Source organism: Crocuta crocuta, unplaced genomic scaffold (genome assembly GCF_008692635.1).
Source record: "Crocuta crocuta isolate KB4526 unplaced genomic scaffold, BGI_CrCroc_1.0 scaffold130, whole genome shotgun sequence".
NCBI classification, from domain to species: domain Eukaryota; kingdom Metazoa; phylum Chordata; class Mammalia; order Carnivora; family Hyaenidae; genus Crocuta; species Crocuta crocuta.
Window position 1 is genome coordinate 15778656 of NW_027527920.1, and position 144179 is coordinate 15922834.

At 45.1% G+C, this 144179-nt stretch overlaps 1 protein-coding gene and 1 pseudogene across 1 annotated transcript; one reads left to right on the plus strand and one right to left on the minus strand.

Moving 5' to 3' along the window:
* Nucleotides 1-4750: 4750 nt before the first annotated feature.
* On the minus strand, nucleotides 4751-104497 carry CGNL1 (cingulin like 1). Its single transcript, XM_077748003.1, has 18 exons — nucleotides 102904-104497; nucleotides 102032-102126; nucleotides 100277-100382; nucleotides 97144-97245; nucleotides 96474-96622; nucleotides 94942-95077; nucleotides 86284-86496; nucleotides 36643-36849; nucleotides 35433-35537; nucleotides 30136-30288; nucleotides 29062-29232; nucleotides 25194-25355; nucleotides 22286-22375; nucleotides 11391-11474; nucleotides 10634-10758; nucleotides 9593-9701; nucleotides 9125-9288; nucleotides 4751-7902 (listed from the first exon to the last, which is right to left on the minus strand). Exons 1-18 carry the CDS (start codon nucleotides 104485-104487, stop codon nucleotides 7770-7772), a joined length of 3888 nt encoding a protein of 1295 aa, XP_077604129.1. The 5' UTR covers nucleotides 104488-104497; the 3' UTR covers nucleotides 4751-7769.
* A 22484-nt stretch (nucleotides 104498-126981) lies between these two features.
* Nucleotides 126982-127767, plus strand: LOC144216097 (sperm-associated antigen 7 pseudogene; annotated as a pseudogene).
* Nucleotides 127768-144179: the final 16412 nt, after the last annotated feature.

The following is a 144179-nucleotide window of genomic DNA, read 5'->3' on the forward strand; positions in this document are numbered from 1 at the left end:
TGAGGTCTTAAGCCATAAAAGTCCTAGAAGAGAGCATAGGCAATAATTTCTCTGACATCAACCGCAGCAATGTTTTTCTAGATATGTTTCCTAAGGCAAAGGAAACAAAAAGCAAAAATAAACTATAAAATAAGAAGCTGCTGCACAGCTAAGGAAACAATCAACAAAACTAAAAGACAATCTACTGAATGGGAGAAGATATTCACAAATGACATATCCAATAAAGGGTTAGCATTCAAAATATATAAAGAACTTACACAATTCAATACCAAAATAAAAAACCCTCAAAACCCAAATAATCTAATTTAAAAATGGGCACAAGACATGAACAGACATTTCTTCAAAGAAGACATACAGATGGCCAAGAAACCCATGAAAAGATGCTCAACATCACTCATCATCAGGGAAATGTCAGTTGGAAGAGCAGGTGACTCTTGATCTCAGGGTCATGAGTTCGAGCCCCACTTTGGGTAGAGATTATTGAAATAAATCCATATACTTAAAAAGATAGTAATTCTCATGTAGAGAAATGATAGCATAGATTCCAGTATAGTTAACATACAGTGTTATGTTAGTATCAGTGTATAGATTCAACAATTCTTTTTTTTTTTTTTTTTAGATTCAACAATTCTATACATTACTCACTACTCATCATAAGTGTACTCTTAATCCCCATCACCATTTTCACCCATTCTCCCACCCATCTCCCCTCTGGTAACCATTAGTTTGTTCTCTATAGTTTAGCAGTCTGTTTTTTGGGTTGTCTAACAATAATGGAGCTTAAACAAAACAAAAACAAAGAATCACCCACAGGACAAAACTGATTAGATTTCGTAGAGTCCCTGTGTGGGGTCCTGAAGGTGCGCCCTCTGTCTGCTGTGTGGCTGCAGAGGCAGGTCTACTGGCTTCCTTGACCTGCACATACAACCCCCACCCCACAGCTCATATATCCTGTTAAGGTGACCAGGTGTCTAGCTGCCACAGCTGGAGCCCTACCAGTTCTGGGGACAGCTGGGGAGGAGGACTCCCTTTCCTTCGAGACGACCTTCTGCACACGACTCTAAGTCCTGAAGCTGGCTCTGCTCAGACTTCCCCCTTCCCTAGACACACATTGGTCTCTGCTCCTGCAGGGACCCAGAGCGGATTGGCCCTGGGAGACGCCCCTCCCACCCCAGCCCCAGCCTAGCAGAGACTATACCATCAGCTCCAGGAAGGCAGCCCAGTGTTATCCAGCCCAGGGTCTTTGGATTCCAGCGCAGCCACCTGGTGTTCTTTAATGAGCTACTCTGGGGCGAGCGGTTTTATTAGTGACCTCAGTAGATAATGTTCTGTTGAGGACAATCTGATTTCAGGTTGCAAGTGCAGTTTTGAATGTAAGACGAATAGGAAAGGATACTACACAATGGAGGTTGTTATATTCCGCTCTAGAAGGATCTCACCAGGGAGCACTCTGGGGGCTGGGAAGAGAAGTGTTCCCTGGGAACCACCCCAACTCCAGGACTTCCTGAAAGACCACCTTCCGGGCAGTGAGACTATGAGGAGGCCCAGTGACCACCTAGGGCAGCCATCCCACCCCAAACTGGGCCCGGACAGGTCAGGTTAGCACAGCACCAAGAGGCCATTGGCTTAGGTAAAATGAGAGACTGGCAGCACAGCGGCAAGTAGCACCAGAGACGGGGAGTCAGATGAGCAGCTGAAAATCTGTGACTTGACTCATCCATGAGGTCGATTTGACTTCCACCCCTGTGACTGCCGTGCCCAGAGTGGTGGCAGGCCACGGGTGTTTGAGCTGCCTAGAAACCAACAAGAGGGGGGATCTGAAAGAGGAATGATCCAGGGGCCTGAGGGGTCCCTAACACAGGATTACATCAAAGATCTCTGTCCTCTGGGGCAGTGAATGTGGGCGAGGGGCAGCAGAACTTCCTGGGGGCCGAGCGGGAGCCCCAGAATGAGACCCGGACTCCAATCTTGGCACCTCCACTTTCACCCACATGCCCTCAGAAAGGCTGGGAATTAGACACGGGAAAAATAGACTAATTTAGTACATCATAAGTATATGAAGGACTTAATGCTAATATCTAATTTCCACTTAGTTTAATAATTGCTCTTTTATGATAATTACACTGTAAGCTCCTGAAGGTGCCAGACTGTGGCTTAAACCTTGTATCTGCTGCAGCACCTGGCCCAGGGCGGTGGCTTCTGCTCACGGGCTGGCTACTCACTCCAGATGTGACCTACGGCAAAACACCCCGCTTCTCCAAGCCTCAGGTTCCTTAACTCCCAAGGGTTTTGCCTTGCTCTTAAAATTGTTTAATTTTGCTTACCCAGGAAACCTCTGGAATCATGCTTCCCATCCCCAAAGAGTTGTTGACAATCTGCTGTGAGGCCAAGCCAGATTCTGCATAGTGGGAAACGCAAATGGCCCCCACAGTGTAGGTATTATTGTTGAATGCCTCCGAGAACCGCACTGGCACATTTTTTCCAGCCCTGATAAGCCTAGCATGGGGCACACACTCAAATCTCACCCTGCAGAGGGAGACAGGTGTGAATGCCCGTGATGACTCCAGTGTGGGGTATTTGGCAGGTGTGAACATGGGGTCAAGGCATTGCTGATCCCTCTGCAAAGCCTGGACTTCTGCCTATGTATGGGGTTGTTTAGCCCCTGACAGGAGCTTGCTGGCAAGTCACTTCCCCCATCATGTGAAAATTTAGAATAGAAAACTTTCTGGCTTGGGGCCCTGGGTGGCTCAGTCGGTTAAGCGTCCAACTTCGGCTCAGGTCACGACCTTACAGTGTAAGTTCTAGCCCCGTGCTGGGTTCTGTACCAACAGCCTGCTTTAGATTCTGTGTCTCCCTGTCTTTTCTCTATTAGCAGTATTAAAAACATTAAAAAAAAAAAAAAAAAGGTTCTGGGGTGCCTGGGTGGCTCAGTAGGTTGAGCGTCCGACTTCAGTTCAGGTCATGATCTCACGGTTCGTGGGTTCGAGCCCCGCGTCGGGCTCTGTGCTGACAGCTAGCTCAGAGCCTGGAGGCTGCTTCGGATTCTGTATCTCTCTCTCTCTCTCTTTCTCAGAAATATATCAAACATTTAAAAAAAATGTTTCTGGCTAATGACATCTACCAACAAAGACGGAATCACTGCTGCTATCAAGTTCAAAAGAAGAAATGCCAAGAATGGCGAGGAGGGTGCTGCAGGCTGGAAGGACTTTTCCCTTTGGCTCTGGGCTCCCCTTGAGTCTCCTGTCCCCACCAAGAGACCCTGGTAGAAGGACCAAGAGCCTAAATCCAGTTTCAAAAGCAGGTAATACTAAAAAGAGCACCTTTTACTACAAATGATGAAAATATACCTGAATAAACTTAACCTTAAAGAAAAGAGGGGCACCTGGGTGGTTCGGTGGGTTAAGCATCTGACTCTTGATCTCAGCTCAGGTCTTGATCTCATGGGCCCTGTGTTGGGCTCCATGCTGGGCATGAAGCCTACTTTAAAAAAAAAAAAAAAGGGCAAACAATTTATGCAAAGCCTTTGAGGACTTTTTAAAATTAGAAAATCATAATCATTTATGTCTGAGGTGCTCCATTTACTTCGAGTAAGAGGAGTCAGGGGCTGCAGGATAGTTGGACGGGCAGGATATTTACATTGTTGGGAGCATCAACAGAGCAGTGGGCAGAGCTCTGAACAGGAAACAGCACCCACCTGCGGTGGCCCAAAGAATTTAGTAAAGAGCTGTACCAGAGAGCTGCACTGGGGGGTGGGTAGTGTTGCGGGAACCCACCAGGGCTCAGGGCTGCCGAGGGACCCAGAGGAATAGCAATAGGAAGCAGGGACCAGGGGTGTCTGGGTGGCTCAGTTGGTTGAGCGTCCAACTTCGGCTCAGGTCATGATCTCACGGTTCATGGGTTTGAGCCCCATGTAGGGCTCTGTGCTGACAGCTCAGAGCCTGGAGCCTGCTTCAGATTCTGTGTCTCCCTCTCTCTCTGACCCTCCCCTGCTCACGCTGTGTGTGTGTCTCTCTCTCTGTCTCAGAAATAAATAAAACATTTAAAAATTTTTTTATAAAAGGAAGTGAGCACCAGCTTTAGGACCAGAGGCCCCAGAGGCACAAAGGGGAGGTATGGCCACCCAAGTCCTGTAGCTGCTGGAGTCACGAGTCTCCACAGGACACAGCCCAAAATGTTGCATGAAGCAGGGAGTGACAACAGAGACATACCCAACCCCCACCTCTCCTACTGGCTGACCCCAAACAGGGCAGCCATAGGTCATGGAGGCAGCAGCCTCCAAGGAACAGGGCAGAGGATGTATCGGAGGACAAAGAATGAGCAGCATAGGTCCCTTCTGTGGAGAAATCGCTCTTTCCTGTAAAATGGGGACCCCAGTACCTGCTGTCAGCCTGTTGTTGATCAAGAGCGATCATGTGTAAACTCTGATTGATGGAAAACCCATTTTAGTTTAGGAACAAGGAAGAAACAGGGCACATCTGTGTATTCTCAGTTACTAACACACTTCCCATTTCGCCTTGTTCTGCAAGTAGGCAGTCTGGGTTTCTCCGAACACCATCAGCTGCAGCCGTATTAATTCTCTCTGTGTTTACCACCGACCCACGCCCGCCCTTCTATTTCAGAAACGGGTCCCAGGCATGAAAAGTTCCACCTCCTCGAGCTGTTGCCAGCCATGCACCTTGGCTGTTTCTTGGTGGACACAGAGCCAAGTTCTGGAAAAAACAAGGGAGTCAAAATAACGGGAGAGTCAAGATTTCTGCTGGGTGACACCATTTATTGAAAGGCAAACTTGCTTTATCCAGTTCCCGTACACAGAGGTAGCTGTGCCCGGACGTCTCTTCCCCAAGACGAACCAGAGCAGCCAGACATACCCTGAAAGCCTCTTGCCTTCGTCAAAGGACACTCCGAAGCAGGAAAATAAAATTATAAAGATATATGATGATTGTCTCCTCGGCATTGCATTTGGCCACGTATTTGTTTATTAAATATTTTTTTCTTTTTAAGCTAAAGAAAATATTCCTTAGTAGGGTTAGTTCTTAAAGCAATAAACAGAAAACACTGAGTATATAATAAAATCAAAGAATGATAGCAAGTCAGAGCTGGAAGGGACCTTGCGCCATGGTCCTCATTTATTCCAGGAACTCTTTGGAGCACACGCCCCATCAGGGTCACCCCTATCAAGGTCACTGGGGCAAGAAGAGTGAGGACTTGAAAACACCTCTCAAGACCCAGTCCAATGTTGCTTCCAAGGGCTACACCACACACTTCACTGCTAGAGCCATTCTTATGTAGAGTGATGTGTTTGTTAACATCCACAGCGGCCCGTCTTCTATGGTAAGGATGCAACCCTTTTGGATGCTGATCTTTGTTCTCTTTTCATGCGCACTTTTGCTTCTTACAGCCAGCCTCATGGCTACCGCATGGAACTGGCCAGAAAGAGAGACAGTGGCTTTCTCACAAACCAAGACGGACACTCAGCCCCAAAGTTCTTGCACCTCTGACCTTTCTCCCCTCCCACCTATAGTTATGAGTGGGCTGAGGCATTTTTAGGCTGACTTCTTGGCAAATATCTAAAGAAGGTAGAAGAAGCAGGGAAACCAAGAATATTCTGAGGGTTGAAGAGAATTCCAGTGAACCAGGCTTGTCGTGTCCCCAAGGGGACAGAGGGGCTCCAGGGCTGGGTACGGAGGGGCTCAGCCTCTGTGTTCATTTGTATAACTGCTGTCATCCCCCTCTCTCCCCTAACTGCACTCCAGAAGGGGATTTGGGTCTGCTATAATCACTGCTTTATTTCAGGTACCAAGCGCTGTGGCTGACACATGATGGATGCCCAGTAAATATCTGCTCAGTGAATGACTGGCTAAAGGGAGGAATCTCTCCACACCTCAAACAAGTAATCAGAGGCAAGAACCACTTCAAGCCAGCAGAGGTGGAGGAAGGCTTGACTCTTCTGGTTCCAAAGCCCTCAACTGTGGTGGATGGGGGTGGGCGTTGGGTGGGGGGAAGGATGGCACACCTGCCTTTAAGCCCAGCTGATCACCCTGAATCCCGGTCAGTGGGCTCTGTGACCTGGGGTAGGCAGGGCACTTAAACTCCCTGCTCTTCATGGTAAATGTCACAGAGTTCTCTGGCTCACAGGCTTCCCATCTATTAGGATGCCTGAGGACACTGTCAAAGCAACTGAACACTATTCTCTCTGCCCCAGACAGAGACAGAGAGACAGAGACAGAGACAGAGAGAGAGAATGTGTGTGTGTGTGTGTGTGTGTGTGTGTGTACACACACACACACATCTAACAGTGCTCTCTCCCTGGCGGTGGCCCTACTGACCTGCCTGCTCTCACTTTGGCCTTCACTTACGGGGGCCCAGCTGTGACTGGACTTGGCTTCTGGTCATACCTGGGAACAGTCACGGTGTAGGTGACAACAGAAAGGCCAGGAGGAAGTACTGGGATACTGCATGTTCCCAACTCCAGTTCCCTATTATGCTGTCCCAGCAACGTGGTCTCACCACAGAACTCACTCAATCCCAATTACTGCGTGCCTCGTGCAGGCCAACGTCCCTCTGTCCCAGGAAGCTGGGAGGATCCTTCCGGTTTGTACAGAAACACCTCCTGTCTGGCTTCATTTTTTCCCTCGCTTTCCTGACATAAACTCGAGAGTCTGCTCAACCTACCCCTTGTCTACACATCCCCCCAGCTTTCAAGAACTTCCTTCTCTTCCTGCGCACACCCACACACACCTGCTTACTCCTCTCCTCCCCTTCCCCATGACCTTACTGGACCCTGCCTTCTCTTCCCCACATCCTCCGACTCCCCACCCAGCAACTCTGGGCAGAGGAGGCTACTTGGGGGCCTGACGTGGGCAGAGGGAGGAAAGGATAAATGACAGGAAGACCCCAACCCTCCAGAAACTACATCATATGCCAGAAACCTTACTTACAAGTCTCCCCACTTCAACTGTGGAAACGACATTGCAGTTGTTGAGTGGGAAGTGGTCTCAGCAAGGTTTAGAAATCACAACAAAATTCTAGATAAAGTAAGCAGGGCCACAGATACAAGTGACCCTCAGACTTTCTCTCCTTCCATAAGTTATTTACCAAGACCACTTGAATTTCTCTTCTCAGGATTGTCCCTTATCACCATGACAATTCCTTTTTTCCAACTCTGATGTCCAAAGTAGTCTGTCTGCTACCCTCTCTCTCATCTGTGTCTTAATATGTAAAATCCAGTAGCTCCGTGTTTTAAAAAAATAATTAGAAGTGTGGAGTTTACAAACAAGCCACCCTACAAAGCCTCTGTAACATTCCACAGTGGAAAAGCAGCAGTCCATGAGAATCGGGATTAAAATATGTACAGTTTATACATCCCCCCCACCCCCGACAACGGCTATTCTAGCACTTTGGACCCTTTTCCTTGGCGAGGGAGGGGCAGGAGCAGCACTGCAATTGGTGCCAGCAGACCGCGGTGCTGCACCCGGGCTTTCTCCTGCCAAGTCATATTCTCCAAACCCCGCAGTGACATCAACATTTACGCTGCAGTAGCCACCTGCCTGAGCTGGGAGCGGCCGCTACCACGGGACCACGAGAGGATTGTGACGTGTAGGAACCAGGCTGTCCTTGGAAGAGGGGGCGCCCGGTCTCCGCTCTGCGTGGTCGCGGCCTCACCGGCTCCCTGCTGCACGTGCGCAGTTAGCTGCGGGTCCCCAATGCAGGCGGCTGGCTGGGGTCCCTGCGAGGCCTGACAGGCCACCTCCACAGCCCCGGAAGGGGGCTCAGATCTGGCTGATGGCAGTGCTGTCCTTGGGGAAGGTGTAGCTCAGCGGCGCCTCGTGGAGGCTCCCACCGTCCGTGCTGAGGTCATCATCGTCAGTGTCGTCCAGCACCTTGCTCGGCAGCTTCTTAAGTCTGCAGAAACAACAGGGAGCATGTGTCCAGGCCCTGGGCTGTGGTCCGTCTCTGCTCAGGGGATGAAGGAAGGGCCTTGGGTTCCTGTCTGTCCACCCCACCGGCTGGCACAGAAGCCCATGGGCTGGTGTGCACCTGACAGTTCCTTCAGCAGCAGGTGCAAAGTGCCCACGGAGGGCTGGGCAGGGTTGGGGCAAGTTGGGTAGTACTGGTTTTTCCTTTGGCCTCAAGCTACAATATGTTTTGTCAGGGTGCTGTTATTGATCCCACCGTTTGTTTGTTTTTTTAATTTTTAAACGTTTGTTTATTTTTGAGAGACAGAACAGAAAGAAACAGAGCACAAGATGGGGAGGGGCAGAGAGAGAGGGAGACACAGAATCCCAAGCAGGCTCCAGGCTCTGAGCTGTCAGCATAGAGCCCAACACCAGGCTTGAACCCATGGACCATGAGACCATGACCTGACCCGAAGTTGTTGATCCCATCTTAAATTTGGTATCTTGTTTACCATGGGCTTTTGCATTTATTTTCTATAATACTGCATTAATTATCTACCTTGATTACTGAGATTTTTGGCACCCCCTGCACCCTAATACCAGCCCTGATCAATAGGCCCTGGTTATAGGATTCTCAACAGGCTGGGGTCTTCTGTCCATTTAGAGGAGACCACCTATGCCACCAGCATAGTCAGCCTCTGAGAAAGGCTCAGCTCTATGGATGAGCATGAACCTAATCTCACTCTGCACCCCAATGACCCTGGGGCAGGGAAAGTGACCCCCCATGCCCATACCCCTTAGGATCACGGCAGGGGAGCTTTAGAAGCAGCTCTCTCCTGAGACAGTCTAGTCTTCATGAGGATAAGAACCCAAACCTTATCTAATTTCTCCTTACAAGCAGGTGTCCTAAGTGCTGATCTAAGAGCTGCCCCCTCCATGGCGGTAAGAGCTGGGATGCCGGTTTTGAGCCTCAGTTTCCCCTTATGGGTAAGAGGGATGAACTGCTCAGCTGACATCAAGAGACTGGTATGAGGATGACACATCTGAGACCTGACTGAACACACAGGGTGACCTAGTGGATGTGGCCACTCTCTAGGATGGGATGACCCCTCAAGGCAACAACAAGGAACTGGCCTCAGAGACCGGGAGTGAGAACACCCTGAAAGAGCCAATCTCGCCTCAAATGTCAGGGAGATCATGGTCCCCACGGGGCTGCCACGCTCACCCACCTTAGGTCCTTCTTCATGGAATTGAGCTGTCCCTGCAGCTGCTCGTTGACATCCATCTGCTCCTCCAGCTCCCTCTGCAGCTTCTTTTTGGAACTTTCTAGTCTGTCAATCTCCTCCTCGGCCTCCTCCACCTGTCGCTTCATTGCTTTTAAGCGCAAACTCAGCTGCATTGGGAGAGAGGGCAGGTTGAGTGCTAGCTGGTCGCCCAGCTAGACAGAGAAGAGTCCAGCACAGGCAGGCCAGCAATCCAGCCACCATCTCCCCAGGAGACGGAGAGATGGCAAAGGGAGTAACCAGTCTCAGCTCAGGGGCCAGGACTTGCTGCACCCCCTACTGAAGTAGGCTACAAAGGCCCCGCTGTTCTATGATGCATCTGGGGAGAGGGGAAGATGGGACTCAGCCTCCATAACTCCATCGCCTTCCTGCCATGAGGGTGTAAAACCCCATCTGAGAATCAGTGTCTCTCACCTGGTCCTTCTGATCAGTCAGGGACAAGTGCTCATCGTCCACCTGCAACACCAGCTCCTTCACCTTCCGCTCCAGCCGTCGGTTGCTGAGCTGGAGGCTGGCCCGCTCCCTGGAAAGGTTGGGGGAACAAAATGAGACCCTCTCATCCCAGCCCTTCAGGAGGCCCAGGCCAGGTCTCAGAGGAGGGGAAGCTCCAGCCAGGTGGCCTGGTCAGCGTGACGCTTGGGAGAACATGACAGTACGGGACAAAGGGGCTGCCCCCTGGACAGGTGAGGAAATGGGGCTCCACGAAGGGGAGTGCCCCGCCTGAAGCCACAGGGTCAGTGACAGGCAGAGCTGGGATTGGAGCTGCCCTGAGTTCCTGTAGTCCCAGACGCTACTTTGTATAGCAGAGGGTCTCTGACCACCAGGTGTGAGCATCGCAGGGGTCAGGCTGCCCCAGCCCGGTCCCCAAGTCCTCCTGAAAACAGATAGGGCAGAGTGCCAATCGCACACATACCTCGCCCCTTCCAGGAAGGTGGAGATCAAGAGTGAGAAAGGAGGCCAGTCAAGCTCAACCTGGTACTGGCCCCCAGGCTATGATCTTAGAGCTAGCTGCAGAGAATCTTCGGGAAATGAGTGTGGCCCTCTGATCCCAATGCCTCCCACCCACTGTGGGGGTCCCGCCCATTTCTGAGATGACACTTGGCCTCTGCTCTGATATCCCTGGCCCCCAGGGAAGAGTCAACCCCCTGCCTCTAATCCAGCTCAAACTCAGTAGCCTATGAGGCAGCCTGGCCTGCTGAGGGGTGGGGGGGAGGGGCAGCCAGCACGGTGGGTGGACTCAGGAGTAGGCGTCCTGCGCGTGGATATTCAGCCTGGCCACCTTCCTCAAGTACTCGCTGGGACAGTTCTCGGTGCTCTCATCGGTTGTACTTGCTCTGTCTTCCTCACGCGAAGGCTCATGAGGACAGGAAGAGACACACGCGGGAAAGCGCTCTGCAGTGTCACCACCACTACGTGCCAGGCCTCTGCACGGCAGCTGGTCCTGACCGGGCTCACCTCTCCTCGCTCTCCAGGCGGTCCTCCAGCTCAGCGATCCTGGCCTCCATCTGCACCACCAGCCCCTCTTTGCTGGACCTGTAGGAACCTTCCAGGTGGATAATCCGGCTCTTTAAGTCCTTGTTCTAGAATCAGACAGGGGTGCTGTGAGGGGTGTGTGTCTGGCGCGCCCTCTGTGCAGGGATATAGGGTGGGCAACTGTGATAAGCCTGCCTTCCACGGCAGGATGCGGGGCCCCAGGGGGCCTGGGGAAGAGCGAGGTCTCCAGGAAAGCAGGAGCACTCAGCTCCCTGCGGGGGAGAGAAGAGGTTCTACCACAGGCCCTTAGGAGCCCAAGTGAAATCTTTGGCACATCCTAGGACTTCCGGATGTCAGGCAAACAGGTGTGGCCCTGTTCTTCTTTCAAACCCATCCAGGGTGGGGGAGGCAGGAGAATAGGCTCTTTGGCCAATATCATCCATGGTATTCAGTGAAGCATTTACACCAACAGCATGTAAGAGAAATAATGATTCAAATAAGCTTTGCTGGCAGCTCATGGCTCTTTTTCATTCCTTTTACATTAGAATTTAGCCCTCTTAGGATCCAGAAGCCACCACCTGCAATTTCTCCTTCCACGGCTGCTCAACCTCCAAGCAGATTTAATATTATTGGGAAAACCTCTCTGGAAAAGACCTTTGGGACACCTCCACCTCTCAGGTGAGTTACGTCCCAGAGCTCTTGGGATGCCCTGCAAAGAAGACCCCCANGTCAGCCTTACCTGCCTCTCCAGGGAAATCTTGTCACACTCCAAGTCCTGCTTGACAGCTCTCTCCTGGAGTAGCTCACCCCTCATCTGCTCCATCTGCACCAAGCAGAACAAAGCCAGCAGTTAGGCTGTGTCTGTATCCTTCATGCTCAAATGGTTCCCAGGTACCAAATGCCAACCACCAAGCCAGCTCCTCTTCCCCACACCGTCTCCTCTTGGGGGCAGGAGGTGTTTCTTAGATACTCTTGGTTTCGTGAGGATTGCAAAGATAATGATACAAACAGCAGTAACCCTGCTGCTATGGACTGAATTGTGCCCCCCCACCCCCCAAAAGATACAGACTAGTAACTCCTAGTAACTAAGATGTGGCCTTATTTGGAAACAAGAGTTTCTACAGAGGTAACCAGGCTCAAATGAGGTCATTAGGGTGGGTCCTAATCCAATATGACTAGTGGCCTTATAAAAAGGGGAAGCCTGGATGCAGGGAAGACAGACATGCAGCCAGAAAAGACAGCCATGAGAAGAGAAAGGACTGAGGGGAGACCTCTCCTGTCAAGGAGTGCCAAAGGGCCAGAAAACTGCCAGAAGCTAGGAAGAAGTAACACGGCATTCCCTACAGGCCCAAGGGGCGTACGGTTCTGCTGACACTTTGATTTCAGACTTTTGGGCTCCAGGACTGTGAAATGACACATTTATGTTGTTCTAAGCCACCCCATTGGTGGCATTTTGTTACAAGAGCTCTAGAAAACTGAGACCTGCTTAGCACTCCACAATCACTATCAGCTTATGTCCCTGGAACTCCACTACAAAGTAGGCAAAACTATATCTGCTGAGGGCGCTAGGGCTTTAGAGAAGCTCATCAATTTGTCTGGTGACCAACCACTCCAGGTAGCTCACCCAGGACTCAGGACACAGGACTTCCAACGCTAAAACTGAGTCCAGGCAAACTAGGAGGAGTCAGTGATCCAACCTGCCCAAGATCTACACAACTAGTAACAGGGGGCGCTAGCATTCCTCTGAGTTCCTGACTGCTGCATTGCAAGTGCAAACCTCAGCAAAGGCATCTACAGTCAGCCTACCTCAGATGCTGCTAGAGCTCTCTCTTTGTGTGCCACAAACAGAAGTCAGCAAGAACACTGGGCAACTGGGCAACTGCAGTGACCTGGCGAAGGCTAAATGTTACCGAGGATTTCTTCTGTAGTAAAAGGAAATGAGGCTGGCTAAGCAGTCCCGGAAAGAAGTCCTATCACCTGCCTCTGTTCCCCATTCCAGGCGGGCTTTTCGGCAGCAGTGAAACCAGCACCAGAGGCAGAGGCTCCAGACCCTGCTCCCAGGACTGGCCAGCAGAGGGCAATCAGAAGAGGCCAGGAGAACTGACGGTGGGAGGCAGTAAAATAAACCCACTCCCTCCTCTGTAAGGTGAGGGTTCAGCTGGGATCAGAGATGTGCGCCCGGGAGTCCCAGGATGCCTGGGGAGTGTCTCTAACAATCTCCCCAGCCTGGCCTCCACTGGGATTTTCACCACCTGCACAAGCACCTGAGGAAAAGCAAAGCTCACCCTGCCCCGGCCATCTGCCTGGAAAGCAAGACCCAGGGGGTCCCGGGAATAACAGGAGACACGACCATGCCTGCCAGGCCACACTTGCATCTGCTCCCTTCTCCCACGGTCCCTGCACTGTGCACCGAGCAGCATGGTGTGGCTGGCCTGGAGTGGGCGACAGGGGGTGCTGAGGAATGAGAGAGGCCACCGGCAAGGCCTGGACACGGAGGAGGCCGGGACTGTGCCCACAGGTGAGGGGGTACCTGTGTGGTCAAAACAAAAAATGCTCACATTTTTGCATTTCTGACAGGCAGGTTTCTAAGTTGGGGGGTCGGGGAGGGTGGGACAGAGTTGTACAGCAGGGGAGACTGATGCCCAGGGTGGTTATACATGTGACCAGAGGCAGCAGGACTAGAATCCAGACTAAACCTACTCACAGACCACAACTCCACCTGCCCTGGCTCTCTGGACGAACTTGCTGAAAAGGCTTCAAATGAATCTAGGGTTTGAATACAGCTCTCTTGTAAAAACCGAGACCTGGGGAGAAGGCAGTCTCCTCAGGGCACGCTTGCATGCAGCAGGGAAGAATGCCAGCAATGCAAAAGGTCAGCTGGCGGAGCGCGGAGAATTCTGCCCGCGACCCGGCTCCCACCCTGCGTGGCCCCAGAGCCCTTGAGAATCACATGCTATAAAGGTGCCGGAATATTCCTGTACCTGCCACAGGAGCACAAAGTTCACAGCTAATGAATGCGGGCTCACAGCCCACTCAGAGCGGGGCCTCTGCACCGGCCGACACCACACCACGCACGGAGGACGTCAGTGGCCGGGCCACGGGACTGCGACGTGCCTCCCGGGGGGAGCGTTCCGTTCACGGCCCTGGGCAGAGGCCAGGACTCCACTGAGAACACAGTTAAATGTCACTGTGATGGGAAATAATGACACAGACGAGCAGCGGCCACCCAGCTCCTTTTCTGGCTCTGTGTTCACTTGTGTGTGACCTCAGTCACCTCACCTTTGGGAGGCAGACTCGTCTCTAAAACAAGGCACTTGAACAAGAAGCCTGTGAAGGCCCTTCGAGGTGGCTGAAAGCACAGTGTACAGTACAGGCACATTCTGACGGCTCTGCCGCCCTCTGGGGTGCTGTGTGGCTCTCCTGAGGAAGCCAGAGGCCGCTGCCCCCATCCTCAGGCCACAGAGGAGTCGCCCCTTTTCTCTAGACTCCGAGGAGCGCCCCCAGAAAAGACATGCCCTGTCAGGCGCGAGTGAGCACGTGTCTGTGAACAGACTGACTTGCCTGCTCGGGGACAGCGGGTCTTGGATGATGGGATGGGACAGGATACACTACACAGTCAGCCCGAGGACACTGAAGACTAACACAGGACCTGCCCGCAGTATAGCCTTGTGGGGGGCAAACGAACCAGTCCTGTACACGTGCCCCATGGCAGCAGTCACAGCCCAGGCTCAGAGGGCAGGAAAGGGACCCTCAGCTGCAACCTACCTGAAAGCCTGAGCGGGGCAGCAGAGGGAACAGAGCTTGTGAAACCAGGGCCACGGGTGAGTCAGGGCAGCAGGTGGGAACGGGATGGGCTGCTGGAGGAACTGGACACACAGGGGCAGGGGACAAGCAGGTTAAGATAGGGGACAGGGAGCAGTCACACGGGGCCTGTCAGAACAGGTGACAGGAGCGAGTACGGGGACTGCGCTCATATTCCATCCTCACCCCCCTAAAGGAGGTGGGTCCTGTTAACAGCCCCATCTCTCTCTGGAACCCAGGAGAGACTGAGGACACAGGCAAAGAGATTGGGTGACACCAGCTGAAGCTGCGGCTGATGAAGAGGACCCAGGTATGTGCCCTGGGGAGCACGCTCCCCCAACTCCCAGTAGGGGAAGCCGGGAGGAAACCAGGACACTGCTCTGTCCCCAAAGCCAAGAAGGGTGAGAAGTGAGGAAGGTCAGGCATAAGGAAGCCCAGGGAAAAGCACCTGAGCTGAACAAGATGCCCGCTGTGGAAGGCTCGGTGGAGACGAGAACCCAACTGCAGAAACTGGGAAGGTGCCGGGTGTGAAGAGGTGGGTCACTGCCTCTCCTTGAACCTCAGTGGTGACAAGAGTCACCTACAGCTAAAGGGCTGGGGACATAAGGTTTCCCAAAGAGGACTGCCACAGAGGGGCAAGCCTATCAGCAGGCAAGGGTGAGAACCACGGAGAAGGGAGAGTTGTAGAAGCTGGGAGAAGGGAGCTGGAGGGGAGACTGACCGTGTACGGGCAGTGACAGGATGCAGGCCCGGTGCTGGGGGAAGCATGGAATGGGAGAGACCACTCTCGGAGCCTCTGAGAGAGAGCAAAACACAGGGCTTAGGGGAGGCAGGCACCTATAGCTCAGATGCATGGAAGGGAAGAAGAGAGTGAGGAAGGGGAGGAAAGGAAAATTATTTCCCTAAAAGTGTGGGTTAAGGAAGAACTGTAGGTTACCAGTTGCTGTGAGATGTGAGACCAAAAAATACCAAAAGACAATAAAAGGCTGGCAGAGCAGAGGCGGGGGCAGGGGTCTCACTGCAGCTGTTTACAGCATTTGTTTTTAGGGGGTCAGGTGGTGACTGCTGCAGCTGTGCTCCAGGCCTGAGGACCGAGCAGGGACACACCAAGAAGCAAAAGCCCCTGGTGACAGGCAAGGCCGGGCAACTGTGAGCGTCCTGGGCACGTGTGGGCCCCTCAATCCTCCTGGCACCCTGTGATGCAGATGTTATGACCCCATTTTCCAGGTGGGGGGTTCAGGAATGCCGGAAACAGCTTTGGGATTCTAACCCAGGCTTTCTGGCTAAAAATCATTCCCTCCTTTTCTCTGTCTCAGCACACTTGGAAAAAACCCTGGTCTCTCCATGAAAGGCAAATCCCACAAGGAGAGCGCGTTCTGGTGGGTATTTCCACAGAGGAGTGAGGCGGACAGCGCCAGGGAGGGATTCGAGGACCACGGAGGGGCCACGCAGTGCTGAACCCAGACTGGGAGTTCAGGACCAACCTGCAACTGAAAGACGCAGCCAGGCCCCTGACTAGAAAATCTGGGTCCTAGCAGCATATGGGCCTCCCAGTGCAGAGGCAAACTCAGGGGGTCAGCATCCCAGAGGACTCTCAGGTTGAAGGCCTCCCTGGAGAGCCGCCCCAGGCAAATGGTGATGCTCCAAAGGGAAAAAAACAAAACCAAAACAAAACAGTAATTACTTATACTTCACCACATCCCCTCAAAAGATGGCTATTAAAGTGGAAGAACAAAATAAATCAGAGCCAGGAACAGGAAGGAACAAATGTGCAACCATAAAACTTAACAGTTACTGTGAACAGCCGTCAATTTTTCTGGAGTCTTTTGCAATCCAAGGCTTTTACCAGGCAGGATAGGTTTCCCTCGGTTCTTGAAAGGACGACCTGACAGAAAATTCCAAAATAAATCCACCACGTGGAGCCTTATACAAGGAAATACCACGTGAAGTGATGGGCATGGCTCCCGAGACTGGGTTTTAGCTCTGCACAATACAGTGATCTCTAGGCCTGGCCCAGTGACTTGAGAAGATTCCAGATCAGATCCTTCTTCCTCTGAGCCCATACTGGCCAGAAAAAAAGGAAAAGGAAAGCCTCTGGCTTGGCCAGCTTCCTCCTTTGGACTAGAGAAGTAAATCTGAGTCTGGGAAAATATTTCTTTATGTAAGTTTAGTGCTTCTTATGCTGTTTACCCTTCAACTATATTAAATAGACCAAATAAAAACTTTCCAATCAAATTAAAACCAGAACAGGAGCTGAAAGCAACAGTTTATCCCAGCTGGATTGAAGGAATGCTAAACCTAGAGCGTTCTGATCGGAAATAAAAGTATCAGATTCCAGTGGGGTTTATGTCAGAGGCACTCATGTCCTGAGCAGCTCTCAGGATTAAAAGCAGCTGCCTTCCGGGTTAAGGAGAAGCCAGAGATATTTATGATTGCTAATAACAGTACTTTACCCCATCACCTGTGCTTACCATTGGGCTGTAAAGGGTCCTGTGACCTACACTCCTGGCTGGTATTAAAAATACCAGGAAGATCCTCAATCATAGGAGAGGAAAATCGTTATTAACTAACTATACACATTGGGTTTTGAGAATCCCATACAAAAGGAGGCAATTCTGAGAGTAGGACTGTTTTCATTAAAAGAAAGGAAACCCCGTTAGGATCCTTCTGTCCCTGACTGCAAAGGAGCCATTTCCCAGTACCATATCCTAGAGGATGCATCCCCCTGGTGCAGACTGAGGAGCAGATGGGAGCCCACCACCTGGGAATGACTTCAGAGGCCTGCAACCTTATCCACTGGGACTCATCCCATAGCTGCCTCACTCAGCCCCTGGAAAGACCATAAAGCCACCAAAGCTCTCCAGTTGGTATTTTTCCTCTTGTCTGCCAGCTGCCTACGTTAGATGAATCACCTTGCCACTATGCTGAGTTACCTCGGCCTCTGTGGCCAAGAAAATGCCTCTCCACTGATGCCCAGCCTACTGTTAACTGTTTGTACTCAACCACCAGCAATGACACAGCAATGCCCAGTGAGCTAGAACATCAGCCTGACACATTTAAAACACACCAACCAATGCTGGGCCTCTTTTGCTATGTAAATTCAGGACTCACAGGACAGTCAAGAGAAGATCAGGTGAACATAAATCCTCAGCCATAATAAGAGACACCATGGCTTTATCTTGCACTTGGGAACAGAGGCCCTAAATGTATTTGGGGGAGGGGCGGGTCTTTACCAGTCTTAGCCTGATGCTGGGATGATGGGAACACGTGGGAAGCAATAGGATTTGGAGTCAAATCCTAGGTTCCCCTCTTACAAGCTTCGTGACCCTGGGTGGCCACTTACTCACAAGGCCTGGAAACAATGACAGAAAGCATGCACAGCACAGGGCACAGCGCCCAGCACTTAGGGAAGCCTCAGGAAAGCCAGCCATTGTAAATGGTTTTGGAGGAAGGGGAGTGAAAAAAATCTCTCTGGATTTAAACAGACCAAAGCCAGTAAAATATCCACTATTTAAATGAATTTTCCTTCAATTTACAAGTTAGAAACCTTCCTGCATAAGGTGAAACCGTATTTGGTTTCAAAAACAGAAACCTCTGTTTTATAGAGTAAGCCATCATTTCATCAGGTCTAAATGTATCCCTTCTCCTATTAGCCAGATCTGGAAACAAATCCAAGCATCCAAAAAGTTTGAAAAGAACTTTTCTATTAGGATCCCCTGAATCCATCAGTCTGAAAAATAACATCCTGAGCATGTATGGAAAAGGCGCCCTTATTAGAAAGGCTGGGAGCTCACAAATAATGTGTCCAGCATTTACTGAGTGTCAAATGTATGCTTAAGAAGAAGGGAAGAAAACCATGGAAAGGATAGAATGTTTGATCTCAAAACTGCCTTTCTTATTTTCTGTCCCTGAAACAGCTCAGTTGCACTTCCTCCTGGTCCCCCCTTCTCCTGTCCCAACCCACCACATTAACCTTCTAGAATAGTGTGTATGCTTCTCTGTCTGCTCCACAACCTTCTATGGCTCCTCACTTCAGGATCCATTCAATACCCTCAACCTATCTCTCCAAACTCAGCTCCTGCTATTCCCTTATGGGAACCAAAACCTGATCAAGCCACAGCAGTCCATTCACTGCTCCTTGAAACACTGTAAATATCCTACCTCCCAATCTTTGTTCACACCATCCATTCTATCTAGGATTCCCTTCCCATTCCTTGGTTTGTCTAAATCTTACCCTTTCTTCAAAACTAGCCCCACGGTCTTCCTCTCTGTGATAGCCTTCCTCTAAGAACTCCCATGGTCACCGCTGCTGTGATGGCCTTTCCCTCATTAGCTACATAAGTCTCACACTTGGCATTTAGTATCTGCTGCTTTTTCTTGTTAGTTGTCCACTTCCGGGGGCATCTTCCATCTCTTCAAAGACAGCACTCAAGGACAGGGACCACCTCTGATCGTTGTGCAGCCTTACCGCATGCTACTTATGCACACAGTAGGCATCCATCACATGATTTTATGGGCACTGGTAGGTAGAATGCTGGGGAGTCAGGAGATCGAAGGCAACTAACTGGCTGTGTGAGCTGGCAAGATCGTGGGGGCCCTGGGCCTCAGACCTCTTGTGCACTGCACAAGAAGTCTGGGGAGAGGAACTTGGAGGTCCTTACCAGATCTAAGATTCTCTGAAACGGGTTGGCCATTTGCTAGTATTTCTGGAAAACTTCTTTCCCTAGCTTTCCCACCTAAGCCCTACCACGAAGACAAAGGAAAAAATGAGAGATGTTTGGGGGGGGGGGGGAGTGAAATTTAAAAAGGGAGCTTGTAAGAATGCAAGGTTTAAGTAAGAGCTGTAACCTTTTCCTTTCCAATTTAAAGAGAGCGAGATCCAAAAAGTATAAATTCCCCATGACTTCCCTTTTCAGAGCCCAAGAGCAGTCTGCTGGGCGTCTCGGGCTGACGCTATAAATCAGCTTGGAGCTTTCAGACAGGCAGCCTTTCCTGTTCTTTAGCAGATGTCCCTGTTAAGAAGGGGTCATAGGTTGGAGGGAGAGGAGAAGGGGTCTTAAGTTTGGAAGTTTCCCCTTTCTCTGACTCTGGCAGGAAGGCAGCAGGCACATGGCCCTAGAAGTTACAGTAAGTGGAATGAAATTAGGACCCAATTGTCTATACCCTTCCTTGGAGCCTTTAAGGAGCAAAAAAATAAGTCTCAGATTAACCTCTACATTGAATGAGAATTAAATGCTTTTCCTGCGAGGCAGGTACTTGGTCAACTCATTTCTCTACACTACACTTACAAATCCAGAAGAAGCAAAGGCCAGAAGAGGGGCCCTGGGCACTTGATCAGGGTTACTGAGACCAAGTCTTGATCAGGAGACATCACTTCAAGTCAGGATTTTTGTTTTGTTTTGCTGTTGTTTTAGCAATTCCTACATCAATTTAAACATGATGCATTGCTCCTCTGCTTACAACAGACACCTAAGCTTTACCTTCCCTCCCTACCTCAGAGAGGGCAGGGGGCAGAAAGGAAACACAAGAGGAAAACAGAATGAACAGGACAGAGGCTGGAGACTGCAGAAGCCTCTCTTCAGACATGCAGCTCAGACACAGGAAAGGATGGGGAATTAAAGAGAGTCTCAGACACTTGGTTATATGCAGCTGGTGAGAGCACCTCGATGTTAGAATTTGGAGAAGCCTCGAGGAATCGCCTGGGCAAACAGACTTTAGAGGCTGCCCTTACAGAGGCTAGGACTTTCCTGGAGCTCCCTGGGGCTGGTGCAGGAGTCTGGCCCTGGATTCACAGCCTGATGCTCTTTCCAGTAAACCAAGTTCATTCCCTTAACCTCCTCCTGGGCTTACTTCAAGTTCTCAGCTCCGTGAAAGTATCTTTGACCTTGGCCATATCACAGAGAGCAGTTCTATGCCTCCCGTGCTCAGGTGAGAGGAAGAGGGGGGTCAAAAGAAACGGATTTACATGATCAGTGTTCTAACTATTAGGCCATCAGCTGAGCAGAGGGAGGCAACACTTTCTGTGTCACTGTGTCTGTGTTTTGGCTTTGGTATAAAGGTCTGGGAGTCCGTTTTCCCTGCCTGGTTATAGACAGATGACAGACTTTCCCCCCATTCCCTGCATACAGCACGAAAAGCATTAGCAAAACAAATTCATGGCCACTTCTGTTACCATGAATGCTCAGTAGATCCTGAAATGTCCTGTGGCGATGTGGCTGCTCAGCCAAGCTGGCAAGAACGTGTCACCAAGCAGCTTTTATACCAGTTAAAGAACTTAACAAAATGCAGACTTTCTCAAGAAGCTATGAGGGCTCAGGAGTCAAGGCTGGGCTTTCCATCTGGACTTCAGGTTTTCACGAGACTTCTTCTGTGAGCTTCTGCAGCTCCGGCTGGACGGGCGGCCACCCCTCTAGCGGGACGCTACCAGCACAGCACTGGAACATGCACATGGAACGGAATCTGAGCTCAGTGCGAAGGGGGCATGGAGCCTCGGATTGCAAGTTCTTCACTCGCAGGAGCAACACGGCGGGACTGCCTTACTTGTTTGCAAAGAGCTTGTCAACAGGGAAACAGTGGCAAATGGAAAAGAAGCCAGTGATACCCCTTTGACTCTGAAGAGGAGCTACCAGCTTGGAACTTTGTCTTTCTCAGATTTTTAATTTCAATCCTTTATACAGTTTTCTCACTTAAACTCAGCATCATCCAAGGCTTTTAGGTTTTATCTGCATTGTTCAATTAAGAAGGTGCCCAAAGCAAATCAAGTGGTGAAGAGCCTTCTAGGTGTCTATGTGCAGTTTCTCCGCTACCATTTTCAACCTGCGTACCACTGAGCTGTCACCGAGAGTACATCCCTTCAGAGGTTTCTACAGGCAGCCACGGCTATCATGTAAATGAAAGGCTGAGATTAGTGAATATAGGTTCTCTTCAAAACTGCCACAGCGAACTCGGGATCCTGTCCCATAATGTTTCCATGTGTGTGTGATCACTCTAAACTTTCTTTTTAATTAAAAAATGGAAACAAAATTCAAAACCCTTGGGATTACGTGGAGTGTAGTTTGGGAAATGAGTTCTTTTTTTTTTTTTTTAATTTTTTTTAATGTTTTATTTATTTCTAGGAGACAGAGAGAGACAGCGTGAGCAGGGGAGGGTCAGAGAGAGAGGGAGTCACAGACTGAAACAGGCTCCAGGCTCCGAGCTGGCAGTCAGCACAGAGCCCGACGCGGGGCTCGAACCCACGAACCGCGAGATCGTGACCTAAGCGAAAGTCGGACGCTTAACCGACTAAGCCACCCAGGCGCCCCCGTGAAATGAGTTCTATTATCTACAGCGTGAGGACAGCGAGCTCGCCCCTGCTGCCTCCAGGGACTGCTGTACGGATAGATCAGACATAAGGGGAATTCCTTACCTTTGAAAACTGCAGAAAGCATTCACCTGGAAGGGACTGTTATGTACGGTGAATGCTTCCTAGGTGTCTGTATTAGTTCTCAAAGGACAAGTCTGCACCACATCACTCACTTTCCATGACACTAACGCAGTGCCAGCCACCAAATTTCACAAAAGTGCTTGCTGAACTAATGATTCTTAGAGCCTCTGCTCTAAAAACACTTTGCCTATCATGGCAAATGGACTGTTATCCATAACCACTCTGGAAACTTCTACCTTGTATGCTTTATGCAATACATCCTATCTCTGTCTTGGTGGCTTACTACAGGGAAGACTGCTCAGTCTTCCCTCATTTCCATAAGGCAAGAACTTTTCTTCCCTCCTCCAGCCGAACTTGTGGGTTTAACCTCTCACATTTCCTTCCAGTCATCATTCAACCACACACAGTACCTGCTCCCTGCTCCGAGTGATCCTCTCAGACAGCAAATCCGAGTTATTTCTTTCTTCTTCCAGTTCCATCTCCAGCTGGGACACCTTGTCCTAAGAAAGAAGGAAGACACAAACACAGCCCTATGGAACTTGCACTGACCCGGGTTAAGTGCAAGGACTGCCCTGTGTAAAGAAAACCTCAAGGGCAGATCCAAGCAGGGGATGGTTAACGTTTGGGGGAAGGATGTGTCTATTTCTCATACGGCCAAAAACCTGTGTTTTATTGCTTTCATGATGTAAAATATAATTGTGCGTTTCTAAAATACATAAAAGGAGAAAAAAATTATTACCCCCAAACCCTAACATAAGCACTAGGGTTATTTTAACATGTTTCCTTCATGTCTTTTCCCCCCGTCATGAATCAGTAACTTTACAAAGATCTACCTAAGCCTATAGTCTCCAAGTGACCTGTTAAAAGGGAATATGGGTGCTCAGATACCACCCAAGGCACATTTCTCTAAATATCCTAAGCCTTAGACAATGCTTTTCCTCTCTCCTTCTCAGGGTTTCCAAGAGCCTTGCAGGAGTCAAGTCTATGACATACTTTTGCACCTGCCTGTTTCTTCTAGGGAACCCCATGCACTTTGTACTGTGGAGTCCCAAATCTGCACGAGAGTAACAGACACAGTGGCAGCCCATTCTGCTTAAGCAGGCATTACAGAAGAATTGTCATTTCTGTCTTCCTTGCTGGCTCCTCACTTAACACCACGGAGTGCTAAGAGAAAAGCATTTCGAAGTAGCTGTGTGTATGAAAAAAGAGGCTTCTAACACAAACCGCTCTGCTTGTGGGGTTTGCGCACATGTTTCTCCTGTCACTAGCCAATTTGTCATATGTCTGGGTTAACTCGGAGTCACGCACGCTAAAAAGCAATTAGCATGGTGAGTTTTTAAACAGGAGTCTGTAGCATCTGTACGTAAACACTGTCTCTGCAATTGTCAAAGTTGGCTGACAAGCTATGGACGCCTCTGTAAATGCCAAAAATAAGACTCACAGAACTCATGCGAATGAGCAAATGTCTGTGAATGCCTTCCCTGTGGGTGAATGAAGTCTGCAGGGAACCTAGAAAGCTCTCTCCCAGGGGCTGAGAGTTCCAAAGTCCAATTTGGAAGAGAGAGCGGGGGTTCTGCACCGTTCAGTGGCTCCTGACCTCCAGGGACAGCTTTGTCCTTGGTCAGAAAGCACCCAGTGTCCACGAGTGCCGAGTGTACATGAAACAGCCACCTGAGTTTCTGAGTCAGAGCTCCGGAGTCCCGAGAATTAATCTGCCAAGTGCCAGTGAAGGAACAGGCAAGATACTGGTCCCAGTAAGACAGTCCTGCTAGCCACCTACACCCTTCCAGCACGCTTCACAGCGGTAAGGCCCTGAGAGCTGCCCATCCTGTCACTAATGGAGAAACATCTAGACCACTGCACAGGGCCAAGTGAGGCTCAGCTAAGTCACTGCCTCTAGACCTAGAGTTGGCCAAAGGAAATGTCCTTTTTAGTCAGAACATTCTAGAAGATGACAACCCAATGTTCAGGTAAAAGCACCTCCTCGTGGGGTTCTCTTCCCGCCTAAAACCTGTACGATTCAAAACCCACCAGGAACATTCAGGGGGCCGGGTCAGGGGTCACTACACCAAAGCTTCTTACGCCACTGCCTGATAAGGCGTCAGCCTGGTTTTCACCCGATTGTTTAGGTCCTTGAAAAATCACTTCCTAGTTAACCAGGCTGACCTTAGCTTGCCTTAAAAGGACCCCCTCTAAGGAGATCAGAACCAGGACAACACCAAAATACACAACAATCCTACAAAAGAACAACAGAACTGTAACCAGGTTATTCTAGCCTCTAAAAAGGGCCCTTCTAATAAACCTTTAATAAACATCACTCCCTAGATAGATATTGCTACTAAGTCCCCTGGAGGTTTTATTTCTATTTATTTGCAAAATCCAATCCGAAATTCCATTGATTTTAAATTCAAACTCTCTCTCCCTGTCCTTGAGCACTGTCTTTTATCAAAACCTTGACAACTGTAACTTCTCTCCTAGCTGTGGGGCTGATCCTCTGTCTCTCTCTAAATTCCATTGAGATGTGAGGTGTGTGTGTGTGTGTGTGTGTGTGTGTGTGTGTTCGGGGGGGTGTTGTGGTTTGGGGCTGTTTTGTTCTTGAGGATTCCTCTGTTTTACAGGCTCAGGTAGACTGACGTTAAGGTCCCTCCTGTCATGTTCGGTAGCCTGCTCATGTTCAGGTTCCATTCCCTGAGTCACACTTTTCCGGCGTGTTGTGTTTTCATCCTGTGAATAGGCACCTCCAGCTGGCGACTCCAGGGAGCACCTTGTGACCTACTGTCTCGGGCTATGTACCTACGGTGCACCCAAACACGAATCGAGCCACAGTTTGCTGCTAGCTTTGGCAAAGCTGGATCGTGTGTCAGACAAAGCGGGCTAGAGTCAGGGAACAAGAGCAGAGCCTGTGGTGAGGCAAGTGAGAGCTGGCGGCCAGGGAGCATGCGTGCAAGGCACAGCTCAGCCCCTCTCCAGATGGGGGGCAGTCCTACCTCCTCTACAGTTAGAAGCATCTCCAACCAACAGGATATGCTCTGTCTGTGTGCCCTTATGTCAAATCACCTGGCCTCTTTGGGGCTCTGTTTTGTTTCCTCTTGCAGACAATGAGGGCACTGTTTCCATCATTCCTTTCAGCTCTGATGTCCTATGCATCTACGCATCTACGAACTACCACCTTCTTCCTCAATCGAGAAATGACTACAAAGGGCTGGCTGTTTCAGAGAACAAAAACCAAAGGCTTAGGTGTGCACAGAGAGACGGCTTCTGTTGTGTCCCACTCTCACCCTTCACAGGCCCCAGCTCACACTCGCGTGGCCTACAGACCTCCATCTGCTTGACAAGTCGGCTTCGGTCATCTTTGAGGTGACTCTTGGCCTCCAGCTCGTACTCCAGGTCCTTCAGCGTCTGCTCCAGAAGCTGCCTTTTTGTAAGTGCTTCATCCTGAGCTCTCTGGTGGTCCCGTAACTCTTCCTCCATCAGGCGCATCTAGAAGGAGGAGTAGGTGGTTATCCGGGCTGCATCAGGAGCCCCTGGACAGCATCGGGACAGACAGCGCAGAGGCTGACCCCAGCGGTGACCAAGGGATGCCCACGTACTGGAGACCAGAAGAGCCTGCGAAAGTTCCAACTCCCTTGGGGTCTCACTTTCCTCTTCCAGCTATAAGTAGTAACCCATTGGGTTTTAAATTCAATTTAGTAGATGTTGGTTAGCATCTTGAAATTAAATAGAACAGAAAATATCAGAGTAGAGCAGTACAAGAAGATATTGTTTTGTGAAACCTTTGTACCACATATTCATATATTTGTACAGATATATGTGTTACTGGGTTGCAATGCAAGATGTATTTCTTACCATATAGGTTATGACCAAAAACACTTGAAACTCACTGAACTAGATAAGTGTTTCCTAGAGTGCAATTTATTACCCACCTGTACCAGCGTCATTTCAATGGAAGGTCAAAATCAGGGGAAAATAAAAACTGAACTAATGACCCCAAAACAACCTACAGGCACAAAATCTAATAATACAAATGTGCGATATTAGGTGAAAAACTCTGCCCTCTAGAAGAAAATCCTGTATCAGCTGTCATGTTTTACAGTGGTTTTTTTTTCCATCCACAAGGTGGCACTGAACTAAAGGCTTTGAAGAAAGTGCTACAAAGAGATTGATACACAAGGGGTTGTCCATATTTTCTGCTTCTCTGGAAACTCCCTGAGGGAACCAGCCACCTCAGCACACAGTAGGTGATCCTTACCCATCTGTGTGGATTGAGATAGTGAAGACCAACACTATCTGTTTTGTTTCCAACTCCCTTCTCCCTTGGAGCTGGGGTGAAAGCAGTCTTAGGAATAACTACACCAGGGGTTTATTTCCTTCGGAGAGTATATGACAGCAAGTGAAGAACTCCGTTAAAGCACAGTATCCTTTGGGGCCGCCTGGGTGGCTCAGCCAGTTAAGTATCCGACTTCAGCTCAGGTCATGACCTCACAGCCTATGAGTTTGAGCCCCGTATCGGGCTCTGTGCTGACAGCTCAGAGCCCAGAGCCTGCTTCAGATTCTGCGTCTCCTTCTCTCTCTGGTCCTCCCTGGCTTGCGTTCTCCCTCCCTCCCTCTCTCAAAAATAAACTTTAAGAAAAAAATTTAATTATATATATTAAAAAAAAAAAAAAAAAGAACAGCATCCTTTGGGGTTGTTTTTCACAAAGAGTTGGGGAAGGCTCAAAGATGGTCTTCAGGGTGGCCCAAGAGGGTAGGCTAGTTTCGGAAGCCCAGTGGAAAGACTTTAGGAAATGGCTTTCTCTCATGGAGGCTGATAGGAACACGGACTTTTCTGTAAGAACAGTATAGCCTTGAGGAAGATCTCTCCAGATAAAGGCACTCATCTGGCTTGGTGGTAACTGAGCCAGACAAAGCACAAGGGTAGAATCCTCCCAAGAAAAAACAATGATGGAACATTGTTTGGATACTATACTCAAGAGCATTAAAAAAAAGAGTCTCTCTAGGTACACCTGGGTGTCTCAGTCAGTTAAAGGTCTGACTTCGGCTCAGGTTATGATTTCATGGTCTGTGGGTTCGAACCCCACATCAGGTTCTGTGACAGCTCAGAGCCTGGTGCCTGCTTCAGATTCTCTCTCCCTCTGTCTCTCCCCTCTCCTGCTTGCACGCACACTCTTGCTCTCTCTCTTTCTTGCTTTCTCTCAAAAATAAACATTGAAAAAAAATTTTTTAATCTCTCCAAAATAAAGCCTTAATTAAAAAAAAACCTCTGTGACTCCGTTTCCTGATTTATAATATGGGACAATCATAAAACCTATCTTAAAGAGCTAACATGAGAATCCAATGAGATAATACCCAAAAAGAAGTTTGAGTCAGAGAGACTGACAGATAAATGTACAGCCCACACTCCCTTCTTGATACCCTTCCCAATGTCCAGCACATCCCTTCACCCCACTGCCCAGCACACCTCACCTTCTAATGCCCAGTATGTCCCCATGACAACTGGTCAGGGCTCTGTCAAACTAAGAGCACGCAGTAAAGATATGCACCAGAGAATACATATAGTGTCTGGAATCTCAAGTAATCTCTCTGGACCTCAGTTTCCTCATCTAACTAGATCTCTAAAGTTCCTTCCAATCAGAAGATTCTAGCAGAATGATAACCATTACACAGAGAGCAACAGGAAACACTTTGCAGGGGTCACCGTGACACTGATTTTTCTGAAATGAAAACAGCACATGATGTGTTTGTTGGTGTTTTGGCAAGCAATCCGAATCTCCCCTCCCATCTGCTGTAGAAATGCAAATGACTTTTTTTTAATGCCAAAGAGAACTGTGATGTCACTATGCTAATTTCAATGATCTGTTGAGTCCTGAGTCCTGTATCATATGACACTGAAGCAGGGAGAACCTGTTATCAGGGTCCTTCCAGAAGTGTTCTAGAAGTCTGTAATAAATATCCATTGTTTGGGGCGCCTGGGTGACTCAGTCGGTTAAGTGTCCGACTTCGACTCGGGCCATGATCTTACGGTTCATGGGTTCAAGTCCTGCGTCAGGTTCTCTGCTGACAGCCAGCTCAGAGCATGGAGCCTTTGGATTCTGTGACTCCCTTTCTCTCTGACCCTCCCCTGCTCATGCTGTCTCTCTCTCTCCCTCAAAAATAAATAAAACATTTTTTTAAATTATAAAAAAACAAACAAACATTGTTCTCTCACACAGCTACAGCACTGGCTCATGGGTAAACTCTTTGATCATCAAAGACATTAAAATTTGCTTTTTAAAGAAAAGCTTGTTTTTCTGTGGAATCTCGGCACTCTTGGCACTGCTTGTGAAAAAAAGCAAATCTCAGAATTAAAAAAAACCTTAACATCAGTGTCCAGGACATCCAAAGTCTGTGCTCTATAGTCTCACATGTTCTCTCATTTTGTTACAAAATGATCATTGTTTTGTATACTTTTAAAGTATAAAGTATACTTTAAAGAGAAAAAGGAGATGCTCAGAAAATTGGGGTAACTTGCTCAAGGTCACCCAGCTGGCAAGAGACACCACGAGAAATCAGCAGACACTGTACTTGTATTTTAGAGCCTTCAGCTTTCCATTAAAATAATCAAAAACATTCCCTTTATTTTTCTCAGTTCTTTATGAGTCAAGACTGAAGGGGGCTAACATTTGAGTTACTTTATTTTTCCTAAGTATAAAACTAAAAATGTTTTAATAATTTCAGTACTCATAAATTCCTAAGGATTTCTTTTTGTCTCCACCCATTATTGTTGCTCTGAAGCTCTTGTCCACCACAACCACTCTAATAAAAGTCCATATTTTCTAAATGAATGGCAAAAAACAACTGTTTACTATAATCATTGTTCTAGGATTAAATTAAAATATTAATACACAGGAATCATTTGGGCACAGCTGGGTACACCACTCGCGCTCATATATGGCAGCTAAATATCTGAGGCAGAAAATCTTGAATTAACCAAGAAAATGGCCACATTAAAGTTATGCCAGAGACCCTGGGACTTGGTGTCTTAGAATGCCATTTGCCCTATGTAACTATCCTAACGGTTAACGTCAACAATCAAGCACAAATGCGGTCTTAGAATGGATCCCAAGTCTCTCCTAGAAGGGCTTGAAAGCAGTCTCCAAGGACAGTTTGGAGAAGGGGTAAACCAGGAGCTGACCCAGCCAGGCATTACCTCATCCTGCAGCCTCATGGCAGTCAGGCGTGACTTTTCAGCCTCTACGGTTTTCTCCTTCAACTGCCTTTGCATCTCTGCAAGCTCCCTGCGATTTTTCTCCTTGTATTCATCCAGCTGGTTCTGGAGCTCCAGGGTTGATATGCGGGACACCTCGACAATGTCAGCCATCTGCAAGGGGTGACGTGGATGTGAGCCCACCCAGTGATGCCCCATCTGGGGCCAGAGAGCTAGGTCGGGTCCCATCTAAACACAGAACACACATCTCCTCTTCTTTCTTCGACGACCTCCCCAAAGACTGTGCAAAGCACCTGGTCGCAGGCTGTCCAGGCTCAGTCCCTCTAACTTGGACGCAGCACAGAGGGGTGAACCAGCACACCTTTTGCAGCTCAATATACAGACCTTGGTCATGTCCTTACTTTGCCGCGTACCAGCTACATAACTGGGACATGTACTTAAACCTCCCTGGGCCTTTGTGGCGTCCTCGTTGGAAACACCAGAATCCTAATATCTACCCTGCAGGGTTGCTGTCAGAATTAAAACAATACACACAGAATTCTAGCTACACAATAGCTAGTAAAGTGACTGGTACATAGCAGGTATCAGGAAATGACAGCCACTCCTGGTGGCTCCTAGAACGTGCAGAGCCAGTCAGCTTGCGCCTTTCTCCTTCTGGGTATTTTAGGGGAAAGATGAGCTGAGAAGAGAAGTATCTAGTACTGGCCTTTGAAACTGTCTTTCATGTTCCTGGCCAAGAAAGATGGATGCAGACACAGAGATTCTGATTCAGGCAACACCTGTGAGGTCTGCACTTACATGCCAGGTTCCTTTGGGTAATTATTGAGAGGAGGTGGGCCCAGATTCCAGAGGGTACTGGCATTTTCTAGACCAGCTTCCCTTTAACTGGGATTCTCAACAAGGCCAAAGAGCTGCTTCAGTGAATCTAGGAATCTGACACATTTGTGCTTAGACTAAGTACAGGTTTCCTTAGCTCTCACGAGGCCTCCAAGGGTACTGGGTCCCAACGGGTGTCCTGTCTACACCTTCCCCCCCCTCCCCCCCCCAGCTCCTCACCTCCTTTTGCAGTTTCTCAATGGTCTTGTCCAGGTGCCATCGCTCATTCTCCATCTCGTTCTTGAGTCTCCTTAACTGCTCCTTCTGCTCTGTCTCATCTTTAAGCTTCTCAGACAACTGCTTCTGCTCCTGGGTGGCCCGGGTCAGATTTCTCTGCAGACGGCAGGGAGAGGAGAGGGCTGTCACCTACCCACCAGGTCAGTCACAGGGACAGGTGGCAGAAGGGATTCTGCAGCCACACCACAGAGCAATCAGACCTGCTACATTAGTGATAAGGAAAAGGATCAAAATAAAGCCTCACAAGACACGAGAACATTGTTGGTTATGAAATTCAGGGACCCAAATGTGAAGCTGACTTAGCCAAAAACACACATGAGAATGAAGGGACAGACAAAGGGTTTCTTACAGAAATACAGAAAACGGCCACCACTGCTGCGGGTAGCAAATAAAGACAGTGTGTGAAAACACAGTATTTTCAACTTCATGCTTGAAAAGTGAGGTAAAGATACACATCGGACACACCTGGACCAAGGTGGCAATTTACATCCTGTGCTATACAGCATTACACTTCATGTTCTAGAATTTGCTCTGCAAATGACTCTTACAGTTAAAATAGTAAAAATGAATCTATGAGGAAAGAGAATGTTGTCCCATAGATCATGAGTCCATGTGCGGAGAGTTATAAACAGAATCGTGGGTCAGACTCCTACAGAGAAGAAAAGGGAATCTGACAATCCACAGATGGATAAACTTGATGAGCAGAACGTGTTCAATGGGAAAGGCACTACTTAGAAAAGAGCAGTGTTATTTAGTGATTCAGCACCAAATCCTGCTACATACCATCAAATGAAACTATTCTGAGTGCGCTGTTTGCCCTGGGATCCCCTGAAGCTCTCACCTCACCCAGTCGCATAGTCTAACATTCTTTATGTAAGAACATGCAATTCTAAAACAAAATCCTAAAATATCTTAGAAAGGTAGCTGAGTATTAAGGCCACTAGTGTAAAGATAGCGAGAAGGCACACAGCTCAGAAGGGGGCAGCATGACCCAGAGGTGGGCTGGATCATCTGGAAAATGTTATCGGGTCCTGAGAGCTGCATGTGGGTTAAATACTGCTCAGGACCTGTGTCTTGTGTCCATGTGGACGCTGTGTAAGAACAACAGTTTATATTTGCACAGTGCTTAACAGTTTACAAGCTGCTGTCACATGCACCAACTCAGGCATCTTGAAAACACTCCCAAATCACTTCGGGCACTCCTAGTTTGCAAAGCATAGCCAACCGTGCTGCTGGCCAACCCTGTGACTTGGGGCCAAAAAGCCACCCATGGAGGCTTTCTGGCCCCTCCACTCTGCCAGGTTAACTGCGCCTAGAGAACCAGCCAACACAGCTGGCTGCTGAAGTTAATTGCTGCGGGAAACCAAGGTCAACAAAAGCTGCTGGGAGAAAAGAAGGTGGTAAAAGGAAGGTAATCAGAGGTTCAGTGTGGGGGCAATTAGCAGGAGTGTGTCCCACCACAGTCCAGCTGGGCACATTACAGAAACAGGGTCACCTCCTGGGATTTGGTTTTGTGGGTGATTTAGTGGTGTTGGGGGCAAAGAGGAGCACACAGGGCAAGGCGAGTGAGGTACATGTGACTCTCAATAGTGTCAGCTCCTGAAAAACCACCAATACAGAGGGACATCAGTGGCTTTCTGTAGGCTCCAACTCAACCCGTGCCTCTCCAGACCCCCCAGCCTCTCTTTTCGAACTCCTGGATCCCAATTCTGGAGGCTCCATGCCAGCAGACAAGCCAGCCTTGGCCCCCTCTAACCTCCATACAGTGTATGCATCTCTCTTTCAGCCGTGGCTCAGGCAGGGCTCCCTGCCTGACCCTGATCGCCCATGCCTCTGGAGACACCAGACTCACCCACTCTGGGCCTGGAGCCCTGCCCAAATCCTGCACTCCCCACCCCAACACACACACATTCGCCTGGAAGAAGAGTTTTGCCAAATTATTTAAAAAATATTTCTTGTAGTTTGCCTCTATTGCAAGGTAGTGAGATCTGTCAAGGCAAGCAATAGATTGTCTGCCTGGGTATGTCTCAGAGCCCAGATTCATGATTAGGCATAAGATAAAATCTCAGTGGTTAAAAATTAATACCTATTCCCAAAAGTGGTCTAAAGGCATCTTACATCAGAATCACCAAGTAAGGGTAGAGTATTCTTTACCTTAAATGCAGATTCTAGCTCCATGGGTTGGATTCACAATTTTCCTTAGACTGGGACCCACAAATTTAGATTTAAAAGTTACCCAGATAATCCTAACATACTTTAACGTTTAGAAATGCTGTTTACAACAATGTTCTGCCTCCTCAGTTCTTCAAGAAATGTATTCCAACAAACCACTGCTGAGAAAACATGTTCAGATTTCACATGAAAAGAAGCAAACTTCCCAATATGCAGTGGGAGTTAGGAGTGAAATGTTGCTACAGTGACTGTATTTCCAAGACCAGCAATGCAAGCCCATCAACTAATACAGGGACCAAAATCGGGGAAAAAATGATCAGTTAGGAGAATCCAAAGCACCAAATTAGTGAAGACCAGTATCTATCTCTCAATGGATGCAGAGCCTTTTCCTATATGACTGAGTAAGGTCCCTGTTCGTCCATATGAACAATAAGCAAGTGCAGGTGAGCCTATGGGCTTACAGGAATGACAGGCTTGATCAGACGGAAGCTGGGGTGACAGCCCCCGAGTTATGGCCCACTTGAGTGAATCCTAATACAAGCACGTTCCTCTCTGCCGCTGAGGAGGGGAAAGCTATACATGGAAAGGTAAGTCACACTGAAGCATTTGCAAATCTGAACTCTTGAAAACACTTCTCGGGACTGTTTTCAGGGTGCCTGAGTTACTGCATTTGAGAGCAGCTTATAAACTGTAAGCCTTGTACAAATATAAACCATTGTCCTCACACCGCCTATGTGGGGACAGAAGACCAGGTAGGCTGTAAGCGGTACCTTACTGCACATTAACCAGGGACTGGAATGGCGGAAGCACTGAGGCTTTTTCCCTGTCATCTTGATGCACAGAAGTCCAGCAGGGTGGGAGGTGAAGGCATATAGGATATATACCATGATCCAGCCCCCTAAGGAAAGAACTGTGGCTTCTCCAGAAAAGGTCTCTTCACTTCCCCACCTGCAGAAGCCATTTCTCAAGGGAATCCTAGACAGCACTGCTGTGCAGTTCCCATAGACCTACACAGCAGCACATCCCACCCCAGAGGGAGGGGCCGAGTCGACGGGCAATGGCATCGTTACCACCCACTGCCACTTTCTGACTCTTAATAAAATCAGACCTAAGTTCACACAGCCTTCAGCCACCATGTAAAGAAATACATTTCTCAGTCATGAAGATGCCACAGATTGCTAAAGGCAGAAAGACTGAAATATAAAATGCTGTGTGTGGGGGAAACCCAGTTACTCTTTCCTCTCCCTCTAAGGGCTGAGCTCCCTTTCCGTTGCCAGCTTAGGGAAGAGAGGCATGCAGAAAGTTATTTAACCGCAGGAGCTGGCTGTCCAGTTCCTGGTTGTAGAGAAAACAAAGCGACGGCGCACTTTGCATTGCACTACTGCTGAGATCAGCTAACTGAGATAACCGAGGTGAGACTGTTGGACTTTCTGAGCACGTGCTGGCGGTGTTGCCAGCGGTCAGCATGGCCACGACCCGCACCTGCTGTTCCCACCATTCCAACACCACAGAGAATCAGGCCACGACAAAAGCAACACGTCAGGGAGAATTTCCAAGGCGAGGCCAGAGATCTGGAGATGGGTGTGGGTGGGGATTACAAGAAGATGATTAGGCCCTGAGGCTATCATCTGCTGTCTCTGAGGAATTAACCCAGAGCTGCAGATTCATAGCTGTCAAATTTTATGGACTGACCAAAAGATGATAAAGACGGATCCTGTAATAGCTGCGCGCAGCACTAAGGGTGGATGTGACACGAAGGTACAGATTTTTGTCCCTGTAGAGAAGACACGCTTTTCCTCTCTTCCCGTCCCCAGCCAGCTCACAAATTCGAACCCTGCACTTCAGCGACGGGCGTGAAGTCAGCACAAGCCTTAAAGAGCAGCACGGTGAACCCGCATTCCACGCAAAATTAACCTCACAAGAGTTTGTAACAAAGATCTACACTGAAAGAAAGAAGGCCACAGTAAGGACAGTCAGACGCTTCACTGTTTGCAAAAACAAGGTCCGTGCAAGGCTGGAGAGAAGGCATTAACAGTGATCGAGGGGTGCCAGGCCCCAAGTTACAGCTGACCTGAGTGAATCCTAGTATGAGCACTTTCCTCACTGGCCCTGAGGCGGGGGCGCTGTATCTGAAATGCACGGCTGCAGTGAGGCATTAGGCAGACTGATAAATCCGGACCCTGACTGGTTTGTCACTCTTCATACGTCCCTTCCCCACCTAACCTCATTGTCAAGTGGGTCCTGATGGAAATGTTAACAATCTCCTCCTTGACAACTGCTCAAAATCACTGGCTTTTGCATCCTCAGAAACTGCCTGAGGAACGCTCAGTGCCAGTTCTTTAAAACCCAGGAGCAGGTAGAAGAAAGGACGCATCTGGGTCACACAGAGGTCGCTGTGCAAAGTCATCTCAGAACTTTAGTGCAGGCTTCGGTTTGTTTGTTTTTAGAATATACTTCCAACAATCTTTCTAACCTTCAAATGGGGAAACCTAATTTTCTAAAAATCTAGTGATTTTGAATACAGATAGCTATGTCATTTCAAAAAAACGGACTTCCTGCTGCTCCTTTTAATAGCCGCCCTGAAGGACTGTACTCTATGGAGTCTATTTGCCCAAAGGAGAAAGGAAATTGACTTCTGCCAGAAAGCCGACTCCACACTGCCTTGGGGACCAAAGCTGGTGGCCTTCTCACACAATTCATATTTTATCTTTGGAAAGCTGTCAAGCTCTTTAATATCTACACCAGGGTTTCTCAACCTCAGCCAGGTAATTCGTTGTGTTGGGGGCTGCCCTGCGCTTTGCAAGGGTGTTAGGTAGCATCCCTGGCCTCTATCCACTCGAGGCCAGTAGCATCTCCCAACTGTGACAACCAAAAATGTCACCAGACATTGCCAGGTGTCCCCTAGACATCATTGCCACTGGCCTAGATGGCTAGTGTGAAGTCCAGTGTGGGTATTACTGCAAACGGCACTCCCAGCAAGGAGAGGACCAATGGCGGTCTGGACATGTCTCTCCAATTGTGCTTCTCAGGCTTCCTGTACGAGGAATAGACATCAGCTCTGTGATTACCTGAGCGTCTTCCAGCTCATTCTCGAGGGTCCTTCTGGCTGATGTGGCTTCTCTTTCTTCCTTTCTTGCATGCACAAGGGCCTCCTCTAATTGTTGGGCTTCTCTCTACAATGAAATACAAGGTGAATGTGCATTCAGATGCATGCTATGCCTATAAAGGTGACTCAGTGGCATGGAGGGAACACAGGAAACATCTGAGGACACAGCCAGCAATGGCTGTGGTCACAATGTGCCAGGCACAGGCCCGCGGTGGCTCACAACACTGAGGTTCTTAGGTGTGTGTGCCCTTCTGTGGTTCCCTACTTAGCCAGATGTGAAATCCGAATCGCCTGAAATTACAAATATCTGGCCTCATCTGTGGAGCTTCAGAAACAGCAAGTATTGAATGGACTTAGGCACACAGAGTTTTGGAAAAGGCTTCCAGATGATCCTGACAAATGACCATTTTGGGAGCCCCTGTTAGAATAAGTCTCCCTTTACATTTATTTTGTCCTCTCTCTTAGTTTTTTTTAGGTTCATTTATTTACTCTGAGAGAGGGAGAGAGAGAGTGAGCAGGGGCACAGAGAGAGAAGGAAGAGAGATAATCCCAAGCAGGCTCTGTACTGTCAGCACTGAGCCTGCCATGGGGCTCGAACTCATGAACCATGAGATCATGACCTGATCTGAAACCAAGAGCCAGACACTTAACCGACTGAGCCACCCAGGTGCCCCTGTCCTCTCTTTTATTTTCAGTGCCAGCTCTCACTGCCCTCAGGACGTGTCTCTTGCCAAAAGCCTCCCGCTTCTAGACATCCGACAAACCAGATCATTGGTTTGCTAAAACCTGTGTGATTCAAAATCCGTCAACTAGGTGTTAAAAAAGAAAACAGTCATGAGTGAATGGATCTGATGGTGGTATTAAGACGGCCTTTTCAGACATTTAGAAGCCTCTGTTCAGTGTCAAAAGGTTGAGTGTACCTGATGTCTGGGTGAGTGGGGACCCTGACTTCATCAGCCCTGATCCTGGTCTTCTTTCAGAAGCTCATCTTCCATTTTTACCACCCACAGAAGAACAAGAGAAACAGCTTGCAGAGGACATATGCACGATTGCCTCCACATTTCCTGCTAAATTATGCTAATAAATCCCCCTGCACCTCCAAAACCACTGACACAGGAGAAAAGAAGGGTCCGCAGCTGTCAAACCCAGGCTTGGGGCCCAGCAAGCCTCACCTCACACTTCTTGAGCATTTCCTTTGCTTTGGCCTCGTCGCACTTCAGGTCGGCAATCTGCCTCTCAAGCCGAGCGATGCTCTGCTCCAGCTCTTCCACACGTCTCCGCAGCTTCTCATTCTCCTCCTGCAGGGCCTTCACGTGCATTTCAGCCCCCAGCTGGCTAGGCTCTGAAGTGTTGCTCCGACTGGCCAGGACCTCGACATTCTGTTAAAAACATGGAGCGGGTGAGCATGGTACCCGCTGTCAAGGGGCAGGTCCACCCCAGCTTTGAGCAGGGATGACATTTATTAAAAGCCCTCTGTGTGCCAGGCACCATGCTAAGCCGGGGATCGGCATGCTATAGCCTGGAGGCCAAGTCCAGCACACCACCTGTTATTAAAAATAAAGTGTTACTGGAGCATCACCACGCCCCCTGGTGAGCACACGGTCTACGGCAGCTTTCACGCTACAACAGCAGAACGAGTGGCAAATGCCTGAAAGAAAGGTCTGGGATGCTGCAAACCTAGAATATTTACCACCTAGCACTTCACAGAAAAATGAGGTCAACCCTCGCCTGTATTAAGTCTTTGACATGGGATTTCAAGCTTTTAATGGCTCTAGGAGGTGGGTACTACTCTTATCACTGTTTTACAGACAAAGAAATTGAGACTTGGGTAGATAAGGAGCTCCCAAGTTCACTTAAGAGGAAGTGCATTGGGGCAGACTGAATCCAGAACCCGTTCTAGTTATCACTGCCTTCTGCTGAGTTCATGTCCCTGACCTCTCACCACGTGCAGGGCCCCTTAACAGGAGTTCTGGATGAAGGACAGTTTCTGTTTATAGATTTTTTTTTTAATGTCCAATACAAAATGGAAATTAAAATTCACTTAAATTATGATACAGCTCCTTGGTGCAAGCTCTAGGCGCTATCTTCTGAAAATGAGCTCGTGCTGCACAAAATTCATAACAGAAAGGCCTGGTGACAATTACAGTGTGGTTATTGTTAATTCCAGATGTCGCATGGGCTTTTTCTTTTTTTTAGCTCAGCAACACAATGTGATGATAAGTGGCCTTGTCCAGAATTCCACTTCTCCCAGAAGATCTTTCGCCTTCCATTTCTCCACTACTACAAAGATGCCAATGTCAGCAAATCTGATGCTCACAACACGGCACTGCAGATGCCTGCAAGGAAGGAAGGCCCAGGGAGGGCAAGCTCTGGCTTCGAAGGCTATGTCATGGCCCACTTGGGAGAACTATCTGCTAGAATTGCTTGCTTGCTTACGTAGCTTTACAGAAAGATCTTTAAATCTTCTAACAGTACAGTAAGCTGTATTACCCTGCACTTGACCAATTAGAGAGTTTCAGAAACTAGAGCATCTTTTCACATCCCAAATGTTTCATTCTATACATCTGGGGAAGTCCATCACAGCCAAGCTACTGAGTCAGAACAGTATTTGCTGGCATCGCTAGGGAGAGCAGTAAAGTGCCCAACAGCTGGGACATCTCAGGACTATGTGGGTATCCTCTCCTACTGAAACCAGCAAGATGAAGGAGGAGAAATAAAGTGTGGTTGAAAGCCTGAGGAAGGAGCCAAAGAATCCAGTAACTGGCCAGATGGGGAAGGAGAAAGAAAAGTCTAGATTGCCCATTCCTGCCCTAACTTTGTAAAGCAACAGTTATCAAGACAGTGTGGCACTAGCATAAGGATACACATACAATGCAATGCAAATAGAATTGAGAGCCCCAAAATAAACCCAACATTTACAGTCAACTGATTTTCAACCAGGGCATCAAGAAAACTCAATGGGCAAAGAATAGTCTCCAACAAAGGGTGCTGGGAGAAATGGATACTCACATGCAAAGAGATGAATTCACACCCCTTCCTTACATAATACATACAAATAAACTCAAAACGGATCACAGGCCTAAATATAAGATTTAAAACTATAACATTCTTAAAAGAAAATGGGAGTAATAAATATTTGTTACCTTGGTAAGGCAGAGTCTTAGATACAACATGAAAAGCACAAGTAACAACAACAAAAATAGGTAAACTGGACTTCATCAAAATTAAACACTTTTGTGTGGCCAATGATAACATCAAGAAAGTGAAAAGACAACTCACAGAATGAAAGAATATATCTGATAAGGGACCCATATCTAGAATATACAAAAAATTTTCAACTCCATTACAAAAACATATATAACCCAATTTAAAAATGGGCTAAGGATCTGAGTGGACCTCCTTCCAAAGAAGGTCTACAAAAGTCCTATAAGCACATAAAAAGATGCTCAACATCATTAGTTATCAGGAAAATGCAAACCAAAACCACAACGAGGTGCCACTTCACTCTCACTAGGATGGCTATAATCAGAAAGACAGAAGATTGCCCCTGTGGGGGAGGCTGCAGAGAAACTGGAACCCTTACACATTGCTGGTGGGAGTGTGAAATGGTGGAGCCATTTTGGAAAACAGTCTGGAAGTTCCCCAAAATGTTAAACAGAGTTATATGACCAAGCAATTCCACACTTAAGTATATACCTAAGGGAAATAAAAACCTATGGCCACACAAAAACTTGCACAAAACCTCATAGCAGCATTATTTTGATAGCCAAAGAGTGGAAACAACCCAACTGTCCATCAACTGATGAATGGGCAAACAAAATTGGGTGTATCCATACCATAGGTTGTTTGGCTCCAAAACGGAATGAAGTACTGAGTCATGCTACAACATGGATGAGCCTTGACAACATTTTGCTAAATGAAAGTCACAAAAGCCCACAAGCTGACATTTATAGAAAATACCCAGACTAAGGCAAATCTAGAGACAGAAAGTACATCGGTGGTTGACTGGGGCTGAGGGTGATGAAAATGTCCCCTAAAACTGACAGTCGTGTTGGTTGTAAAACTGAGAAACATACTAAAAACTACTGGATTGTGCACTTTAAACAGGTGAATCCTATGTCATACAAATTATATCTCAAAACAGCCAATTCAAAGAAGAGGAACAAAGGACAAAGACAAAGGAAACATGGATGCAGAGTTGGGATGCAGGGGAGAGATGAGAGGTTTACCTCAGCGGTCTGAGGTTAGCCAAGGCACCAGGGAAAGGAAAGAGCAGGCTAGAGACACCTGTCTAAATCTGATAAAGCGAAGAACACACATGTGCAGTCAACACTCCGTTCTTCACCCAGAAATTTCACAAAAAACAAGACCACTGAAAACCAGATTTTGTTTAACCTGAATTCAGGCCTAACTGGCACCCTAACCAGCTAGATAAAAGGCCCCCGTTGTGCTGTGATGTTTAGGACTTGAGATTTTCTCCCTTTGCAAGCTGTGAAAGCACATCCTGAGTCCTGAGAAGTGACATGCACGGAGGACTGGCCAGGCAAGTTAACCACTCGGTTTGTGGCTGGCAGGTGTCTGCTCCAGTCCTAGCTTTCAGTAGCACAAGCTCAGTGGGACTCCAGGAAGCCTGACTGGGTGGAGACGCTTAGTCCTGTTTTGACTATCTGTAAAGCGATAGTATGTTTTCCTCCTGTCTTCATAGTGTGGTAGACCCCGGTATGTTTACAAATAAATTTACCAAGCCTCTGTTGGCAAACCTTTCCAGAACTTCTCCCTGTGCCTGACCACACACACACCCAGTCCCCTATTTTATATCAAGCCCATATGACCCAAATTTCCTTTTCCTGAAACCATACCTAATTCCCTGCATATCCTTTTGTTCAAGGCAAGTCCTACATGCAAATTCTTCTATGTGACTTCCCAGCGAAGAAAATGAAATTGGTCTAGAGAACCCTCAAAAGCCCCCCTTCCAACTCTGAACTTTGATCGATGCGTCTTTTCTAAAAGCTTAAGTTTATATCTCAGGAACATGGTGAAGGTGGCAGAACTCTATGGTAAGGACCTCCGCAGAAGTCACTGGAGATGAAGCACTGCTGACCTCACTGAAGTTGCTGGGACTCTGCTAGATAAAGGACCTGTGTTGAGTTTTGATGTTTAGGTGATTCTTTGATCTGAAGTCCTGTGTGTCATAACAAGAGTAGAGAGGCTACTGCATCATAAATAAAAGTAAGGAGCACAGTTTCTAACCATTCATTTAGCCGTATCATAGCACCTATGTAATACCTACTTTAAAAGAATTGCATAAATTTGCTTTGTAATATTTTAACTACTATTTATTCATGCAAGCAGGCATAAATAGTCAACAAAAACAAAAATTTCACGGCCAATCCAAAAGGTTGGAAACACCATACCAGGTCATCGCCCCTAGGGCAAAAGTAGCAGATGTGCTACATTCTGATGTTTTTCAAGACAGATCCACCCCCTTAAACTTGCACTGAGATCATTTCTTCACCTTTTAGGCAGCCAGGGTCAGAAGGTGGGTGGGTGGCGTAAGGGAACAAGATCTCCCCTAACACACACTCAGCTGGGGGGTGGCTGGAACCTGGCATGACCCCCTGGGGGGGGATTTGGTAGTATCAATCAAAATTATAAAGTACATTTTCTGTGGCCCTGCAACTTCTCTTCTAGTTTATTCTACATGTGTGCAAAGTAATAATACAAACAGAATTATTAACTGCAGCATTATACAAGCAAAAGATTGAAGTGAACTACGTACCAACTGATGGGGCACTTGTTAAGTAAGTTCTATCGGTTTAGTGATAACCTGAGCAGTTGGAAAAATAGAGTAACAACAAAGTGAGGAAAATGCAAGGGACAGAACAGTACACATAAGAGCAAAGTTTGTATAAAAGGAAGGTAATGGGAGATAGATACATCATTACCTGGCTACACAAGAAACTGGTAACACTGGCTGGCTATGAGGAAGGGAGGCAGAGTTATGGAAGCACAGTGAGGGAAGTACTCCATTGCAAACCTTCTTCTAACTCTTGAATTCTGGACAATGGAAATTTCAGAGAGATTCAGTTTTTTTAAATAAATACACATTTTCTTTGAAAAGACTATCAACGACCACAGGGGCTTAGTGAACAACCACCTCCCCAGCCCAGTTCTCACCTCCTCCGGCCTCCAGAAACCCTTCCCCAGCACATTCACAGATACTTCTGGGCCATGAGAGATAACAGAGCCCGGAGCCCGGGGAACAGCTGTATAAACAGAGCATAGCGCCAACAAAATCTCCCACGTGGGTTCACATATTTAAGAAATTCCTTTTCACCACATATAGGTGGGAGAGTGGAAAAGGCCCAGATGGCCCAGGACTTGCACTTATGTGAGCATGTCTCCAAAATTTCCACCCAGCAACCTGTAGGCAGAGAAGTCCAATGTGGGCTGATGGGAAAGAGCCAAGGGGCTGCGAAGAACTCCCTTTCAAGGTGTGGGTTTTTCCCTCAAAATTACCAACTCGAAATTACCAACAGAAAATTACAGACACATTCTGCATTCAACTCCACAGTATTTCTCATCCTGCTCCACGTCTCATTTTATAAGACACTGTGCCCTTGGTGTTCCGGAAGAGGGACCACTTCTCTGCAGCTGTTCCTAGGGCTTTCCCCCTCACCCACCTGGCACATGAACGCATACAGATCTCAACCCGAGCAACACAGATGCAAATCATCTCAAGAACAGAATCCTCAGTGTTAACCCTAAAAATAATATCTAACAGGGTAGAGGAAGGAGCAGAGGGCTCTATGGTCAACCAGATCACACTCAGATCCAGGCTGTGCCTCTTAGCAGTGTCCTTCACTGGGCCTGGCCTCGTACAGCCTTCCTTTCCTCACTTGCACAAGGTAGATGAAGTTACCTACTTACTACCCTGTTGTAAATATCTGGACAAGAGTCCTCACCACTGACAGGACCACCAAGCCAACAGAACCCACGCATGTTTCCCAAAGGGCGGGACTCTGCACAGGGCATCTGCTGTGGTTCCAAATCCTCACACGAGGTTTCTAACTGCAGCCTGCACGTTTCTGCCAGCTAAATATCAAGCCTATGTCGCTCCAGACAGAGAGAGTCGAGATCCTCTAACAGTCTTCCCAGGACAACTGCCTGCACAAATCAGATGACCTCCTTCTTAGTCCAAGGGCAAATCAGGTTTCTTGGTTGGCTAATTCATTAAAAATTTAGCCTCATTTCCCAATCAAGGATGGTCTGCTAAACTGATGGCAATTGAGAAAATTTTTCCAAAACAGACAAACAGCGTGTCTCAATGTGCTCAATTGCTAGATTTCCACTACTTCTAAAATAGTTGACTTTTAACCATATGCTCCAATTACTATTTAAGAGAAGAGGAGAGGATATACAATTATATCGCAAGAAGAAAAAAAAAAGCAAAATCCCAGTCTTTGCCTGGTACCACCATTCACTGCAAATAATGCCTTGCTTAAAAACTGGCACATTTTCATGAGCTAATGCCCACATTTAGAAATGCTCACACTGTCTTCTGGGACCGGAGGAAACTTTTATCCACGACAAGCACAAAATTCCCAAACAGTAGCAGAAAAAGCCACGTGTGAGTATTTTTTTCTGACCCAAAGCTGCTGATGCACTTCCTTCGCAGGAGCCCAGACACCTCGGCCAGATGGGTTGGCTCCTGTTGGGTAACAAGTAGCCTAGGACGAGGCCCTCCTGGCTTGCCCTAGTGCAGACCCAACACATGGACGTATCAGGCTTTACTAATTAACAAGGCCTCGGCCACAGCCAGCTTTTGTTTCTTTTCTGTCTCCCCTTTTTGCTGAAGGAGTGAAAACAGCTGAGGCGTGGAGGCCGGGAGTCCATGCAATGGAATGTTGCTTTGTCGGTTCCGCGTCACTGGCCACCCCCCACCCTTGTGTTGAGGCTGCACGATCTCAGCTGACAGGTACTCAAAGTGTCCCTAGGTCAGGTCATCTGCTAGGAGGTTACTGCCTTCTCAACCATCACAGCTGTGGCCATCCACGTTCTTTTCCACAGTAAGGACCTGGGTCACAAATAATGAGTTCCTTTCTCACTTTGAATGTGTAGAGAACCAGGTCTCCTGTATGGGGTCTTCAGCTTCATCCTCACCGGAACAACAGGAAACGCTTTAGGAATAGAAACAGCATAGCCACTCACTTCAGCTCTTTCCCTAGCTGGTCACAAATTTCACAGGCCTAAAGCCTACAAGCCAGGACTTCTCACACTGCGTTGAGCACAGGACTCACCTGGGGATCTTGTTAAATGCTCACTGTGGCTCAGGAAGCCTGGAGCAGGGCCCCGACTCTGCATTCCTAACAGGTTTCCAGTTGATGCCAATGACACTGGGCTGTGGGTCTCACTTTGAGAAGAGGCTGCTCTGACCACGGCGCCTTCCTGCAGAGGCTCCCAGCTTAGGCCCTAACTCTTCAAGACCTCTGTGCTTCTTCGTAGGACTCCAGTGCCTGGGATTGGGTGTCAGGCAGCTTGGACGCTGCTGCAGGCTTTGCAGCCAGCCCACACTGTGACCTATGTAAACCTCTGACCCCTCTGAGCTCCATTCACATCATTAAATAAAGTGTAGTAGCTCTAAATAGGTCAGAAAAATTTTTTTAATAAAAAAAAAAAAGCTAAGAGATAGAAAAGCTTGAAAAAGCTGACATCCTTGCACTAATGTAAAGTGATGGGGTTTCCCTTCCTCCTTTGACTCTGCCTATTTTACTGTTTTTGGTCACGGTGGGGTTGAGCCATGGAAAAACATCATTTTTTAAACCCCTTCTCTAAAAGCTACATCAGAACTTTCAAAACTTCCCTCACTATATTTCCCAAATGCCCAACACCATTCCTCCCTGCCATATGTGCAGTTCAGAAATGAATCGATTATGCAGCTGGACTGCTCAGTAAGCTTAGTTTGCGTTTTGGCAAGGGAGCAGTGCATGAATGAGACGGAATCAATGTGGCAAAGGAAATAGCAAAGAAACAGAGGGTACTCATTACCAAAACCCCAAATATTTTCAAGGAAGAGCTGACTCCAATGCCAAGAACAGTAGGTAGGAGATGTGGATTCTGGACCAGACTCTGCTAATAATTCACCACATGAAGACTTCGGGCAAGTCATTTAACTCTGTCTGCCTTCAGTTTGCTCCTCTGTTCATGAAACGATCAAGTTCAGCATCCCTGCCATCTCTCACAATCTGGGATTCTAGAATGAACTTGAAGAAACTGGGGCAATATTCAGCAATCATGGAATTAAAGAATTCCAAAGGTTCTACTCTTTTAACATCATGCTTAAATTTCATTTTCAAATGCTGTCAGCTAATCTCAAATCCGGTTTATTGGTATCCCTTACCTGGCATCCAGAAGTGAGGACCATACCTAAAAATGGGCAACTTCTGGCCAGTGAACTGGACGAAGTGTCACTAACTTGCCTTAAAAGTCACTGTGTTTAGGGGCGCCTGGGTGGTTCAGTCGGTTAACTGTCTGACTTCGGCTCAGGTCATGATCTCGCAGTTCATGAGTTGGAGCCCCACACTGGTCTCTGTGCTGACAGGTCAGAGCCTGGAGCCTGCTTTGAATTCTGTATCTTCCTCTGTCTTTCTGCTCCTCCCCAGCATGTGCTCTGTCCCTCTCTCTCTCTCACAAAAATAAAAACAAAAAAAACAAAAAAAAAAACAAAAAAAAAAAACCATCTCACTGAGTTTAAATGTATTATGCTTACAGAGGACTGTTTACATCCTGGTTTGTTCAACGCCCTGGTGGTAGTTTTTGCGCTTACCAAATCTCCTGAAACATACCCCCTTTTCAAAATATTCAATTAGCCAGTTTTCCTTAGGCAACTCCGTGATTACAAAGGACAAAAACATCACTGGTTTTCTTCACAACATCCTTGTGAAATAAGTCTATATAATTCCCTTTAAATAGTTAAGAAACCAGCAAGATTTGCTCTCAGAATGGCCTGTAATTTCGACACAGGTCCAAAACAAAAGTTATACTAATAAAACACCTCACACTTGCTCAGAGGATGCATTTGATATAGGTTCTCATTTAAACCACACAGCAATGTTAAAAGAGATTCCCAAGATAGGGATAAAAACACTTATGATAAAAATACTCTTCACCTAAATAGGTCAGGTGATTTTCCCAAGAACCTACATGCCCAATAGCTCAGGCTTTGACATATGGTGGTGATTCCACTGATATGTTCACAACAGGCAAATCCAGAGAGAAAGAGAGTAGACTAGTGGCTGCCAAAGGATCATGGAAGTGGGGGAATCTGGATGGACAGGGGTTCGTTAGGGGGCGATGGACATGTTTTGGACCTGGAAAGTGGTAACAGCTGCCCAACCTTATGAATACATAAACACTATGAATTGTACACTTTAAAATACTGAAAATAGTGAATTTTATGTCAGGTGAATGTTTCCTTAATAAAAGCAAACAAAAAGAGTGTAGGCTTTGGAGTTAGCAGACCTGACTCAACCCTGCTCATTCACCTCTAAGCACTGGTCTTCCTGTTCTACTCATGAAGAGAGACACTGCACTAAGCAGGGAGCAATGCTAAGAACTCAGCCCATGACAGCTACATATTAAGGTCAGGCAGCCAAAGTCACACAACCAGGAGACGGACCCAGCTCCCAATCCCTGTCCATGACCTCTGCTACTTGCTTCTAGGTTCTTCTGAGTAGGGCAACAGCTTCAGAGAAAATCCCCCACAGTCAGCGGGAGAATGGAAAAGATCCGCACCCGTCAGCTGGGGCCTTTCACTATGTCCATACACTCACTTATCCTGATTTAAAGGGGGGAAGGAATATGCTATTATATCACCAAAACTGTTTGAGGGGCTTCTCAGAAACAGGCCGGGTTACAGACTTTTAATTACGCTTTTGCCTTTATTCTTGTTTTACACCACTCCTTAAAAAATTCTTGGAAAAATTTCCCCAGTGTCCCTGGGTCCTCTCAGTTCCCAGGAGATAAAAAGAGCCTTGCCTCATATTTGAAAGATGCCACTTCCCTCACACTGAGGGCCACAGTCTAAGATAATCTTGTGACCAGCACACAGAAGTTCTTGTTTATGGACCCCTAAATCTTCCCATGGTGCAGCTGGCCCATCAAGGAGCAGCTGGCGGAAAATGCCATACATCTAGAACTCTGTGTCACCAGGAAGGTATGGTGGGGCGGGACAATAAAAAAAGCAGGGGTCAGACACCAGGTTAGATTCACTTTGTTGCCGACAGGCCAGACAGCTTTATAAATGGTTAAAATCAGCTCGCTGTCAGCACACGCAGGCCCAACAGGTTGAACGGGATTTTTGACAAGGAAGATAAACAAGCAGGTTCCCCAGAGCACTGCCTACTGCGGAGTTATGGGGACCCCTCCAAGATAAACCAAAGGCTCATCTGGAAGCCAACAGGTCCAGATAGAGTTCACAGTTCTAGACTGTTCCCTTCCCAGAAATCGTGTTACTATGAAAGCTGATCCTTCAACCTTCCCATTGCTGCTACCATCTTTCCACAAATACGTAAAGGATTAACTCTAAGTTCTAGAAATCATGCCATTTAAAAAATTTTAAATAACAATTCTTAAAATAGGAACTCTCAGGGCGCCTGGGTGGCTCAGTCGGTTAAGCATCAGACTTTGGCTCAGGTCATGATCTTGCAGTTTGTGGGTTCGAGCCCCGCGTCACGCTCTGTGCTGACCGCTCAGAGCCTGGAGCTTGTTTCGGATTCTGTGTCTCCCTCTCTCTCTCTGCCCCTCCCCGTTCACACTCTGTATCTTTCTCTCTCTCAAAAATAAACATTAAAAAGAAATATAAATAAGTAAATACATAAATAAATAACGCAGAAACTCTCAATCCAATGACCATTCCATTAGTGTTTCCTTGAACCCCCAAACTAGACCAAATTTCCATGCAGAAAATCGCTATACCTTTTGCCTTTGTCCCCAGCCTCCACGGCTGCAGGAATAAAGCTAACTGGGGCTGGAGAAAGAAAAGCAGGACTGAGGACTGACATTATGGTCAGAAGGCAAGAAGCTGGACCAAAACTCTCACCAAGATCTGAGGCTGGTTCCCACAATCACCGGGATGAAGACATAGAGCAAGGATGACCTTTATTTATTTGCTCCTTCAAAGATGTTGCCTGTTCCCTGCGACAGTTGAGCAGACTGAGCTCCTGCAAAGCCCACACAGGGTCTCTGGACTCCTCCTTGCTGGCCAGCCGGCTGGGGTCAGCAGCCAGCTCTGACAAGCAAAGGGAGCAGGGCTAAAAAGAGGAACGTCCTAACCCAGGCAGGGTCACCTGCCCTTTCTGAGGTGTTGCTCAAGTCACAGTTTCTCTGAATCACCAGGTGGTTTTCTTAAAAGCAAGGGCGGTGTTATGGATCCATTCACTGCATGGATCAAGGAAAATGACAAATAATGGCGCCAAATGTCAAAACACTCGTCACTACATGAATAGCAGTGTCCAGGAACAAATTAGTGTGTACCACCCAGAAGTTATAAAATATAAATGACAGATTTCCTTCCAGACAGAGGCTTGAAGGAGGTGTGGTGAGTTTCTGGCCTCTTTCCCCCTTGGGCCACTTGTTTCTGAGCCTTGGCTGCCACACGACTCTTGCTCAGTCCCTCTGTTTCTGACTAAAGGGAGAACAAATGTCACCATTCCTGTCAGAAGAGCTGAGAAACTGAGGGCGAGGAGTGGAGTAACCAAATCAAAACAAAGACCTACCTCAGGACTGCTCAAGTGCCAGGACACTGCCATTTTTTTTTTTTTTAATGTTTTATTTCTTAGAGAGAGAGAGAGAAAGAAAGAGACAGAACATGAGTGGGGGAGGGGCAGAGAGAGAAGAAGACACAGAATCTGAAACCGGCTCCAGGCTCTGAGCTGTCAGCACAGAGCCCAACGCGGGGCTCGAACCCACGAACCGTGAAATCATGACCTGAGCTGAAGTCGGACGCTTAACCAACTGAGCCACCCAGGCGCCCCTGTCATTGTTTTTTTAATTTGTTTCAGTTTATGCATTTATTTTGAGAGAGACAGCATGAGTGGGGGAGTGGTAGAGAGAGAGGGGGGTTGAAAGAGAATCCCAAGCAGGCTCTGCACCATCAGCACAGAGCCCAACACGGGGCTTGAATCCACAAACCATGAAATCATGACCTGAGCTGAAACGGTGAGTCGGAGGCCTAACCGAGTGAGCCACCCATGTACCCTAACCTCATCGTTTTTTTGTTTTTTTGTTTTTTAAAAAGAAAGACCATTTGGGCACCTATGATAGACACCCCTATAAATCGCGATGGTGATCATTAATGCTGTTCACTAAATATATCAGTCATTCTCACCTCCAGGCACACGGAGAATTATGTTTGCCTGCCCCCTTGAGGAACAGTGTGATCATATAATTAACTCTGACCAATGAAATATGAGTGCAAGCAGCACATGTCATATCCAGGTCCCAGCTCTAAGAGCCTCTTAGTGATTCACATATGTCCCTCCCACTGCTATAACAATCACAGACACTTGGGTCCCCCAGTAACTCTGATGAGTAAAGCAACCTCTACCCACACACCACCACGACCCACATGAGGAACGTACTATGAGCAAGAAATAGGTTTTTCTTAGTGAAGCTACTGAGATGTAGCACATTGCAGCATAACCTGGCCTATCACGTCATGGAAAGACCTACTGATTACAGGTTCGGCCCACCCACCTCTGGTCCACTGAGAACAGAACTTTGAGCGTATCTCAAATTTCATCCCAAAGAGCCAGTGGGACTGTAACAAGCAAAGGGCATGGGCTTCCAGGGTAAGGGAGACTTGGGTTCAAATCTTGACTCTGCCACATACTAGCCATGACCCGTAATTGAGTTTCAACTTCCTCAACCTTGAAATGGCAATTCTATTACCCACCACGTAGGGTTGTGGTGCAGATTACAGGCAATGGATGGAAAGTATATAGCACGTGGCCATGCATGCAGTGTGCACTGAAGGAACAGCAGTGACCATAGTGACCTCACACCATTACCTTCATCCTACTTTGATCACTTACCAGCTGTACAACTGGAGCTCAGCTTTCTGCTCTGCAAAATGGGAATATAGTGCTGTAGTGCTCAGGGCGGCTGCAAGAGCTCAGGGTGAGTGTGTCTGTGGGAGCAGACAGCTCAGACAGTTCCTCCACACACCACACTTTATCCAGCCTGTCCTGAGGGAGCCCCAGTGCACCAAGGCCCAGTGAAGCTGCATCCTCGTGCACACGCAGAGCCCAGTCACTGACTGGCCTTCTGCCCTGGACTCTGATTTGCTCTCTGGGCCCCATCCGATCAGAAGCCTACTCCCCTACCCCCAGCCAAGTCACTGGCTGCCATTTACTAGGCCACAAGTACTGCTTCTTTTTAGGGACTCTGACCTCTGGGGCCCCCACACTAACCTGACCCCTAAGATCCCCACAGCAGCCCAGGAGACCCACGAATCTGAGAAGCCCCCTTGAATACTATCCACAGAGATCTGGCTCGTTCCTGGGGCCACCTCTGCAGGAGTCGGGGGCTGGGGTCCCTCACCAGGGCTCCTACTGATCTGCTATTGCGGATTCACAGAGCAAGCTTCACGCCCCTCCCAGCCCCAGGTTTAACACTTAGGGCACTCCAGCGAGGCTCTGAGGACACCTAACCTCCTATCCAGGAACATCTGCCACTTGTCACCAAACCCCTGGCCAAACATGAAGAGTATCCTGATGGTAGATGGTAATTTAATGAAATGCGATCACTGGTCCTGAAACATCCCAAATACTCACAAACCTCTGAGAGCGGCCTGTGTAGAAGAAATGCTGGAGACAGCAAGGAGCAAAAAACCTGGTCCCGGGGCAGCCCTTCACCTACCGTTTGACTCGAGGCACAATCTCTCTGAGCCTCGTTTCCACAGCCATCCAATGTCAGGGGAGAAAGGAATCCAATTAAGGATTTAAGCACATACTACTGAGTGTCTACACTGGATAACTAGTGTACGAAGCCTAGTGCCATTTGTGAAGAGTTTAAAGCCCCATAAATGAGTTAAACATGTTCACAAATGAAATAATAAGTAATCACAGCCTCAACAGAGGGTCGTGAGCACAGAGGTGTAATGGCCTCTAAGACTGCGTCTGTCTCTGTGATTAAGAATATGGCGCCTGCATGGCAGATAAAGGTGTTTCCTCTCTCTGGCCTAGTGAAGTTTCCATTTCCTCAGATAAGTTCAAACAGACCTGGATATTCATTCATTCTTTCATATCTTACTCATAAAGCGGTAGAATGTCAGCACTATTTGGGACACCAAATATCTCTGGTTCAAACCCCAATGTGAATTTCCAATATTCTCCCCCGCCCCCCATCTTTCCCACCCTGCCCTATCTCTGGCTGATAAGCAGCCAATCAGTCTCTGCTTCCAGAGGCTGGAAACACCCCGCCTATCGAAATGAGCCCTTTCGTTTTCTGACAGCTCTCAGTCATGGAAACATTTTCAAGCTGAGTTGATACCTGCATTCCTACAACATCACTGGGACCGACCAAGAAGGTTACAGTCCCTCCTCCAAATGACAGCCATTCAAACACCTGAAGCCCCCATACCTCCCTCACACCACCTGTCCTGCCCTTTCTTCTTCAGGATAATCTTTCAGAGGTCTGTCCTCACCCCCTGGGGCGTGGTATCAAGTACTCTCTCAAAGTGTGGGGCCCAAACCAACACAGTGCTCCCTGGAGAGTCTGGCCTGCTGTCCCCCCTGATTACCAACCACCCCAGGCTCTGGAATCTCCCAGTAAATAAAACACTGAGACCCTCACAGATGTGTGTCTGCAGGGAGGCCAAAGAAGAAAGCGGTGCTTGCTCCAGCTTGCAAGCCAAAGATAGCTTCAGTCACCTAGAGACAGACAGATGCCCATTAGGCCCTTCCCTGGATCCCCTGTGAGCGACACTGCAGGGACCAGGGGGGACAGCCGGGGTGTCACTGCTGGGGTCCCACTCCTGCTCCCACCCGTCCTTTCTTTGGCTGTTGGCCCCTCCCCACTTCCGCTGCCACCAGGGTACCTCCACCACCTCTCTGATCCCCTCCATTTCTCACACAGCCCCGGAGCTCACCCTGTCACCCCAATGCCCTTCTCTGTGCTCATAGGCTGTACCTTAACTCTTCTGGGATGAAAAGGACTCTTTCCCTTAAACTATCTTCCCTTCCACTCTTTTCTCCTGTTATAGCCAACACCCTCCACTCCATCCCACCCATTTCAGGGCTATGCATGGGGAACTGGACCCGGGGCCCAACTCCCTGATGGCCCTAAGTGAGCCACTGGTTGCATCCCACAGGCCAAGGCTCTGGACAGGACAAGCCTAACAGCATCTCCTGAGCGCTCGCTCTACGCAGGCACTGTGCTACTCCAGGGGAGTCTCCCTTAATTCTCACATTACTCCACTCCTCCTGAGAGAGAGAGAGGCTGTCCAATCCTTTGCTTCTGAGTAAGGAAAAGGAAACACTAAAAGACCAAGTAATCTGCTTACGGTCTCAAGGCTGGAAACAGTAGAGCCGGGATACAATCCCAGGCAACTGGACCTGAGAGCCCAACACACTGAAAACTCGACGGGGAGCCCTACACAGGCAGGGCCTGATCTCACTCTGGGCCCAGCCCAGTGCCAGGCACACGCTGTACTCAAATTCAAGGTCAGTGAATTACTTGGCTCTACGTGGTTTTCAGCATCTAGGTATATTTGCATCCCGTGATATCACCACACACACACACACACACACACACAGAGTCCCCTGAGCATTTATTTTATGCTATATATTTATTGTTAACATACACCATCTCTAGTCACGAGCCAGATCAACTTTTGTTATCTGACCTGAGAACCAAACCCCAATTTATAACCATGTCACCATGAGAAAATTCTTTCAACGTCCAAACACCCTATATAAAAATAAATTCTTAGCACCCTCCTTTCCTAAATTGAGTCCCCAATTAGCAGATTCCTTCATTAGGGTGCTGTTTACCTTCACATTACTAAGAGCTCTGTCCTGACTGAAGTTGGCTTCACTTCACTGCACCTCTGCTTCAGAAAAGATGCCTAAATTTCAAAGGAATGTGTGAACTGGATACTCCTCAAAGTTTCTACAAAGGCCCTATTCTCAATCCAAATTTTCTCACAAAATTATAAATTTGGAGAGGCTCAGGGTCTTGCTTAACCTGATAAATGAATTTTCAATGGATTTAGCAGGTATTAGGCTAAGTGAAGTAAGTCAGAGAAAGACAAATACCGCGTGGTTCCACTCATGTGGAATTTAAGAAACAAAACAAAGAAAAAAAACAGAGACAAACAAACAAACAAAAAACCAGACTCAACTACAGAGAACAATCTGATGGTTACTGAGTGGAGGGGGTGGTAGGTGGAATAAGTGAAGGGGATTAAGGATACTCTTATCATGAGGAGCACCAAGTAAGTCATGCACAGAATTGCTGAATCACTAAGGTGTACACCTGAAACTATTATAAACACTATACATTAATTATACTGGAATTTTATTTTATTTTATTTTTTTAATATTTTTTATTTATTTCTAGGAGAGAGAGAGAGAGACAGTGTGAGCAGGGGAGGGTCAGAGAGAGAGGGAGTCACAGACTGAAACAGGCTCCAGGCTCTGAGCTGGCAGTCAGTACAGAGCCCGACGAGGGGCTCAAACCCACGAACCGCCAGATCATGACCTAAGCGAAAGTCGGACGCTTAACCGACTAAGCCACCCAGGCGCCCCTAATTATACTGGAATTTTAAAAAATTTTAAGAAAAAACAATGAATTTTCCTTTCCTTGAGATGGCTGAGAGTCTTAGCTGACACCTTCTAGCCATTTTCCAAATAAGCAAACCAGGGCTTGCTGAGGTTACATGCTCAAAGTCACACAGTGGAATTCCGCCGTGGCAGGAACCCAGTGGACTCAGCATCAGCTATTAACCTCACTAGTACCTTTTCTGCTTTGACAAGGACAAGGTGAACACGCAGCTTCTCTCCCAGCACTGCCTGGGAACCCAGGGGCTCCAGGAAAGTCAGTCCTCGTACCAAGCGGGCCTCAGAAAAGCAGAAGAGATGCTCTTTCGGCCTCCTGCTGCCGATCGTGGCTGCCACCGAGGAGAAAGAAACACCTCCTTCCAGTTCCTTCTCAACCTGAAAGATACATTTTCCCACCCCTTGCATCTCCTCCCCAAGCCTAGGCTATCACCTCCTTGCATCTGGAAAACGAAGACACCTAATACACGCCTCCCCGCTCCACTCCTTTACAACACGTCTCCCAGATGGGCTTGCCAAGACGTCACTTCCCCCACGACACAGCTCAGCTCTGCGTCCGGAGTGGCTCTCCCGACGCGGAACAAACTGAATTCCAACTCCTCCTAGCCTGCCTGGCCTCCGAGACCTTTCTCCAGAGACCTCAGCCTTCCTATTCATTCAGTGCGCCTTCGCCCGAGTCTTCAAACCCTGTGCCAGACCCCATTCTTTATACCACGTGTCAGGTTCGTTGCAGATTAAAGCTCTTTGTACAGTATGCAAGGGCCCTCCCTCTGCCACAAAGCCCCCTCCGAACGAGATGCATGTGATGCAGCATCTGCCCCAAAGTATTCTATAAACCAAACTACTGCGGAGGATTCTTTGAAAAATAAGAGTTTTGTGGTCATATAATCTGGCTGAGTCCTTTCTTGGGTAATCATCACCCACGTTTAGCGCACATATCAAAGGCTCTGAGAGGCCTATAATAAGAAAAGCCATTTAAATCTTTATCCCAGGAGTTCCCAAATTTGTCTCGGATCTACCCTTGGTTCTCTGTCCCCACTATCATCACGCCAATCCAGGCTGCCACCATTTCTTTCCTGGACAACAGCAGAAGCTTCCCAGCGGTCTATTACCCACATCCCCTCTTTTGCCCTCTCCAATCTATTCCCCACACAGAGTATTTTCAACCCCAAACCAGATTTGTTGCCCCCTGCTTAAATGTTTCAATGGCTGTCCTGTGCTCTTGAGGAGAAGGGCAAAAACAAATAGCAAATCTTCTTAACGTGGCCCACAGGGCTTCCGTGGTCTACCTGCCTTCCCAGCCCCCTCACTTCTCACACTCCTTCTCACTCACCCCATCCTTCCACTGGCCTTTTCTTTTACCATGCTTTTTCTCCTACCCCAGGGCCTTTGCACCTCTGCCTGGATGACTCTGCCTCTCTACATAATTAGCTCCTACTCAGCCCAATCATCACCTCCTCAAAGAAATGGTCCCTGACCCCCCAGACTAGGTCAAATCCTAGCCCCTCCATCCATGAGCCTTGTCACTTGTCATAGTTGCAATTTTCATTTACTTATTTGATATTTTTTCCCCTTCTATAGTCTCTTCCACTAGACTGTAAGCTTTCTGAGGGCAGGGAGCGCATGTTCACTTTTGCTCACTAGCTGTAACACAGTGTCTGGCCCAAAGTAAATACTCAAAATCACACACACCAAACTGTCGAACCAATCAATCTGAAATATGTACAATGGATGTGAAAGAGAAAGGACAATGCAGTGTATTCCATAATGGAGATATAAACCAAACGCTATGCAAGAGGAGGGAAGGGAGCCCTAACTCTACCTGGATGAGATGGGTGAAGCTGCAAAGTGCTTGGTGCCAAGCAGAGAAGGAAAGGGAAAGGCTGTACAGATGGGAAAAACAGGGCATGCCAAGGTATGGAAGCTTGCAAAGGCTGATTGCTCTCTGCTGGACCCCACTTTATATCTGCAATCCTCACGGGAAAGGAGACTCTTTCCGGCTCCCTCCTTGAGCATGAAGCCCAGTTCACCAAGGGCAAAGACGTGCCTGCTAACGTGAGAGCTGAACATCTCCCTATAGATCCGCAGTGCTAAATTCCGTACGGGTAGCCTCAGGGCCACATTCCCGGGTGACCACGTGTGCCAGCTCACCTCTCTGCTGTGCAGCACACACCCCGCTCCCCATGGCCCTGAGATTCAAGCGACCATCTGCAGACTCTGCAGGGCCTGCCCCTATGCCTAGCTCACCCTGACCCCTCGGCCCCACTTCTGGAAACTGCAGGCCTCCCTTTAAACCCACTCTGTGGCTGAGTCTGTCCTCAGTAATATTCCCAGTGATGCAGAATAAGAAGCCTAGACTAAGAGAGGTCAGGTCACATAATGACCCTTTGCTGTGGGCTTTGCCTTTGCAGGATCCAAGTTTAGGCATGTGCGGTATGTGTCTTTATTCTATCTGCAACAGGGAGACACATGCCAGACACTTCTCCCAGAGTGTGATTTAACCAGGAGGAATCCTGCAAGGAACTCCTCCCGCCCCTCTACTCCCCAGGCCTGCAATCTAACCAGGCCCGTTCTTTGTTCCACAAAAACAAACAGCTAGTTCCGCCTGCCAGGGTAGACGAGGTACACACAGGAGCAAACAAAGAGGCCATCTTGTCCAAGACTTTCCTTCCTGCTGGACCAATGTGGCCACCGGTGCCCTTTGTCTGAAGTCATCAGATGTGCCTGGCACCCACAGGGACCTGGAGCAGCTGGGAATATCACTCTCCAGCCTTCCACTGCCACCCTCACCCGACCCAACCCAGGAGGACGTGGGGCCAGGGTGTCTGCTGCTCTGTTCTCACTGCTGAGTGCTGGTCACTAGCCATGTGCAGCCGCCTCCCCCGCAGGCCGGTCCTAAGGCCTGGGCCTCCACTCTCCTCCCCTCCCTGGCCTAAGAGCGAGCATCCATCTGTCACATCTGTCACATCTGCAGCGTGCCAGACCTCATGTCACCCTCACTGCAGCTCTGTGACTCTGTTATTGTTCCCATCCTACTGATGGGGAAAAATAAGCAGACTCATTAAGTGACATATCCCAAATCAGATGGCCAGGGTTCAAACCAGGTCGACCTAACTACAGGGCACAGGTCACCGACCTCTTTCTTAGGTGCCTTGGTAGTTCCTTTACAAAAGGGACCCAAATATTGGGTCGAGTAGGATTCTCAGTTGGTTCAGTAAACGATTCTGTTGATAATTAACAATTTTCTTGGAAATAGCCATATTTCGATTTTAAGAACCTACAAAGAAGAAAGTAAGTGGTTTGGGTTTTGTCTCTCTTTTTTAATGTATTTGCGGCCTTTGTGAGCACATCCAATTGCACTTTAGATCAACCCTGTGAATATTTTCCTTGAAAACACACATTTCCTCCTCTTGTCTTTCACTCATTTATCTTATCTCCACTCCCCAGAGCTCATGAGGCTCCATTCCACGGTCACTCCCGGTTATCAGTTTTGCTTTTTACAAGCAACATTTCTCTGGATTGCTAAGACATTCTTGGCCTTCCAGAAATATGCTTTCATTTTTCTTGTCAATTAGTTACTTTGTAAACTTCCAACGTTATGCTTTCATATGAAAATAGATGCTTTCCTGACTCCCTCACCCGCCACATGGCACTGACCAAAGCTACAATGGAACTCAGACATTAAGACTTCATATGAAAGTCAGTCTACACCAGGAAAAATAATGCTGGTCGTCATCCAAGTCACAGTAAATGCTTCCCAAGACAATGTGCACTGGCTTAACCCTCTTTCTGGGTGTTTATAAGCACCTCCCCCAGGAGTGTTCATCTGTGTGGTCACATACAGAACCTGAGGACGGTAGGGTGGCTACCGTTTCGTATTTTCTCAGAGAGACTGACAGTTCCTAAGGCTGATGTACACTGTAATCCTTTCTTTCTCTCCTTGATGGCGTTCCTAGGTCAAAAGGGCAAAGTAAAGCTGTTTATGAGAGTCACCAAGGTATAAAACCCGAAGTTCAAGCTTTACAATAATTTAAAGAAAGCAGGAGGTAATAGGCAGGAGGAATTCTTGACATAGAAGGGAGGCCTTCTATCAAGACCGGTCAAAACATCCTGTAGGAAAGAGAACTCGAAAATGTTTCAGAGTTACTTCATTTTATAACTCACAAGGAAGCTGGCTACGAGGCCAACCCAAGGCAAGCCTAGTGGTGAATGAGCTGACTGACAAAGCAAGAAGAATATTAATGGTATAATGCAAATGAGTTGCTGACAACTGGTTTCTGGGTCACACATGCGAGCCAGTTCACGGACTTCCCAGGAAAAACTTCCTATAGAAGCTACAGGAAAGGTCCGTGGTCTCATGACCCACAGGGTATCGCCAAGCTACATGAACTGATTCTGTAACCTCTGAAGGCCTTGGAAGGATGTAAAGAAAAATAAGACCCTGTCCTCAGAGTTTCAAGGTGATGAAAACCATGTTCACAGCCCCTGTCATACAACAAATGGATGATAAATCCCTAAGAAAAGAGCAAAGAGAAAGCTATTGCATCCAGAGAAGAGGAGTTACCTTCTGGCTTTCCAATCGGTGTTATACAAGAAGCACATGGAGATACTTAGAGGGATGGCAAGCATGCCAGCGGCTGAGCTCATGCCTAGACATGCAAGTTTCCAGGGAACACCCTGGGCCAAAATTTGCTGGATGGGACACCAGCTGAATGCTCTGCACCATCACAAGTGGCTGGGGTTCAGGAATGAACAGACAAACATATAATCCTGTTGTTCTGGGACGGAAAATATAATACACACCAGTTTGCAATTAGTCTAAAATAATCAGGACCATTTAGTCCCAAACAGAAAGAACAGCAAGTTCATGGAATTAGGGCCTTTCCCAAAATAAAATCCATCCTCCCTAATGCTTTTTAATTTTCTATTTCTATTTTTAATGGCCTAATCATATAGGAGTAGTTTATTATAAGCGGCTCACAAGTGAAGGGTGTTAAATGCTGAATCTGGGTGCAGAGGGGAAAAAGGAACCAAGAGATAGGACGGTGGCCGCGGCGAGCTCTTTCACACCCTAAATCTCAACAGAACCACAGCAGGAACTAGAGATGAGGAGAGAAGAAAGCGAATTCTTTGTTATTTCCATCATAAATAAAGCTTTTGGCCTCCAGTTTGGAACATAGATCCTTCTCGGTTGCACGCTATCCAGTTACAATTACCCATATGACGGCTATGCTTTTAAAACAGTAAGTCACTAGATGAGCCTATAAATGTAACATTTTTAAATGGCAAGAGCACAGGCATATAAAAATGATGGTCTTTGAAACTTTCCTTGACTTGCAAGATTTAAGTGATTTTCAGGTTGATATTCCCAATCAGAGTCTCTTACGTCTCTGACTATGGTTTATCTCACATTTCTGAGTACCGTGGGGCACAACAGTGGCGAATGACTTCATGCCTCACCTGCACATATTTAGGAGAGAAGCCCAGGTTCCTTGGGGATGGAGACCATGTCTCCCTTATCTCCTCGGCCGCAGTCCCTGGACCAGTGTCATATAAGCAACTGGCACTCAATAGATATTTGCTATTTGCTGAATACCCCTGAGGGGAAAACTACTAAGTGCTTATAATAACCACAGCAGATGGAAAGAACAGAATTTAAGAATTAGTAATCTCACGGAGGCCACTAAATAGCACTTTGGAGGATTCTGAAGTTTAACAGAATTCTGACTTATGCACGTGAGGGTATCTGTGTTCTTGTCACGGTTGATGCAATGGAGCTTATGGCCATCCACAAGGTTTACTAAGCTTTCAATCCTCTATGCTTAATCCCTAAAAATGAAGGAAAAAGAAATAAGAGATGTCATTTATCCCTCTTTTCAGTTTCATGAAGTTGATTTTTAAGTCTTTGTTTCTGCCTGTTGAGATCGTTTTGAGTCTCAAGTCTATCTTCTAGTAGTTGCCTAATGTGGGTCACCTACAGACTTGATGAAAATGCTTTCTGGGTGTTCGGGTTATGGAAAACAAATTAACAGAACAGGGCCAAGAATCCTGTCACCTACCACTAGAAAACTCCTTCCAAAACTCTCTGTAACCCCAATCTCCTTGCCTAGTAACGCTGTTAAAAGAAAAAGCATGTGGGGTGCCTGAGTGGCTCAGTCAGTTGGGCGTCCAACTTTGGCTCAGGTCATGACCTCACAATTCGTGGGTTCGAGCCCCGCGTCGGGCTCTGTGCTGACAGCTAGCTCAGAGCCTGGACCCCGTTTCAGATTCTGTGTCTCCCTCTCTCTCTGACCCTCCCCGGCTCACGCGGTCTCTCTCTCTCTCTCCGAAATAAAAAAAAAAAAATGCGACTTCAGTGAGTTTTTGATGACTTCCAGGAATTACCTCTTTCTTGAGCTCTTACTCAAATGTTTAATATTTTCCAAGGAAGGTCAAGAGGATCACTGTGACTGAACTATACTGGCATTATTTTCACAGCGAATTTGAAATCATGAATTCATTACTAAAAGCATTTAGTTCTGGTCTAATATACTTACTTTACTTTCTTTGTTTATTCCTGATGTTGAAACAGACCTCAGAATCATAAATACTCATACCCACATATGCCTGCTTGACTAGTCAGTCCCTTTTTCCACCAATGCACAAGGACAGATGCGCTACCATAATTCTAAAAATGGAAATAAATTCGGAAATAAAATATCCGTACCCAAAGGGCTGTTCAAGACTCCAGGACAATGCCTTGTTTCTCTCTCAGTGATACGTGAGCCTAAGGCAAGTACAAATGACAGCAGGCCTGTCTGGATCTTAGCATCTACGTCTCTCTCTGCTCAGAGTCCCCATGCCCCCAGGCTAGGAAAGGAACTTGGGTATAATTTTCAGAATTGTATGTCAAGAGAAGCTTTACTTCCCCCTAAGGAAGTGGGTTTTTTCCCCCTTTATGGACAGCAAAAATCATCTGGTTGATCATGTTTCTTTCTTCACTCTGACAACCAGGAATCTCAGGGCCACATTTCTAATTCTCCCTCCAGATCTTTGGACTATGTAGTTGGGCTCTATTTTAACCCCACTACTCCCAATACTGACTCTATTTGAATTTATATTTCCCCTGATATTTTATAAATACACATATTTTTATTTTATTGTACATGCTTTTGTTAGTGAGATTCATCCTACAAAAAAATATCAGAATGGAAACAAAGTTGCAAACCTATTGCTCATGGAAATTTCCCCTTCAAATGAGAACCTGGAGGCCCTTAATGTTTGCACTATGCTAGTTGATAAATGTGTGTGATGCCTCTGAAGAAGTCAATCAGATCAGATCTGCCTCATATTCAGGGGCCACTAACAGGGACCCTCTAACCATTCCATTAAGAGGTGCCCAACTTACTGCCTGCCAGGTCTCTAAGACTCTGCCCTTATCAGCTGAGAAATCTAAGTTTTCAATTGATAAATAACGTGGGCTCCTCCAGACTGGTCATCCTACCTGTCCATTTCAAAGAGTAAAAGCCTCCAAATAAGGAATACAGCTTCTTAATGAGAAATCCCTGGGCAGGAAGCTGATGAGCTGGGGAGTGTGAGTTAGTGTCACCAGTAATGTGAATCCCACTTGCGATAAATAGATTTTTTGAGAGCACTTTTACTGACAGAGTCTCATTATGAACCTTATGCTGATCTTTACAGTAGATTGAGCAGGCATTTCATTCTCTTACTGCATCACAGCATCAGTATCTACCTCTTAGCCACAACTTGGGCACCTTCGAGTACAAGGGCCATGATTATAGCAAAAGGTCATGCACACACTAGATTCCTGAAATATTTGTTCTTTATGCTCGATCCTTCATTGCTGTCCGTGAACAAGCATGTGAGTGCCTCCTGTGTGCCAGATGCTGTGAGTGAAGATGAACAAGGAGGGCATGCCGAGTAGGATAGAAAAGAGTCCATTAACTGCGGTGCAATGGGCATTGATCTAACAGAGGTGCACGGGGTGAGCAATGGAGAAAGTGGTACGCTTGAAAGGGGGCTGTTCAAGATGACCTCAAAGAACAAGTACTGAACTATGCCTTAGAAGATTTCACCAGGTAGGTTCACTTTTTCAAATAAAATCTATTTATCAGAACAGTTTGAGACCACAGAAAGATTGCTAAGCTAATATAAAGTTCCCATACACCCCACACTCAATTTCCTTTACAACTGCATCTTACGTTAGTTTGGTGCATCTGTCATAATTGATGAACCAATATGGATACATTTATTATTAACAAAAGCCCATACTTCATTTAGTTTTCCACCTAATGGACTTTTTCTGTTCCAGGATCCCACCTAGGACACCACATATCATTTGGTCATCCCGTCTCCTCAGGGTCTTCTTGGTTGTGACTATTTCTAAGACTTTCCTTGGTTTTTAAAGACTGTCCAGGTTTGAAGAATACTGGTCAGATATTCTGCATAATGTCCCTCATACAGAATTTGTCTAATGCTTTTTGCATAATTAGACTAGGGTTAAGGGTCTGGCATAAGAAGACCACAGGGGAAAGTGCCATTCTCATCACATCGTACCAAGGGCATCAATGTGATCAGTCACTGCTGATGTTGACTTTGACCACCTGGCTAAGGCAGTGTTTGCCACCTTTCTCCACTTACCAGAAAAAAAAAAAAGTTACTTTTTCCCTCTTTCCACATTATGTGGAAAGGAAGTCACTATGTGCAGCCCACATTTAAGGGATAGGGAGTTAAACTACTTGGTTGGAGGCAAAGTGCCTACACAAATTATCTGGAATTCCATAACGGAGATTTGTATTCTTCCCCATTTATGTATTTATTCAGTCCTTTGTTTATGGACAGATGGATATTTGTATGGACCCATGGATATTTATTTTACATATCCAATACAACTTTGTTTTATTACTCAAAACTGTTCTGGCTTTGACCGCTGGAGCTCTTTCAGTTGGCTCTCCTGAGTCCCTTTGTCATACCTGCATCAATGTGTGTGTGTGTGTGTGTGTGTGTGTGTGTGCGTGTGTGTGTGTGTGTGTGTGTGTGTGTCTACGCAAGGGTGTTTCTTTTCAGTAATTCCTTACTTTCTGCCAGTACCACATAGGTTTTAATAACATGGTTCCTCAACAGCAAAGTCTCACCATGTTGTCAACATCTTCAAGTACACCAGCAGCAGAGACCTTTAATGTAAGACAGGACCTCAGAGGTTATTAATCCAGTGCCCTCCTGAGGTTACCTCAGTGCCTGAGGTCACAGAGCCATTCTGAGGAATCCTTGCTTTCTATTACTTAAGCTCATTTCCTCTCCCCACCCCCAACAATTCCAACTACCTACTACTGGTCATGTGTGAGAGTCCAGTCAACAAAAGAGAAACTGCCCATCACTGAATCTCTCCAGTAACCAAGGGACCTCAGTAAGACTAACACCAGAACAGGGTCAAAAATGTGTTTAAGCTACCTTCTGACATTCAGGGAACATGACACTCTTTATTTTCTACAACCAGTCAAATTTTCCTGGCAATCTCACACTCATTTGGGATAGCAGTAAGGACAACTTGAATTTAGCAGTTAGGGCTCTATCAGTCCCTTCTGGTTTGAACAGTCTCTTTTGGGGAAATGCTCTAATTCTCTAATGTCCAGTCCTCACCACCAAAACTGTATCTGAGGAACAACTTGCGTGGTAAGGGGCCTGAGAAGCACACCTCAACAGGGACAGAACAGTGCTAAGATCATTCATCAGGACAAGAATAGCCTCTTCAACAAAGGGTGCTGGGACACCCAATATCTACATGTAAAAGAATGACGCTGGAATCATACCTCACACCGTGGTCAAAAATTAACTCCAAATGGATCACAGACTTAAATGTAAGAGCTAAAACTACAAAAACTATAAAACTAAAATGGTAAATCTCTTAGCAGAGTAAGTCATCATGACCTTCGTTTAGGTAATGCTTTCTTAGACAGGACATAAGTAACAACACAACAAAAATACATAAATTGGACATAATGAAAATTTTAAATGTTTGTGCTTCAAAGGACAGCATCAAGAAAGTGGAAAGACAGGCCACAGAATGGAAGAGAAATTTTGCAAATTATGATGTGATAAGAGACTGGTATCTGGAATATATGAAGAACTATTACAACTCAGTAGCAGTCCAATTAAAAAATGGGCAAATGATCTGGACAGTTCTCCAAAAAAGATATGCAAATTGCCGTTAAGCACATGAAAAGATGCTTAATATCATCAGTAATATCATCAGTTGCCAGGGAAATGCAAATCAAAACTACAATGAAATGCCATTTCACACCAATGTGATGGCTATAATCTGAAAGATAAATAATAGTAAGTGCTAGGGAGAATGTGAGGACATGGGAACACCCATACACTTCTGGTGGGAATGTAAGATGGCGTAACAACTTGAAAATCAGTTTGGCAATCCTTTAAACAATTAAACACAGAGTTACCATATGATCCAAAGATTCTACTCTTAGATATATATATATGTATATATATATACCCTAAACAAATGAAATATCCATCCCTACAAAAACCTGTATACTTCATATATGCCATAAGTATATGCAGAGACTGTAGAATACTGGAGACTCTTTTCAAGAAAGGCTACCTTAGGGCTTTTATTGTCCTACCTAGCATACCTGGCAGCTCCTGAACTTGTACCCAACTCTAGTTTATCTGGACAGAAGACATGACCTCTAATTCTGGACCTGCACATTATGAGAAGTTAAGAAGCCAGTATGGGCAAGATTCTCAATAGCACACTACCTACAAAGCTAGCAACTAAACACAGCTCTAATCACCCAGTCCCATAGATATCTGCCTCAACCTTGGGCCTTCCTAAAAATATAAAATAATGTGAACAGAAAGAATATCCAAGTATATAGATTTATTTAGTAACACCAATGACACATATTATTACCAATTATCAGAGAATACTAACCCCTTAAAATTCCTAAAAACACTAGCATAAAAAAATGTATTCTAAACTAGTATGCCAAATATTCCCATTAAGTATCATTGTGACCCATAAAAATAAAACTAAACCAACTCTCCTCTTTAGTAACTTTTTTTTTTTTTTGCTTCTGCAATGCCTGAAAATAAGTAATGTTGAGTCAGGCAAAGTAAGCTAAGAAGGTTAGATAAACTTAAGAAGAGAAAGGAAGAGTTGTTCTTTGGAACTCACCATCTTGGAAAAACTCATCCCCCAAGGAGAGGTGGTTCTGGTCGTACTAATAAATATGAATTTGAAAACTCAACCCCACTTCCCCAAAAGACAGACAGACAGACACACAGACACACACAGACACACACACACACACACACACAATATAGAGTGTCTGATCTTAGTATTTTCTACATGCTGTGCAATTAGAGTTTAGTGTGATTGTGCTGGTACAAAGAATTTTAAGTCTGTCTTCTAAAAAGCTTTCTTCTGCTAAAATCTTGGCTTGCATCAGGAAACAGTTGAATTGGACTAGGAAAAATAGCGCCAAAGAAGTGAAGTATCTCCACAGTACTTCAAGCATGGCAGGCAAGGCTGAGCCTACAAGTGCTATGACATCAGTAAGAAGTTCTAGAACAAGTCCTCTCAATGGGAATATAAAGCTAGGGCAGAATTTGAACAACCTATTCATTAGGATCATTTAACTATTTCAAGTGTCCACTGGGGCCAACCAAAATTGGTAGCTCCAGCCCAGCCTCTCTCTTGTGGCCAAAGGCCTCTGCACAGATGTCCCAAAGGCCTTTCAAACTCAACACAGACTCAATATGAATAAAATGGAAGTCTTCACCTCACTCACCATGCTGCCAAAACCTGAACCTCCTCTGGATTTTCAGTAACCCCAGTACTCATCCAGTCACTTGGTATAAATGTCTGAAGGTCACTCTTGATTAGCTATTCCCACCCCTTCAATCAAACCATGGCTGTGAACAGGGACTCCAGTTTAAGGACTCAGATGGTACAAGTGAGGCAGAGGAATAATGTGCAGACTTATCGGAGAGGTAGATGCAAGCAGACTTCATGATAACAGTTTACTTCTTCCAGAAGCATCCAGTGTCTGTCTTACTTTCCAACCCCGTGTTTCTTTCTCACTGTTAGTTATTCACCTCCTTCGTTCTTTCCTCCCACCACCTTCTTCCTGACCCTTTCCAATGATACCATTCCCATTTCCACAGAGAAAAACAGAGTCATGGGACCCTTAAATTTGATTTACATTTTTCAGACAGATAATACAGGAGAGGTAAGGAAGCTTAACCTGGGCCAAAATTTTTTTTAGCCACTTCTGGTAGCCAAGCTCTGTGGGAGATAAAGTTCAGACTTCAGCACAAATGAGCTTAACCCTGTCCTGGAGTATCAGGAAGGCAGCTTATCCAACAAGGTCACCACCTCAGCTTGTCTAAGTAACGTGGGCCCTGTTCCTGACTCACCCTCACTTCTGATTCCAGTCCCCTTACTCAGCTGCTCATAAACTTGAATTCTGGCTCTCCTGACTGGCCTGGTTTGCTGACTTACCTTCCGGGCCCTTTGATTTCTCTGGAAGGAGAATGCTAGGCTATTAGGAGAGCTCCGTGAGGCTGGGGCACCAGAAGAGGTAGCAGGTAGCTACCCCCTATTAAATCACTGTCCAGCAGGCTATGCTGCTGCCAATAAAGAAAATACGGATGCCCTACACTTGTTCATCTAAAGACACTCCAAATATGTTGTGAGAGAGAAAATATGTGCTATCAAAAGTATGATCAAATTATTTTAAATAATTATAAAATAATTTAAGTTCAAATTATTTTAAAGCTTTTTCTATCATTTCTTTTACTAAAACAACTATAAAACAGAAAAATTCCTTAAAATTATGATCTGAATGGAAAAAATGGCAAATAATATGATACTTCACATACCTGCTACCATTTAACTTTTACCATGCAGATATAGATGGGTTTGTAAACCACTAAAAAGGATGCATTCTCATTCTGTTGATGATGTAACTAAGGCTATGAGCTAAGTGGCACATCCAACTAGAAACAGTCTTTCTACTGCCCTAGAAAAAGAAATTTATTTTTATCCCTGAGATTGATCTGTATTTTACTAAAGTCCTTTTCCAGTATAATATACATTCTTTTTAAGAACTCATGAAACATATACCTTAGATAAACCATAACCTGGCCATAAAACAAATCTTAACACATTGAACAGAACTGAAATCATATATGTGTGTGTTCTTTGACCACAATGGAATCCAAGTCGAATCAATGCAATAAAGATAATGGGAAAATACCCAAACATTTAGAAGGTGAACAACCCACTTCTGAATAATTCATGAGTTGAAGAAGAAGCCTGGAGGAAAATAAGAAAGAATACATTCACTTGACTGAAAATTAAAATACAACATATCAAAATTTATGGCACAGCTAAATCGATGCTGAAGGGGAAATTCATAGCCCTAAATATTTACATTTACAAAGAGGAAACGTCTGAATTCAATCATCTAAGCTGCCACCTCAAGAACCTAGAAAAGGAAGAACATTAATAAACTCAAAGCAAACAGAAGGAAGCAAATAATAAAGATAAAAGCAGAAATCAATGAAACTTAAAATATAAGAACAGAAAAAAAATCAACAAAAATGATTCTTTTAAAAGGTCAGTAAGATCGACAACCCGCTGGCAAAAATCTCTCTCTCTCTCTCTCTCTCTCTCTCTCTCTCTCTCACACACACACACACACACACACACACACACACACAAATACAATTGCCAATATCAAGAACAAAACAGAGTATTGCTACAGACCCTGCAAGCATCAAAAGGATAACTCAGGAATACCACAAACAACTCTACACAAATAAACTGACAAGTTAGATGAAATGAACCCATTCTTCAAAAAGCATAAACTACCACCGATTACCTAATACAAAACAGATCATTTAACAGTCCCATACCTACTAAGGAAATTGAATTCGTAATTTTAAAAGTCTCAAAATGAAATCTCTAGGCCTAGCTGGTTTCACTGGTGAATTCTACCAAACGTTTAAAGAAGAATAAACATGAACTCTACACAATCTCTTCCAGAAAACAGACGAGGAAGAAACACTCTCAATTTATTTGATGAAGTCAATATTACCCCACACCAAAACCAAAGATAGTACCAACACAACACACAAAAACCCCACAACTATAGACAACACAGACACAAAAATCCTAAACAAAATATTAGCAAGCAGGATTCAGCATTATATAAGAAGAAGTAAACGCGAAGCCCACCTGGAATTTATTTTAGGGATGTAAGACTGATTTTAATGTTTGAAAATCACATCATCGTACCAGTGACACAGAAAAAGTATTTGACAAAATTCAACACCCATTCATAAAAACACAAACAAAAATTCCCAGAAAACTCTGACTGGAGGGGAACATCCTAAACTTGATGAAGACCCTCTGCAAAAGCCCTATAACTAACATTATATTTAATGGTGAAAGACTGAATGCCTTCCCCCTAAGATCAGGAATAAGGCAAAGACACCCACCCTCACCACTTTCACTCAGCAGAGTACTTAACTTCTAGCCAGCACAGTAAGGCAGGAAAAAGAAGTAAAAAGCATACAGATTAAAAAGGAAGAAATAAAACTATCCCTATTGGCAGATGACATGGTTGTTGATGTAAAAAATTCCAAGGAATCCATCCCTCCGAAAAATTTAAATAATAAGATACTGCTGGTTGATTTGATAATGTCTAGATACAAAGGGGAGGCAGTTATAGTACTGCTCATCAAGGAATAATTTGGAGGAAAGAGAAAATCTTCGATGACATATCAAAGAAAATTGCTTTCACCAAGAAGGGAGATGGCCCCAAGCCAGCTGGTAGGAACATGAGACCATTTACATAGAGTAAATGTCATAAGCTCACATACAGATCACTGGGAACCAAGAATGTGTCTGCTTCCTCCTTAAAAGGCTGTATAAATTCTCAGCTAATGTATAAATTTTTAAAAAGTGAGTATTTCTCTTATCATTCTCAAGGATGGGACCTGAGTCACTTAAATTCTTCTTTCGACATCCTTCCAAGGGTGTCTCTTCAAACTCCTGCCCAGAGACCAAAATGAAAAGTGCTGGCCAGCATACTAGAAAAAGCATTGTCCAGGAACCAAAAACTATATTCTGGAGCCATCTCTAACCAAATCATGGCACCTTCCTAGAGGTCTGGGGGAGAGAGAAGGGCAGCTTGCCTTCTACACCACTTTGCAGCTCTTGACAAGGAAATAAGTGCATTGCTACTTCCGGAGAGGACAGCAAGAACAGCACGGTCCCACCATGCACCTAACACAGTCATTTAGGCAACTCCCTGACCAGTGAGTCTACCTTCAGATCACCGCATATTTGCTGGCAACCTAGGCTTACCCGAGAGTTAACTAGAACTTTCAATCCAACTCTCTTTATTGCCCTGAGGTTGGTTTTATATCAGGGAAGGGACAGAGCAAATGCTATAGTGAGAGCTCCCCCATTCCCAGATAAAGGGACTCTAAAAGCTGGCAGTGCTGTTGACTTTACACTAGGAAGTTTACTCAGTTTAACCTTCTCAGAGCACCAGCAATAAAAAATTCAGACCTGCTCAAGAAAAGGGGCTATGAATTTAAAATACAGGGTGCGTGGGGTGGGATGGGGTAGAGCGTCTTCACCTGCCTTACCCACCAAGCCCAAATGGTGTTTTACTGCTTCTCCAACAGGGCTTCTCCCTCAATGTGGTTTTTGTTCTCTACCATGATGAGTGGCTCCACATAAAGTCATGTCTCCTGACCCGGGATGACATCTTTAACTCATGTACACAACTGAAGCAAACAGTTGTCCACTACTGGATGCAAACAGGACTGATATATGTGAATGTCAACTGTAAACGCGGAGACAGGATTCCCCTCTCAACAAGAAGTTATTTCTGTGTCGTATTACCTATTACTTAAATGCCAGGCCAGGCTCTGACTAATTTCCACCAGAGTTATGTCAAGGTCAACATCAGTGGTTGCACAGAGGTACAGTAAATTATTAACCCTGGTTCTCCACAGGGCCTGAATCAGCCACAGAGTTCACCACCTGCCAGCCACGTTTTCTCCCCAGTTCAGCAGCGGGAAGTTCACGGTACACAGCACATGCGTCTGCTTCTGCCTTGAAGGGTCACTAAGACAGATACGGGAAAGGGCAGCGGGTTGGGGCTGTAAAGGAAACTGGTCATAACAGAATGGGTAGAAGAAAGCCGAGCAGGTAGGGTCTCAAAACCCTGGCATCTTGGAGTCTCAGAAATCAAGTATCAAAGATAACAGTGGGAATCTTTTTCTCATACAAGGTCACAGGCTGAGACACATGGAAGAAAAATGTCTGGCCAGGCAGAAAGGACCCTCCCTATAGATCAGAAAGTGTGTGGGGTTCACTTTGGGCTTGGCATGTGCTTGACTCAAGGTCACAGTCATATTTATAAACCAAACTGGCTTAAAACACCTCCCCATACAGACTCTGTAGGATGACCCCAGTGCCTATTTTCCAGAGCTTCTTAATGCATAGGCTCCTGCTCCAAAGCCATGAAGAACGCAGTGCTTTCCAAGTAAATGTGCAGGCATCGGAGCTTTCCCTGCACGGTTTTATAGCCAATGCTTTCCCTGGTGCAGAACACATCTTTAGCTCTTGGGCAATTCAGGGATGGAAAAGACTAAAGTTTTCACATGCTCCCATGCCACATCTGCCCGAATACTTTCAAATCCATCTCAATGCCACTCTTCTGGGCTCTGTCATTTATTTGCTTGACTTTATCCCCAGTCTTGTTTCAAAAAGTCTCTGAAGCACATCCAGCCCTTTATTCTAACTGTAAGTGGACTCAGAGTTTCCCTAAATCCAGAGACAGCCAGTATTTCTTCTCTCTGGACCACACACTTGAGAAACATGTGCAGAAATTTAACAAATAAAACAAAAAGAAAGAAAACGAGGAGAAGCGTTAAAAGGAGAAATATGTGCAGTTAGCTACATTTTCCCCTTCGTCTGTAAGTCCCCAAGGATAAGGCCCGTCGGCACTTTGGAATTTCCTAGGAAAGGAACCAACCTTTCCCCTGTCCCTTCTCCCACCCAACTCCTACTCACTGCAGACAAAACAACATTGCTTTACTCATTACTGCGAAAACTACTGCAATCGCCCTGTGGAACGAACACCTTGCCCTTTATTTTGTGTCTCATGAAACCAACCTAACAATGCTGGCTCAAACAAGTTCTGTTCCCTGGTGACCACCAGTGCAGGAGGAGTTTTCCATTACATTTGCCTCTGACTTGTGCTCACACGCATTTCCAGAATCCTAACGTGTGGTCACCACACATGACATGACTTAATCTGTAGCTTAAAAGTCGCTAAACCATATCTAATCACTGAAGAGGCCACCTACTATTCTAATGGTTCTCTATTGCCATCCATCTGCCACCAACAATACGTCTAAATCCATTTCTGTCTGTTGAGCACTTCAAGTATAGAAAGTACTCAAAAATAGTTATTGGATAAGTGCATGAACACACACACAATTCTATTAACTGACTAGGGTAAGGCTATGGAGGATCCAAAAGCAAATAAGAAAAATGGCTATCACTGAAATCTCAGGAGAGAACAATCCAAAAATGTCCATGCCGCAGCTTATGAAGTTCGCTCCATCTGAAATGCCCTTTCCCACCCTTAAAGTCACCTCACTAACTCTCACCACTCTGAAGACTCAACCACACCTCATTCCCTCTTAAGGAACTCCCTTTCCTGGCCCACCTCCTCAAAGCAAAGTGATCCCTTCTGTATTTCTGCTTTAAATGCTGGATGTCATCACTTCACACGATGTTCCATGAGCTGAGTGAATAAACAGCTATCGGCAAAGCGAAATGATAAATGCCCTAGGAGGGGAAAAGGCTCTGGGGATTTTGAAGAGAAGGGCCAGCAGACGCTGGACCATACAAAGAAGGCATGTCAGCTCAGCCCTGAGGACGGCAGGGTTCTAAGTGGCAGAGATGGGGGCTCAGGGGTGGGAAGGACATTGGAGACAGACAACTAGCCTGAACAGAGACAGAGGAAAAATGGCAGGGGGGTGCCAAGGGGACACAGGGGAAGTCCAGGAGGAGGGCACAGGAAAGCAAGTCAGAAAAGACAGACTGAGGCCACAATATGTACAATTCTTAGAGACGGGCGCTGTTAGTATTATTCTCCCAACTGAGAGAAGAGGATTCTGGGGATTACAGATGTGGTTTGCCAAACTATTCAGTCATCGTTCACCAACTATGATTAAGGTCACAAAGTAGTCACCTGTGTAAAAGGAAAAGAACATATACACATGTTCCCGTGCACATGTGTGAGCACACACATATATACATATACTTGTACACACAGATTCCAATTTCTCAACAGCAACACAGGTGGGGGGGAGGGGGGCTGGTCTATGCATTGTAGCACGTTTAACAGCATCCTTGGCCTCCACCCACTGGATGCCAGTAACACTGCCCCAGTTGTGACAACCAAAAACATCTCCAGACATTGTCAAATGTCCCCCAGGGAAAGTGGGCAGAATCGCTCCTAGCTAAGAACCACTAACACAGATTACCTCCCAAAGGTGGAAGGAGTTACAAGGATTTGGAAAAGGAGGAAAATCGAAGTTATTTTGGTGATTGGTGCATAGAAACTGAATTTTTTAAAAAATCATGGGCATTATTACTCTACAAAATAAAACAGTGTACCCCCAAAAAGGCCCTCCCTGCCAGTAGGCAGTGGAGACCAGACCCATGTCTGGTCTACTATGGCTACTGCACCACACTGGCTTCCAGATTGGCAGGGACTGCAGAGCAAAGGCCCAGAGGCAGAAAGCATGGAGTGGGGACGGAAACACACTTCTGTTTAGCATCTTTCTTGCTGGGTTCATCATGGACAACAGAGAGGACCACGGCTAAAAAGGCGGGAGAAAGGCAGCTTGTGCAGGACTCTGTAATGGGAGGGAAGCCACAGGGGAGGGGGGAGTTGGAGGGGTGGCTGTGGATTGGCCCACCTGCAGCAAGAGGGTATGGTGTGGAGGGACCAAATCAGGGGATACAGGAAAATTGCTGCTGAAATCACCCAGGCTGAAGATAACAAGGCCTGAACTAGGGCAGTATCCATGGGAAAGGAGATGTGCCAACGGAATGGATACCAAGGGCACAGAGGCCACAGACTGGGCAGCAGATGGTAGCGGGGGCACAAGACAGAGACAGAGACCCCAGTGAGAAAAAGTGAACATTCATCACTGAACTCAAGGGTTCCTCTTGGCCCACCCAGTGGAGACAGATCATACTCTACTTCTTTGTGCATGGATAAACTCAAATGGTCTAAAAGGTTTTATACACTATTTTTAAAGAGCTTTCCTCTCATCCCATCCCCCTGCTTGTCCTGAAAGACAAACGCCATGTATGGCTTTGCATCCCTCCTGAGATTGTCTATATGTGCACAAGCATATATGTATATGTACTCATTTTTCGTTCGTCTTTATTAATACAGGTGGTATCCATTTACAATAAAGGCAATAAAAACAAGGACCAGGAAACTTCTATCAAGTCCATGGCAGAGCCAGATTTAGAACCCTGACCTCTCCTGAAGCTGTTATTCTGTTTTGCCTTTGTACATTCTGATTCGTTTACACAGGGACTACTTATTGAGCACTCTGCAAAGTATCAGAGATACAAAGGATAAGATGATCCATCCTTCAAGATGAAGAGCATGACATATCACCTAATAGAATAGCCCAGCAAAACAAAAACTAGCCCAGCAGTGTGGCAGGATGCTATAGTTCTGCTGGAGACAGCAGTTATTAGGAAATGCGACGTAGAAGAGATGGCTTTGTCAAACTGTGGTATTAGTTATCTCTTACTGCATACCAACTTGTCCCCAAACTTAGCAGTCTCAAATAATACTAACCTTTTATTATTACAGAGTTTCTGAAGACAAGGAATTCAGAAGTGACTCAGTTGGGTAGTTCTGGCTCAGGGTCTCTGATAAATTGTAGTTAAGATGCTAGCCACGACTGCAGTCATCTGAAGATGAGTGGGGCCAAAGGATCCAGTCACAAGATGGCGCGCCCACACAGCTGTTGACAGGAAGCCTCGGTCTCTTGCCACAAGAGACTTTCCATAGGCTGCCCATGGGCCCTCATAAGAGCTGGCTTCCCCCAGAGCAAGTGATTAAAGAGGAAGCAAGGAAGAAGCTACAGTGTCTCTTACGACCTAGCCTCGGAAGTCATACTCTACCATTTCCTTCCGGTCACCCAGATCAGCTCTATTCAACATGAGAAGAGACCATAAAGCACCAAGAGTTTCAGGAAGCATAGATCACTGGGGCCATCTCAGAGGCTGGCTACCACAAATGCTTTACATATCCTGCTTTGCTTTAACATTGTACATATTTTTTTTTCTTCAAATTTTTAACTTTTATTTATTTTTGAAAGACAGAGAGAGACAGAGTGTGAACAGGGGAGGTACAGAGAAAGGGGGAGACCTGAGGCGGGCTCCAGGCTCTGAGCTGTCAGCACAGAGCCCGATGTGGGGCTCGAACTCACAAACCAAGAGATCATGAAGTGAGCCAAAGCTGGACACTTAACCAACTAAGCCACCTAGGTGCCCCGATGTTGTACATATTTCTGTTTCCACACTGCTTCTTATCTAATGGATTTAGAGCTTATGACATATTCCATTTTCTGCTTCACGAGATCAAATAACAGTGCCAAATTTTTCCACCAAGTAGAAATCTACTTAATGATCTTGGCAAGTCTTTAGAAAAATATTCATCAGGCAGAGTTTAGAGGGTCAGAGAGAGTATAGAGGATCTGAGAAAGTATAACAGAGATTAAGTAGGATTTCTGGTAATAAAATTGAAGTGGTTTTCCCTTTCAGATGTTAAGGATTTAACTATGTGCAATGGTCTACTGGCTGTGATGGTCCCTTGCTATTTAAAATAGCCCTCTCTCATTACACTGCCCAGTCTGGTGGGCTGACTGTAGCCACACCTGGACACGCATCTGGTTACTGGCCTTCGGTGAATGGCTACCACTCCTGTCCTGCTCACACACCTGAAGTCTGGGTGATGTCCATGGATGGTTCAGAGATCACAGAACATTCATTCCATTCGGGGAGACAGGCAAGCACCTCACTTAATTATTCTCACTACTTCTGTAAATGCATACATTTTCAGCCCTGGGACATTATAACAACCGTATTAGACAAGAAACAAATGAAATGTTCCTCCTTCAAACCCCACCACCAACAAAGCAAACTTTCCCCTTCATCCTTGGTCCCTGTCTACCCTCATCCACTTGCTCATGGGCCCAGTTTACAAATTCAGGCAACCAGCATTTGGCAAAGAGCAAACCCTCATCAACAAAATAGGGCCCTCCATGACCCTACTGCCTTCCCTTTCTGCCCTTCAGTAGAGAGAGAAGCAGGTAACAACCCCATTAAAAATGGAATTGGATTGCTGAAGAGACCTGAGAGACTCTGTGTCTCCGTCTTCCATGGCAGCATGAACAAACCATCCAGGGCATTCCATCCCATTTGTAAAGACCAGAGCACACTTTTCTACAGAGCAAATCTGCTGGTGCATGTGTGCGTGTATGTGTCTGCCTCCATCTCTCTCTCACGTACATGCACACACACACGCAAACATGCACACTAAAAGTTTCTCATGGGGCACCTTGGTGGCCCAGTTGGTTAAACATTTGACTCCTGGTTTGGACTCAGGATGTGATCTCACAGTTCATGTGTTCAAGCCCCACACCGGCTCTGTGCGAACAGCGTGAAGCCTACTTGGGAATTCTCTCACTCCCTCTCTCTGCCCTTCCCCCACCTCAAAAATAAACAAACATTTTTTTTTAAGAGTCTTTCATGATTCCCATAGCTCTTAGGAAAAAGAACAAAATCCTCCAGGTGTACAAGCCTGCAAGAACTAGTCCCTGCCTTCCTCTCTACTTCCTCTCACACCAGACTCTCCATTGCCCAGCACAGCCCAGGCTCACTGGCTTTCACTCTACATCTTGCATAGACCACACTCCCTCCCACCACCAAGCCCTTTGCACATGATCTTTCCTCTTCCTGGAATATTCTGAGTTTTTTTTTTTAATCTAGTTAATTTTTATTCACCCTTCAGATGTCCATCATCATTTTCCTCAAGGAAGCTCCCCCTTCCCCCTCTCCGCCAATTTCAAAGAGCTTATCACAACTGAATGACACATTTATACATGTGATTAACTGAATAAGGTCTGTCTCCCGTAGTCTGTTTTCTTCCCACAACCCAGCATGGACAGTGCCTGGCATAAATGGAATGCTCGGTAGATAGCTGCTTAATTAACTAATGACTATGAGTGGAATAGTGACTGATGGAGATTCCACAAACTGTATCAGCAACCCATTCCCAATGGTTAAGAATTGATGCTCACATCACATCTCCTCAATCATTTAAGCTTCGCCCTCTGGTCATTCCTCAGTACAGATGGGAAGCAGACAGGCACTCTCCTCTCTCCTCCCAAAGACTCAAAGCCTGTGTCAGCCAGGGCAGGGACAGCCCACCAGGCTGTTCTGTCGCTCTTCCTGAAGCCAGGACACGATTTTTAACTTCCTTCCCCACTTGCTCTTCACACTGCATGTGAATTTGCTTAGATTTTCTGGGTCATCCGAATGCGCTGGGTCTCCTGAAAGCCTTGCTTTCCCCACCCCTCCCTTGGGAGCTGCAGAAAAATGCCCTCCTGCTTAAGCACACTCATGAAGCTTCACAATACCATCATTAAAACCTGGCCCATGTCCTACCGTATCCCTATGAGAGGAAGCCAGCTAATGCGACTCGGCATCAGCTCACCCTCCTGCACTGCGATGCTCTCACACAACAGCAGCAGCCAAAGCGGCTCAGGACAGCAGGCCCAGAGGAGGGCTCCTGAAAGGCTGCAGTCCGAGCCAGGAAAGACAGGGGTCCTCCTTGTAAATATTTTATTTTGTGGGGTCCTACCCTCTGGAAGTCTTAACAGTGACTGCTATCTAACTGATTCTTTAAATAAATGAAATCTATTTTAACTCATCTCCCAGGTCAACATTCTTTCTTTGCCTTGCACTTAGGGTATTTAAACTGTCCAGGATTTCTAACTGTTAACTTTTGAGTTTACTAAAAGGAGTTTAGGACAAAGACAATAGGTTCAAAGGGTGCTAAAATGCAGAAACCCCTAGAGAGGTCCTAGGAAAAGGAACATCTTTTTCATTTCTACTTCTCAAGTATTTGGTATGTAAAAGACACTCACGGTGTCAAGGTACAGAACGGATGTGCTACCTCCCTCCTGAATTTGGCCATCTGAAGCCAAGCAGTCAGCCTTTCCTGACTTCCCCCCGCCCCCGTATGCCTCAACCATAGCACCGTAACTTTATCATCCTCTTATTTGCACATCTTTCCAAGACTAATAAAAGATCTTTAAAGCTAGAAACCATGGTGTGTCTACCTTTGTATCCTCAGCGACCAGCACTGGTAAAACATACTCAAACATTTGATGAAGAAGGAATGGCTGTGTCTGAGACTCTTACTCTGTCTTCTACAAACCACAGCAAGTGAATTCAGCAGCGCAGGGAGAGCACCAGGAGGCAAGTGCAGAGGTGTCTTGTTTATGTCCACCAGGGCTCCCTAAGAGGTGCATCAGGACCCATGCACCTGGGATCAGAGTCCCAGCAAGGAGGCAGCATGTCTAGGGCTTAGATGGTGGGTCTAAAACAAATATGCTAGGATAGCACACCACGCCTCCTGTGTAGCTTTGTTTTAATAAATACAGAATGCCAAAGAGCAATGCACTTATTAAAAGACTAATTAAAAGAGTCTTTTCTGGAGGAAAAAAAAGCAAGAAAAAAATGAAAGGAGACCTTGTTTGTTTGTTTATTTTTTTTAAATGTTTTATTTATTTCTGAGAGAGAGAGAGAGAGAGAGAGAGAGAGACACAGCATGAGCAGGGGAGGGTCAGAGAGAGAGGGAGACAGAGAATCCGAAGCAGGCTCCCGGCTCTGAGCTGGCAGCACAGAGCCCGACGCGGGGCTTGAACCCACAAACCGTGAGATCATGACCTAAGCCGAAGTCAGACGCTTAACTGACTGAGCCACCCAGGCGCCCCAGGGAGACCTTGTTTAACCTTGAATCTTTGGCATTTTACTTTTGCTGATAGAAAGTTCTGGGCCACTCTGGACGCACCTGAGTCGGTGGAAAAGAGATCCTTCCCTTTACCTGAGCACCTGCTTGCCACTCTGCCACGTCTCCTGCTCTCAGCAGCCCTCATCCAGGATAAGCCGATTATCTGAAGTTAGAAAGCTGGGGAAATAAGAATATTTTCCAGGTTCCCTCACTACCCTCCCTCCCATGGAGAAAGAGAAATGAGACTTCTCACTGAATTAGCCCTATCTTTAGGGAAGGCAATTCTACTGATCCTGATATTAGCACCGGTTTTACCATCTTAACCTCTGTTGACCTTTTGCTTTTAAAGGAACGGGTCACAGATCGGTAGGAGAGGAGGAGGGAAAATCTAGAAGTGACACGAAGAAAGGGGCACTGAAGCTCATCTCTATTTTTACAAGATAAGTGACATTTCCAAATTGTTCAGTGAAACACAAACATGGAGCCATAATTTGAGGACACTTTTGTGGGGGGAAAGAAAGCTTCACCATTCTGAATCTGAATGAAAGGTATAGAACCATTATAGGTTATAAAATGTGGGTGGTAACGTTAGAAAGAATTTACACCATACAGAGCAAAACAAGATGGAAGCACAGAGACTTCTATATATTTGTGATGCAGAAACAGACTGCTTCTAGAAGTTTCTCAACTATTATCACTCATTAAGCCAGAAGCAATACTCTTCCAACTTGCTTTCCTGTTACTAGACTTGGCCGCTTCTCGTCCTTCCTCTGCTCCTGCGTCCTCCTACCCTTCTACCCTCTTCTGCTGGTTTCCTCTCTTGGTGCCATCACGACCCTCCAGGAGTGGCCCCACCCTCATGGACTGGCTCACTCCTCCCACCCAACAGGGCCGTCCTGCCTCTCACCAACCACCTTCCCCCAGAAGCCTCACCTGGAACGTCCCCATCCCCAGAAAGGCCTCAGCACCCGAGTCAATACCTTGGGCTGAGCTCCAATCATGGCACCCCTGTCCCTCACCCCAATCATGGCACCCCTGTGGGACTCTCCGGTCAGGCCTGTCTCTCCTGGCCACCCTCCCCGGCCCGACCCCACAGCACCATCCTCCTCACTCTTTATTTCTAACCTTTCTTCCAACTGCTAACTCCCCTACCTGCAAGTCACCGCTATGAAAGCATGTCCCCATGAGGTCCCCATAACAAACCGATGGTGCTCCCTCACCATAGGTATCATGACATTACGATATTCAATGAGTCCTCATATCCCTCTCCACCTTACCTTTCCTATCTTGACTTTTTGTGTTCTTTTAAAAAAGAAATTTGTGGAGAGCCTTGGTGGCTCAGTTGTTTAAGTGTCCGACTTTGGCTCAGGTCATGATCTCACAGTTCGTGAGTTTAAACCCCGCATCATGCTCTGTGCTGACAGTTCAGAGCCTGGAGCCTGCTTGGGATTCTGTATCTCCCTCTCTCTCTGCCCCTCCCCTACTTGCACTCTGTTTCTCTCTCTCTCTCTCTCTCTCAAAAAATAAACATTTAAACATTTAAAAATAAATAAATAAAAATTTGTTATGAAAAATTTTAAACATTAGCAAAAGTAGAGTCTGTAGCATAATGAACTCTTACATATCCATCATGCAGCTTAATATTTATCAACACATGGTTAATCTTGTTTCATCCATACCCTCAACCACTTTCCAATCCAATTGGATTATTTTATTTTATTATTATTTTTTTATTTATTATTTCTAGGAGAGAGAGAGACACAGCGTGAGCAAGGGAGGGTCAGAGAGAGAGGGACTCACAGACTGAAACAGGCTCCAGGCTCTGAGCTGGCAGTCAGCACAGAGCCCGACGCGGGACTCGAACCCACGAACCGCGAGATCACGACCTAAGCGAAATTCGGACGCTTAACCGACTAAGCCACCCAGGCGCCCCCAATTGGATTATTTTAAAGCAAAGTCCAGATAGCCTACCATTTCACCTATAGAGACTTCAGTAAGTTTCTTTAAAAAGATAAATGACTCTTGGGGTACCTGGGTAGCTCTGTTGGTTAAGTGTCCAACTCTTGGTTTCAGCTCAGGTCGTGATCTTATGGTTCGTGAGTTCAAACCCAGCATCAGGCTCTCTGCACTGACAGTGCAGAGCTTGCTTGGGATTCTGTTTCCCCTCTCTGTCTGTCCCTCCCCTGCTCATGTGCTCGCATGCTCTCTCTCAAAATAAATAAATTTTTTTTTTTTTTTTTTTTACAAATAGTTTATTGTCAAATTAGTTTCCACATATAAACTTAATTTTTTTAAGATAAAAGACTCTTAAAAACAGTAACACTATTGGACCAGCTGGGTAGTTCAGTCGAATGGGCATCTGATTCTTTATTTCGGCTCAAGTTATGATCTCATGGTCTGTGGGAATAAGTCCTGTGTCGGGCTCTACACTGACACGGAGAGCCTGCTTGGGGTTCTCTCTCTCTCTCTCTCTCTCTCTCTCTCTCTCTGCCATTCCCATGATGGTGTTCTCTCTTCTCTCTCTCTCTAAAAATAAATCGATAATAAACTTTTAAAACTAAAACTATCATCACCCCTAAAATTTTTGCTTACTTTATTTCTTAATATTAAATATAAAGACAGTGTTTAAATGTCCCCAATGACTTGAAATACATTTTGTTTTTTGCAGGTGGTTTGTCAGACCCTCTGGAGGGTCTGACAGAGAACTCCAGAATGTTCTCCAAACATGGTCCATGTGTTGGATATGGGTCTCTGCCTCTCAAAAGTCTCTTTCAATCTGTAACCATCTTATCTTCTATTGCACCCCGGGCTCCAGCCCAGAGCCACATCTCACTTTCCCACCTACGAGGTGTTGAATATGCTGGACCTGGCACCTCAAATGTCCTCAGCCTCCAGGCTCAAACAGCACTCGGCTTCCACTCCACATTCCCCCTTCCCCCAGCACAAGCCGCCTCCCACAGCACCTAGCCACACTTTGCTTGGGGCATTTACTCTTCTCCACTCTGCTCTCAGCTTCAGCGTTACTTCTCTCCCCTTCAGTCTTCTGGAAGGTACATTTCTCTGATTTATCTTCATAACCTTCACCATACCTTGCACTTGGCAATGGTTCAGTAAGTAAATGTATAAATGCTGTATTTACAAATAATACAAGTGGAGAAGTGAAGGATGGCAAGAGTCTCACACATCTCCATCCTCCTTCCACTTCCCTCATCCACTCATCTGAGAGAGATTTGTTGACTAGCTGCTTATTTTGGGGCCCTGAGACGGCCTAATGGCCCAGAAGTCATATTACACAAAAGTAAAAGTGGCTCTTTTAACACCCTCAAAATACGTGTATCTTTTAGACACCAATCAGTCCTTTGAAGATCAACATTAACGTTATAAAACTGCTCTCAACAGACAAGATCTGGTCATTTTCACAAGAAACAATTTAAATTCATAAATGACACCCTAAAACAATCTATTGCCTTAGGACTGTCAGGATTCAAAGGGCATCTCCTCTTCTGTCCCTTCCCGTCCTCCACAAACATTTACTGAACACCTGTTAAATGCCAAGCACAATGGGGATGCCTAGTGTCAAATGATGACAGTCTTCAGTGTGAGAGGGAAGAAAAAACCCAGAACAAGATTTCCAGCATTCACTGGTCCCTGGCAATGGTAAGGTCCAAGAAACAACCAGGGAACTCCTTGGAGGAACTGCAAATCTGAGCTGAGCCTCCTCTCTGGGAAATCTGAAAACACTAAACTGTCTGCACCTCTCTTCTGCACAAAGCGTTGAAGATGGAAAGGGTACAGATGAAAAAGAGAAGCTAACGGCTTCATTTTTCTACCAGACAGCAGTCATTCACATCCCCACTGACGGTCCATTTCCTCACCTGGATTCCAGCCACTGCCACAAATCCAAGGGGAGAGAGAATATTTCCTTTCCAAAACTAGAAAGAATATAAAAGGACATGGCACAAAGAAGTATGTTATAAAATACAGTGTCAAAGTCCTTAAGGGTCCTTTGAAAGAATGTCTGATAGAATTCCCTTTTCTAGCAAACATGAAGATCCATTTCTCAATGGGAAGGGAACGCAAGTAGCTCACCTAACACCCCAAATCACCACTGCTCGGAGGGGAAGGTACACTTCCCTCTGCTGCACAAGGAAATGCCTCAAAACCATGGCACTTGGGGCTCAGGTCATGATCTCATGGTTCGTGGGTTCAAGCCCCACATTAGGCTCTGCACTAATGTGCAGAAACTGCTTGGGATTCTCTCTCTCTCTGCCTCTCCCTTGTCTGATGCTTTCTCTTGCTTTCAAAATAAATATATTTTAAAGAATTAAAAAAAAAACATGGCACTCATGAATTCTCATCTGGTAAGCAATCATTCTATTCTTAAAAAAGGTACAGCTGCTTATGTCAGAGTCTCTATCTGGATTACCTGTAAAATGTTTAGTATAACTTGGCAGTTTTCACCAAATGTTCTAGTAATTTAAAACTTTTAGTGCTCAAGCTCAGGCCAGGATGAAATATTTTTTACTTGACAACAATAAAATAACACATTAGGAGTTTTTGGCCCTGAGGCAGTGGCAAAAATTAGAAAAACCGATGCCAGGAAATTGGGCTGCCTCCTAAGACATACCAAGGAAATAAACTTTTTAACGCAATGCAGTTCCTCTAAGAAATGTCAGTTTTTAGTCACAGTGGTGGGTGAGTCCTTTCCCTGAAATAGGCAAAGGCTAAAGGCTAGTGCACACATTTAAGAAACAAGATACCAAATTAAAAAATTGTATTTAAGGGGTGCCTGGTTGGTTCAGAAAGTTAAATATCTGACTCTTTATTTCAGTTCAGGTCATGATCTCACAGTTCTTGAGATCGAGCTCCACATCAGCACAGAGCCGCTAGGGATTCTCTTGCTATCTGTCCCTCCCTCTCTTTCAAAATAAACAAATAAACTTAAAAAATTATACTCAATTCACTCTTCTCCAAGTAGTTAATAGAATAACCTTAAAATTCTATTATTGAATACGCACATGTAAATAATGTAACAAAAAGGCAGCATCTGTCTGCTAAATTGACTTTATTTTTTTCACTAGATATGATTCATTCACATTTGTTCAGCAACCACCTTCAAAAGCAAAAGCTAAACAAGGGACAAAAACACAATCGTGACGCCCTTTAAGAAACTGCTGGGAAACGCAAAAGCAGTGTGAAGGAATTCACAGAGCAAAAGTAAAGTTTCCTAAAAGACCTCCCACATCTCAAGCGCAGAAAAGCCAAGAGAAAACACACACCAGGGACTGGAAACCCAGTTACGAGGGGAATGTGTCATCCACTTCCTTTCACTCATCAGAAATTACGCAGATGTCACTCTGTGCCAGACCCTGTGCTGAACTCAAGAGACAAAGATCACATGCCAGAGGCCTGCAGATGGGTTGAGTTTGGTCTATATCATTCTTTTCTTGCTAATTTAAACATCAGGCGATCTCACATCAAATTCCAGATATCTGACTTCTTAAAAAAAAATTGAGAGATCACAACATGGGGCAGGAGTCCTTCACTGACAACTTTCAATGGCAGTTGAGAAGCAATGGACTCCACAGCAAAGGGCACACTTTCCAGTTTGCCACAATCTCCACCATGCCCTACTGTCGCCCCCAACAATACGCCCAGTGGTCCACATATTCATGTCGTTGTCCGGGCCCTGAGGTACTTAAGTTTGCTACTCCCACTCTAGGAAGAAAAGGGAGGATAAAAATGTCCCCTGTGCTTCTTTAAGAAGCTCAGAGTCTAAGGAAGTCAGTAGACATGACGAGTTACAACACGGTATCATAGCAACTACAGGAGATGAATAACAAGGGAACAACAGAAGTCCTAAGGAAGGTGCAACTAACCCCACCAAGGGGAATGGAGGTATCCAGTCACCAACACAGGGGAGAGGGGACATTTGGAGAGGGTCTTGAAGGATTCTCAAGGGGGTGGTCTGGCAGTAAAGTGGAAGGGGGTCAACCAGCTCACATGTACAGAAAGGTGAAAGGACTAAAAGAACGTGGAGTTTTCTGGAGATGGGGTTAGGTAGAAAAAGGACTCGTATCACCTACCATACTAACAACTTGGCACTTAAGTCTGCAACAATGGGGCGGGGCACCTGGGTGGCTCAGTCGGTTAAGGGTCCGACTTCGGTTCAGGTCATGATCTCGCGGTTCGTGCATTCGAGCGCCGCGTCGGGCTCTGTGCTGACTGCCAGCTCAGAGCCTGGAGCCTGTTTCGGATTCTGTGTCTCCCTCTCTCTCTGACCCTCCCCTGTTCATGCTGTCTCTCTTTCTCTCTCAGAAATAAATAAAACATTAAAAAAAAAAAAAAAAAGTCTGCAGCAATGGAGCCAAGAGAGCTTCTAAGCACAGGCTGACATGATCAGATGTGTCCTTTCAGGGGAAGATCCTGATAGCACTATAGAATATGACCTGGGGGCCAAGAACCTTGCTGGAATGCACCCCTTTGGATGCTGAGGTGCACCCCCTTCTTAGTTTCCTGGTGCTTAGAAGCCTTACACTCTCTGCCAATGATAAGTCTTGGTTATCTCCCCTGTCATTTCTATCACAAACCCATTTGGGTCAACAAAGGTATCTTTCTTAAATTGGCCTAATGAAAATGCTGTACTTGGGGCACCTGGGTGGCTCAGTCAGTTGAGGTTCAGCTCAGGTCATGATCTCAAGGTTCATAAGTTCAAGCCCCACATGAGGCTCTCTGCTGTCATTGCAGAGCCTGCATCAGATCCTCTGTCACCACCACCCCCACCCATTCCCCCGCTTGTGCTCTCTCAAAATTAAAGCATTTTTAAAATGCTGTACGTTAACATACAATACTGACCTTTGAAAGAGTCAAAATGTGAGGGGCGCCTGGGTGGCTCAGTCAGTTAAGCGTCGGACTTCGGCTCAGGTCATGATCTCACAGTTCATGGGTTCGAGCCCCACATCAGGCTCTGTGCTGACAGCTCAGAGCCTGGAGTCTGTTTCAGATTCTGTGTCTCCCTCTCTCTGGCCCTCCTCTGTTCATGCTCTCTCTCTCAGAAACAAATAAAACATTTAAAAAAAATTGTTTTAATGCGAAAGACTACATCTCTATAGATGATCTTGATTCCATACAACAAAAAGGTCCTCTTTTACGTACCAAGTTTCCCTTCCCCACTTGCCATATATGTGAGAGGACCTAGAAGCTTCTAATAACATATCTTGCATCTGATGCATGGCACAAGTTTAACGTTCCTTACATTCAGATCACTGTATGTATGCCCAAAACACCATCCTCAACTACCCTTCAAAGAATAAACATGTTAACTAGAGCTTTGATGTCAAGTCTGAAAGTGATAAAGACATGTGGGTTCAAAGGAGAATCATCTTACTCAACAGCCTACTAGAACGTCCCCCATGAAACAACAGCACAGAAAGGCCAAGAATAAGCATAGCAGGCTGATGCGCAGAAAGAAAATCAGATGGAAAAAACAGACACATCCCCTCAAAGCAACGAAAATTAAGTCACTTTCCATTTTCCTTCAAACTAAACCTAATCTCCAAAAAAACCCAAACCAAAACAAAACAAAAACCTAAGGCAAATCAATGAGAAGCTCTTTAAAAACTGTCTCAGTTATAACAACCCCAAACAGACTATTTCCCAGACCCTTTATTGTTATAACAAACAAAACCATCTTTCACTTCTTGTCATTTGCAATTACCATGCCATAATTGAAAATCAGTGAATCACTATGGAGCTTAGGGGAGAAGGGGGCCGATGAGCTCAGAGCGTCGCCATAGTCATCACAGAATAAGCCAACAATATCAAGAGTTCTTTTCTCATCCTATTTAACCTGTGCATTGCAGAGACTCTACAAAACTTTAGACTCTGTAATCCCTCCCAGTCCCTAAAGATGGCATGATTATTTCAAAGCATTTTCCCCTTCAAAACATTGCTTTTTCTCTTCTTCAACAGCCAAGATGAGGCCTGCACCAAAAAACCTCAACATAATTTACAATCTATGTTGTAGAAGCCAAGAATTCAATTAAGAGAAAAATTATCTCACAAGGGCTCGGGCAATTTAGCCAATTAACCCTGATGGAACTCTGCTGATAAAAGAACCCAAACCATTTTGGGTTTTTAAAAAAATTTTTTTTTTTTACTTTTATTTATTTATTTATTTTTTTGAGACAGAGACAGAGGAACAGAGAGAGAGGTAACACAGAATCTGAAGCAGGCTCCAGGCTCTAAGCCGTCAGTACAGAGCCCGATGTGGGGCTCGAACCATGGACCATGAGATCATGACCTGAGCTGAAGTCGGACGCTCAACCAACTGAGCCACCCAGGCGCCCTGAACCCAAACTGTTTAACAAAAGGCTTCACAAGCCTAAAGGAACAGGCTAAGGTAGGGGCAGGGGTCAGGATTCCAGACATCTGGTTCCGGTCTGCAAGCCTGAAGCAAAGCCACTCGATGCCCTTGGTTTCAAACCCTTAGGCACACCTGGAGGGGCCCAGCTCCCTGATGGGCCTCCAAATCACACCCCTAATGACGGCATTATCCACGTCCTTAAATTTATAGACTCAAAATGGTCAACAGCAGCACTGCTGAGCTCATTATTTGTGAACAAGCTCTATTTCCACGATCTGATGAAGCTGAGTTCCACTCTGTAGTGAAAAGAAAAACAACCTAGCACCGGTGTGGGCGAGGCAGTCTCACCCCTTCGTCTGTCCCCAAGCCGCACTCTCACTCTCACGCCCGGGGCCAACATGCCCAGGCGTTTGACCAGACCTGGCTCAGCGGACTCACCTTGGTGGCCTCTTCTACGCTCTCCCTCAGGGCCTGCAGCTCGGCATCGTACTGCTCCTTCAGCTTGTCCATCTCCAGGTCATGGCTGGAAACCTCCTCCTTCAGGGCCCCCTTCAGGGCGGTGAGCTCACGCTCCCGCTTTCTTAAGAGGTCTTCCTGCTCCTCTTTGGCAATGAGCAGATCCTGAAGATCCTGTTTTGCCTGTAAGAGTTCCTAGAGAGAGGAAGCATGAGCAGGGAGGCAAGGGTTAAACGTCTCTGCTGAACGGCCCCGCATGTCCCCTCCAGTTGGGTGGCCCAGACAAAGGGCCGTCCTCCCAACGTGTCCTCCGACTCTCTCCTCCCCACACTACACAACAGTGTAGACCATCTCCTCATCCCTTTCACTCCTCTGAGGCCATCATTCCCCTTGATCAGTCTGTCTTAGCTTTTTTGAGATTTGATTTGAGGAAGATAAAAGGGAAGCTGATTTTCTCTTCATTGCTTTGAGGGGGCATGTGTGTCTTTTCCATCTCCCCTCCTTTCCATGCTACGGATGGTCTGTTGCCCTCGCAATGGGCTCGTGTCCACTGTCTGGGCTCACTGAACTTCACACCACCCCTGGGTCCCTGCGTGTGGTCAAACCCTTCATTCACAGCCCTCGTACTGGGAGGACTCTGCCCAGGCTCCTGTCGCACTTGGGCAGGGCACACACTCACATACTCTCCTCGTTCACTGCCAAGACTTGCTGAGAAAAGTCACAAAACTGGGGCAACACGTTCTGCTACAAATCGTATTACCTAAACCCAAGTGTGTCCCGCCAAAAGTTCAGCATTCCTTGGACTTCACCATCTTTGCCCCACTGGGCTCTCCGCAAGTCTGGGACACATCCTCTCCTGCAGACACCCCCCCGTCATGGTGGCAGGCCCTGGACGCAGCTGCCACGGCGTCCCCGCCACCTCGGTCTTCTCCACACGCCTGGCTTCCTCCCACCCGCAGCCACTTCCCACAAAACAAGCTGCCCCTCGCCAGCCTGCTCTGGCTCCATCAGCGATCTGTTTCCCGTCAGGTGGTTCTTTTCTCTTTCCTTGAATCTATGCTCTGTCCCTCAAGGCACAAGAATCCACTGGGTCAAGGGGAAACCACAACAATAAGCTTTGCCACTGAATTTTTAAAAAGTATAATTTCTGTTCACTGTGCTTCTTGACCACCTAGTCACTCTTTAATCTCTTGGTATATGACCCTGGATCCTACTGTACTAAGACTGGCCCCTCCAAGGTCATAGTGACCTCTCAATCAGCATGTCCAGGCTTCCTCCCAGTCCTCTTCACTTTCCTCGAGCGACCCTTCTTTGATCTTCCCCACCTGCTTCTTTAAAATTCTCTTTTGCCCTGCAGTTCAAAGACACTACATGCCTGTCTTCTTCCCTCAGGCTGTTTTTTCTATGACCATCTTCTCTGGCTTTTCTCTCCCTCTTCCCAAAAGCTGAGATGATCCCCAAGAATGCAACTTTGCATTCTTTACTCTTTTTTTGGCAAGCTCATCTATCTCCTCCCCACCCCCCACTATTCATTCTAAGTAAGTCCCAAACCTTTACCTCCCAATTCTTACCTGGATTCGGACCTGCACTTCTAGTGACCCACCAGACACAGCCATCTGGATGTCCCACAGCCACCTTGGATTCAGTAGGTTTATATTTTTCAGTGAATTCATCAGGTTCCATCCTTTCCTCCTCCTTTGTTCATTATTCTTATAAATGGCACCACCTGCTTGGTGGCACAAGCTTGGACGCATCCTTGACCTCTCTTGTCCTTGTCCTTGAGGACTAACAAGTTAGCTCTGTAACATCTTAGAGAGCCTTTCCCTCCCCTCCCTGGTTTAGGCTCTCCTGCCACCCAACTGTTCACTGCATCCAGTTGCTCACCCATGGCCCCTATGACATTATCCTCTGTCTCAAGCGCCCTTCTTCCCTCTCAATCCCACCTGCCTCTGCCTTTCAGAAAATCCCTGAAGACTCAGATCCAGGATCTCCTACAAGAAGTCTTCCTTGAATCCCCTTCCTGATACCCATCTGACTTTAGCTGTGTCTCAGAGCACTTCATACTTTCACCTGACCGTCCACAGAGATTATTCTCTTTTCTCCCCTGCTAGACGGTCAGCCCCTTAAAAGAAGAATATAGATCTGACTGCATTTTTGGTGCAAAGATCAATGATACTGGGAATATGTCTTTTCTCCATATACATAAATTCACACGTGCAGTGCAACAGAAATCTGGAGATAACAGATTCTAAACTGGTCTATTTTTTCACTGGTGGCTTCTGAGTAAATACACACCCTGTTCTCTTGGAGTTCCTGGGGAATCAGAGGAATGGCTGCCATCCGTGGCGCCAAGGCCTCAGCGATGGTAAACTACTTTCCATTTGAGCAGTATGTCGCTGATGAGGGGATGAAAATACAAATGACGATCGAGTCTCTTGCCTTTTCTCTGGGACGTGCGCATGCACTGAGCCAGTCCCAGGGTAGAACCACACAGCAAAGACCAAGAGAGCCCTTCAAGAATCTCGTTAGCAGGCGCTGATAAGCTCAGATGAAAGCTCAAGAGATTCATCCGGGTAACTAGCGCAATTCTGGTTCTTCCAAAGCACCAAGCACAGAACACATATGCAAATCTTGAGAAAATATACCCCATCCTGACAGGTATCAAAGGGGACATTCCGGTGCGGATGCTGCTGGCCCCTCCTTAAGAGGTATCAGAGACCTCAGCCCCCACCCCCCCGCCCCCATNGGCTCTCTGCCAGCCTCTTCCTAACAGATTTTGTGATTCTAACCCCGTTTCCTGCTCTTACTCAGACACATTTCTCAACTGTTTTGATAATAAGGTAGTTCCTCTTCCCACACTTATCTTTCCCAGGATGTATCTGGGCTTTGTGTTGCCTTGTGTGTACTCCCACCAATGCGTGTCAAGAACCTAGGTTTTTAGGGTCCGTTTTACACTGACGTGCCGTTATCTGTGGCCACGGCTATTGCAAGTGGTCCGGGGTGAACAAATCCAGTCAGATCACGCCTCACCCTATCACTTAGCAGCACTTGAGGTTTTCCAGGGTAGAGACCAAAAAAACAAGAGAGATTTCAGAAACTTTACCCCATCGCCTCAGTAGCCTCATTCCCAGTTCGATCAAGCCAAAGAAAGGAGAGAAAGTATATAAATTTCAAAACGTTAGTAAATACCAATCAGAAGTGACCATGCCTCTCTAGATAGTATCCAAGAGATAAAAACCTAGTGAGTATGAATGTGTGTATGTGAGCAGAATTGATTGTGCTTGGTACTTAGTATGTAATAAGAATTGTGCTAAGCATTTCCAAAGATCCTAGGAGATGAATATTCAAGGCGATTAATATTATTCTCATTCATAAATGAAAAAAAAAAAACTCTGGAGCTCTGAGACACTAACATGCCTGCATTCACACAGCTTAAGGTGGAAGACGAGAATACAGCCTGGATACTAATGTCCCTTGTCTTAATCACACAGCCTCGGCGGGCCTGACCACAAACCTACACACTCTAGAGGGATTGAGGAGCAAACAATTACACTGTGCTCTGGCTCTCAGCTGCAAATGGAAGAGAATACCGTGTTTGGCTGGAAGTGACCATAAGGAGGTCCGCTTCTAAAGAAAAGAGACACGCCCAGGGCACCTGGGTGGCTCAGCGGGTTAAGCATCCGACTTCGGCTCAGGTTATGATCTCACGATTTGTGAGTTCGAGTCCCGCATTGGGCTCTGTGCTGACAGCTCAGAGCCTGGAGACTGCTTCAGATTCTGTGTCTCCCTCCCTTTATGCCCCTCCCCCGCTCAGTCTCTGCCTCTCGCAAAAACAAATGAACATTAAAAACAAAAAACAAAACAAAAAGACATGCCCAGAACCCAAAAAGAAAGAAAAAAGGCTGAAAGAAAAAGAAAAGTCTGCTCTGGAACCTGGCTGTGAGCACCAGCAGCAAGTGGCTGTCGGGTCAGCAGGTGCACTGAGACACACATTCCAGAATATCCACAGCAGCAACTTACTTGCCCATATAAAGCTCACTTTACACACCACCTATTCACAGGTATTCCAGGTCAAACAAAAAATGCTGATCTCTTCAGTATAAATGTTTCCCAGAAGTTCAACAGGCTCCCTATCTCTGGCCCACACTCACTAAAAGGATACATAAGAGTGTTATTTATATCAGAATTGTAGCTGATATGGAATTATGCAAATTTTGTTCCCAGAAGAATGGCCTAGACAGCACTTCACAACTGATGAAAACCATGATTATTTTTTAGTAATTTTTAATTAAAATCTGTATAATAATTCAGTAATATCTTGCAAGTTTATAACTATTTAGAGACCTCATTTCTGAGCACAGTCTATTCTCAGCTCAATATAATTTCAATACCAGCATATTTTAAGTACTTGCATCTTGGCAAATGCCAGGGATAAAACATTACCAGATTCTGTTGGAGTGAGGCCCATCTATCAGCACTGTAGGCTCCCATCAAAGGTGATGCTTGGTAATTAGACAACTCCACTGTCATGGCACTTAGAGCAAGGTCACATGTTCACCCTCTACCCCCAGAATGGAGAGAAATGCATTCATGGACAGAGAAGGTGCTAAAAACTTGTTGCATAATCATTTTTGTAACTTGAGATTTTTTTTTTTTTTAAAGTTCAGAACCATCAATTACTTAAGAATAATAAAGTCATCTTATTTTTGGTCAGTTATATGGCTTATCCTAAGAAAATTGTATTTTTTACTATTTCTTTCTATCTTCTTTTAAGCTCTTTTATTCTCTCTGAATGTTACTTTTCTGTTTTGTATTGGTGCCCAATATTATTTAACAAAATGTGAAGTATTAAAAGAGATTTCATGAAAAATCTTGTGGATTGTGGTAAGCCTCACAAAATAAAAACCCTTCAACCTTTTTCAAACATTCAAAAGCAGAAGTGTTTAATGTTCATTTGTGCTTAAGAGCCTGTTCTAAGTCAAATGCCATGGAAAACTTGGCCATAACTATAATCTGTTATCGTATTTCCCCAAGCCACTTTTTATTAAGATATGAAAAATAAATTGAATGTGACAAGGAGATAGGGTCTATTTTATTAGGGGTATAGAAACCATAGATCATGCTTTAAATGTCGCTGACAAGTAACAGGAATTTGATTAAAACAGTAAGGATGATTTTCCCAAGGAGAAACCCACTCTGGCACAGAAAAGCTACCTGTGCCCCTAACTAATCCTGCAGAAAGACAGCAGTAGATGATATTCCTCCCATTACAGGAAGAGGCAAATAATCAGAAAGCCAGCAACATTGGGAACATTTGTAAGAGCAGATGTGCTCTGTTTCCTTTTCTGTGTCTCTCATTACCAACCTGAAAACACATCACCAAAACTGAGGTTCATATGCTTATCCTAGTTATCACTAAGTCAATAAACTATTCAATTAAATTATATCAATATTTGCTCAGTACACTGTGCTTAAAGAGGCAAAGAAGCATGTGGCTCAATTCAGAATTATCCCCTTTTCTTAAAATGGTGACAATTCTAAAATGAGTTAAAATTTTTAATTTACTTATTCATTTGCTCTATTGCTTAGCATTGTGTTAGGCATGAAATGGGAGAAGAAGCAAAGGCGACATGTTCTTGAATTAGCTGGCTAGTAGAAGAAAGGGACAGGGCGCCTGGGTGGCTCAGTAGGTTAAGCGTCTGACTTCGGCTCAGGTCATGATCTCACAGTTCATGGGTTCAAGCCCCACATTAGGCTCTGGGCTGACAGCTTAGAGCCTGGAGCCTGCTTCAGATTCTGTGTCTCCCTCTCTCTCTGTCCTCCCCTGGTCGGTCAGTCTGTCTGTCTGTCTCTCTCTCTCTCTCTCTCTCTCAAAAATAAAACAAAAAAAAAAAAAATCAAAAATAATTTAGAAGAAAGGGACAGATACAGAATACAGCAAGGTCAAATGTACTAACATGAACCTAAAAGGATACAGGAAATCAGGTAAAAAAGGACAACTAACAATTATAGGTTTCAGTTAGTGAGAAAATCGAGCAACTTAAGAGACTTCACAACAGCTAAGAGAACACCTTCCTCTTTTTTTTCAATAAAGTGCCCATACAAGAATCATAGGATATGGCAAAGTCTTCTTTTTAAATCTGTTTGTGAAGCTACATTTTTATTGAAAGCCATAAACTTTTCAACGACATCATTTCTGGGAACTTACCCTTGGGAAATTTTTCTAAAGTAGTAAAAGGCTACATGTGAAAAACATTCAACACATTTTTACGTACTTGAAAAAAAAAAGAGAAACGATAAACATACAAGGATAATGAAACATATTATGCTTTATCTCCTTAAAAAATGAACTATGAAGACTACAGAGTGTCATATGGAAAAGTGTTTCTGACAAATGAACTTTTAAAAGCAAGTGTCAAAGCTGTAGGGACCCTAAATTACAGAAGGGTGGATGAAAGCTCTCAATGGTCAGGAAGGCAAACAGAAAATGTAGACATAAAAATAGCCATTAAGGTGTAGGAAAATCTTCCCACCTGTCCATTTTCAGATTTCATGTTATGGTGTTTTAATATTTCAGTGACAAATACACCCATTTTCACAGCCCCATTCTAATGTACCTTGTCTTTGTGACTCAGCCCTCAAAAGAAGGCAGCGCCTCGAGAAGCAGTCTAATCCCACGAATGTGGTGGTTGTTAAGATACAGGTCCTTAAATAAAGAGAAATAGGTGCTAAGGAACAGGCCCGAGGCCTGCTTGAAAGAAAAGGTCCAAACAAAGACAAAGAGATGGTCGTGTGGAGAAAATAAAAGCAACTTCCCTCTGCCCATGTGAAAAATGAATCCATGAGAACGTCTATGCTAGGCGGCCACAGGGTCTCTGCTCTCCGTCACTGCCAAGTCACGGGGAAGAGACTGTCAGCTCTAAAGAGCAAGAACTAAAATCCCTCCCGGGCATTTACTCCAAAACTAAACAAGGAAGGGGGTGAGTAAACACTTGACAGCTGACACTTACAGGCAGCCAGAAACTTTAACTCCAAGACAGGGGATGAAGAGAAGACCCAGGCCCTTAGGGGAAAAGCAGTAGAAAATGAAAATTAAATGTTGACAGGATACTTTTATTTTTTTATGTTTTTTTTTTTTGCATCATTCTAAATTATGTATTATTTATTTGTTGGCTGTTCCTATAAACCAAAGCTTATAAGGAAATAAACTTTAAAACTATGCCAAAAATATAGGTTATGATAGTATTATAACCAATATCAAAACATCTAAATGGGTGCAGAGATAAAAGTTCTGGCTATTTCTGATCCTCGATTGTACCCAATTCCCAACACACAAAAAAAGGAGATTTTCATAACCTATGTGTGTATCTACCACCTCAACAGGATGGCAATCTACTTCAGGGGAGAGATCATGACGGTCTTTGGAAAACCACACAATCATCAACAAATGCTAAGCAGAGGAAAAAGTCAGCCTTATCCACTGAATCGCAGATTGCTAAGAGCTAAGTATGCAGTAGGGAATATACTGTTATGGGCAGAAGCGAGATGCGCAGCCTGTCTACCCAGCAAGTACATTTATTCATTCATTCACTCACTCATTCATTCGTTCGTAATGCATCTATCCAACCATCCACCAATATGTGCTGAGTGCCATATGTCCCAATCACTGGGACAGCTGCTGCAGACAAAACACTAGGCCAGTTGTCACCAACCCTACCTCCTGGAGCTTAAAGACCTGTAGGAAACTGTGATAAGTGCTGTATGGGCACTAACATCTTTAAAATGCTTTCCCATAACTAGTATTACTTACAAAGTATTTTTGCCCAAAGTTTAACCTATATCTATTAGTGTTTAGATCTAACCTCAAATTTACTGGAAATGAAGGAGATAGTGAAACAAGTTAATGGACACCATAAGGAACAAGTGGACAATTCCAAAATGTGGGCCATTGGTCTGGTCTCTTCCAAAAATCAGTGGAATGGAAGAAAGATGGAAATGTGTGCCAAAATCTACACAAAAACAAATAAACTCAGAGAGAAAGAACAATGAAAGCAATATGGGATTCTTGGTTGGACCCTGGCGTGGGGGAACTATAAAATAAACTTGAGGGACACTGGTAAATTCTCAATAAGGACCAGTTATTAGAATTACTGTTATATTACAGGAATTATTGTTTTAGGTATGATCATAGTTTTGTGGTTATAACAAAATTCCCTAATTTTTTTAAGATGCATGCCAAAGAATTAAGGAGTGAGTGTGGTATTGTCTGTAATTTACTTTGAAATGGTTCAAAGACAAACAGATGGGCAGATGAAAAAATAATAGGATAAATGAAGGGACAGATGAAGAAATGGGAGAAGTATGGCAAAATGTTGACAACTGTTGAATCTGGGTTGCAGCTCCATGGGAGTTCATAAATTACTCTTTCCACTTTTCTGTATGTTGAAAGTTTTCCTAAGACAAAGTTTAAAACCAATTAATCTAGAAGGAAATAATACTATGATGCTTTTATGGAATCTAGCCACAGGCACACCTGACAGAATATGGCTCGTAGTATCCGGTCCACCCCCCCACCCCCCAATCTGGTTCTCTCCAGGCAGACAGGCCTCTCTTACCAGCTGATCCCACAGGTGTCCTTACCTCAATCAGAGCTCCCTTCTCCCTGTCCTCGGATCGTTTAGCACTGTCCAGTTCATCATGCATTTCTGAGAGTTGGTCCTGAAGATCCCTGATTTCAGTCTGGTGCTGTTCCCGTTCCATCTTCACCTGGAACAGTCTGGCAGAGAAGGAAGCCCCTCAGAGAGACTCTCTTAGGCCCTGCTTTTTTTTTTTTTTTAATCCAGTCTGATCGCAGACCTTCAGATGATCAAACAGAGTCATCTAAAGCCCCAAGGAGCCTCCCATTCTCTGTTCTATACTGAACAAGGAATCACAAACCAGAAAAGGCACTGGTAAGAACTCATGACTTCAGTCTAACTCGCCAACAAGACGACACATGAGAAGTCAAACCAGTATAAAGGGGAAGGTAATACAGTGACTGTTTCTCCCCAAAAGGAGACCACGGGGTACTGGAATTTGGACAATAAGAAAGATAAGAAATTGACGAGAAAACCCAGAACTTCTTTGATAATGCCTTCACTTAAGCCACCTTATTCCCTACCCCGTCACCCCACCCCCAGGCCCAGGAGAATTAGCGAATTGGGGCCTGCTGGACAATCTGGCCCACAGCCAATTTTTGTAAATTAAGTTTTATCAGAATATAACCATGCTCATTCATTTATATATTGCATATGGTCATCTGCACAATACAATGGCAGAACTGAGTGGGTTCAACAAAGACCATACAGCCTATAAACCATAAAGTATTTACTATCTGACAGAAAAAGTTTGCCAACCTCTGCTCTAAATCAAATTCACAACTACTTTATCTTTTTAATTTGTGACGTCTTTACTACATCCTAAATTGTGCTTTTTTTCTCACCAATTTTTCTGAAATTAACCTCTTAGAATGTTTTAAAAGCAGAAACTACATCAAAATAGCAAGGGCAATTAAATGATTTTATTATACAGTATCTTATTTTTCTTGATTTCCCTTCTAGATTTCACCCCCGCTTAAACCTTCACTTAAGGCTTCCACCACGTCCATAAAGCTTCATAGCGCTGCACATTTTCAGACATTGGTTTCAGATCCTTTTGTCGCAGATTTTAATATGACACAATGACAGGGCCATCTTGGCTTTGACCTGCCCTCTCTGCTGACTCAACAGATGCATAAGCACTGGTCAGCACCATTCAGGATAAAAGTCACCAACTGGAAGATTACAGAAGTTATATGATGTGCTTTTTGGATGCTGGGTCCAGACTCCTTGAGATCTCTGTCTTCAGATGTCAACACTGTGTTCCCTGCTTCTCACTTATCTGCTATGAGAGCCACTCAGAGGGGCTGAAACTTGACAAGGCATCTTTTAAGGTATACAAGGACTTTTTAAATTATTAACCTTTCTGCACGTGTCATCAGTTTCCCCATTTTATAAGGTTAAGAGTGAGAAAAGGAAGAGTTAGCAGCCCTAATAAATATCTGGAAGGCCAGTTGGTATTAAATGGACAGGAAGGTTCTGGCTGCATCGGATGCAAGAACCCAGAAGGGCAGGGGCTCTTGGCCCAGAACTCACTCCTCCAGGTTTTTCCGGAGCTCCCCTTCACTTTCTTCCAGCCGCTGCTGCAGCACGGAGTTCTCTTCCACCTTACTGTCGTGCTGGCCCTGGAGCTCTTCCAAGTTTGCTTTCATCCTCTCTCTCTCTTCTTTGATGTTCTGCTGATTCTAACAGAAATAGATGCGATCTGCAAGTACCTCCACTGAACACTAATGCAATCCCACAGAAGACTACCTTGAAACTCTGATGGACTCTATGCTTTGGAGTTGTTAGACAACTTCATCAAATTATATCATTTGGCATGGGAGTTTGCAACTGGAAAGAATATTAAATACTGAACGAGCTGTAATAGGTCTAAAAGAACTACAAAGGCAGCTAAACCTCGGTCTGCTATTTCTATCACTCAGTTTGGATACTGTATATGCATTTAAGTTTCCTACTGGCCTGCCTGAATCCAACAGTGTTTCACTCTGTCAAAGCTAACGGTGTCTATATGCTTTGGTTACTTTAAACAATTAAAAAGGTTCTCTGGACAACGGGAGCCAAATTTACCTAGTGGTAAGAGGAATGTTTCTTTTGGAGGAGAAAAATACTGGCTTTCACTTCACTTGGGCATCCTGATATGCTTAAAATATTCTTTATCAATCAAGACAAAATTTAAAAATAACGTAAAGAAAATACCAGATACCTTGACCTCTAGTTGAAGCTGTCTCTGAAGTTCAGCCACTTCCGAGCTCAACTTATTTTTCTGTTCCAACAGATCTCTGACTTCAGACGAAGAATTAGAAGCCTATAATTATTGCAAAGATTCTCTAAGGTAAATGTTCAAGATGCTTTATTTTCTCTTTCTCCCAACAATACAATCTGAGCAGTAACACCAAAATCTTAAGAACCAATTCAAATTTAAATCCCTAGAGAGAAAGGGACACAATGAAACCTTTTGGGGATGATCAGAGTGTTGTGTGTGTGTATGGACACACACCTCTATTAAAAACTCAATAAACCATACAGTTAAGATTTGTGCCATTTACTGTATATAAGTCATGCCCCAATAAAATGATATAAAAAGATAAAAATAAGTATTTATTGAAGAATCACCCACTGCATAAAGTTATACCCAAAGCCCATGTCTCTGTATCTCCAAAGCCCTTCGTACGATCCACCTATTACAGAACTTCCATGACACTGGGAATTACTGCTCCATAACCAGAGATGTTCTCACTCTCTGCACAGGCCTGTACACAAGCAGTAAATAAATGGATGTTAGCTAAATTGGTTTTCTTCATTTAGATGCTACATTTCCATAATGAAGGGAGATATAACAAAGAGGGATCTGATTAAAGAGAGTCTATTAGAAAATATCTCTGATCTGAGTATGAATATTAATGATCTCTCTTTTTTTTTTCTTCCATGGATACAGTAACAGGATGATGCTCTGAAAAGGATTTGGCTAAAATCCTAGAGCAAAGTGGTTAGAAAAACTACAAAAGGGGAGGAGAAGAGTTAAAGGCAGGAATCTAAGCTAGAAAAAGCCATGTCCTGGCTCTCACGCACCTGAATCCATATGTGAGTTGTATATAATGAACTTGGAACCAGGTACTTCCTGACCTATTCCTGTGAAGTTAACTGAACCCAACAGTCAACAAGAACACAGGACTTCCTATTTTCTTAGGCAAATGAGAACAATCCATTATGGAAATCTAAATCCAACTCAAGAGAGAAATCGTACACTGTTCTCACCCAAATGAAAACTATCTGCTCTGCTGTTTCCAAGATGGTCTTTCCTTCTCTCACAGGAAATCCCTTAGCTGACACCAAAAAGATAAAATTCCCAAGCCTCTATCTGCAGATAATCAGATTCAGAAAATAACAGGGAGAGAAGGGGAGCAGAAAAATATGGGCAATTCAGCAGTCATGGCACTGTGATCTCAGCCAGAAGTCGAAGTCATCTCCGGCTTGATGCGCCAGCAGCCTAACTAGTCTCCCTTCCTCTTACCTCTCTCCAAAAGCTGCAAAAGGAATAGATTTCTACAAATATGACAGTATTCATTCCTGTTCAAAGTCCATAGATGATGGCCCAACACCTTCAGCCTAAAATGGAAACTTATGTGATTTCCAAGGTCCTTTCTATCTGGCACTTCCTCCCCACATCCTGGCTCTCTGCTACACTAAATTACCTCCAGGCCTCTAAACATAGCAAACACACACCTCTTTATATTTGTTCATGCTGGTCCCTCTACCTAAAACACCCTGCCCTTCCTTCTTCTCCCAGAGCATTCTTTACTCTTTTGAGATACCATTAGTGTCCTGGATTCCAAAGGGCCTAACCTAACTTTCCTAGTTTGGTCTAGATTCCCATAATCTGTAACCCACAATGACAATCTCAACACCAAGACCAAAGATCTGTTTCCACCTGGAATATATGCTGGTGAGTGAAAAGCAAGACTCACAGTGATAATTTGGATTGAAGAGTTTTAGCAAAAAACTTTAAACTGACTTTAAGAACTATGGAGAGCCCCTGAACCTTGCCTATAAAAGCAAGGTGTATAATTTCAAGATTCCCCTGTGGGAATAATGTGTGTGTATGTGTGCATTTGTTCTACTGGATGTCATAACAGCAGGTATGGGCTAGCTGAGTGCTGAACAGTAGACAGAAGAGGGTAACTGATGCCCAAAAACACCCTTTATACGTATGTTTCCAAAGTTACAAAGAAGCTATAGACAAACTTCCTGTGACTTGTCTCTGGCATTTTCTTTCCTTCCCATGCAGAATTCCCAAGGAGGGAAAGAGAAGACACACAAGTAAGAAGCAGATGCCAATTCAAGGTGGTGCAGAATTGAGGAACAACCTTTTAGTCATCCCTCTTAAATGCTGCTTCCTCTCAGGGCACAAGGAGAGGCTGACATGTAGCAGATGTTCATCAAATATGAGATGACTCTTTTAACAGCAACAAAAAAATCTCCAAGTCCCAACTGGAATTCAGTATAATAAATTAAACAGGACTTTTTTTTTTTTTTTAAAGAATTTGGTTTCAATCCATTCCTTCCTTTCTCTTCCACCCTGCTAGTTGGCTTCACCAGTCTCTATTCTTATTCTCTTGTTCTTATCCTCTTATTTCTTATTCTCTGAAGTTCTAGAGCTTGGGTCCAGTTCACACTTACCTTCCTTCGAAACCTTGGATATGTTAGGGTTCTCCATCCATGAAATCAAGTCTTTCTTCCTATTTTTATTTTCTCTTTCTAAATTTCACCACCTATTTGTTTCATCGTGTTACATGTTATATATATGTATATATATGTTTGTATGTGTATATGTATATTTTTAATGTATATATGTTTATGTATATATGTATTTTTAATATAAATAATACAAAATATTGTATTTTATATATGTATATATACATATATATATTTATACATTTATTTTTTTTGAGAGAGAGCATGTGCAGGGGACGGGAAGAGAGAGAGGGAGACACAGAATCTGAAGCAGGCTCCAGGATCTGAGATGTCAGATCCAGGGCTCGAACTCACAAGCCTTCAAGCCATGAGATCATGACCTGAGCTGAAGTTGGCCACTTAATCGACTGATCCACCCAGGCGCCCCAATATGTTATATATATTTTTAAATAAAATCTCTTAAAACCTTTCTGAAAAAAAGGCAGGTGCACAACAATAATATTTAAAACATGATCTTCCATCTTAGATCCTGCTAACAACTTCCCACTCACTACAATAACCAAATGTACAGGCTGAAGAAACAGCAATTTGTTTGCCACATTCCAAGTTAAATGCCCTCTACAGAACACAGAACTCCAATTTACTTGATTATTTCCTTGCGTGCTCCCTGCTGCTCGAGACTTTAAAGTCTGGATTTTCTCAAAAACCAGGTTGACCTTCCGTTTAGTTGCGTCATCATTATCGGTGCTTCTGGAAAAGAGACAGCAGAAAAAAGAAAAGAAAAGAAAATTGTGAGGGGCACAACCCATGGGTCTCAGGATACTTCTGGTGCCCTGACACACAAACAACAAGCCGTTTAAGAAGATAAATTGCAAGAGGTATGAATTCATTAAAGCTGCAGACAAAACCAGAGGGGGAAGAACAGGATGGATGGTGTATTTCTCTTCCAATACATTGTTACATGTTACCACTCAATTTGGGACCAGACTTCCTACTCCCAAACATGTGGAAGAGAAATACCCACATTCTAAGCCTGGAGAATACATACAGTAAAAATTTACTAATTTGATGTTTGACTCAAATGGCTGCTATTCATTCCAGAAGGAATTTCTTCTCTGGGTATCTCTCTCACACATACAATCCACAGCCACACACTTTACTTTTAAATCTTAATGCTAAGAATGATCTACAGTGACTTTAACTGGTTTTTATGCTGTGTTTAAAAAATAAATCCTCCAGGCCAAGACTGTGAACACCCAGCTGTCTACATTCTCACAGGTAATGATCAGACAGAGTTTAATTAACTTCTACCACACCTTCTATCACACATACCTGGCAATTAGGAAAAAAATTTTAAATAGGTTTCCTTAAATAGCTGCCTCCTATAAAAGTCTGTCTCCCCAGTCTCTCAATAAATCATGAGCAAAAAAAAAGAGGAAGATTTTTAAAAATCAAAAGTTCTTCTCCCCAAATCTTAACATGGTAAAACCCTTCACAGAGAACACCAATAACTAGTTCTTAGCTTAAAAAAAAAAAAAATCTGTTTACTACTTCTCGCCAAAAAAGAGTCCCTCTCTTACAATGCTGAACCTATTTTGTCAACTTTGTATTACTGACCTGTATTTGTAAGGTACAAGTAAAAGATGCAAAAATATGAAGTGTTTTGATACCAATGGGTACTTGTCATGTGACTTGTGGTCATATCAAACTGTAAAGTTGTGGTTTTTTTCCTTTTTAATCCTATCTGATGAGACAATGGAAACAGAAACTGCAAATTCCTGACTTAGTATCTAAGCAAGAGTTGAAAACCAGATTACTCAAACTCAACCTCCAAGATAAGTACATGAAAAGCACTTCTTTTAAATGACTCATACATGCATGCTTTAAAAATCATAGAAGCAGGGGCTCCTGGCCAATGTCAATTCTGGGGAGGAGGGCAGTGGTTTTCTTTGTGACTGCTAATAACTGATTACTACTGTGTGCACAAAGAACTCAAGGTGGGCAGACTTAGTTGAAAACTTAAGAGTAGATATCCTTCCCATCTTTGAACTTCTTTTTAAACAATAATAAGTCATTTGAAAAACAGGGGTGTCTGGCTGGCCCAGTCAAAAGAGCATGTGGCTCTTGATCTTCATGTCACAAGTGTGAGTCCCAAGTTGGATGTACAGATTACTTAAAATAAATAAATTAAAATATATATCACATATATTCATTATCCCCTTGTTCATCACACTCAGTACTCCAGAATCAAATACTGTTATGAAAACTCCAGCCATGGAGTCCTAAGCCTCAAAAGTTCACACAGATCAGAAAGGGAAGAAAACACAAGGTCTCAGAAGAGGAAATTAAGACCCCACCAGAAAGTTCAATACTTTGCTCCTTTAAGGAAAATCACTAACCCTTCTTTGAGGTAATTGTAAAGTATCTGCTTGGCTGTCTCCTCATTGGTTTGTTGAGTGAGCTCTTGCTGGCCTTTCAGCAGATCCGGTGTGGCCTGGAACAGACAGCCTGCTATTAGATCAGAGGATGGAGTTTCCAGGAAGAAGGCAGAAACCCTGAAGCAGAAGCTTCCGAAATAAATCCCTCAGGTAAGGATCCTCATTACCACTGGCTCCACCACTTAATAGCTCTGTAACCTTGGGCAAGTTACTTAACTTTTCCTCACCTCAATTTTCTCACCTGTAAATGGAGATTAATCGTACCCACCTTCACAGAGTTGGTACAGTCCTATAATATGTAACAAATAGTGGCTGGTCCTTAACAACCTTATTCTCACTTTTATCACTATCATTATTTTTTATTGGTACTACCAAAACACTAAATATACCACTGAAATAAATCCCATCACTTTACAGTTAACCTAAATTAGAATTAACCTAATTTCTCAGGCCAGGTATTAACCCAGTCACTCAATTTCATGAGAAAAAAATCAGTGTATCTACACAAACCTAAACACTGAACCTGTGGGTGGAAACAAATTCTGCACATTTTGAGATTTCACACATACGCTGACAGAAAAAAAATCAAGCCCCTCTGTAGTGTCTGACAAGTCAGTCTACAGACAAGACTACAGTAGAATTCTCAGTGTACTGAACTGAGTTGGAAAACCATACAGTTGGCAGTAGGCTGAAAACTCTGTAGGGGAAAACTAAAACATTTAGGATATGCAATTACCAATTCAAGACGGAGCTCTGTGTTCCCAGAGCCTCCTGCATGAGGCTGCAGAAGGAATGCAAAAAGAAGGAAAGGAAGAAAGACCCACTAGCATTACCTGAGTATTTGAGGTGGAAGTAAACGTCTTCACAGAAATCTTCTTGGCACCAGAGTCAGGCGAAGTTGCTAGCGCCCGATTCTGTAGCATCAGCGTAGCAGTGGCTGTTTTGATTTCTTCCTCCTTCTTACTCTGTGCCGGGAGGGGAGAGGCATGCGTGTTTGTACTCTGCCGACCACCTCTGATTTCTGGAACTTTCCCATCTTTGCTCTGCTGGGGAGGCCTGAGGTGGGCCCCCTGCAGCTTCGCAAAGGCACGGCCCACACTCTGCTTCCCGCGGTGATCCTGAGCAGGTGACCGCTGCGGGCAGACCTGTGACGGACGCAGGAGGTGTTCGCTAGACTTGCCCAGGTTCCGGCTAAACTCATTTAGGTACTCGGAGTTCCCCTGGAGACCAAAGGGAAAGGCACTATCCACGCTTCGGGACCTCTTCCTGTCTTCAGGGTTGATTCTGTTTCGCTTCCCAGACCTTCCTCTCCTCTGGAACCCAGGTTTTTGGTCAAACTTTTCGATCAATTGATCCACACCAGGAATGGATCCTGTATCAATATCCCGCCCAGTTCCTGGCAAGAAGGGGATGTACCGTCTGTTTTCATGACGATTCACATTGTCAGCATGGATGGCACATTCCTGATCATCAAGTAAAAATCTGTACAAAGAGTTGGCTGAAGTAGGGGTGGCCGATGAGGAAGAGGACCTCCGGGACCGAGCTCCATCCAGGACGGGTCCCGCCGAATCCTGTCGCCGGAAGGGAAGCACGTCCGGCCTGGCTTTCTTGGTTTCGAGATGAGTGTGTGGGCTGTGGGCAGTTAGGGACCTCCCACTGGGGGAAAGGGCCTCCTCTACCAGCCCCTCCTTAGTGCAGCTCTGAACATTCACACACACGGAAGTCTGCTTCTTGGGGTCATCTATGACCACAGAGCTGCACAAACGAATAGCCGTCACGCTGGATTTGCCCGCATCTTCCAGAGGAGGGCTGGCAGGCTGGGAACTACTAGGTTTGGGGAAGCATGTCCAAGCCTTCTTACTGTTGGCACCTTCTTCTGTTAAAGTGTTTAACCAATGACTCTGAGGAGGCTGGTGATTTTGCAAGTTCAATTCATTCTTTTCAGGGTCGTAGGGCTGCAAAAGCTCCGGATGGCGCTGAAAGTTCAGCATGTGGGATGGCTTCACCGGCCCCTCTTTGCCTTCTAGGACTCCATTCTTGCCCTCAAAGAGAGAGGACTGTTTCAGGTTTCTCACTGGGCCGGGTTGAGCATAAGGACTTTCTGGGAGCTGCAATTCTTCTGGGCTGTTCCCCTCTAGCACAGACCCGTTGCTGGCATGCAGAGGCAGGTTATTTATCACTGGAGATGAAAATGGTGGCCCATTTTCAGAAAAAGATGAGCCTGCTAGACACCGCTCTGTATTATTCAGGACTATGTAGGGGTGGCCATCAATCCCCTGTACCCGGATACTGACACCATAGGAGCCTGCCTTAGAGGGCTGGGAATTCCTTGATTTTTTGCTATCATCACTTGCGAGTCTCAGATGGACGCCATATTCTTGCTGCACATGTTGATATTCACCGAAATACAGCTCCATGGTTCACTGTTTTCACTACCAGGGAAAGAGGGGTAGAAAGAGGACATTAGATCCAAATCACATGTGTTTCAATGAAGATTATGAGGGGAAAGTTCAAAGAAAACAAAACACTTTAACCAGCAAGGGCATTTCAGAACCAAATGGTCACCCAAACAGACCTTTCTGGATGCCCTCTGTGACCACAGTGCTGTCAACACTGGGCTTGAACCCTGGCTATTGGGCAGACTAACCCTGACACCTCTGGCATAACTTTCTTATTCTGTTTCTAACTGACAGTCCATTCTGGTTGCTTTGGTTTTTTTCCTTAATTGGTTTCTTCCCACCTTCTACTATTTATTTTTAACCAATAGGATGTTCCGGTCACCAGCATTTGAGAACAAGGTACTTTTCCATGAAACAATTAAAAGCCAAGGCATTCTGATGGCCACCATTTTTCTTTTCTCCTGTACTATTATTAATCTTCTTGTTGGAACAACACTTTCAACCTTTTTCATGTACAGTCTTGCTTTGAAACCTTTATCACTATTTATTTGGATATAATGTTTAAAACAGTTTTGACTTTGTGAGGCTAACAATGAGAGAAAATGATTAAAAATAGCTTTCCATTATCTTTTCTTACCAAAAGGGTTCCAGTAACACACTTATCTGCAAAATGTTATAAAACACCGAGGACTCAGGGCCCTTTACTTTGTGATGTGTTCCAATGCCAAGAATTGGGTGCCATCACCTTTTCTGGGGTGTGGCCACCATTGTCAGAGAGGCTGCACACAGATGACTAGGCAGGATGCCCAGCCCACCCCACCCTCTGAGGCCTCCCACCGGAAATTTACTTCCATCTCCTGAAGAACTCCGACAGCAAAGAAGCCCCAGGAAGAGCAGTAGCAACTGGTCACAGATAACAGCTGTCTCATTTCTTTCACTGCTAGGGGTCTTTTTCAGTAGTTAGAAAGACTGATTCTGGACTCAGTCTGGTAGCACATTTTCTGAGAATATCTATCAGATCCACATTTTCAAATTTATTTGCACAGAGTTTTACAAAGCATAAATCATTTCATCTCTTTTTTATTTCTAGTTATCCAGTTTTGTTTCTGTGTTTTCTTCACCTGTCTCTTGATTGTGCAAGTAAAATGTATATCTACACATATTTTTAATAATTGTTCTCCTAAAGAAGTAGCTCTCAAAACACATCATTTCTCTTTCTAAATTTTTTAAGTTTATTTATTTATTTTTGAGAGACAGAAAGTACAAGTTGGGGGGGGCGGGGAGGGAGAATCCCAAGCAAGCTCCACATGGTCAGTATGCAGCCCAATGCAGGGTTTGAATTCTTAAACCATGAGATCATGACCTAAGTCAAAACCAAGAGTTGGACACTTAACCAACTGAGCCATCAAGGGGGTCCCTCTTTTTTAACTTTCTTACGGAGTTCTAGTTCTTTATTACTTCCTTCTGCTTTCCTTTGCTTTTGTTATTCTGTTTCCAATTTATCTTTGTATGCTTCATTTACTTTGATTCTTTAATTATATCCCATGAGTTGTGATATCTGACTATGTCAGTTAGGAACTATGCTGGTTCCTCCTAACAAAGAGACCCAAAATAGCAACTTAAGAGTTAGGATTGTTTTCTCCCCCAGAGGTAGGAAGTCCAAGGCTGGAATAGATGGGAGGGTATTTCTGAGCAATACCTTTTATCTTTCCAGTCATCTACTTGCAGTATGTATTAGACACCTTACGATTACAAGATGGCTAACCCAGCACCACATATGCCAAAGGTTTATTGGGTCAGCTGAGTCAACTTTTTAAGGAACTTTCCTGAAAGTCACACCCACCAATATTACTTTATATCTCTCATTGTTGAGAACTTGATCATACAGGCACCCCTTTGTACAAGGATGGATTGAGAAACAGGGATTTTTAGCTGGTCGTTGACACTCAACAAAATCAATATCATGTTAGTAAAAAGGCAGAAGAAAATAGACACTGGGAGAGCAGCCAATAACTTCCACCACAGTAATGTTTCTATCATTATTTCCTCAACAGTTTCAATTTGTGGTTTTGGTTTCTTCTTTGACCCATGACTTGTTTCTGAGAAAGTTTTGTCATACCCAGTATGTTTGCTGTTGTGTTGTTTGGGCATAGAGCATCTTTATTTCTATACATTGTTAATTTCTACATGCATTGCAGCCAGAAAATGAAACTTCTATTATTCCTTCCTTTTTAAATGTACTGAGGTTTCCTCTGTGGGCAAACGTATGGATAATTTTTGCCAACATGTAATGGGTAATGTGCGTACTCTCTTTTTTAAGGCATGGAATTCAAAATAGATCCATACAACTATACCAATCATTTATTTAGCAATCATACATCCTTACTTATTTCATCTTTCCAATTTGCCTTAAGTCTTCCTGGATACAGCGGTCTCCTACTAGCATGGTGCTGTCACTTCTGGTGACTGTTCTTTTACATGTTAAAAATGTTAGACATCATCACCTCCAATTTTATAAACAAGAAAAACTTAGAGAGGTATATTCATCTCAAATTCATTAACTCACCAATCCCAATTAATCACATTATTAACTCACATATTCCCAATTATATGTCATTATGCCTAGATTTCTTTTCAGAGTTCTACTAACAGTATTAAGTGATTTCATTTTTAATCAAAATAAAACAAGATATAATGAAAACCTGGATTCTCCAGCTTCCCTTCCCCAACCCGATCCCAGTCCCCGAGGAAGTCAGCTGCACATTTTAGCCGTTTCTCTGGTACTCACTTCCATGTTGCTCAGTATGATCCCTCGCAGCAATTTCTTACCAGCTGTACATATGGGAGATGACAGAGCATACATACGAATTTCCCATTCTGCGAGCCTCTCAGTAACATTATTTATACTTGTATTATTATGATCATATATTATTTGTATATTATTTTAATATCTATTATTATGATTATATAAACGTATATTCATTAAAGAGCCAAACTGAAAACTATGACCATCTCTCCTTACAAAACTTTAACTTTTCTAGAGTTAGTATGTGATCGCTATTTTCACTTGCCTTCTTTTTGAAATACCTAACCTCATCTGTTACATCACATGTTAGATGCTTACCTGTGTTCATTTCCAAATAATCAACATGAGATAATCTGGTGATCTTTCCCCCGGTGCAGCCTCCCCTCCCCCTGCTCTATATTAGGTTCTGGTTGCTCTCTTCCTTCTGGGCCATATTGTTTCCTAAGTCTTGAATCTTCGTCGTGCTCAGTTTACCCAACTGGTCTCATGGAGCACACTTTTCGTAGCTTCTTCAGAAAAGACCCAAGGGAGTAACCTTTTTCAGTCCTTATATTTTGAAAAATGTCTTTATTCTATGTTTACGTATGACTGATAGGCTTGCTGCTGGATTTAGAATGCAAGTTAGAAATAATTTTCCCTCAGGGTACCTGGGTGGCTCAGTCTGCTTAAACATCTGACTTCAGCTCAGGTCATGATCTCAGGGTTTGTGGGTTCAAACCCCGCATTGGGCTCTGTGCTGACAACTCAGAGCCTGGAGCCTGGTTCAGATTATGTGTCTCCCTCTCTCTCTTTCTCTGCCCCTTCCCTGCTCGCACTTTGTCTCTCTCTCAAAAACAAACATTAAAAAAAATTTTTTAAAGAAATCATTTTCCCTCCAATTTTTAAAAGTATTACTTCATTATCTTGTAGCTTCCAGGAGTGCTGTTAAGAATTCTATTATGACATCCTTTCTTCCAAGTGTGACCTGTTTCTTTTTTTCTGACAGTTTGGAGGACCTTTTCTTTGTCACTACTATTCTCAAATTTCACTATGATGTATCTGAATGAGGGTTTTGTAAGACTGGACCCTTTTATAAAACATGGGCATTCAATATATTTCCTCAATTTGGAAATTCATGTCATCAGTTCTATGAAATGTTATGTTATTTCTGTGATAACGTTCAGAGAACTATTTTGGTTTTGGTCTTTGCATCTAATATATTAGTAATGTTGCATCTTTTAAGCTCAGTTTCAATTTTCTTTCCTCATCCACTTCTCAATTCTGTCCTTTTAATTCTACTTTTTGAGAGCTACATCCTCAACTTTCCTAAAATCCAAGTATTTAACATCTCCATTATCTCCTTTTTGTTCTCCAAGCGTTCCTGTTCCATAAATGCTATTCTCATTTTAGACATAAAATATCTTCTCTCTCTCTGAAGATATTAACTATAGCTTTTTTCAAAAAAAAATGTTTTTTCTGCTTTCTGCCGTATCTGCATCTACTATAAGGTTTCTCTTTTCTGGTTTGTTTTGGTCCTTTCCTTCATGTTGAAACCTTTCCTAATAAGACTGGGATTCCCGGCTGCCTGATACTATTTAAGAGTAAAGTACGAAAAGCAAACTGGAGACTCTGTGTGTGTGCAAAGGAGTTATTAGCTAGGGAGCTTCAAGTAATGGGTGTGGAAAGGTGCTAAGATTTCCAATGAGGGAAATGCACATTTCAGGATGTGGGGCATTTTTTTCTGGAGCAGTTTGATTTTTCAAGGAAGGAATCTCCCAATCCATTGCTGAGGCTGCCCAGGCCCGGCTGTGGGCATTATCAGATGGGGTGGGGGAAGCGCTTGGAGGTAGCAGTTCTCATTCAATCACTTTATTTTCGGCCCATATTCCCTTCCAACATGATTCCAGTTCAGTTTCTCCAGGGAACAGACCTTCAGTCTGCTGCCGGGGTGAGGAACAGAGCAGAAGCAGGTGGGTATCCAGATATCCAGGGTGTAGACAAGGTCCCGGAGGGCTAGCTGCTCCAGTTCTCAAGGCACTTACACAGTTCCCTAGAGTCTGGCCCCTCATCCCTGCCTCCTATGGCAATGCACACCTTCATGCCTTCCATCCCTGAGCCTCCCAGGGGCCGTGGAGGAAAGTCACCTCCTTTCTCCACCACTGCCACTTCAGAGTGAAGCCCGATCACCCCATCAACACGATGGTCACTCTTCTGCATATGACCGAGCTCTCCGCCACGAGGTCTACACTGCCATTCTTTGTAGCTTTAAACATTTTTGCACCTTTATGCTCTTCTGAGTGGGATTTTGAAAAGGAGACAAGTCACCTGCTTTTAAACTGATCTAGCTTGATGAGGCTAGTAACAGTTATAAAACACCTCAACACTAGAACGAGAACAGCAAACATGCCTTACGCTGACAAAGCAATGCACAAAGGCCAAGACCAAAATGACCGGGTGCGTCTCAACCCTGCTTCCGAGCAGCACTGGCATGTTTTACTCGGGATCTCTAGGCGTGTTTGTATTCATTAAAGTTTAAATCAAATACATTTTTAACAGAAGAGCTTCTGAATAAACTCCCTGCAATGCTTTGTTTATGATATTTGCTAAATGGGTCCTTCACTCCCTGCAATGCTTTGTTTATGATATTTGCTAAATAGGTCACAATTTACTCACTAATAATCTCTTCTATGCTGACTCTGAGTTTTCTATGAAAATATTTCTTCTAATATTTATTAAGAAAATTCTTTTTGAGGGTTTTACAGCCCTTTTCATTAGCTGCTGCTACTATAGTCAACGCTAATTACATTTCAATCTTTGAATAAGGCCACCTCAGTTTATTATAATCTTAGCTCCCTGTTAGCAAATTAATCCTCATATTTGAATTTCATGAAATGTCCACTATTTACATTTCCTTGACAACAAACCTCAATGCAATATTTTCACAGAATGATACTTCTCAGCTGGGCACTGGTATTTTAAACAAATGTGGATTTCCTTCCCAATCACAGTGTAAACACTGAATTAATGAATGAATCGAAGGACAGCTGTTCATTTTCAGACACCAGGCCACGCCACAATCCTAATGCGCTCCACAAACACACTTGCTCAGTTGGGGACTAAGCCCAACCAAGGACTTACATAATTTGGCAATAAATGCGGACCAATTGCCAGGATGTAACATTGTGGCACTTGGCAAGCAAAAGTGGTGTTTTGGAGTGGAAATAATGCTTTTGGAAAAGACCACTAAATGATGATAATTGCTTTAGTTAGCGAGATCAATGAGTGTGTTTCTGTGTGAGAACAAAGAGCTTAGCACTTGGACGAAGTAGGAACATACGCCAGACAGAAACATTTCCTCTCTCTGGGCCATCACAATTTATCAGCTGAGTACAGAGATTAGTCACAATGCTGGGCCGCACATCCCCACCTCACTGCTCTAATTCCCAGGGGCACCCCAAGACCTGGAAACATATTCACCAGGCCACTCCGGGGGCTCTCCTAGCCACCAGGGAAACACCGCTAGGCATTCAGAAATGTCTCCGCCATGGCTTGCCCTCCCTCCTGAGGATGACAGTCCCTACAAGCCTGGCCAGGCTGGCGCAAGCCCCCAGCACGGCACCTGGCGCAGGAAAGGAATTCTGTGTATGTTTGTGTGGAATGAGTTAACTCTTGTTTTATCATACAAGTCGTTTAAAAGAACATCTCAAGCAGACGCAGGAGCTAACGAGCTTCCTCACAGCAGTCTTGAACTTAATTCCAGGAAAAAAGAAGTTAGCCACAAACCAAAAAGTAATGTCCCCTGAGTGGGATCCCGTGACTGTCTCGCTCCGAGGGAAGCTGCCATCGGTCTGATGATACACACAAGTTAACACTTGTAAAGAGTGGACAAAACGTTCACTCCTAAGAGACTGCTTGTAGGATTTGTGGAAAGACAGGACTTTTAGGGGGAATATGCATAGGAAAACATCAACTAGATAAAAGTGAAAAATCAGAGTGCGGAACGCCTAAGATTAGCAAAATACAGACCGGTTTTAAATGTGCGCATTCCCAAACATGACAGAAAGAGGCAGTCTTACCTCAACTAAGCCTGATGTTTTCTCTTCTTTTTTTTTCCTTCCTTCCTTCCTATCTAACAATCTATCTTTCTGTTCTGTGGTGCAAACATAGGCAACTGATCAAACTTTAAAGATTTCAAAGGAAATGTCTGTCTTCACACTGTCAAGCCTCCAGAACTCCCTGAGAAGACAATTTCAAGAATAAACTTTGAGGTTTGAAAATGACAGCAGAGTTGCTGTATCACCTACGTTGTTCAGTGTGGTTTGAAGATGAGAATGAGAACCAAACATTTTCTATTTAGAAAGAAGAAATTAAGTTTTTAATATTGAATGCTGCCGCTTCCCCCTAAATACACACTCACCTCATACAAAAAGGAAAGTGGCTGGAGGAGGTGGGGCAGGAGTCTGTAGAAAGGTTTCTTTTATACTAGGGATGGACACTTTGGCCATCCAGGAGTCTAAGGATCAGGACACTCAGACTGGAACACGGGCACCAAGCTGGCTTTCCCGGGACCCCAGCTCACCTCTGCAAGTCTGCCTCTCCTGTCCCCATGGAGGGTCTCTACCATCAGTCTCTGTTCCACTTTTGCCGTTTTGATCCCACTCCTCTTTCCTTACCTGGTTGGCATGGGTATTACCAGTAAATTCACAGTGTTCTTACATTCCCAACTTCAATTCCAAAATTCAGTGGCTGACATTTTATAGTCCACATGGAATATAAATACATTCTGAGGGGCACCCTGGGTGGCTCAGTCGGTTGAGCGTCCGACTTTGGCTCAGATCATGATCTCACTCTTCGTGAGTTTGAGCCCCGCATCGGGCTCTGTGCTGACAGCTCAGAGGCTGGAGCCTGCCTTGGATTCTGTGTCTCCCCCTCTCTCTGCCCCTCCCATGATCATGCTCTGTCTCTGTTTCTCAATAATAAATAAACGTTAAAAAAAATTTTAATAAATACATTCTAAAAAAATACATAATTCATGTCCAAACAATGTCGAAGATGTTATTCATCCCTTTTCATCTCCAGACCCTGAAATGATTTCTAAACAATTCTCCTACTAATGCAGGGCCAAGAAGAGATGGAAGTTTGCAATTCTGGGAGCACAGCACCAAGGTGCACGGGTGGGGAATGTGTCTAACATTTGACTCAAGTCAAATCCTGGCTCTGCACAAGTTCTTTACCATCTCTGAAATGTTTCCCTATCTCTAAAGTCAGATTACTGATGATGCATATATACATAATTGAGAAAATTAAATCATATATTGTATGCTAAATGAAATAACAGGAAATAATAAGTGAAAAAGAAGGAATGTGTCATTTCTGGCCACAAGAAAGCTAACTCTGATCGTAAAATGTTTTTAAATATTTATGAGGCAGAGGCTAAAAACCCCACTGGTTAATTAAACAGCCCTTCACCACTAACATCCTAAAATAAGTTATTAACTAATTAAGAACCCAGGCAGCTGAGAATCTAAAGTACAGTGCTCTGTCTGTAGTGGAAATTTAATAAATAATTATTGCAAGAATAAACAGATGTCTTTATGTCACCAGGCACACAGAAAAGATCTCATCCAGAAACAGATCCATGACACTTGTGCTATAGTTTCCCATACAGAGCCTAAGCCCAAAATACATAAACACAAGGTTATCTATCACTACCTTTTTCCTACAAGCCAAAATCTAGCCTCCAAATCCTTCTCAACACTGTACCCCTACAGTCACTGTCGAACAATTAGTGTAGACATAAAATAAAACCTATTTGCCGGGCACCTGGGTGGCTCAGTCGGTTAAGCATCTGACTTCGGCTCAGGTCATGATCTTATGGTTTGTGAGTCTGAGCTCTGCATCAGGCTCAGTGTAAGCTCTCGGTCAAAAATAAACAAACACTAAAAAATTTTTTTAAATTTTTTAAAAGAAGGATTACTCTTCAAGGAGTCCTTCCTCCTTGCCATATTCCTGACAGCCAGGACAGCATCTGACACACAGCAAGGACCAAATGAACAAATGAATGAACTAATTAATAAAACATGCATCATATGATGCACATAGCTCCTTTTAAAATGTGAACAATTTTTTAAAAATATTTTTTATTTATTTCTAGGAGAGAGAGAGACAGCGTGAGCAGGGAGGGTCAGAGAGAGCGGGAGATACAGACTCTGAAACAGGCTCCAGGCTCTGAGCTGGCTGTCAGCACAGAGCCCGATGCGGGGCTCGAACCCATGAACCGTGAGATCATGACCTAAGCGAAAGTCAGACGCTTAACCAACTAAGCCACCCAGGTGCCCCTAAAATGTGAACAATTTTTAAAAAGTCAAGGTTTTCCATAACAAATCTCCTATGCCCACCCTTCACGCATACTCCCCCTTCAGCTGTTACATGTGTTACTGTTTAAAACACTAGAACCTGGGGCACCTGTGTGACTCAGTCAGTTGGGTGTCTGACTCAGGTCAGGTCATGGTCTCAAAGTTCCTGAGTTTGAGTCCTATGTTGGGCTCTGTGCTGACAACTCAGAGCCTGGGGCCTGCTTCAGTCTGTGTCTCCCTTTCTCTCTGCCCTTCCCTACCTCATGCCCACTCACTCTCTCTCTCTCTCAAAATTAAACATTTAGAAAATTTTTTAATTAAAAAAATAAAACACTAGAACCTGAACATCAGTCATTATTGTGACTTTTCTTCCCACTCCGAGCAGCCATGTTTATATGATGCGTGTATTCCAAAAGTAGAAAATAGGCCCTGGGTTAACAAGCATCTCCTACGGGAAGTAAAAAGGACACTGTGGAATTCCAACAAGGCCAGCTAACAAGCCCAATTCCTAGAACCTCCCCAAACATGCTTTCTGCAAAGTGAATTCCAAAGCTAAACATTCTCCCCTAGAATATTTTTTTTAATGTTTACTTATTTTTGAGAGAGAGAGAGCGTTTAAGCAGGGGAGGGTCAGAGAGAAAGGGAGACACAGACTCCAAAGCAGGCTCCAGACTCTGAGCTGTCAGCACAGAGCCTGACACAGGGCTTGAACCCACGAACTGCTAGATCATGACCTGAGCTGATGTCAGCCGCTTAACCGACTGAGCCACCCAAGCGCCCCTCCCCTAGAATATATGTTGTGCCTTCTGCAAAGTATCTCTTCTTGATCACTCTAAAGTAGATTAACCAGGGAAATCTGTTCATCTTTGGCCTCATCAGAGCAAAGATGGCAGAAGGCAGTATCATGAGCAAACCTGGCCGGATGACTGCAAACTCCAGACAGAGCCAGCAGGAAGGGTCCATGGCATGCAACCTTCTCACCTCCCTGCAGGCATTAATTCATAAACCAACCAGGAGCCCTAAGTGTGCCTCTCAGCTGTTTGCACAGGACCCAGAAAGACTGCTGTAAATGACAGGCCCCTGGATTTGACCCAGAAGTTTACTGAGTATCATATACAGCATGACTGTTAAAAACGAAAGATAACACCGTGTAGCCACCCAAAAATCTCAAAATAAAAAAATCAAAATAAACCTAAAATAGAAACCTAGCATAGCAGATGCCCACAGGTGCAAATGCAGTTTTCTGTTACTCAGTTATTACCGCTAATGTTTGGTGACACCAGAAGCCCGATGAACTCCTGGGCGGGTGGCACGGGAAAGGGGACTATCCCAGAGGCCAAAGTCACACCAAACATGCTGCATCTTGCTCTCATCAGTTACTCAGGTAATTGGAGAACAGATAGTTCTTTTAGATAATCGGAGCATTTCTGAGGTCTTTACCCGCCTTCTTCTTTCCTGAAATGCCCCCCACCCCCCATCCCTACCTTCACATTCCACTCTTCACCTTCTGCCCCCGCCTCCCTGGCTGCACAGCTCCACACGGCTGAGCTCGATAGTATGACAGGCTCCAACTATACATGGAAGTTGCTATGGTCTGAATGTTTGTTCCCCACCCCCCCCAATTCATGTTGAATTCCTAACCCCCAAAGATGATGGTACTAGGAGGCAGGGCCTGTGGGACGTACTTACGTCACTGAGGGTGGAGCCCTCATGAATGGGATTAGTGTTCTTTTATTTTTTAAATTTTTTTTTATTTATTTATTTCTAGGAGACAGAGAGAGAGACAGCGTGAGCAGGGGAGGGTCAGAGAGAGAGGGAGTCACAGACTGAAACAGGCTCTAGGCTCTGAGCTAGCAGTCAGCACAGAGCCCGACGCGGGGCTCGAACCCACGAACTGCGAGATCATGACCTAAGCGAAAGTCGGACGCTTAACCGACTAAACCACCCAGGCGCCCCGGGATTAGTGTTCTTTTAAAAGACACTCCAGAGAGTCCCCTAGTCCCTACCACCCGGTGAGGACACGGCAAGAAGGCATGAGCTATGAAACCAGGAGGAGGTCCCTTACCAGAACGTCATAGGCTGGAGCCTTGATCTTGGACTTCCAAACCTGTGAGAAGTCCATTTCTGTTCTTTATAAATTACCCAGTCTCTGGTATTTTGTTAGAGAAACCCTAAGGAACAAAGACAGAAATGAAAAGGATATAACCAAACGCAGGTATTCAAATGAAATGTGTGTAGAAGTACCATTTACAGCTGCTTTCAAAGCAAGAATCTGTCTCCTCTTGGGTCTCACTTCCCAAGTGCAAAAAGAACCCCTCCTCTCTGGTCTCGAGGGGCCAAAAGCACTGAAGGCAAGTCAGAACTGAGAGCTTTCCCCTGCACACCTTTGCAACCCCAGCCCTGGCAGTGCTGGGTACAGGCCATCAACTCCATTATCTTTGTTTTATATATAAATAACATTATTTTATGCAGATGCCTCAGTACGGAAGTCATAGAATTCATGATGTTTTTCAATAATTTGAAATTGAAGCAGTAACCAGAAACAGAAGTTTCAACTATGTAAATAAACAAAAATATTACATATTTTATCCTTTTGGGGTTTGTCAGTGTATTCTTTGGTATTCATAAGAATATGGATATTTTAAAATTTGACTCTCTTGAAAGCATGCTAAAGTAGCCCACTCAGAGTCTCCCCTATTCTTATTTTGTTAAAAATAGCTTTTCACAAGCAGCTTGAGACGTTAAAACCTATTCCCAGGTGTCCCTATTTCAGTCTTTCACAAGCTTGTATAATGTACAGATGCCTTAAAGAAAAGGTTCTCAAAGACCCTTAGTGTTAACTTAGTGTACAGATATAAAACCATTATAGTTCTTATGATATCAGACAACCAAATCCGCACGTTAAAAAACTTACATTTAAGAAGCCAATACAATTCAAATTCACGACATAAATTTATATGTAGGATAATGTTAATTTTGCTGAAACTAAATCATGATACAGGGTGTGAACATGAAGACACTCGCCAGGCCGTACAGATTCTCATGGTTTCACTGTGCAACTTTTTTGTGTCCAGTTTTTAATGCAAACAACAGTGAAAGCTCCCTTTGTGCAGTCTAGCCATAAAACTCCTGGGTCTGCACATAGTGTCATGGCCTCATTTACATGCCCACTGTATCTCAGTTTTTTCCCAATACATGATGATCATTTAAATACGATAATATTACCTGAAACCCAACTCTTATAAACACAGCCATTGGAACTGAGTGTTGGTACCCAGTGGCCACCCCATCACTCAGTTTATGCTGACTGACACTAACGTTTCGCGTAGTCACTAACAAACTCTCAGGGAGAGCCTCTCCATGCTCGGCCCCCTTCCACCACAGTTACCCACAGAACTTAGGCTCTAGTGGAGAGAGAACAAACAAGGAACTCATGTAACAACAATGCTATGAGGATAGGAAGTGGGGCAAGGAGAGAGCAAGGTGGTGACGCAGGTCCCTCTGAGCTACAATGATAAAGGAAAGCCTCTCCGGGAGGGGGACATCTGATTTGAAGGCTATCAGATCTTTACAAAGCCATGTGCACTCTGGGTAGACACAACACTGAGTTCGGAGTTCCCAAGAAAGGGATGTACTATTTGAGTTGGAAAATCAGCAAGAAAGCCAACCTGGCCAGAACAAATTGAGAGGTGAACAGGGGAGGAGCAGGGGAGAGCAGAGCAGCGGGCAGGGGCCAAATGGTGAGGGTATGCAGGAATCCCAAAGGGCTCTGTCTCATCCCAGGTCAGGTGGTTAGTCACGAATGGGAGTCAAACAATGTTGAAAGCCAGGGGCTGGATGAGCTCCACTAAGAAGTCCTGCAGATGGAGGGGCTGAGGACGGGGCCCCAGCACTCGCTACACAGGGCGCTCCTGGACCAGAGTAACAGCATCACGTGGGAGCTTGTGAGAAATGCACTTAAGCCCCACCCACACCCAGTGAGTCGTTATCTGCATTTAACAAGATCCACTGGGAGGGCCTAAGCCCCACCCCAGCAACAGTGAGGAGTGAGAAGAGAAGGAACAAAGATACCAGAGTAGGGACAGGATGGGAGAAAATCAGAAGAGTGGGAATTCAAAAAGGAAGGAGGGTCCAATAAGCCAAATGCTGCTGATAAGCTGATGAAGACTAGGGAAGGATCCCAGTACTAAACAGGATGGAGATCAAAGGTGACCTTGACAAGAGCTCTGTCACTGAGCAGGAAGGCAGGGAAATGTGACTGGCGAGCACTAGCAAAAGAACAGACTAAAGACGACTTTTTCAAGGAACACCAATTATCATAGAAACTAAAACACAAAAATACAGGCGGTCATGGAAAACTTCGGTGCCTCCCTTTGCCCACCCTACTCCCCTTCCACCCCAGAATGAGCTCTCTGCAGAATTTGTTTCCATCTCCAGGGATGTGTTTGCAGCCTGGGCGGGTGCATGGCGGGCGACGAAACGCAAAACCTGGTATTCACGCTCAAAGAATTCTGAGCCAGACCTTACCTAATTTTATGGAATATTACTTTTCCTCCCTCCCTCTGGCAGTTGCCTATTGTCCCGAGTCGCAGCTGGGACATACCTCCAAGGGTATGCCAAGAACAGCTGAAGAAGTACAGTCTGCATTTAATTTAGACCAATGGCAGAAGCACATGGAAATACCTTTTCACCCTGGGAATGCCAGAAAAGACATAAACAATTCCAACCCAAAAGAATCCAAAGGGGGAAAAAGTCACTCTTTTCCCTCTCCTCTACAAAACCCCTTGACCTATTAATGCCCATGCCCACCCAGTCCTCCTCCAAATAGAGGGGAGCCTACACAGAATCCCAGTCTAAAGGTTGAAAGGCTTTCAGAAACCATGTAACATACCCCTGACTTCTATTAGAGGAACCACTTTCAAGCTCCTTAGTTTCAAGTTTTTAGACTCAAACCACTGCTCTGGGATCCATTCCTATTCTCATTATCACTTCTCGCACGCCGAAGCATAAATTCCAGCTTACTCTCTCCTCTGTCTACATCCAGTACTTACATTAGGTCCCTCATCTCTGTCTTACTGTCCCACAGCATGCCACAAGGGAGCTATTCGTTAGATGATGATGATGATCATCATCATCATCATCACCACCACCATCATGTAATTAACCCTTAAAGAGTCACACTACACACCAAATACTCTTCTAAATGCTTATATGCTACACATTAACCTACTCTGAGCTGTAATGTCTAAAACTAACCTCTGGACATCAGCCTAATGTTGAACATTAACACATACACTTTAACATGGGTGGGTAAGTAATGACCATATAGAAAACCACCACAAAAAGAACGTACAAGGGTCTTATTTTTCTCCTAGAAGCTCAATTTAGAAAGGTTTTGTATTAAAACCCAAAGTGTAATTTGTTTTCCTGGCTAGCTCTCCCCAGGGGGAACCTTCACTGAGTCACAGCAATAGAAACTGTGTTGTGAAGCCCTAGCAAATTTACCCTGTACTCTTCGACTGTCCGGACGATGGCAGGAAGCAGACATTCCCGTCAAAACAGGTGCCAAGTTGTGAAATGAAACAGGCAATAAAAGTAAATAACTTTTTAAAAACTCCTCGACATGAAAAGATCACTACAAAGGAAAGAGAAAAAATAAAGAGGAAAAGGAAGAAACACAAAAGGAAAACAATGAAAGGAAGTCCCTCCCTGGCAGTTAAGAGGTTTTAAATTTGCCCGTCTATGAGAGTTGAGGGTCACACATTTCTCTGGCGCTTCAGGTTCGTTTCTGTTTCCCATGCCAGAGACAGCTCCTGTGACTTCTCTACTTGTCCAGAGTAAGCAGACAGTTGTAAGGCAAAGACATGATGATGTGTCTAAAGAAACCAAAAACATTTAGCAATAAAAGTAGAAACATGAACTCAAAATCAGCATCCCAGAGAAAAATCTGCCTCAAGGAAGCCTCAGCCTTTAACGTGGAACTTTCAACGATCACTCACGTTCACCTTCCAATGTTCTGGCTTACAAAGTACTTCTAAGTTCATGATCTCAGGCAGGACGGGAGCACTTAATGCTGTCTGGCTGACTACAGTGAAGAGCAGGGAGTTGAGTCCAGCTCCATGCCGCCCGCCCGAGAGCACGGTCCCCAACCCTGCTCAGTGCACTTCCTGCTTCTAAAACCAGGCCCTCCTGCTCTCACGTAGGCTCGGTATGTTTGGGGAACAGGGAAATGGAGTTATGTTTTTCTCCAATGAGGTGATTATAATTTTCCCACTGAGCAGTATTCTCTTGATCCTAATGCTTAATCTTGCCAAAAGTGTCCCATCAGATAGCATCATACAATTCCAATAGAGGCTTTACCCAGGAGCTCTCATTTATAAATGTACCACTAAGAACACTACCTAGACCTACCTCCTACCCCAGATCACCAGAGGGAAGAGAGGTCCCTTTGTTGTTTAAAGACACAAAAGGAATGGACGATTTGGTTTATGAAACGGCCCCTCAACAGTGCAGCGGTGTCCAGCCTTCTATACACAGGGATGCATTGGTCTGCTCATGACAAACTACAACTGACTGAGTGGCTTAAATAACAGAAATTTACTTCTCACAGTTCTGGAGGCTGGGAAGTCCAAGATCAAGGTGCTGACTGATTCAGTTCCAAATGAAAGCTCTCCTCCTGGCTTATGGATGGTGGACTTCTCAGTGTCATCACATGGTCATGGGGTCCCTGTGTATGCAGAGAGATCTCTCTCTTCTCCTCTTCTTCCAAAACCACTACACCCATCATGAGGGCCCCACCCTTATGACCTAACCTAATCTAATCTTAATTACTTCCCGAAGGTTCCATCTCCAAATATGATCACATTAAGGGTTAGGACTTCAACATTTGCATTTGGGGGAACATAAACCTTTAGTCCATAGCAAATGGGTCCATAGCAAAAAGGAAGCAGGGAGAGAAAAGGTTACAAGGATCCTGTCACCCAGTGGCAAGGAACCACCAAACATTTGGTAGATCTCTAAGGAAACAGGAAAACTACATGTAATATGGTATCCCGGTTGGGATCCTGGAACAGGAAAAAAGCATTAAATAAAAACTAAGCAAATCTAAATAAATTATGGACTGTAACTAACAATAATTTATCAATATTTGTTTCTTAATTGTGACAAACCAAACATATGATGCTAATAGAGGAAACTGGGTGGGTGGTATATGGAAAATCTCTGTCCTATCATCACAATTTTATTATAAATCAAAAACTCTTCTAAAATAAAAAGAGGTGGGTTTTTTTGTTTTTTGTTTTTTTTTTTAAAGTAACATTAAAAAATAAGCCACCAGGCAGTCAAACTCCCTGCAGTGGTCATTATGGTCACTCCAGAGCCAACACTTGCAAATCCTGACCCACCTTCCACCTCTGGCCTGCTGGATGGCCAGAACACAGATACTCATTCCTTCAACAGGTCACCAGACATACCACCCTGCTTAGAGCTCAAAACACTGCTCCTGGATAATACCTTTGCCAGAACAAAACAGGGTAAATCATCTTCCAGGACCCAGTGAACACAAAGCATCCCATCACAGGGACTGAAGGGAAGTCCAGTGAGTTCCTGAGCTCAAAGGCTACACACGTGGGGTGTGAGTTTGCTGTACAGGCTGGCGAGAGTTTCCCACAAGACAAAGAGGAGAGGTAAATGACTAAGAAACTTGCAAACTACATCTCGTGGAAGGGAGAATGAGCAAGGAGAGAGCTGAGCAGACACTAAAGCTATCTATACCTTCCCCAGAGAAGGCAACATGGGGGCAGAGTTTAAATGAGGCATTAAACAAAACTTATTCACCAGTGTTGCCTATGGACAAACAGAACTCTAACCCCTTCCTCCTCCATCTCAGAGCCAAAGAACATGATTCTCCATGACAGAAACGTTAATTGGATGAAAAACAGAAGAGCTGAGTTAGTCACAGAGCGGGAGAAAACAGAATTAGAAGGGGATTGAAAGCAAGAAAGAAGTACTGAAAAATGAGTGACGTGATGGAAGCAATTATATAGAATAGGATATTAATTAAACTTGCTTGGCTGTAAGAAGCCGCAGTGACAGGAAGCTTGGACCAGGGTATCATTTGGGCTGAACAGGAGTGGCCAAGTTAAAGCCCCATTTAAAACATTCCTTAGTAAGTACCACCTGAGGACTCAGGTGCCCTGACCTGAAAGCCAAAGTCTCCTTTCCTCCCCAACTATGTTCTGCATAGCTGTTTCTCTCTTATAAACACCTGTCCCTCTGACAGGTCCCTAAAGTCTCCGACACCTTAGGCTGTCACCTGCTAGAGCCCAGGCTGTCACTACCCTGCTTGGATCTGGGCCCCGTGCTGCCAAAGCCCTAAGCCACCGGAGTTGAAGATGGTGTCTGCCATGCAGTGACACAGATCCAACCCCCAGACGCACCGAACACCCAGGCAACATCTCCCTAGATGCTCTCTCCCAACTTCCTCCACAGCAGCTTTATTTCCACATTTCCATGATTTTTTATTTTAAATTAAAGTCTGTCTCCCCTATCAGACTATAAAATCCATGAGAACAGGAACTACACTGGGTTTTGCTCACCATTTTACCCCCAGTTCCCTATAGCATACCTGACATCACAATTGTTTATGGAATGAATGAATGAATGGAGACTCCTTCACCCACAGCAACCTGAGACCTCCAGAAGGAAAAAAGGACATTTCAATTCTGAATGACTAGCACAGAGTTTGATCTTGGAATCAGCTTACCCATAGAAATAGCAGTATAAATATTAAGTGTCTGGTGCTATCAATCAAGCTAGATACGTAAGTACAATAATAAATAATATCAATCACTCACTGAACATTTACCAAGTGCTACATACTACTCTAAGCACTTTTAATACATTATTTGGCAATCCTGCCAGGTAGGTTATTACTTATCACCATTTACAGGTGAGGCAACTGAGGCTCACAGAGGATGAATCACTTGCCCAAGGTCACTCAGATAGCTGTGGCACAGCCAGAAGTCACCTAGGACTCTCTGACTCCAAAGCCCACTGTCTTTAGCACTCCACATTCTGACCACTCAACAAGTACAACAGATGCTGGCTGGGGGCCTAGAACCTAAGCACCATTTATGACACTGAATCCCCAGGCCAATGCATTCTAGCACAAAACAATCAACAAACTGCAAAATAAATGTCTAGAACTCATCTGGTTGGTAGGTTGAGGACCATCTGCAGAGGATTATGAGGAGAAAGGAGGCCGTGGCTGTGGCTGTCAGAACCACACCCAGAAAACAGCAAATGAGCATCACTGTGTACACCCTGGCAGTAGATACAAGACGGGGTCCCAGATCACACTGACAGCAGGCCTTTCCGAGAGCAAGCACTCATCCGGATGGCATTCCCAAATATCTCTGATTCAAACCAGAGAGAAGATGGCTGGCTGACCGCCACAGGCCCAGAGGAGGCCACGTTAGGAGCAGGGAAGGGGGCTAGGGCACAGATGCTGACTTAGTGGAAAGGGAAAGCAGAATGCAAAGGGCTGTCTGGAATTCTACGGGGAAAATGAGAATCCTCTCAACAAGTCTAGAGAGGTGGTGAGGCATGGTTCCAGCAGCCCTGGGAACAGAAACGTCGCCCCACCCACAAGACAGAGACTAGGCAGGTCACTGCCATGAACTCTGGCCCATGGGAAGTGATGATGGGTTTCCACCCCAAAATGTGAAGAGTTTGGATGCTGTCACTCTCATAATTAACCAACTGAAAAAGGGTTGGCCACTTCGTGGGGCCACCATGGGGATTAAATGAAATCCTCAGTGTAGAAGCACTTTTTCAACTGTAGTCCATTAAAGAAAAAGAAGGCACCGAAACTGTATTTTTGTGGGTTGTTTTTTTTAACCTCTAATACTTGAAGACTATGAAAACATGGCAACTGTTCAGTCTCAGAAAGTAGGTGGATTCACTGCACAGAGGCTCTCGAGCAGATTCCAACACTTAGGGAAGGGGTGGCCATCTGGAAGCCCACACAGGGTTCACTGGGAGAGAGAATCATGACGCACTGGCCTCATTCCTTTTCTGGCAGGGCTGGACACTGGGAGGCCAAGAACTGTGAACCCCCAGCCAGATTTCTGAAAGGCACCTTCAAGTTTCTCTTGGCCAGTCTTTGGTAAGTCTGTAGGGACATTTACCAAAAACCCACCCTATGGAGGGTCGATGCTGGGCCCTGAGGCAGACAACAGCAATGAAGGAGGTGGCAAGACAGGACGGATCCACACTGCCTCCAACATGGGCATAAGGAGAAGGCGGGGACCTCATGACTGCAACAGGGCAGATGGCACAGAAAAGGCTTTAAAGCAAGAAGACACGTGCATCTGAGGGGCTTAGAACACACATTGATTTTTGCTGTAATGGAGGTCAGAAGTCTCACTAGGCTAAAATCTAGGTGTCATTAGTGTCACATTCTTTCTGGAGGCTTTAGGGAAAAATCTACTCCCTCACCTTTTCCAGCTTCTAGAAGTTGGCTGCATTGCTTGGCTCTTTGGTCCCTTCCTCCAGCAGGGTAGCCTCTTCTGACTCTGCTTCCTCTGTCAGGCCCCTGCTCTGAGCCCCAAGTGGGGAGTGCCTTTCTTAGGAGAACACGTGACAACCCTGGCCCCACCTGGATAATCCAAGAGACCCTCCCCATCTCAAGACCCTTATTTTAATCACATGCCTTCTGCCATGTAAGGTGACATATGCACAGGTTCCAGAATTAAAAGGTGGATATCTTGGGGGGAGGGTATTATTCTGCCTGTCACATAAGTGGACAGGGAGATCAGCCCCCAGAGAAGAAGGAAAAAAAAAAAAAAAAAAGGAAACGTTCGGAAAGAAGCAGGGATGAGATGATATGTTTGATTTCCTAGGGCTACTGCCTCCTACCCTTGGGTTCCTTAAGATACACCAGTCATTCATTCTGTCAATTGCCCGAGAACATTCTTTACTATTCCTCATCCCAAACCATGCACCCAGTAGGTGGCAGACATGAGATTGACACCCTAAAGCCCACGCCCCCAACCATGCAAACCACAGAAACCCAGGAAACACAGGCAGTGAGTTCAGAGATAAGGGGCCAAATAGAACATCAGACTGGACCACGGGTCAGACCCAACACAATGAAATCTAACAGGGAGAATGAAAGGCCCTGAAGAAACAGATTGTTTGACTCCAAGACGGGTGAGGCGCAGGAGCAAATCTTGTTTTCTAAGAAAAAAGACTTGGGTCATAGCTGAGAACAAGTCTGCTGTGAGACAGATGATGGTCAATGACCACAATGATCTCCAGAAATTACACATCCACCGTCAGCAGAGCAGGGCAGTTAACCACACTGTAGACTCCCTGGAAATCAAGAACAACTACCCCCAACTATTTCAGAACTGTGTCTTCACACCCAAGCACACAGCCTCAGGGGAACACGCAGGGAGCCACCAGCCCAGCAGCCACATTAGCCAAATAGACCCCACTGATCAGTGCTGTCCCCGTGAGTTAGGGAGCCCCCTCTGCTTGGGGCTGATCAGCAAGAGTCTGGTTTGAGTGGCCAGGATGATTTCAGGACCTCTAAGAAACTAAGAGAAGGCACTGGGTACAGAGGAGGGGAACGGGCTGAGAATAGGATAAACTGTCATGAAACAGAAATACCAGAAGGGCTGCCATGTGAAAAGGGATTAAACTTGCCCTGCATGGCTCCAAAGGTTAGAACAAGGAATCATGAGTAAAAGTGCCAGAGACACAAATTCCAATTCAATCTAAGGAATTCCAAATCGTTCTAACAGTTAGAGACACCAAAAGTTAAACCGGGCTGTTTTGGGAGGCAGTGAGTTCCCCGTCGGTGGAGGAAGCCAAATATTTCACTTCCTATTTACTCTTAACAATCATCCACTTACATATACTGAGAAAAGATCAAGGTGATGGCACCAGAGGTAAGTACAAGAGGTAAGCATAGCACGAACAGTGTTCAGGAAAGAAAAGCATAACTGAACAACCAAAGAGAAAAGTTTTCTCCAGATTGTATCCCGCAGTAAGTCCCTTGACTGGAGAGAAGCCACTCCTACCTGCCGCTGCGGGGTGGGTGTTCTGTCTCACCCAACACATCCGCTCAGGGACTCCAGCCTGTACAAGATGTGAATGCGAATGACTTCAGGCACATCTCTGTCCTCCAGACACACTTCGGTAATATTTTGACATGAAGAAAAACATTGTCAACACCACCATCCAATATGGTAGAAATCTGATACATGTTAGTAAACTCTGTAAAAAGTTGGCCCTTTTTTTTTTTTTTTTGACGTGGTCTTTGTGGTATGGTGCTCATTTTTGATACTGGTTTCTTTTTTTTCTGAGAGAGAGATACAGCATGAGCAGGGGAGAGTCAGAAACAGAGGGAGACACAGAATCTGAAACAGGCTCCAGGCTCTGAGCTGGCTGTCAGCACAGAGCCCGACGAGGGGCTCGAACCCACGAACCGTGAGATCATGACCTGAGCCAAAGACAGCCACCCAATAGACTGAGCCACCCAGGAGCCCCTATGGTGCTCATTTTTGTTCTCTAAGCGGCTATAGCTTATGTTCAGACTCTTGTATCAAAATACAAAAACTACAGATGTCTTAACATTTTCAAGTAAATCTGAAGTTCTCCACTGAATCTGAAAAGACACAAACATGATAAACTGCACTCTTTATAAGACAGCAAAGGAGAGAAGAAATAAAGTCACACAAATATATTGTGTTTAATACAAGAATTAAAGGGCACCCTCATAAAGCCGTGATAAAATAGGGGAGCAGAGGCTTAATATTTTGAAAAAGCAGTTTTGTGAGGTTCTATTTACAGTCCCTCTGGTAGTTAACAAGATTTTTTGTAGGTCTTTAACAAATAATATAGCAACAGATATATTTAGATTGTATTTATTTTTTGCTCTCTTTCAGTTATTATTTTTAAGCCTCCTCATTCCAACCCTCCCACCCCAAAGCACACACATGCATGTACGTGTACACTTGCATACACACTCTCACAGGCACTATGCAGACATCAGCGGAAAGAGTGAGAAAGTGATAAGAAGGCTCCCACATCCGCCCCCATCTGTTGACCGAACCAGCTGCAAGGAGTACAAGAGAAAGAAGATGGCTATCTGCCCAAGGGGTCAAATGTCATTCAGGTCATAAGCAGAAAGCCAGGGTTCCTGTCCAGTAGTGATAGAGACATGTCCCACATCAACAAAGGGGAAAGACTGACAATTTACTGAGTGCCTATTATGAGTCAGGCACTATTTAGGGCACTCTACCTAGGTTCACACCTAACCTTCCTAACATTCTAGTTAAATGGAAAAACTGGATTCCCAAGATGGCGGACCTACTAGGCTCCATCCTGAGCTCCATGGAGAAGCCACCCACCTCGGTGACCAGGAGTCTCAGGCACAAGGCCCAAGAGCAGGTCTGAAGAAACTACAGGAGCAAGAGAAACAACAGAAAGTGGAACTGCACAAAGGATGGAGAAAGAGATGTCAGATTTCATCCAAGACAGTGGGCAGATCAAGAGAAAGTTTCAGCCAATGAACGAGCCAGAGAGGAGCCCCCTACACGATATGGTGGAAGTGGCTGGCCTGACGTCCTTCTCCTTCAGAGATGATGAGTGCCTCTATGTCATAATCTTCAAAAAGGAGTTTGCATGCTCAGATGAAGGGCTGGATTCCTACTGCTGTGGGGAGAAGGGGAAGCCCCAGGAGGCTGAGGAGAAACCGAAGCTGACCCAGTGGTAGGAGGAGACAGCCCAGCAGGAACCTGTGGTGACGAGCCCTGCTAGTGACCACAAGGACAGGTACAGCCATCTCACTGGAAAGGCAGCAGCCAAAGATGCTACCGGCCACATGCTACAGGCCAACAAAACCTACAGCTGTGAGCCCACGGCCAACAAGAGGGACACGTGCTCCATCAAAGGGGCCACGCATGAGATCCAGGGAAGAGTCCGCAAGAGAGCAGGGAAGAGTTGCCACCTACCTCCGAGACATCCCAGCTCTCTGGGGTATGGCGGGGGACAGGGAGAGACAAGGCAGCCGCTATTAGAACCCATCCTGAGGCCCCACGTCCGCACCAACTCCTAACTGCTGTCACTCAGGCTTGCTACTGTTAGAGCTTGCATAGGCACGTGGTACGTCTGCTTGCATGTGCAGGTGAGTGAATGCACGAGTGGGTGTTTAATTCTCCTTTCTCGGTGGAATTTTCTCCCCCATGGAGCTGGGATTACTTGACATCCAATAAACATGTTTGACACCCCACTCTTAAAAAATGGGAAAATTAAGGACAAGGAGCCTTAGAAACCCAGACAAAGTCCTAAGCTAACAGGTGGCAGAGCTAGGATTCTGAGGGCATCTGGTCCATCCCACTCCCGAGTCCCTGTCTGTCCTCTTTACCAGCCCATGTTACCTCCCAAGTATGCAGTCCTCACCCCGCAAACAGGGGATCCCCCCAACTAGGGCATGACCCCACTTTCCTGGGGTGGTGGGATCCTGCCAGTCAGAACCCCAAACCTTAGCTCAAATACCTTCTGGGCTGATGGTCTGTGCCATCTTCCAAATGGAAGGAATTACTGCCACCTGCCAAGGTCGTAGAGGGCAATGCCCTAACCCAAGGCAGCCACAGTTCAGATGCTCCGCACGGAAACTTTCCATTCCTGATTCTCTTCTGGTAGTTTTGTTTTTCAAACCATACAACCTTATATTGGGACTTGTTTCTCTACATTTTTCTCATAAGGAAAACAACTCCCTGGCTAGACCTGACTTAACCAACGTGACTACTCTTGTTGTGATAGCTTCTGACTGTCCAACAGTACAAAAGGTCCCAGGACCCTTAGGTCCTTTCCTCAACTTCCTGACTATGCACAGGAGAAAGCATTAACGCCAACCCTGCTGGGAAGCCGGGAAGCATCCTAGATTCTTCATCTCCCTTAGGTACCATACCAGTTAATGACTGCTTCTTGTCGACCCTGCCTCCCAGAACATCTCAGCCATCCATTGCCGTTCCATGCTGGCATCCTAATTTGTGCCGTGTGTCTTACCAGGGTGTCAGCAGTGCTTTCCTAAATTGTCTCTCAGTCTCCAGTCTTGTTTTCCCCCAACCGATGCTCTACACGACCAGTGATCTTTCCAAATGTGTCCACTCGTCTGTACTTCAGCTTTAAAACTATTCCATTTCTTCCTTTGCACTCAGAAAAAAATACAAGCTCCTTAGTACGGCATCCAAGACCAGGCCCCTGACAATCTTGGGCCACCTGAGATGTCCCCGTGCGGGATGGAGGATCTCCAAAGGTACCACACTCCGTGGCTTTCCATGAGCTTGCCTGGCAACCCCTCCTCAGGCCTCACCTTCCCTGCCTTTTGACCACATTTCCTGCCTTTTGACCCCCCTCAGGCCCTCCCACACACGTGCCAGTGCTGCTCAGGCCCACCCACTGCAACAGCCCTCTTCCTTCTCTACCTCCCATTACAGACTGTGGGCTCCTGGAGGGCAGGGTCGCCCCATAATCTCTACAGCGTGTAATGCTGAGGGGCCTTCATTGAGTGCACACACCACAGGGAGGTGGAGGCAAAACAGCAATCTCAAGAGTATTCCCCTCATGAAGGAGGAGCCGAGAAGGTCCTGTGCTGACTGCTGGGAAAGTGCATAGTCTCCAGAAGTTTAGCCCTCGAATGACTGCCCAACTCTGCTTTGGGGCTTCAAAGTCACATCTCTGAATAATCAGTTCTTCGGGTTCAAAGAGAACAGCTGGCCACTCTTCATATAAGGAAAGAGATTTACCTCCGAGTGAGGCACTTGGGATAAAGGTCTCCCTCCATCCAAGAAAAGGAGTCCAGCTTATGAATGTATGTGTTCATCCTCCCTGACATTTGGGGCCCCAAGGAAAGCTAACTCTCTTTTCCCTTTACCAGAATAAACACATAATAGGGTGTGTTCCAACCCTCAGCTGCTTTTGGGAAACAACTTCTTGGCACCGACTATTTTCTTCCTGAGCATCCCACTGGCTCTAAGATTTCAGCAGCACGTGGACATTTAACCAGGGCTCTTCACTTCCACCCCACCCTCTCAGCTCCATGCCTTTTGAAGATACTAAACAAAATAATAATACTTTCAGACATGAGACAAACTGTCTGAACCCCTTTTTTGAACTTTAAAATTTAAATGTCATCAAAAGGGGACTGCTGTTTTCAGTTGCAAAAAGGCTACACGTTATTCTAATGAGCTTTCTGGTAAGAAATCTCACCCACACTAGACCTACTTTTCCCAATTATTTCCCTTAAGATGTTTTTGGGTGGTAAACTAAAAGCAATTCAGAAAATAAAGCTGATGAGAAATCTTCCTTCCCCCCCATATTTGCTAAAAACAAAGAAAAAGAGAGATCTAGGCACCAGGTAAATTTCAGCAAGTGAGTCAAGACCTCCCATAAATGCTAAAAACTTAGCTCTTACTGCCATAACAGTGTCTTAAACTCCTCATGTATACAGAAAGCTTTTTAAAAAATTTTTAGTGTTTATTTTTGAGAGAGAGGGAGAGGGAAAGAGAGAGATGTCAGCACAGAGCCTGACACTGGGTTCGAACTCCTAGACCATGAGACGGTGAACAGAGTGAAGTCCTATGCTTAACTGACTGAGCCACCCAGGCGCCCCCAGAGAGCTTTTTTTAGAAGCCCACCTCCAAAGAGCAGGGGCAAATGACAGGGCTTTGTCATCAGTAGTCAGATGGTTCAACCACCACCGCTACCAATTCTACCCCCATCAGATAACAAAACACTCACGTCAAAAAAAACAGAGGGCCCAACCTTCCATGTGACCTGTGAACTGACCAGAAACAAGACAACAAATTCTAGGATCACTCAACAAGCACTAAGTTACTTACTATGTGGTAAAGTAGTCAATATTTTGATAAATAAAAGAATGCAAGAGAAAGCATTTGTTTCAGAATGGATTCAGAGCATGGCACTTATCGGTAACTCTGGCCACCGGTTCAGTATGAATGCTAATACCTTTCTGGATTTACACAGCACTTCCCGTGACTGTCTTGCTATGTTCTCGTGTGTTTCATCAACATTTTCAAATCCATTCCTGAACCGGCAAGGCGCATGATTCCTGGGGTACTCACTCCCGCTTGTTCGTCCCACCTTCAGCGCCCTGCCTCTGTTACTCCGCCTGCTCTTCCTGGTCACTAAGCCCCCGCCACTCTCAGTGGCTACAGAACAAGTCCACAGGAAGTCCTGTGCTCTCTGTAAGCCCATGGAAAGTTCCAGGCTGTCCACTTCCTTTGTTCTCAAAACCCTGCACTGGCTTCCCATTGCCATCACAATAAAAGCCTTAAGATGACCTGCAAAATCCAGCAGGCTCTGCACCCCTAACCCCGCCAGCTCTTAGAACATTCTCCCATCCCCCACTCCCCTTGCTGTTCCCCGAACACACCTTAGGGCCATAAGGCCCCCATCTCCTTTTCCCAATGCTCTTCCCCCAGGATCGCCATGCTCTAGACTTTCCTTCCTTCCCTTTCTTGTTGACCATCTCATGGAAAAGACCATCCCCATAAAGTAGGCTTTCCCACCATCCCCCACCCACCTTATCTCACCAAATTGTCCTTCTGAGCTCTTATCACCCACGGATAGGCCTTTGTGTGTTTACTGGCATCCCTCCAGGAGATCTCCCCCACCGCTTGGCAATACAAGCCACCAAGAGTAGGATCTGTGCTTTGCTGTCCTTAGCTAAAGATACCACCACCGTTATCTTTGGGGCTAATGTAGGGTCTGGCACTTAGTTGTAAACATGGCAGTTGGGAAGCATCTGTATTGAATGAACAAAAGGCATCTGTATTAAATGTAAATCGCAGGCCCACAAGGTTAAGTAAAGCCAACACCTTTTAAGAGCTTTTGAGTCTTCTCTAAACCCTGGGGGAAGGGGCAGAGTCTGGGTTGGAAAGGCAAACATGGGGGACAGAAAAAGATTAATAAATCACCTTCTCAGGGGTCCCCATCCCTTCTCCCCTCCCCACACACCCTTAAACAATAGAGAAGAGCTAAAGATTGTACAGGACAAAGCGAAGAAGGCTGCAGAAAACAGAGAACGACCAAGTCCAAACAGGAAGATTTAGAAAGAGAAAGCCTTAGCTGGGAGCAAGTAAAGCAAAGGTCACAGCTCCCCAAATCAGAGGCAGAGCCAAATGGCCACCCAAAGTCAGTGACACAGGGAAGTATGACACACCAGCCTGAGTATGAGAAAGATGGTCCAGCCCGGAGACGGTGTAAGCAGTGATGCTGACGGCACCACTGACACTGGAGGCCAGGGGTGGGTGAAGTAAAAAACAGCCATCAATACTGACACAGCACTTTACAGTTTAGAAAGCACCAGCACCACAGGACTGTACGGAGTCGCCGAAACAGACAGTGAGATGGGCTGCATAGTTTTACAGGTACAGAAACTGAGGCTCAGAAAAGTCCAGTGATTTCCTGTCAGAGATCACACACCAAGCAAGCAGAGGGGGAAGGAACTTCAGTATCTTAGGGGTCCAAGACTCTCAGCTCTTTAAACCCTCTAATCCAGATAAACTCCATTCTTGAGTCCCCTTCTCAATGTGATCAATAGGACTTCAGCCACCTTACGCTAACAACTATTTACTCAAAAGCAGGATGTCCCTCCTGCATTCCTCCAGGGATTTATTCTATGACCTCCTGATTTGAAAGAAATTTGTCTAAGCCTTCTTCGGGTGCTTGAAAGCTGAAGAGACCAGAGAAGTCAAACCCAGGCTTCCAAGACCCTGGTCTCAGGCTCCACAAAACCACAGCCCCGAGGTAACAACTATAGAAGTGAACGAAAGTGCTACTGGAAGCATCTCTCTGTGAAAATGTACCATCTGCAAAAACTTGCTGAGGGCCCAGATTCTCCAATAAGTCCTTCACAATATCCCGACCGTAGTGCTCGTAGAAACCGGGTGTCTGAAAATGCAGGAGCAGTGCCTTGGGTTTATCAGAACTGCATTCTTCACCTGAAAACATGTCGCATGGTATTAAAATCCATAATAGCATAAATCCATGAAGGAACGTCCATAAATCCATGAAGACGTTGTTCTGCTTTCGTCCCTAGCTGGCAGATGGAAAAATTAAAAAGGGCAAAAGGGGATGTGCCCTGGCATTTCAAGAGGCCCGAAGCTGGGCCCCCCCAAACTGGGCAGGGAGAAATGCTGCAAAGCCCCCAGGTGCTGGGCAAGGCTGGTGAGGACAACCAAATGGCTCAGGGCGCTCCCTAGACAGCAAACGCATCTCAGCTCTGGGAGCCAACCAGAGCCCTAAGAGGCCCGCTTGCCTCCACAGAAGTCTCCTCAGAAGCCCAGGGGGTAGGTCACTGGGCTCTGGGCTGTGCCTCTATCTTCTCAAAAGGCTGGGAGGGATGCCCTTCTCTAGGGAGAAAGTCAACCCCAGGACAGAGAAGGGCATCTCTCTAGACATGGGCTCTAAAACTCCCCAGCCATTTTCTCAGGCTGTTTCTTTTCCTTCTGTGCAACGTCACCTCCATCTATTTAGATTGAGTATCTGCCAGCTTGCCTCCAGCCAGCCAGATGCTGCCTTTCAAGGATTGCGTATTTCTATAATTATTTCCAGGAGAAGCAAACACTCTTGAGCCACTAGGGTTTGCCACAGAATTCACTTTTTCCCACAAGGGGGTGTGGATCTTCCGGTGCTCCCTGCTCTCAGTGGGCGAACGGAGATGGGCGGGCCATCCAAATCAATGCAGTCAATGAAACCTGTTTGGAAATAAACTCCTTAGTATCGGTGATAAGTTAATTCATCTTCCAGCTTTTGCTTTTTGTTCTGGGTTGTTGTTTTTTAACCCTATATTTCTTGGAAAGGAGTTTTACTGCTGAGGAAGAGTTTTAAACACATTCCCAATAGGCCATACTTGCAAAAACAGTATCATTTGCTGAGCAGCAGAGTCCTGGCCCACATGCTTCCTGGAAACCAGCATGCTGTCCTGGGCCCCGAAGAGAGGCGTGTCAGCCTGGCCAATAAATCTCAGTATGAGTCAGGGCCAAGTGGGTCTGGCCAAGACCACCTCTGAGGTTGCCACTGAGAAGGCAGACCCCCTTGTCAGTAGCTGGCAATCGGGACTCTTTAATAGTCATTTTCAAAAGAGTCCCCTGACATCAAGTTCCTGGCAGGCACTGTGGAAAGAACAGCCTCCAAATGATAGCAAAAGATTCCATGGTGGCCTTTTCTGACATCATTTGAAAACCACCTCCAATTTCTTCAATAGATTCAGAAAAGTGCCCAGCCCTTAGATTCTCATTTGAAACAATGTATGCATGCAGTTGGAATTTCAAAGGCCTACTATCCACTGTCTTGTCAAAATATTTGAGAGTGTGGCCCTAAAGCCCTGTACTGTGAATGACCGTTCTGGTGGTTGGGACAGAACAAACAAAGGTCCCTATGAGTAATTTAATCTAAGGGCAGGGGTGAGAGCAGCTGGAGCCTTCAGCACCACTGCGCGTTTAACTTGTTAAATACTTATGGAGCACCTACTATGTGCAAGCCACCTACAGGTGTGGAAAACAAACTATGAAGCCTCCACACAGCAGGAGTATCTGTGAGGTTAGGTTTAGCTGGTCATGATCAAAAACACAAAATAACATTGGCTTAACCAGTAAGAATGAAGTGTGGAGGTAAGTAGTCCAGGGGTGGTATCATGGCTCCAGGGTCATTAGGGATCCGGACTCCGCCTCTCTTTGTGCTCTACTTACATAGAGCAGGGCTTCCATCTCTACCGTTACATTGTGATCCAAGATGGCTATTGGGTTTCAGCCATTGTGTCCATGTCCCAAGCAGTACGTAGGAAGCCAGAGAAAAAGGAAAAGGATGCACTGTCTACACAAGTCAGTCTCTGGAACCTTCTCATAAGCCCCACATGTAACATTTCGCCTTTCACTTACCAAAGCTTAAGTCCCTGGCCCACAGCCAGGTGAAAGGGAGGCTGGGAAACCAAACCGTTTAGCTTGGCCCATTACCACACCCTAAAAAATAATTAGTATTTTGGTTACTGAAGAAGGAGAGAATAGATACTGGGTATAAAATTAGCAGTCTTTGCCACAGAATGCAGAAAAAGAGAATTTCAGGATGAGACAATGTGAAGCTCTATTAAGTTCAGAGAAGAGTTGATGAAGATGTTTAATAAAATCAATTTTCCAGAACCACCCACCTTTGAATTGAACATGTTTCGTGAAACATTAAAACTGATAAGGAAACTTAGGCATTCTAGAACTGTGGCACCATCAGAATCACTTGGGAGCTTTAACAATACAAGTCCCCAAGACCCCTTTTGGAAATTCTGATGGATGGATTAGAGTTGAGGCCTCACAGTCTGCAGGTGCACACACATGCAACCCAGGTAATTCTCCTGACAGGTAGTCTGATTCAAAAATAATGACTTCATCCAAACCCTTACTTAAAACATACGGGCACAATTTAAAAGTCATGCAACTTGCCCTATGTCCCTCTTAGTTGTCAGACAGAACCAAGACTAGAATCCAGTCTCTTTACTCATAATCTACCCTCTTACCAGAAGTCATCTCTCTGAGGGCCTTGAATTTGGGCCTCCAGCCTCCTGAACAAAAATAATCCAACCATCTAGTCAGTCTACCCAGGTCTGGCTACAGGGTCTTAGTTTCCAAGCTAAATCTAATCTTCAACTAAATTATCCTTACGGAGCCACCAGCAAATGTGGCACAACCAATCGCCTGCTTAATCCCTACCCCTGCAGCTGGACCCAACACCTTCAGAAACACATGCAAGGGGCACCTGGGTGGCTCAGACAGGTAAGCGTCCAACTTCAGCTCAGGTCATGATCTCATGCTGACAGCTCAGAGCCTGGAGCTACTTCAGATTCTGTGTTTCCCTCACTCTCTGTCTCCACTCCCCCCACCCCCGCCCCCACACTCCTATCTGTCGCTCGCTCCCTCTCACTCTCTCAAAAATAAACATTTAAAAACAAATGTGCTGCCATGTTACCAAACGGGAGCATACAGAGTGATTTTTTTTTATTTTTTTTTTTAATGTTTTTTATTTATTTCTAGGAGAGAGAGAGACAGCGTGAGCAGGGGAGGGTCAGAGAGATTGGGAGCCACAGACTGAAACAGGCTCCAGGCTCTGAGCTGGCAGTCAGCAAAGAGCCCGATGCGGGGCTCGAACCCACGAACCGCGAGATCATGACCTGAGCGAAAGTCGGACACTTAACCGACTAAGCCACCCGGGTGCCCCCAGAGTGATTTTTAAAAAGTTATATGTATCTAAGCATGTGTACATGGATGTGTCTATAGATCTACATCGGTATCCCTCTTCTCTGAGACCTCAAAGACCCTAAAGAAGGAGGCAAGAGGCATTACCCAAGGACAGAGGCTGGAAATGATCCAGATTTCTGTCGGCACCTGAACGCAATCTTTTCCTCTGTTGGGGAATCCCCCGTGTACGCAGGAGAACGGAAGTAAGGCAGAGGCCACCGCCAACTGGTACAAGTGAAAAGGCCAAATTCTCATCTCTGCCGCCACAGGGTGGACCTGGGTCCCCAGTGCAGCATGGCCCAGGTGGCACGTCCTACTCAGAGCGTGCCTGTGGCTCTACGAACCGAGCTTCCCTTGGTCCTGGACCATTTCCACAGTCTGCTTCCCACTTGCCCAGCAATTGTGTGAGCCTTATAATATCTGAGATCTACAAGGGCTAGTTTCCATTCACAATTTAGATCTGCGATTGATGTCCTCATGGAAACAGGGAGGCCTCGGTTCCGCAGAGGTTATCCATTTCAGGGTAAGCGGATAACCTGAAATGGTCAGAAGGGAGGTGGTGACTCAGGAAGACCCTCAGGCCACGCCAGAAAGTGCCACACACAGAGACCAGAGGGCACAGGAGGGACTTGCTTCTGGTGGAAGACTAGCGTTTCCCCCGCATCTTCTCTTCCATCCACTCTTCCCTCCTTTTCCAGGCTCTACCTGCCTCTCTTCTTGACAGAGGCATTTTCTCCTACCTCTTGTCCCTCACATCCAAGAAATAAAGGTCTCTCTTTGGACTAAAACCTGAAACTCAAAAATACCTCATCTGACACTCCTGATTCAGAATTTGCGCTTTGCAAACACCAGGAAATACCCAGAAACAGCCTTTGATACATTGTTCCAATTTACTCTTGTCTGGGTAGACAACATCAAATTTTAAATGTATACACCATCTGATCCAGCAATCCCACTTCTCGTAATTAACCCTCAACAGAAGAATTATACAAACACAATCCTAAGTGTGTAAATACTTGTCAACAAATAAACCAAATGTCCATTAATAGAAAGCTGGCTAAATTTTTATATATCCACATTGCAAAATACCAGAAAGCTATTAAAAGAATGTTTATATATACAGCCAGGGAAAGTATCAAGATACTCTATTTTTAAAAAGTATCAGGATAATGTGTATAGTTATGGAGTAGCCTCGTTTCTGTGAAATAACATATATTTATAATGTTATATGAAAATCTAAAAAGAGTTTACCAAATTCTTAAAGAGCGAGTATGCCTAGAGGGGATAAAATGGGCCCTTTGAATTTAAAATCACACATTTCTGTAGTGCTTCCATTCTGATTACAAACAAGTCATTATTATTGTAAGAAATAAAAAATAAAAACAGAAACAGCCTTTGAGCGTGCAAAACAGTAGTGCTGGGAAATCACTGTTTCCTTTTTTAGGCAACATGTGGTCTCAGACCCAGCACCCAATATGTAGCACAGTTCATCATCAGCTTCCTCCTTTTCTTCTTACACACAATCCTACACAGTTGGAAATCACAATCCCCAGTCCAAAGCCAAGTAGAAGCAATGACACAGAAGTGTGAGCTGCTCTCGAAACAAACAAGGTATCAGGTACAGAAGAGGACAAAAGAACCACAAAAAGCAGTCATATGAATTAGAAGCAGAGCAATTTCCACAACTATTTAGTGTAGGAACAAGGAGACTTATGCATTTAGAGACTCTAAAGATAGCTCCACACCAAAGTAGCCCGTGCCTACCGATAGATGGAAGGCTAAAGAGGTGGTATATATATAATGGAATATTACTCAGCCATAAAAAAAGAATGAGATGTTGGGGCACCTGGGTGGCTCAGTTAAGCGATCGACTCTTGATTTCAGCTCAGGTCAGGATCTCACAGTATGTGAGATTGAGCGCTACATCAGGCTCTATGCTGACTGCAAACCCTACTTGGCACTCCCTCCCTCTTCCTCTGCCCCTCTCCTGCTCATACACTCTAAATAAACAAGCAAATAAACAAACATAAAAAAAAAACACAAGAATGAGATCTTGCTATTAGCAACAACATGGATAGATCTAATGGGTATTATGCTACGTGAAATAAGTCAGTCAGAGAAAGACAGACACCACGTGATTTCCCTCATATGTGGAATCTAAAAAACAAACAAAAAACCAGATTTTTAAATACAGCAAACTGGCGGTTGTCAGAAGAGGCAGCAGAGGGTGGATGAAATAGATAAAGGTGATGAAGAACTACAAACTTCCAGTTACAAAACAAGTCATAGCGATGAAAAGTACAGCATAGGGAATCTCGTCAAGAGTATCGTAATAACATATGGTGACAGAGGGGGACTACATCTATCATGCTCAACACCAAGTAGTGTTCAGAATTGTTCAATTACTATTTGTATACACTTGAAACTAATATAACGTTGTATGTTAATTATACTTCAGTAAAAAAAAAACAATAAAGTATAAAAAAGGTATCTTCACATGATAAATAAGACTAATAAGAATGCAAATGGTAGGGGCACCTGGGTCGCTCAGTGGGTTAAGCATCTGATGTTAACTCAGGTCATGATCTAGCAGTCTGTGAGTTTGAGCCCCACATCAGGCTCTGTACTGACAGCTCAGAGCCTGGACCTTGCTTCAGATTCTGTGTCTCCACCTCTCTCTGCCCCTCCCCTGCTTGCATGCTGTGTACTCCTCTCTCTTTCTCCCCCCTTCTCGAAAATAAATAAACATTTTTAAAAAAGTGCAAAAAGTAAATTTAAAAAAAAAATTTTTTTTTTTTTTCTTTTTATTTCTAGGAGAGAGAGAGAGAGAGACAGCATGAGCAGGGGAGGGTCAGAGAGAGAGGGAGTCACAGACCGAAACAGGCTCCAGGCTCTGAGCTGGCAGTCAGCACAGAGCCTGACGCGGGGCTCGAACCCACGAACCGCGAGATCATGACCTAAGCGAAAGTCGGACGCTTAGCAGACTAAGCCACCCAGGCGCCCCTCAAACAGTAAATTTAATTAGTATCTAGGTTTTGGTAATTCAGGGAAATGTGCCCGCACTGAAATTTCAATTACAAAGCTAAATATTTAGTCTTAACCCCTAAACAAATAAACTTCAGAAATCAGGAAAATAAACTAATGTGAAATACCTAATTATCAACATGTCCTATAATGAAGCTATTATTTTTATTTACATTGTTTTCTGAATAAAGTTTAATGAATTCTGGTTTTTGTTTGTAAAGACCATGAGAGTAGATAATTATTCTTTAAAAAAAATTTTTTTAACCTGAGTATAGTGGACATACAATGTTACATTAGTTTCAGATGTATAACTTAGTGACTTGACAAGTATATCCAAAATATTTATTGTTCATGTTTTAAAAATTTTTTTAATATTTATTCATTTTTGAGAGACAGAGAGTGAGTAGGGGAGGAGCAGAGAGAGAGGGAGACACAGAATGGGAAGCAGGCTCCAGGCTCTGAGCTGTGAGCACAGAGCCTGACATGGGGCTTGAACTCACAGACAATGAGCTCATGACTTAAGCTGAAGTCGGATGCTTAACCGACTGAGCCACCCAGGCTCCCTGTTTTCATTCTTAAAAGCTGTTCTTCGGGGCGCCTGGGTGGCTTAGTCGGTTAAGCGTCCGACTTTCGCTTAGGTCATGATCTNAACATACCCAAAATTAACTTAGGCCCACAGGAGAGAACTTTACCCTAGGCCAGTCATCTTCAACAGAAAGATCCCATACCCTCTGCTCTTGAAAGAAAACCAAGAGATCTCTACTGATTGCCATGAAGATATAAAGTACATTCAGGATTGTAAGACTACAGATTTTCCTGTGTATTTTTTCCTACTCCCTCCCCCCCTCCCCCCACCAACCAAAGCATTTTTATTAGCAACAAAAATTAGTCCTGGGTCTTCAGGAGATTAAGTATGGCTTCAAATAACAAGGTTCCATCTTTTAAAAAAACTAACCAATGAAAATCTCAGCCAATAATGCAAATTATTCAAATATAGACTTTAATTAGGATTCTGAGATTAGATTTAATGTTGAAAAACAACAGTGTTGGCTTTAATGCATTTGAAGGAAACAGGACAACTGTTAAAATGTGAAGCCTATGCACCAAATAATGAAGTAATCTCCATGCAAAGTGGTGCTCCCTGTGTGTTAATATTCACACGGGTTAAAACAATAGGAGTATGTGCACCTTCGCAACTGGGCAAACAACCTGCCAGTTTAATTAAACTCCATTTACACTGGAACACGAGCCCAGGTGTCCAGTATGCTCAGTTACTAGGTGCGACATAAGACTTGTTTTTCAAACATGCTGTACATTACATGGCTGCTGTGTGGGTCACACTTTCTCACAGCACTCAGGTCCACTCTGGATGCATACGGCACTTCCCATCACCACAGTGTCCAGGGCACAGCAAAGACCTCATAAATGTTGGCTTCCTTTCCTTCTTCCTCCAAATACAACAGGAAAATGGAAATATGAGGTACATTTATAATATCATTAGCACTCTCTATTCCTGGGCATTCCATTCAGGCCTTTCTTATTTCATTACACAGGCACCCAAAATATCCCCTTTAACAGTATCCTTCTTGCATGAAACAACTCCAATTTTACAACGTACATATACAAACATACATGCAGTGGAAAAGAGAGAAAATACACCCAAATATTAACAGCTATATATCCCGAGAGCAGAACTGAAGTTTTTAATTTTCATCTCCTACTTTTCTGTGGTTTTCCAAAAGATGCATTTTCTGTGACTTTCCAAAAGATGTGTTTTACAATACCCATCTATTGGTTCAAAACCAAATTTGATACAATGCGGTTCCATTACAATTAAAGTGAAAATGACACACAATACCAAGAATGGATACTGGAGCCACCGAAACTCACATACCGCTAGGTGCAAATGTCAACTGGTAAAACCACTCTGGAAAACCGTTTCACATTATCAACCTCAGTTCCACATATATGAAGACCCAGCAATTCTGCTCCTACGTGCCCAAAGAATCTACAGCCACAGGGACACCTAGCTGGCTAAGTCAGTAGAGCATGTGACTCCTGATGACTGGGTCATGAGTTCGAGCCCCACACTGGGTGCAGAGACAACTTGAGAGAGACAGAGAGAGAGAGAGACTGAGAGAGAGAGAGAGGATTTGCATACATATACTGAATAAGACTTTCTATAACAGCCAAGAAATACAAACAACCCAAAAGTCCATCATGTAGAGTAGATAAATCAATTATTGAGATACAGTCACACAATGAAATAATGAGAAATGTAGCAATATATTAAACAATGAGAAAGAAGAAATTACTGCCACCTGCAAGTCCATGGATGAATGTCAACATAATGTTCAACGAAAAAAGCCAGACTCAAATCGAGTACACACTACATGAATATGATTCCATTTCTATGAAGTTCAAGAACAGTCAAATTTTACCTAGTGATAGAAGATAGAAACACGATGGCAGTTATCTTTGTTGAGGAATGATGACTGGGGGGCAGGGGGAGAAAACTTCTATTAAAAACTATACACTTATGGAGCGCCTGGGTAGCTCAGTTGGTTAAGCGTCCAACTCCTGATTTCAGCTCAGGTCATGATCCCAGGGTCCTGAGATCAGGCCCTGGGTCAAGCTCTACACTGGGCATGGAGTCTGCTTAAGATTCATTCTCTCTCTCAAACAAACAAACAAACAAAAAAACTATATACTTGTGATTACTGTACCTTTCTACTTTAAACAACCACCACCACCACCACCACCACCACAGCCACCCAGTTTACACCATAGCTGTAACCACTTACTAACTACATGGCCTGGGGCAAACTCTTCACCTCCCTAAGCTGCAGTATCTACATCTGTAAATGGGGACAGACACAAACGCATCACCTCCTTGATGGGAATGTGAAGAGAATTCAACTAGGCAATGCACACACAGTGCCCAGCACAAGGCAAGGGCCCAACGTACAACAACCACAGCATGGGCAGATGTCTCCTGAGGCCTTGCTAGGAGCCAGGCACTGCTCTTGACCTTGAGTTCTCCATCACTTTGCAAGACCATCTTCCCCAGCAGGAGCGCTAACTCAAGGCCAGAAGGGCAGGCTGTGACCTGGACATCTAGAAGTCGTCTATGGAGAATACCAACCACAGCATTTATTTCAAGAAGGGTGAATCACTAGTTACGCTGCTGCTGAAGTTTCAAAGAAAGAAAGCTGGCAGGCGACACATCAGGACTAAATACAGACCATTGAAGAGAAAAATGACTTCAGCTTCTGAAAGCAGTAGCTGCTTTCTGCAGGAGGAGAAAGAATATTTTATTCCAGGGGAATAATTCATTTTAAATTGAGGACTCCTTTGGGAACTGAAAGAGCTCATCTTTCTTCCCTAAGAAAAGAAGAGACAAGTAACTCTCTGTAGTTTCTCACGTTGATTAGCTAAATTTACCGTCTTTCAATGTATGTCAGATTTACAACTAAATTAATTTAAAAAGTATATGCTTACTGTGGAAAGTAACCTAAAATGTGGATCATGAAACAAGGGGATCAGATTAAATTATTTTAGCTAAATGAAACCCTATAAACACTAATAGAAAAGCCTCTGATTTACAAGAGGAACTGGTAGATTTAGGAAGGACTCAAATCTCATGAATTTTTGCTTCAATTAATTTTTAATTTGCTTTCAACTAAAGACAGACAGACGACCCAGTTTTGAACCTAGCCCCACTATTTACTAACCGCATCACCTTGGGCAAGTTACTTAGTCTCTCTCTGCCTGTTTCCCCAACTGTAAAATTGGGATAATAATAGGGTTATTATAAGAACTAAATGAATAGGCATTATGTGCTTAAAGCAGTGCCAAGCACTATCAAGCACCACAGAACTGTTACTATCATTATTTTTTATATTTCCTGATGTTAATGCAGATTTCATCTAAAATTATCAAATTTAGGGGCACCTGGGTGGCTCAGTAGGTTAAGCATCCAACTCTTCATTTCAGCTCAAGTCACGATCTCACAATTCGTGAGTTCAATCCCCGCATCGGGCTCTGCGCTCACAGGGCAGAGCCCGCTTGAGATTCTCTCTCTCTGCCCCTCCCCATGCTCATACTTGTGCTCTCGCCCTCTCTCTCCCTCACAGAATAAATAAATAAAACTTTAAAATAAAAACATTAAAAATAAGTAAGTAAAAACAATAAAAATAAATTTGAAAATAAAATTATCATATTTATGGGTGGCCTGGCTGGCTCAGTAGGTAGAGCATGTGACTTGATTTCCCGGCACAAGTTCAAGCCCCACATTGTGTATAGAGATTACTTAAAAATAATAATAAAATAATCAAATTTAATCACAGAATTTGTAGATATTAGACTGTCTGAAAACCAGACGAAAATGCATACTAAAATTATGAGAAGTAAACGTTTGGGTTTATAGGTATACATACGTGCACACAAATTCTTGTTCTCTCTCCCTCCTTCCTCCCTCCCTTCTTTCCTCCTATACCCTCCTTCCCTCCCCTCTGCCTCTTCACTCTCCTCCCTCCCTCCCTCCCTCTCTCTCTCTCTAAGTAATTTAAATCAGGTCTATTCTAGAACATAATGTACCAGTGATCTCAGGATCTTTGGATCCCAAAACGATCCCAACAAACATGTGAAATACTACTCTCCTTCCAAATATTTCTAAGGACCCATTACAAAAATACACACTGAAAAGGTAGATTTGCTTCTTTTATTTCAAAAGCAGGCTGGAAATTTCCACAGCACATTTGAACCACAAAGTTGATGGTGTTCAAACATGGACTCTTTTCAATCTTAGCAGAAGAGGCCTACTAAATTTTACATTTTCCTCCAATTGTGAGTGCAGAAAGCTTTTCATTTTGTTCCAAAGGAAATGATCTTACCACAGCTCAACGGGTATCTTTATTGTCTGAATAAAGTGGGCATCCGGTGGCCATTACAGAGAGCTAAATGCTAAAACCCAAGGGTATAAAAGTTAAAAGCAACTTAATGGAAATGTCAGTTACAACATTCTTTCTTTGATTTACAAGAATCAAATTCAGAGAGAGCCCTCTAGCAAAGGAATTATGAAGAATATCAGCACGTTATGGTATTCTTCATTTTACTGCCCCTTCCCTCCACCTTCTCTACTATGAAGACTTTTTTATAATCGTAAGCCTTTGCTTTTCCACATGGAAGAGAATTCTACTCAAAAATACGATTACATATTAT

Excerpts from the sequence above, each read along its gene's own strand:
- CGNL1 (XM_077748003.1), bottom strand. The coding sequence starts at position 104,487 with ATGGAGCTGTATTTCGGTGAATATCAACATGTGCAGCAAGAATATGGC. Across the intron at positions 36,850-86,283 it reads GCGTAGAAGAGGCCACCAAG|AATGTCGAGGTCCTGGCCAG; the intron begins GTGAGTCCGCTG and ends TGTTTTTAACAG. Across the intron at positions 29,233-30,135 it reads TTGAGAAACTGCAAAAGGAG|ATGGCTGACATTGTCGAGGT; the intron begins GTGAGGAGCTGG and ends CACCCCTTGCAG.